Below are 136,739 nucleotides of genomic sequence, written 5' to 3'. Positions count from 1 at the left end.
AACTCTATCCTTCACACTTCCACCCGGATTCAAGAACTCGCACTTCCCAAGAATCTGAAATCCGGAGTAAAACAAAACATCAAACATTATACGAGACACATGCAGTTCAAATAAGCAATAAATTTCACGAACTAAACCAAAACCAAACAAGAAATCAGTAAACAGAAGAAAAACTTCAATCAAATAAAAACGATTCGAAATGAAACTTGCCTCACAACCGGTGGCCTCGGAGAGGCTATTAATCCGTATCAAAGGGGTATTGCCAATGGCACCTACGAGCCCATTTGTTGGACATTTCTTCGATACAGAGAAGGATTTTGTGTTCTTCCTCGAATGATCCTTCGAATGGCGTTTGCGAAGAAGGTAAGAGAAGAGGACCATAGAAACAGAGATGGCGGCAATAATGGCGCCTGTGGCTCGAGCAGTCACAGTCCCAGGCGCCATGGAAGGTCTGTAAATTGAAATGCAACAGAACGAGGGCTGCCTTCCCAAATATATTTGGTTGTATTTTAATTGAAATAACTAATTAATAAAAATACTTTTAAATATTTAAAAAGTTTAATAATATCTTTTTTTAAAAAAAATTTAAAAAAATAATATTAAATTTTGGTTTAATTAGTGAACTTTATTTTATTTTCTTTTTAAATTAATGGTTGAATTCACCTAAAAAAAATTATAAAACCCAATATAACTTGGTGTAAAGATAAAATTTAAATATGTTAGGACTTAAGTTAGTAAAAAATATATAAATTTTTAATCTTATCAAAATTAAAATTTTGGGTTAAAATTAATATAATTTGCCGTCACAATCACACTTCGATGTTAGCGGATGGCAGAGGACCTGCAATTGTGCGGCACTCACTTTTTAATAATAAGTGAGTTAAGTTTATTCGTTCTTGCGTTGACCGTGCGGCACTCACTTCTTAACAACAAGTGAGTTAAGCCTATTCATTCTTGCGTCGCCTACGGTCAAACGACGTATGCTCGAGCCTCTTACCCCGTTTAAGAATAAGGTTTTAGAAAATGGGGCAGAAAGATTTCGAAAGAAAGTTCTGAAAGCAAGATTGAAATTGGTGTTATATGGGAATGTAAACAAAAGTCAACAACAACAGCTTACTATGACTCAATTTTGAGGTAAAATTTATTAAAAGCTATTGAATATGACTGAATTTTGAGGTAAAATTTGATTAAAAGCTATAAATAAAAGTTTGTCGATATAATTAAGGAATAAATTGCTTACAATTTCATAAATTTTAGACGAGAGGAAGAGACGATTAGACATATTAGAGATAAATGATCGAACTTACTTTTTATTTTTATTATATGTTTTAAATTTTCTATCTTTTTAAGTTTATGGGTCCCTAAGTTTTCAAAGTATAACAAAATCGCTAAATTATTAATATTTTGTTGGATAAATCCAAAAACGATTTAGATTCAAAAAATTGATAAGACAATTAATCTAATTACGTCCCACAAATATAACGACACAGACAAAATATAGTCACCACATTTTCACAATACATCACTTTAGAAACTATGACCTGATAATGCAAATAATACCTAACCGCTCTCCCTCTCTTACTCCATAGAAAGTTTATAACATTTTTCGTAGCCCAAGTCCATTGTTAGCAGGTACTGTCCGTTTTGGCATGTTATGTTACAACGTCGTCAGCCTCACGATTTTAAAATGTGCCACTAGAGAGAGGTTTCTACACCCTTATTAGAAATGTTTTGTTCTCCTCTCCAACCCATGTGAGATCTCACAATCTACTTTCCTTGAGGGCCAATGTTCTCGCTGGCATACCGCCCGGTGTCTGGCTCTGATACTATTTGTAACAGCCTTAGCCCACTACTAACAGACACGTTTTAAAATTTTGAGGGGAAGCTTAGAAGGGAAAATCAAAATAGAACAATATCTGCTAGCGGTGAGCTTGAGCTGTTACAAAAAAACAATTTAACTCGTGTCGATGAAGGCAACCAACATCCTCTATGGTTAAGATGATTGAGAAAGTGTTATATCAGATATGGACAATGTTCCTGATTGATCAACATCAAGATTCTCAAATTCGTCCAGAACAGGTGAAATGTCATCTTCAGTGATTTTCCCCATCTCCTTCAGCTTGTATATGACAAATTCTGCAGCCCTGTGGAAGTTTAAGAAGGAAATGATCAATGGAAATTTAATAAACTCCAACTCGAAAACGTATGTGAATCTCGTAAACATGCTAGAGGTCTCATAAAAAACGAATGGGTGTGTTCGGAGTGAGTGAGAGTGTAACAGCCCCGCTAGCAGATATTGTTCTCTTTGGGCTTTTCCTTTTGAGTTTTCCCTCCAGGTTTTTAAAATATGTATGCTAGAGGAAGGTTTCCACACCCTTATAAACAATGCTTCGTTCTCCTCCCCAACCGATGAGGGATCTCACAATGAGGCCACCTAATAGTGAAGTCTAATGAAAAGAACAAACTATGACTTACCCGACGACCCCGTCATCATCGAGATCCGCAGCCTCGAGGTCCAACACCGTCACCTTTTTACTTAGAACCCACTTCACCAAAGATTTTTTCCTTCTCTCAGTGTTTAGCACAGCAATATAAAGGAAAAACTGAGCCAGAGTGATGGAACTTATCAAGATCCAGAAAATGGCGAATAGACGCCCCCACCGGGTCGAGAAGCTTTTATCTCCATAGCCTAATGTAGTAATGGTAGAACATACACAATAAAAGGCATCAATAAAATCCAACTCCTCAAGGGTAACTAGAAACACAGTCCCAAAAATTATGAACAAAAGAAGAAAAAGAAACACCACTATACACTTATTTCTAGCTTTATTAGTATCAATTTCTTCTGTAATGTCGCAAGAACCATTTTGGTGCATATGGAAGGCCTTAAATAGAAAGATTTCCTGCTTCTCTACCAAATAATCAGCTGCATTGATTAAGATTAGGCCAACTACGGCCATTCCTGTGAAGACAAAAGCACAAGCTAGTAGCTTGGTGGAAGGAGTGTTTGGGACAAGATCACCATATCCAACGGTTGTCATTGTCACAATAGTGAAATAAACGGCATCAACTACTCCGTTGGTTTTTCCCCCTTTGATTTGGTGCCTGACAAGGTAGAAACATAAAGTTCCTATGCCCAAGTACATTATTAAAACTAAGGCTACTCTTATAAAACTCGGGTGTAGATTTCCGAAAACTAATCCTGAACGTGGAACTAGACCAGTAACGGTGCCAGTGGTCTCTGTATGAGGAGAATCCGAATGAGGAGCACTCTTAGTGCGCCTCAATCGTCTTTTGCTTCTCGGAATATCTATTGACCTTGTTACGAAGGTATTAGATGATGTTGGTAACATTGGCTGTCTCACTTCTTGGCTACCCATTAAGATAATTCAACAAACTACCAATGGCATGAACCTGCATGACCACAATAATATTCAAAACCAAGTTACTCAGTTTTGTGATGTGTCGATTCGGTGATAAAATCGTAATCCTCACCACTAAAGTTCTGCCTTAACATAAATTTGCTATGCCATCATTCAGTGAACAATACGAACAAAATCACAACAGTTTCGAGCTGCTACCTTAAGTTAGAGAGGCAAAAGATCAGGTAGTTTTCATTTTAATTTTTCTATGCCGTCATTCAGTGAAAGATAGGAACGAAATCGCAACAGTTTCAAGCTTCTTCATTAAGTTAGAAAGGCAAAAGATCAGTTAGTTTCCATTTTAATTTTGCTATGCCATCACTCGGTGAAAGATATGAACGAAATCACAACAGTTTCAAGGTTCTACGTTAAGTTAGAGAGGCAAAGATCAGTTAGTTTCCATTTTAATTTTGCTATGCCATCATTCAGTGAAATATTGAACGAAATCGCATCAAGTTTCAAGCTTCTACGTTAATTTAGAGAGGCAAAAGATCAGTTAGTTTCCATTTTAATTTTTCTATGCCGTCATTCAGTGAAAGATAGGAACGAAATCGCAACAGTTTCAAGCTTCTTCATTAAGTTAGAAAGGCAAAAGATCAGTTAGTTTCCATTTGAATTTTTCCATGCCATCACTCGGTGAAAGATATGAACGAAATCACAACAGTTTCAAGGTTCTACGTTAAGTTAGAGAGGCAAAAGATCAGTTAGTTTCCACTTTAATTTTGCTATCACATCATTCAGTGAAAGATATGAACAAAATCACAACAGTTTCGAGCTTCTACATTAAGTTAGAGAGGCAAAAGACCAGTTAGTTTCGATTTTAATTTTGGAAAAACTTTCACAATTACATTCAACCAAAAATGCCAACTCCAGTTTTCTGCACAAGCAACAAGACATCAACATTTGTGTTAATCTGCCTCAAAATCAAGCATAAAGCCTCTTCAAAATACCAGAAAAATGAAATCCAATTCCTGGTTCATCCTCAAATACTAACAAAGAACACTTGACTACACACAGAGTTTCAGAATGCAGAAGCTCTCTCCTTCTCTCAAGTTTCCCCCCTTATGAATTCCCGAATCTATGAACTCTTTGATTAGTCTTCTTGACCACAGTAATGAGAACCATAGTTCTTTATCAATTCCAATTTTCTTTCTAAAGATATCGAAATGTGAGAAAAACAACTAGAGGTCAAATTCTTCGGTTTTGAGATTGAAATACCAAAATTTTCTACCAAGGAGGGTGGCATTACACAACATACATCTGTGTTCCTGCCTCAGAGTTTGTGAAAAAAATGGTTGTCAGTCAATTCCAATTTCAAAATTAACTCCAGAGCTCAGTTCATTTGAAGTTTCAAGCACAATATGCCATATTGAGGATATAATGAATCGAATTCACAAGCGTAACTACTTCCAAACAGAAAACAGTACTGATTTCGACCATCATCCACTATTTCCACTATCTATAAACAAACCGTCTCCTGACGAACATAAAAATCTCCATAAACGACATAAGAGCAAAGAAAACAAGCTATAACAAAAAATAATTTGATCAAATCGATAAACTCAGTAATTACGCCGTAGTAAAACTCTGTACAGCAAAATGAAGCTTCAATTCGGTTTCTAAGAAGTGAAAATGGAGATCTCATAACAGATTTCGTTAAGCTAATACGCAGAATTACGGAAAAATCTAAAAAAGAACTGAAGCTTACCGTGAATGGCGTTGAATTACAATCGGATTAGCATTCGATTTCGAGAAGATTTGATTCCGATTTCCAACACCTTTCGCTTTCGATTTCGCTATCCTCGTTTGAAATTTCTGCTACTGTTCTTCCTGGGAAGAATTCAGTTGAAGAAATTAGCCGTCAGTGATTACCGGCGAATGCATTCAAATAGGTTATCGTTCTCACCGCTTCATGAGTTGAAAAATAAAATAAAAATAAAATAAAAGTTTATTATTTAAATGTTAGATTTCTTCTAATTAATATTTTAACTTTTAAAATCATCTCATTGTTTTTAAATTTTTTATTTGGCGTATAATAAATCTCAAATATAATTTAAATTTTTTAAATTTTAATTATTTATTAAATTTTAATTTTAATTGATGAACTAATTTATAATTTAAAAAAAATTATTTTGTTATTATTATAATTTAACTCGTGTATGTTAAGATTCTCCCCGATACATTGGTTGACTATCCAGTTGACTTTTTAAAATATTAAATGTGATTGAATCGAGCTTCTTGATTTATTCTATTGTTCTTATTCTCGTTCGATTAGATTAGTTGACTTTTACTTTTTTTAAAAGGTCAATTATAATTGAATCGAATATTTTGATTTATTTTATTGTTTAAGTAACACGTCATGTTGTTGGTATGCTAAATAATGTGGTCGTAATCCATGTAAGACAGGAGCACAACTACGGAACCGAGCATCTTGGTTTGTTCCATTTGCCTAGATAACACGATGATATGATCGTTGCATGTGATGATATGCTGGTTTATAAGTTAAACCTAAATTTATACTTAAAATTACTAATCTTGAGGCATATAAGAAACGAACATAGAAATATTTTAGGAGGATCTTCTTATCCATGCAATTATACCGAGTGTTCGTGGGTTAGGTTAGATCGGGTTGGAACAATTTTTAGACCCAACCCAATTTTTCGGGTTATAAATTTTTTCAACTCAAATAACTTTTATTAAATAGCGAACTTAACCTAACCTAATTATAATTTTTTTGAGTTGGGTTGTGTCGGTTCGAGTTGTTCGGGTTATTCGAATCATTTAATCATTTTTTAATAAATAAAAAAATGTTAGTATATAATTGTATGATCAGCAAAGATTTTTAGTTTTGTTTCATTTTAACCCCTGAACTTTTAAATTCTCTATTTTAGTCCTCAAACTTTCAAGTACGTTCTATTTCAGTCAGTAAACTTTTATAATATCTATTTTTACGACACTCGAGTCTATGAACAGCATATGAATAAACCAACACCATGTCGAAATGAAAAATATCTCGAGACTATGCAAACACGGTTAAGAAATGCTTAAAATAGTGGATGGTTACAATCTATACCAATTACGTGCACTCTTTTTTCGGGTAATTAATCATACAAACTTTGCAGTTGAGCGTGTTTGACTTGGACAATTTTATATCGAGAAATTTCATAGAATTTTTCCTAGAAAACCCGTCACTGGAGACAAAGTATGCTGGAAGTACTTCGTTTCTAATTTTCATTTGTTCAGTATTAGTCTCTAATCTATATAATTTGAGATCACGCTCGATATGCCAGTAATAATTATACCGTAAATTTTCTTGCTTGTTTAATTTTAATTTTTTTTTTTAAATAACTGATTAAAATTTTCTTATATATATATATATATATCAAAAATAAAATATTTAATTGATTTTTAAAAAGGCAAATTCTAAATTTAAAATGAAATTATCCATATTCTTTTGGCCCAACCCATTAAATTAATGTAGCCCAAAATATTTTAATACATAGTCTTTTAAATTTTCATTTATATTTAAAATTTATGGGTTATATATATTAAAATATTTCTTAAAACATTTTAACTTTTTAATTTTTTTTTAAACATTTTACAAAAATATTTTTAAAAGTCCAATAATATTTTAAAATAAATATTAACGTTAGAGTACTTTTCCCTTTCCCTACCTAATAATTATATGCAGTAAGCTGTTGTTGTTACTTTTTGCTTACATTCCTATATAACACCAATTTCAATTTTTCAAATCTTGCTTTCAAAACTCTCTTTCGAAATCTCTCTACCCTGTTTTCTAAAACTTTCTTCTTGAATCGGGGTCAGAGGCTCGAGAATACGTCGCTTAGTCGTAGACGACGCAAGAACGAATAGGCTTAACTCACTTGCTGCTGAGAAGTGAGTGCCGCACAATCGCAAGTCCGCTGCCATCAAAGTACGATTGTGACAAGTGAGTACTTTTGAACGTTTTAAAAACGTTTATCGAGAGTATTGATGAAATTATTGAAAGTTCAAGAATATTTTTGAAACAGTAGTATTTTCTATAATTTACAGTGGTACCCTTCAACAACGTTGAAGGGTATAATTAAAAATTGCTTACACGGACGCTTAAAATATATATTTAGTAATTTTTAGAATATTAAATATAATAATCAAAATATTTCATGAAAAAAATAATAATAACAAATTTTTTTTAAAAGTTTTTGTGGGATAATTGAAAAAGAAAATAAATTATGAAGAAGATAAATATAAAAGTCAAAATTAATATTCACCCAATAAGAAAGTGCCACTTGTCGACAATCTAGCCCTTCCCCATATCCACTCTTTTTTTTTTAAATATAATTATTAATTGAGATTAATAAATTATAAAAGGTTCATTTAAAAATTAATATTATAGGAAAATACTTATATCTAATTTATTAATTTCCAACCAACTATATAAATCATTTCATTTCTCTCTCTCTCTTAGCCACACACTTCTCTCTCCTATCTAAATTATTTCATTTAATTTGAAGATGACGTATAGAATATACGAGACCAGCTCTTCTCAGAATATCGACGTATGAGAAAGAGTTATACCTCTTGGTTTAATTTCTGTAGCGTTACTTGGCATCGAATAAGTAGCTTAACAGTGAGAGTCGAGAGATTCTTAATAAGCTATCAGCTTCGGTGTTCTACGTCAGGGTCTTGATTTATGGCCCTAATTGACCCGCTTCAATTCAGAGTATGCTTCTATACTGTATGAATGGTTGTTGTTTGATTCCCGAGCCTTGTTTAGTATTATATTTCTTTATTTGAAAATGAGTTTTTGAGGTGAGAGAAACCTCGAAGCATTTAAATTGCCCTTTTTAGTGGGGAATCGATGATCGTCACGAAACCCTAAAATTGATTGTTGGGAAATAATATAGTTAGTGTTTATCTCTCGCTGATAGTGTTCGATATTAACATATTTTTAAAACTCAATTTTGATTTTAAAATTTAGCTACGAATGGAATGTTATTTCAAAGACTATTGTAAAGATAATGTAATAGCACGAGTTTCAAAAATCAGAAACTTATCATATGGGCTAATTGATATCTCAAGGTTATAAGGGCATTTTGGTAAATTCACACGACCCACCAAAAGAAATTCAAAGTTTTCTATATGAAACACGAGCCTTGTTTAGTATTATATTTCTTTAATTGAAAATGGGTTTACGAGGTGAGGGAAATCTCAAAGCATTTAAATTTCCATTTTCAGTGGGCAATCGGTAATTGTCACAAAACTTTAAAATTGTCGTTGAGAAATAACTCATAGTTTATCTCTTGATGATTAGTGCTACTTTCGAAGGGTATTTTGGTAAATTCACATGACCCACCAAAAGAAATTCAAATGCTATAGCACGAGATTCATAAAACCAAAAATTTAACAAACGGGGCTAATCAATACCCCAAAATCAAAGGGCATTTTGGTAAATTCACATGACACACTAAGAGGAATTCAAATATGATAGCATAAAGTTTCAAAAACCAAAAACTTAACTTACGAGGCTAATCGATATCTTGAGATTAGAAGGGCATTTTGGTAAATTACATGACTCACCAAAAGGAATTCAAATGCGACAGCACGAGTTTCGAAAACCAAAAACTTAACTTAGGAAAGTAATGACATCTCAAAATCAGAAGGGCATTTTGGTAAATTCACATGACCCACCAAAAGAAATTCAAATGCAATAGCACGAGATTCATAAAACCAAAAATTTAACAAACGGGGCTAATCAATACCCCAAAATTAAAGGGCATTTTGGTAAATTCACATGACCCACCAAGAGAAATTCAAATATGATATAGCACAAGTTTCAAAAACCAAAAACTTAGCTTACAAAGCTAATCGATATTTCGAGATCAGAAGGACATTTTAGTAAAATTCACATGACCCATCAAAAGGAATTAAAATGCAATAGCACGAGTTTCTAAAACCAAAAACTTAACTTACGGAAGTAATCGACAGACAAAAATCAGAAGGGCATTTTGGTAAATTCACATGACCCACCAAAAGAAATTCAAATGGAATAGCACGAGATTCATAACACCAAAAATTTAACAAACGGGGCTATCAATACCCCAAAATCAAAGGGCATTTTGGTAAATTCACATGACCCACCAAGAGAAATTCAAATATGATATAGCACAAGTTTCAAAAACCAAAAACTTAGCTTACCAAGCTAATCGATATTTCGAGATCAGAAGGGCATTTTGGTAAAATTCACATGACCCATCAAAAGGAATTAAAATGCAATAGCATGAGTTTCTAAAACCAAAAACTTAACTTACGGAAGTAATCGACAGACAAAAATCAGAAGGGCATTTTGGTAAATTCACATGACTCACCAAAAGAAATTCAAATGGAATAGCACGAGATTCATAACACCAAAAATTTAACAAACGGGGCTATCAATACCCCAAAATCAAAGGGCATTTTGGTAAATTCACATGACCCACCAAGAGAAATTCAAATATGATATAGCACAAGTTTCAAAAACAAAAAACTTAGCTTACCAAGCTAATCGATATTTCGAGATCAGAAGGGCATTTTGGTAAAATTCACATGACCCATCAAAAGGAATTAAAATGCAATAGCATGAGTTTCAAAAACCAAAAACTTAAACTTAGGAAAGTAATCGACATCCCAAAATCAGAAGGACATTTTCGTAAACAAAACTAGAAGGGCATTTTCGTAAACTCACATGACCCACCACCAAAAGAATTCAAGGTTCTCTATATATAATGCAAGCTAGCATCTTACCTTTCTCCCATAATATCCACTTTTCCTCACCAAAACACACACAAACACATTCACCTTCTTCTTCCTCCATAGACAAAAACAGAGCACAGCTTCAATAAAACAGAGCATCTTCAATCTTTCCAACCCAGAAACCGATCAAAACATGGATCAAATCCAAAAGGCAGCCATGGAAGAGCTGAAGAACAACAAGAACAACAAGAACATGAACAAGAACAAGAACAAGAACACTGATCAAACACTAAAAAAGGTAACAAAATTGTTGTTTTCTCTGTCTCTGTTTTCCTTCCTCTTCGCTCTTCCACTACCCACTTGCCTCCCTTTCCACCTCTTCCATAATTCCCCAAATTCCCGCTTCCATTTTCTCAACCAACCAATCGACAAGAACTCCATGTTCCTCCTCTGCAACGCCCTCCTCGTATTCCTCGCAAATTACTCTGGTCTCTTCAAATCCCTCTCCTCTTCCTCAAGGAGCTTCGACCCCTGTTCCAAACTCTACGATTTCGGGCCTCTGTCGGACCCAATTACGACGGAGCTGGTTCAGAAACCGCCGCTGATTCCGACAGAAACCGCCGCCGATGAAAAGAACGATGACCCAGATGAAAGAATCGTTTCAGCTCCAGAAAATGGCGAAGAAGACGAGAGCTATCGATTAGCGGCGAGGTTTTTTGCGGCTGAAACAGGGGAAGTTGAGGATACGGCGGCGGCAGCGGCGGCGGCGGAGGAGGAGGAAGAAGGGAACGGCGGCGTGCTGAGTGATGAAGAATTGAAGAGAAAGTTTGATGAATTCATTAAGAGAATGAAGGAAGAAATCGTTCTAGATGATGCTACAAGAACTCTAGTGGTGGTTTGATTAGTAATTAAATTTGGGCTAAATTGCTCAAAAAATATTTTTATTCTTTTGAAAATTACAATATTGCCCTTGACCTCTCGTGAATGTTTCGAAACCGCTTTAAGAGTAGAAATTTCTTAAAATTTTGGATGAAAATCGAGACTTGAAACGGATGTAGCTTAACTAATAGGTGAGATGATGTTCGGGTCATAATTTACGTTCCTAGTTAAATGCTACACTGTTCCAAGTCATGATTGAAGCGATTAAGAAGGTTGAAGGGTAATATTGTAATTTTCAAAATAATAAGAGTATTTGTTTAAACAAGGATGATGTTTAGGGGTATTTTGGTAATTTAGTCTTAATTTTATTAAAATTATAAGGTTAAATATATGATGCCAAAAAAGGCTTGTAATGTATATTTTTATTTCCTTATTCATCCTATTTTGTTGGTTGGATAATTATTTAGTTTTTATTTATTTTCTTTTTCTGAGTAAAAATTAAATTATTTACCAAATTCTAAAAATAAAAATATATTTTAATAATATATATATATTTTTTAAATTTGGCTAACATTCATTAAAAAAAATAAATTACTTTATAAATTATTCGTATATCATAATCGTTAACTAAATCGTATTATTAATTCATCGTCAATTAATATCTGTATAAGAGATCATGGCTAACCGGTTAGATTCACGATTTTCAAAATGATATTTGATGTCTTATCTACTGAACTATGATCAAATTGGTTTCTTTTAAGACGTAGGAACAGAAACTATAAAATTATTTATAATATTTATTTTAAATTATTTAAAAAATATGTGAACAGTCGAATATATATATATATAGTACTAAACTATGATCAAATTCGTTTCTTTTAAGACGTACGAACAGAAACTATAAATTATTTATAATATTTATTTTAAATTATTTAAAAAATATGTTGAACAGTCGAATATATATATATAGTACTGAACTATGATCAAATTGGTTTCTTTTAAGACGTACGAACAGAAACTATAAAATTATTTATAATATTTATTTTAAATTATTTAAAAAACATGTTGAACAGTCGAATATATATATATATATATATATATATATATAGTACTAAACTATGATCAAATTGGTTTCTTTTAAGACGTACGAACGGAAATTATAAAATTATTTATAATATTTATTTTAAATTATTTAAAAAATATGTTGAACAGTATATATATATATATATATATATATATATATATATATATATATATATTATATAGTACTGAACTATGATCAAATTGGTTTCTTTTAAGACGTACGAACAGAAACTATAAAATTATTTATAATATTTATTTTAAATTATTTAAAAAACATGTTGAACAGTCGAATATATATATATATATATATATATATAGTACTAAACTATGATCAAATTGGTTTCTTTTAAGACGTACGAACGGAAACTATAAAATTATTTATAATATTTATTTTAAATTATTTAAAAAATATGTTGAACAGTATATATATATATATATATATATTATATAGTACTGAACTATGATCAAATTGGTTTCTTTTAAGACGTACGAACAGAAACTATAAAATTATTTATAATATTTATTTTAAATTATTTAAAAAACATGTTGAACAGTCGAATATATATATATATATATATATATATATATATATAGTACTAAACTATGATCAAATTGGTTTCTTTTAAGACGTACGAACGGAAATTATAAAATTATTTATAATATTTATTTTAAATTATTTAAAAAATATGTTGAACAGTATATATATATATATATATATATATATATATATATATATATATATATATATTATATAGTACTGAACTATGATCAAATTGGTTTCTTTTAAGACGTACGAACAGAAACTATAAAATTATTTATAATATTTATTTTAAATTATTTAAAAAACATGTTGAACAGTCGAATATATATATATATATATATATATATATATATATAGTACTAAACTATGATCAAATTGGTTTCTTTTAAGACGTACGAACGGAAACTATAAAATTATTTATAATATTTATTTTAAATTATTTAAAAAATATGTTGAACAGTATATATATATATATATATATATATATATATATATATATATATATATATATATATATATATATATATATATTATATAGTACTGAACTATGATCAAATTGGTTTCTTTTAAGACGTACGAACAGAAACTATAAAATTATTTATAATATTTATTTTAAATTATTTAAAAAAATATGTTGAACAATCGAATATATATATATATTTATATGCACGGTTTGATAAAAATGGTATGAATAAGCTGTTTGAGACTCGGTCTGTATACGGTATATATGAGATCGAGAGAGTTCTAAAAATTTAAAATTAAGCTACGTTATCATCTACCATTCGTTTTCTTTGTCTTATCCTTTCGAGTTAGATCCTTCGAAGCTAAGGATGAAGCTTTGTAGTCTTTCCGTGGGGAAGAATCTAATTCTTCTTTATAAAAAAAAAAAAAAAAAAAAAATATATATATATATATATATAATAAATAAAAAGGAATATTAAAATAAAAAATTTAATATTAGATTAAACATAAAATTCTAATTTTTAAAATATATATTCATATTTAATATTTTCTTGTTAAATACATTTTTTTTTTAATTTTTTTTTTTTATGGATGACAGTGTGTGAAAACTTCTCCCTAATAGGCGCGTTTTAAAGACCGTGAGGTTGACGGCGTTACATAACAAGCTAAAGCAGACGATATCTACTAGTAGTGGGTTTGGGCGATTACAAATGGTATCAGAGCTAGACAGCGAGCACTGTGCCAACGAGGACACTGGGCCATCCAGCATTCCTTATAAGGAAACTTCTCCTTAATAGGCCCGTTTATAAACCGTGAGGCTAACGACGCTTGGGCTGTTACAAATGGTATCAAAGCCAGACAACATACATTGTGTCACGGAGAACATTGGGTCATCCAGAATTCCTTATAAGGGTGTGGAAACCTTTCCCTAGCAGACGCGTTTTAGAAACGTGAGACTGATGACAATATATAACGAGCTAAAGCAGACAATATCTGCTAGCGGTAAGCTTGAACACCTACATAACGACAGTAACATCCACCGGTAAACGTGTGGAAGAGGAAAGATGCTTAGATAGACATGACGAAAGGAGAAGCAGTAGTAGAAGTTTTGCCTCCTTACTTTAACGAGATTGTTACGAACTTACTAAATGCCTCGATTCTCCCGAACGGTTAGCTAAGCTAATAAATAGTCGGTTTTTCTGAATGATACGAATCCAAAATTCTCGACCCCGACTAAAATAAGAAAAAGGAGAAATTGACATGAAATTGACACAATATTCAGATTCTTGAAGGAAAAAAAAAAAAAAAAAAAAAAAAAAAAAAAGCATTTGGAGTGAATATTTCGAAGAGTCAACATCCAAATATGCTATTTGATGAGTATGTTCAATAACTTTATAATTTCTCACCCTTTAGTGGAAATTAAATTTCATAAATTATTATGGAAGCTAATATTATTTACTATATAGTTTTAATTATGTCACGTTAATAAAAATACCCCTAAACTTTATACTTTGTCTAAAAAATATTCTAAAGTTTCTGTTAGGATCGCTCAACAACGCACACACTCAATCTAGATGAACATAAAGAACATGATAAAGAAAATGCAAGGAAAATATTAGCTAAAGGTTTATAATAAGAGAAAATACAGAGAATACATTACATTTTCAAAGCTGTCCTCAGAATATATATATATATATATATATATTAGCTTACTAATATATAGTTTTACCATATATAACTATCTACCATATATAACTTTACTATGCTCCATAATCTATCGGTTTCAACAATATTCTTAAATTTTTAATAAAAAAAGTTTAAAAAATATTTTTACAGTTAATTTTGGATTGAAATTATTAGCGATTTATTTTAAAAATACCCTTCAACTTTTAATATTGTTAAAAAAAAAAAAATTAAAAAATATCATTATAGTTAGAATTATGTTTAAAAATTATACGAGTAACATTAACATATTTTAACTTTATAAAAAAAAAATTACTGTCATATATATAGACGAAAACTAAGACTATTTTTTAATTTTTTAAAAAGTTTATGTTTTTGAAAATTTTAAATTTTTTTTAAGTATTTTCAAAGTATTTTAAAAATTTTAAGAATATTAATGGTTTTTTTTTTTTTAAATCAGGTATTTTTTAGATCATTTTCAAAGTTGGAGAGTATTTTTGAAACAAAATATTAACTATTTTCATCTAAATCAGTGTAAGATTATTATTTTTAATTTATTTTAATGTTTACGAGTATTTTTTAATTTTTTTTTAAATTTTAAAAGTATTATTAAAACTTTTGAAAGTTTAGTCGTAGTTTTTTCAAAGTTTAAATTGGAGGGTATTTTTATTAATTATTATGAGACATTTCATACGAAGTAGATCAATTTTAAATTTTATTCACGAACATGCTAGTGTCACAATCGCACTCTTGTGGCAGTTAGACAGCGATTGTGTGGCACTGTTCTAACCCGACGATCAAGTCAGCCATATGAAAACTGTAAGTCAGAGAGAATTTAGACGTATGATCGAGCCTCAGTCATGTTTGAGAGAAAGTGAACTGAAAATCATTTGTAAGGAAGTAACGTGACTAAAAGCAAATAAGTAACAACCACAACTTTGTTAGCATGTAACGTAGGTAGTAAGAATTGACGACTAGTCACATTCTCCTATAGTACATTTTGGGACATTTTAGCCCTAACGGATGTAGACATGATTTTAGTGAAAGGTCATACATTCCCATAATGACACAACATGAACACAACATGAACGTAAGTAAAAGGGGTTTAGAACAGGTATGCCACCATGAACAAGCATGACATAGACACCCGACATGTGATTATAGACAATACGTCTTGGACAAGCATGACATAGACTTCCGACATACGATTATAAACAATACGTCTTGGACAAGAATGACCGTAACATTACGTTAATAAATTTTAATGAGTAGTAATAGTAAAAAAAAGAAAAAAAAATTGTCTTCTAGTGGTGAAAAAGATAGGGAAAAGAAGGATTCTTGCCACTCATGTGGCAAAAGAATAAAAAATTGTCATTTTCACAACCTCTATATATATAAAAGTAGGTTCTATTCCAAAGGTAACGACAAGATCCACCGCTAGCAGATATTGTTTTCTTTGGGTCTTCCTCTCAAGGTTTTAAAACGCGTTTGGTAGGGGAAGGTTTCTACACCCTTGTAAATTGTGGTTTATTCTCCTTCCCATGTGGGACATCACAATCCACCCCCTTTCGGGATCCAGCGTCATCGTTGGCACTCTTTCCTTCCGCTCCCAAATGCACCCAGGGCCCAGCGTCCTTACTGGCACACCGCCTCGTGTCTACCCTCCTTCGGGGAACAGCGAGAAGGTTGGCACATCGTCTGGCGTCTGGCTCTGATACCATTTGTAACGACCCAGATCCACCGCTAGCAGATATTGTTCTCTTTGGGACTTCCCTTTTAGGCTTCCCCTCAAGGCTTTAAAACGTGTCTGCTAAGGGAAGGTTTCTACACCCTTATAAATGGTGGTTTGTTCTCCTTACCAATCGGGACATCACACCAAAAGTGCAATCCCTTCCATCCTCAAAGAAAGTTGATTTTTAAAATATGTTATATTTTATTATTTTTCTTTTTATAATCTCTACTTCATCCCATTTGGAAGAGTAAAAATGCAAGAAATTTGTATTTTTTTTTAATAAAAATAAATTAAGATACTTCGATGATATAGTAGCTACTTGAAATTTTAGTTTGTTCGAGAACTTTCGGCATGTGCTATGTGAGAATGTATTAGAATATTTTCTTTTTGGAAGAGCATCGATCTATTTGGAATAAAAGATTATGTGTTTAAAGAGTATTTTAAAATAAAAAATTGGTTTAAGCCAGCTAATTCTGTTTTTAAATAATTTTAAGAATTTTGTTTCAAAAATATTTTTAAATTTTCAAAAATTTTAAATAATTTTTAGTTCAAATTATTATAAAAAAAAAAAAAAAAAAAAATTGAAAACACCATCACCATTACCATTAATTTTGGAAGTAAACGATTAATATTTTGTTTAAAAAATAAACATTCAAAATTGTTTAAAAAATATTAACTTTTTAAATTTTTTTTTTTTAACTTTTAGACTTTCAAAAAAGTATAATTAAAAATTGAGATAATTTATGAGATGTCCATAGACAATATAAAAACCCAAAATCTCATATTGTCCTTTTTGGTACTCATTTTTTTCTCCTATCGATGTGAGACCACCACCAAAACCACCTCCCTTTGGGGCTTAGTGTCTTGACTGACACGCTACCTCGTGTCTACCCCCCTTCGGGAAACAATGAGAAGGCTGGCACATCGTCTGGTGTCTGGCTCTGATACTATTTGTAACGGCTTAGATCTACCGCTAGCAGATATTATCTACTTTGGGCTTTCCCTTTCGGGCTCTCCTTCAAGGCTTTAAAACGCGTAAGTTAGAAGAAGGTTTCCACACTATTATAATGGGTGTTTTGTTCTCCTCCCCAACCAATACAGGACATCACAAACAATTTTTATCCATATATTGACGGTAAAAACTTTTTAAAACTTTTTTTAATAAAAATCAAGAATATTAACGTTAATTTCAAAATTTTAAACTTTTAAAAAATTTAAAAGGTAATTACATAAACTTTTTAAAATTGAAAGGGTACTTTTGAAATAAAATTATAAAATATAAGAATATTATTGAAATAGATATATATATATATATATATTTTTATTAATTAAGGTCAGAATTAATGAGAGACAAACAATTGAATGGTGTAAGTTGGTCATGCATGGCTGTTAACATCAAAATCAAGACCTCCACTAAAGGCTAAGCCATCTTAATTAGTTAACTGATAAGGAAATGAAAAATCCCTTTCTTGGGGGAAACAAATCTTTCATTAATCACATAAATTCAATTTGTGGTTTGTCTCCCAAAGAATGAAACCTTGACCCACATCACAACCATCTTCTACCCTTCTAATTAAGGTTGTTAAATGTATAACCAAGGGCCTAAGTCCTAGGATTTGAATTAAGATTCCGTACTTGATAATTCCGACATTTTTTCATATCACATACGATATGGTCATGTTACCTACTCCTTACTCCTTGCTTCTTAAGAGCGAAAACTATCCCCACAGACCAACACGAGTTCTTTCGACATATTTTGTGTTCACTCACGTGCATCTCAAGAAAATTTATAAGAAGTCACTTAGTATAGAATTTCTCTAGTAAAGCAAGCTATCAAAAAGGAAGATGCACTTTATTGGTATAAGTAAATAACTTTGTATAATATTTATTCTATATACTAGAGGAAACCGGTCGAACTAGAAAAAACAAACTAAACACTTAACCAAATGTATGTGAGTACTAGGCCTAACTCAAATACATATTTGGACCGTGAAACTAGAGGTTTAAATTCTTTTTCCCTGCTACTAAGAAAAACTTAAAAAATGAGTCAAATTGATAAATAAACATAAAATACACGTTAAAATGACAAATTTGAGCTTCAACTTTTAAATTTGTGTTTATTTGACTCTATGAACTTTAAATCATGTCTAATACATATTTAAATTATCAATTTTCCAACTAATATGTTTCAATCTTTAGATATTCATTTTTCAATTTGGTATTTAATAAATCTCTAAATTTATAATTTTATGTGTAAAACATCTCTTTGATATCATTCAAAATTCAGACATAACCATACAACAGTAATTTTATGTTAAATTAATGGACTATAAAAATTTAAAAAAAATTAAAATCATGAAATTATTAAATATTTTTTAAGTTCAAAAGTTTTAGACATAAATTTGTGAATTTAGACGTAAATTAAGAATTTCATAAACTAAACTGAGAAGGTGTTGGATGAAAATCCTACCTCGGCTTATTTAGAGAATGATCATGTATTTATTCCATTGATACGAGACTTTTTGGGAAAGCACAAAGCAAAGCCATGAGAGTTTATACTTAGAGTCGACAATATCTAAGCATGGTGGTGAGTTAGTTAAACCTAACACCTAACCCATTGGTTTGAAAGATCCATGATGTGGGTAACTACTACACTGGGTAAAGCTTCTGATGTTAATAGCTTGTATAGGTTTAGCAGTCACCTAGAATTTTTTTTACCCTTTGTTAGTTCACTTTCTATTTTGGATGGTAAGTACTCCTCTGACAAAAAGGAAATATTGTGTACGGACAGTGCTTCTATCTCAAATTTCACACCTCTTTGCAGCATTGACTCCAATTCCAACCTAAGGGGGGGGGATCAAGGTTTCTTTGTAGCAAATGGCAATGCATGAAACAAGGATAAAAGAAAGCTAGCGCTGTTGATAGAAATTTACCTCCAATGTGGTACCTCCCTCCGCAAGTAGCATCTTAACAACAAGGCTTCCGTTCTCCTCTTGTCTGCAAAACACCGTTAAAACGTCACAAACGAGAATATTTGCTAAAACTATTGCACCTAAATAGCAGGAAAGTTCTCTATTTATAATATTTTACAGTGAAGAGTGAGAATATTTGCTAAAACTATCCCAATTAAAAAGGGGAAAAATTTCTCCTATTTATAGTCGAATCAAATAAATTACAAAGTAGGAAAAGAACAATAAATGGATACAAGATAATTGCGAATAATAAAAAGATAAATGGATACAAGATAATTGTCGATAATAAAAGAACAAATATGATATCTTAGTAAACCGTAATCGAAGACAAATATCTATATATTTGTCTCTAATAAAAGGTACATATAGTAATATTTGCGTCTAATGAAGAGTCAAATATGATACATATAGTAAACCATAATTCAAGGCTAAGTGAAAATGTCATTTGAAAATGCATTGTGTATGTGTGCGTGTGTGTGCGCGGGTACGTGTGTATTCGTATGTAAGATCCCTCACCTTCCAAAGTTAATGGGATGAGACATTGTTGTGGTAGATTGTATGTGTCAGAATCTGAAGCAAAAGCTCCAAGCCAGTGTAGTTGTGGGATTCTGAGATACTTGGCATCGTAGGCCATTTGCTAGTGAAAAGGAAAAGGGTCAAGAACACTTACAGGGATTGAAGTTATCATTGTTTCACACAAAATGCTACTGGTTAGTTCGCAGTTCTGATGATATAATTTAGTAGATAAATAATCGAGATAATCGTTCAATTGAGGAGCCTAACCATAGAACCGAATCGATATGTTGTCAGAATGTCAAACCCATATGGATCACAATCTACCAAACAAAATGCAGGCAATGCCAAGACATCAACGAGAAGCCGCAGAAACCTGATATCAATACATGCGTGCATATTTCAATGTCTCGCATCATCAATAATAAAATGAGATTAGCGTTTTTATGACCATAATTTCTTTACCTTCTCGTAGGAACATCTGGATATCCACGTCCCTGAAAAAATAAAATGTTAACATTTAAGTGTTAGGGGATTATTGGGAGCGAGTTTCACATCGGTTAATTTAGTGAAAGATCATGGATTTATAAGTGAGGAAATACTATCTTTTTTGGTATAAGTGGATAATATCATACCATTGTGGAGAGTCGTGATTCCTAACATGGTATCAGAGCTATGCCCTAAACTTAGCCATGTCAATAGAATCCTCAAATGTCAAACAAAGGGTGTACTTTGTTCGAGGGCTCCAAAAAAAGAAGTCGAACCTCGATTAAGGGGAGACTATTCGAGAGCTCGATAAGCCTCAGAGGAGGCTTATAGTGTACTTTGTTCGGGGGAGGATTGTTGAGGATTATTGGGAGTGAGTCTCACGTTAGTTAATTTAGTGGAAGATTATGGGTTTACAAGTGAGGAGTACTATCTCCATTGTTATGAGGCCTTTGGGGAAGCCCAAAGCAAAGCAATGAGAGCTTATGCTCAAAGTGGACAATATCATACCATTGTGGAGAGTCATGATTCATAACATTAAGCAGTAGAATTTTCAGTTGCAGGAGCTGAGGCATGCTCACCGAGATTACAATGCACCGGTTTCTGCTGCAGAAATGGTCATTTGCTAGACGCTGAAAAACTGCACGTTCAGAATTCAAATCAGATACTTTAAATGATCAAAGTGAAATTCATTCCTTGAACCGTGAAATCAGCTTTTAGCAGTATAGCCTTCACCTGATTCTTTCTCAACAACGAGTATGTAATTCGCAGGACTAGCAATATCTGCATATAAAGATAACAAATAGTCATAAGCGAAAACCGAATCCGGTCAAAAGGGCCTTCAAGAATATGGAGGAATGCGATAAGTGTTAGGAATCACGGGACTCATACCAATGGAGATGTATTCCTTACTTATAAACTCATGATGATTCTCTAAATTAGCGGATGTGGGACTCCCTCCCAACAATTCTCAACCAAAGAACAATGTAATTTCACTCAGAAATGTAGAACTTTGGCAGACTTCAGAATAGACAATCCATATCCAAAGGCATCATGAGTATCTAATTTAAGCTCTAGCCTAACAGATTGGCAAGTTATGTATCCAGTATCAGCAATACCTGTGACTTCTTCAACTTGAACAGGAATGGAGTGGGCCTGTATGTGATTGAGATGCATTCATCCAAATCAGTTACAGCTAAGAGTGATAAAACTGGCAATTGCATTATGAAGAACTATGGTATAACTTTTACACTGTTAGGCTTCTTTATGCAATCAGATCTCCTACCAGCTTCTGCGAACCTCAACCAACCCATCACCAACCTGTAAAAGAAGTGACTACGTCAACATTCAGTTCTTTATTTTCTTCCTCCATGAAACAGATTGCAGCAAAAAGAGGAAATCGTTATGTAACAGAATCTAATGGTATAGAAAAGGCTGATATGGGTATCGACCCACAAAACAAATAATTGTGTAATGAGACTGCTTGTAAAGGCTTATGCCAAGAATGCAAGCAGCACTCTGCACTATTCTCTTCTTTACTGAACTGAGCATATGTTTTCCTTGATACTTACCCATTACCAACAGAAACCTGTCAAAAGGACACAAGTTGAAATGATCATCAGAAGCAGCTTGCAAACATGTTTATAGGATTTAAAGAAAACTGCAATTGATCTGTTGAAGAGTATCTTCCTAATTTCAACACCTATTAGTGCTGTTGGATCACAAAAAATGACTATACGTTTATTTTATCAAAGAACCGCATTTTGTGTGATACGCAGCCAACAGTAAATACCATATTGAGATTAGATCCCACATGAACTGTATTATATAACCATGGAGGAAACATAAATTGGAAACAAAGTAAAATGAAGCGCAGCACCAACCACATTTAGATTGTGCCGGCTACATTGCAAAAGAATGCAGATGTCGTTGATTGCCCGGTCAACAACAGATTGATCTGCAAAATATTCATCATTATAATGAAGCCAATGTCATTACCCTCTGTCATATCAAGCAAAACATGGAGATATTCAGAAAATCTCCTGCCACAAACTTGCTGAAAACATAAATTCGAAGGATGTGTTGAAATTTAATTCTTCTCAACTGGAGAGCTAATTATTTTATGAAACATGTATTTTAAACAAATCTACCGGTGCCTGCGGATTAAACGGTGGTTAGCTTTACCTGTAAATACGGAAGGATGCATATAATATATATCTCTCTTTGAGCTATGTCTATTTTCTCGCAGAAGCTGCTGAATAATGAGTAGAACTCTAAGCAAGACATCTGATAAAGCAATATAATATCAAATAAGTCACAAATGTACTCTGTAGTCTATATGAATCGTGATTTTATAACATCATTCGTCGACAAAACTAAATCACCTAGTCTACGGACATGGCTTTCCCTTTGAAGCGTTAGAATCTCCTTCCCTTCAGATAAATTGAACCTGCAGCAACTGCATAAAAAATAGCCATAATCGTCTAAACATCTCTTTAGGTAGACAACATACATTTCCAAAGCACAGGTCCAATTTCAAGATAGTGGCCACTGCACATTCACGAACTGTATTTTATTGAAAGATTAAACTATTGTTTAAAACACCATTCCTTTTTTACGAAAAGGATGACTGAAAACTAGGTCCTGAATATTAAATGCTTATGAGTTTAGACAGAGAAGTGACTTTCGAAAATGACAAATCGTGGCTAAATTATGCAACCGATTGACTTGGCCTCCGATATGATCCAACAGATCCAGTGGTAAATAACAAATCGGAGATTATCGAAAATTGTCATACGTATTGAGAACTAAATAATCGTAGTCAAGTAAATCACATAGAAACATGAAGATCGTGATCATTATTTGGTACGACTGTGAAGATTCAAAAGAAACAAAAACTGCGAACAAACAAAACAAAATCCGAACCAGTTTTCAATGGAATTAGTGCAGTAGTTTTTAAACCGATCGATGGCGATCATCTTGGAGCTTCCATTACTCAGTTCAACGATCATAGATCTTGTTAGCTCTGCAAAACACGGAATCGAAAAGCGAAAAAGAAAATAGCAACGTTGAAACAGAAACCGTATGGAATGAATATGAGAATGAGTAAATTCAATGGAATTGTGACCTCTGATTTTCCTCATGATGTCGATTCTCTCCGAGCTTCCGAGCTTTCCCGCCATTTTTTGTTCAATGCTTCTGGTTTTGGAAACATTCCGTCTTATATACATGCGGCTATGGGCGTACAAAAACGGGTTAGTAGTAATTTTCTAAAAAAAAAAAATAAAATAATAAAAATTCTTTAATTTTAATTTTAAAATTTCTACTATCAAATATTTAATTTTAATTTTAAAATTTTTAATAAATCATAAATTTTAGGCATTTTAATTTTAATTTTATATAAATAGAAGAGAAACAATGCAATAATAAGTTTAAATTTGGAAATGGGGAGAAACAAAAAAAAAAAAAAAAAAAAAAAAATTGGAGAGGATTTTTTTTTCTTTTTTTGTAAATAAATTTTGATTATGACAAAATCGAGATACGAGTATTTGAACTGTAGGTGATCATATGACTCGATAACTCGATCAATCTAGACTACCCGACCCAAATCATAAACTTGGGTTGAGTTAAATTTTTTTTTTCGGTGTAGGTTGGATTGAATTTTTTGAAAACCGAAAATTCGATTTGGAGGTTGACATTTTATTTTTTGTCGAATCAGCCTGAAAATAGTGTTTCCCACTGGTCTTGGTACCAGAGTCATGCCCTAAACTTAGTCATGTCAATATAATCTTCAAATGTCGAACAAAGAACTCCAAAAGAAGAAGGAGTCGAGGCTCTTCGAAGGCATAGTAAAAAATGACTAAGACTCCAAAAGAAAAGGAGTTGAGCCTCGATTAAGGGGAGGCGTAGTTTGTTCGAAGGGAAGTGTTAGATGAAAGTCCCACATCGGCTAATTTAGGGAATGATCATGTATTTATAATTAAGAAATAATCTCTTCATTGGTACGAGGCCTCTTGGCGGAGCTCAATAAATATATTATTTTTTTAAAAATCTTACAAAAATAGTAAAAAATAATAATAATTTAATTATTTTTAAATAAATATAAGAAAAACAACGAAATAAAAAATGAAAAAAAAAATTGTTACTATTCATTTAATCTAACATTATATATATATATATATATATATATATTTATATTTATTTATTTATTTATTTATATGAAAATGATGGATTAATGATTTTAAAATAAAAATTAAATTGATTAATTGATAAAAAAAAAACAAACTAAAATTAATAATTGGATTAATTTAATCAGTTTACACTTTTAACTGTAATTATTTTTACCAAAATGAACGGAAAACCACTCAATAAATTTATTATTATTTTTTTAAATCTTACAAAAATAGTAAAAAATAACAATAATTTAATTATTTTTAAATAAATATAAGAAAAACAACCAAATAAAAAATGAAAAATTGTTACTATTCATTTAATCTAACATTATATATATATATATATATATATATGAAAATTATGAATTAATGATTTTTAAATAAAATTTAAATTGATTAATTGATAAAAATATTTGTTTATAATTTTAATTGTTTAAACCTCAGTTATTAAATTAATTTGTTAAAAAATTAAAAAAAAAAAGAAAAAAAAAAAGTTTGCAGCCAAACACCAACTTCTAGATCCTTGTCCAGAACCAAGTATAGCATACACCGACATCCAAACACCAACTTCTAGACCCTTGTCCAGAACCAGGTATAGCATACACCGACATCCAAACAGTCCTTTTAATTTCAGGGAGGTCTTCTTTCTTCTTTTTCGCTGTATTTCTCTTTGCCAAAACCCTAATTTGAAGATTGGAAAAGAAAAATTAGAACAGAAGACTGATCTAAACCCTAATTCTCCGATAATGTCCCCTTTGATTTTCCGATCCCGATTCGTTTCCCTGCTGAAGAATCGCCATGGTCGTCTTATGAGCTCCGACCTCGCTTCGACCCCTTCCAAAGATGCGATCAATGCGTCTCAGAAGCTTATCTCCGATCAGATTCCACCTGATGTTCAAGGCCCTACTGGTTCTTCTTCTTCTTCTTCTTCTACCACTAGTAAGCCTTGGAATTTCCTTAAGTATAGTTTGATTGGTGCTCTCACAGGAGCAACTGCGGTTGCTGGTTACGCCAGCTACGGTACTTTCTCCCCTTCCTTTAACTTCTGATTTCTCGTTTAGTATAGATGGAATTTGATCTGGTTTTTGTTTTGTTTCATGAATGAATTGGAGTTTTGAGATGATGATTTGTTTTTCAGCTTATAGTTATGATGAAATTGAAGAGAAGGCAAAAGCTCTTCGTCGTTCTGCTAGTCATACAGCTGCGGACGATGCTTCCGGTGTCGAGGTATGTGTTACGATGAGACCGGTCCCGAGTTTGGGATACTTTGACAAATTCTAGTTATTTTCTTTCGCAATTGTTTTCTATATCGAATTAGCGTTGTTTCTTTCCAACTCATGCATGAATGAGTTTGTAACAACATAAGGGAAATGTTCCAATTTGATTTTCATTAGTCGTGGTTCAACTTATTTTGAGTTGTTTGTGTCAAATGAGGTTGCATGGTAATGTATGTTTCTTCCCCGTCTCTCTTTATTCAGCTTCATTTATTTTGTGGTGCGAAGCATAACTTTTTGTCATTATTTTCTTTGGCAGAAAGTTCAGGGCATGCTATACTCCACGATAATGTCAGGTAGAAGCAAAAACCATCTCTTCTTATTGACCTTTCCAATTCAAACGCTTACACTTTGTACGACGTTAATCCTGGTTTACCGTTTGGATACCTTGAAACCCCTACTAGAGCAGAATAACTCTTTGGAGCTTATGTACATTGTAGAAAATAATTTAGGTTAGAGTCGAGATGAGGGTTTATGGTTTGGGGAGGGCAATTGAAGAAGTTGTAGTTGTTGTTGTTGAAATGGTAGAATGCAAGATGCTTTGTCCATTGGAGAGCAAAGAGACATAAATATGAAATGTGTGCCTCAATGCCTCAGCTGGTGCCAAAGTACATCTTAGGTGATGCTTGATAGAGTGTGTCTTGCCTTCACCAAGGTGGCTTTGATGCCTTTGCACGTATGCACATTTTTCAAATGCTGCACCTCTGACTTGACAAATTGAAGAGTTTCAAATATATTGTTATGCTTATTATATGGTAACTGGTTAACTCAGTATCATTAGTTAACAAAAAGAACCTCATGTTGCAGCTCCTGCTAAACTCATTGACGTTTACCTGGATTTGAGGAAGGCAATTGAAGAGCAAGTTAAAGTGCGTACGTTATTTCAGTTGAACATTGCTCTTGGATGTTTATCAGCCTTGGTAGATTCACTTGTCGCTGACCATAAGTTTCTTGCTAATTTTAGGGTTATACTGAACCCAATGCGGAAATGCTTCTTCCAGAATTGCATCCCATGGAACGGCACGTGTTTACGCTTGTTCTAGATCTAAACGAGACTCTAGTATACTCTGATTGGACGGTAAGAGTAATAATAAAGATAATGTTGTGTTCTCGATGCCTTCGTAATTTTTTATTTTTATCTTTTTTGGTGGCTTAGGTTGTGGTTTTGGCCTTTTCTATATGTCTTCCTTTTTTTGGTCATATTTACTTTCTTCTTTGTGAGAGTTGTTTTCATTGCCAAAAATATGTCATTTTTAATTAGTGAATTTGTTGAATTGCATTTAAACTAGCCTTTTCATACAAGTTCCATTTTTTTTTTTTTTAATTTCGTTGAAGTTTCCTTTTGATTTTAATCACCGAACTCTTCTTGGATATCATTGGATTTATTATTTAGTTTATGCTTGTACTTGATGTTAACAAAGACTTGTTGGGGTATTTTTTTCATTGGTTGTAACAACCTCTATTTTCTTCTAAAGCGAGAAAGAGGCTGGCAGACGTTTAAAAGACCTGGAGTTGATTCGTTCTTGGAACATCTTGCCCAGTTTTATGAAATTGTTATATACTCTGATCAATCAAATATGGTAATTTATTCTCTTTTCATCTTAAACTCGATTGCCACGTTTATAAATTTTAATCACAGAAAAAAGTTATATTTATTTTGTTTTGCTATTGCAGTATGTTGATCCTGTCATTGATAGGTTGGATCCCAAGCATTGCATACGATATAGGTTGTCAAGAGCAGCTACAAAGTATGAGAATGGAAAGCATTACAGAGTATGTTATGGATGAGAGTTTACTCTTCTTTTTTTCTCTGATAAATTCTTCTCTAGATATCTGGATCTTACAATTTTGCATTCGCCTTAGTCCTTAAGATAATGATCAGTTATTTTGAGCTAGATGATACCATAAATTTATCATTCTAGATTACTTATTTGCCATATGTATTATACTCAAATTTATTTTTTTCTGCCCGTCATAATGAGCATCTTCTTGCAATTCGTTTGGATGAAAAACTCGAAATAGACAAAAGCGATCAATATATCATTAATTTACGAATACGGTAAGGTAACCCATTCGAATTTTATTCAATTGTATAATGCACTTTGTTTGTTTTTCAAAAAATACAAAAAACAGGACCTGTCAAAGCTTAACAGGGATCCCAGGAAGATTATTTATTTGAGTGGCCATGCACTTGATAGTAGTCTACAACCAGAAAACTCTGTTCCAATAAAGCCATGGAAGTGTGAGGCAGATGATACAGCTCTTCTTGATTTTATACCATTTCTTGAATGTAAGCATTCTGATCTTGCTATGCATATGATGAGAATTCATAACTAGGGGTGATTTTGTTTGGTTAGTACGAATTTGTTTTCTGGTAACAAATGAACGAACATTTACTTGAATATGCAGTTGTTGCACGAAATAGTCCAGCTGACATCAGACAAGTACTAGAATCATATAAAGGATGCGACATTCCAACGGAATTTATAAGACGTTCTAAAGAGCATCAAAGGTGATTATTTTTTTCTCTTTTTTTTTTTCTCAATAGTAGGCCTATGTCTTTCATTCGTTTTGAATTATGATTCTAGTCTGTTTACTTTTTTATTTATGTCTGTCTTTCCTTTGTTTTATTTTAGTCCATGTGCTATATAAATATGGCTTAATTCTAACATTAATTTTAGAAGAAACTGACCTGACATTACGTTGAAGCTAGCATGATGTCTTGAACCTGTTTCTTGTTTAAAGAAAAGAACAGAACAAAAAACAAGGGACCAAATGGTTTAAAACAAAAATTTACAAGGACTAGAATGATGATCCAACCTTTTTTTTATTGATAAATGACTTTTTCAGTAATGGTGTTCAATTTCTATTATCCTGAGCTTGTGATGTCAGCAAAAAGCTGTATGTAGAAGGAAATTGTTCCATTGTTATCTGTGATTTATATTATTTGTAGGACACCTATAGATTTACATGTTCATGAAATTACCAATTGTCTAGAATATTCTTTTATAGTAGACTTCCGTGATTCACATGGGGGCTTAATTTACTATTTTTGCTTTAATTTTAGTGGCATTCTGGTTTTCTTGCATAGTTTGAGTATCTTCTATTAGAAGACATCTAATAAAGTTAAGTAAAAGTGCTTGCGAAGTAGAAAAGTTAGGTATTGTGAGATGGAATCAAATGAAATAACTAATTAGTTTATCTCAAAAAGAAATGAAGAAGAAAATATTCGAACATTGCTTCAAATGATCTAATATATGTTCTTGTATCAATTTTGTAGCATCCATCTTATGATTTCAATGCTTGACATTACTTCAAATGATCTATATACGTTGCCTAAGAATCGATCGTCTTAATTAACGATGCAGGCGGATTCAAGAACAGAAGCAGCAGGGGCGAATATGGAAACGTTGAGATCAAAATAGTGTAAAAAGTTGATCAAAATTGTAGTGTCAAACATAAACAAAGATATCGTTTGGAATCAACTCCAGCCAACTTTCTTCATGCAGGCCAAGAAGCAACTTCAGATTGATTCCATCGATTTTCTCTTCTACATTCCATTAGTTGAAGCTTCTTGATAAGGAAGTACAGTACGTATTTTTTTCTTTTTTTTTTCTTTTTTCTTTTTCCTCTCAATTTGAATATCCCCCATAAATTTTGCAACTTATTTATCCCATTATTTCTGGAGATGAGATGGTTTTGCCAGGCAAATGAAGTTTTGATATTGTGTCATGGATGCTCTTCTGAGTAATTCCTGAATAGCTATGACTGTCCACGTTTGGTTACAATTATAACCCTTCGATTTTGTTATTGTTTTTGTTTTTCTATAATTATATTTGTATAGATCAATATTACATCAAATTATAGTAGTTGACTCTCGATTGATTTTGTAATTTTGATTCATCTGACTTCATATTTACCTTCTTTTGACACTAATATATTCTTGTTTCGAGTATTTTGACCACATCGACACTATCAATAAATAGTCTGCATTGGCTCATTGCTAGCAGATGTTGTCTTCTTTGGGCTTTCTCTCTCGTGCTTTTCCTCAAAGTTTTTAAAACGTGTGTGCTAGGGAGAGGTTTTCGCACCCTTATAGAGAATGGTTCGTTCTCTTCTCCAGCTGATGTGAGATCTCACAATTCACCCCATTTGGGGTTCAAGGGAGAGGTTTTCGCACCCTTATAAAGAATGGTTCGGTCTCTTCTCCAATTGATGTGAGATCTCACAATTCACTCCATTTGGGGTTCAGTGTCTTCGTTGGCACTTGTTTCCTTCTCTCATCGACGTGGGACCTCTCAATCCCCACCCCCTCCAGGGTTGTATTATGTCCATTCACCTTTGGGGCTTAGCTTCCTTGCTGACACATCGCCTAGTGTTTGGCTTTGATACCATTTGTCCAGTGTTTAGCTCTGATACCGTTTGTAATGGCTCATGCCCATTGCTAGTAGATATTGTCTTTTTTGGGCTTCCTCTCAAGGTTTTTAAAACGTGAAGAGATGTTTCCACACCCTTATAAAGAATGTTTCGTTCTCTTCACCAAGTGGGATCTCACATAGTAGGTGTGATATGTTTAGGAGATAAATTTCTACCAAATTGGCATGATATATGGTAGATAGACAGATATAGATTTTTGGTCATGTCACGTATGTTGATTGTGTTGAATGCAAGGACCAAATCGAAGATAATCCAAAGTTGGATGACAGGGGTGCACATAAGAAGTTCGAAAATCAACCCGACCACCCGAAACAGTGTCGGTGAAGATTTTAGCTCAAATTTGTCATTTCCTAGATGTTGAAACTCTTAGGTGCATGCGGTTCAATTATTTACAAATGAAGAATGCATCATACATAGTAAATATCAATATCATGACACTTGTTTATGTGCTCTTCTTCTTAGTTGGCAATTGACAAGTCACTTTCTTAGATGACTTCAAAGCTTCCCTCTTGCTGCTAGCAGGCAGATTCTGGGTCGCTTTCCTTCTTAGCTTGATGCCAAAGCCTTCTCCAACTTGAAAGTCTTCGTCAACGCCCACACAATAATAAACAGGGTATCAATTCTTCCCATCTTTTGAATTTTCAATTACTTTCGACTTTTCTTTTCTCGTCTTAATTGATCTTATAGGGGTAGGTCGGGTAAATATTTTGGACCAATAAAAAGTATTGGGTTGGTTGGGTTGGTGACCCGACAACTCGAATATAGTTCACAACCCACTCTAATATTAGGTTGGTTGGGTTGACCTGAACAATTCGAATATAGTTCACAACTCAACTCTAATATTGAATTGGTTGGATTGGTGACTCGAACAACTCGAATATAGTTCACAATTCAACTCTAATTTTGAGTTGGTTGGGTTGATGACTCGAACCACTCGAATATAGTTCACAACTCAACTCTAATATTGAGTTGGTTGGATTGGTGACCCGAACAACTCAAATGTAGTTCGCAACTCAACTCTAATATTGAGTTGGTTGGATTGGTGACCCGTACAACTCGAATATAGTTCACAACTCAACTCTAATATTGAGTTGATTGGATTGGTGACCCAAACAACTCGAATATAGTATACAACTTAACTTTACTATTGAGTTGATTGGATTGGTGACCCGAATAACTCGAATATAGTATACAACTCAACTCTAGTATTGAGTTGGTTGGATTGGTGACCCGAACAACTCGAATATAGTTCACAACCCAACTCTAATATTGAGTTGGTTGGGTTGGTGACTCAAACAACTCGAATATAGTTCACAACCCAACTCTAATATTAAGTTGGTTGGGTTGGTCACCCGAACAATTCGAACATAGTTCACAACGCAACTCTAATATTAGGTTGGTTGGTTGCATTGGTGACCTGAACAACTCTACACGTTCACAACCCAAAGTTGGGTTGTTAGGTTGTTTTTTAAAAAAATTAATTTTAAAAAATCATACTATCTACAATTTATATTACATTAACAGCCAAAATCTCAAAGACTTTAAATATCAAACATTCACAAGTTACAATGCATCACTAATATCGGTATCATAATAAGAGTAGGGTTGGATTATAACCCTATTTTCGAGTTGGTCGGGTTGACTTGACAAAAAAAAAGTCAACTCACAAACTTCCCAAATTTTAAAAAAATATTTAACTCAATGTAACTTTTATAGTTTGTGTTAGATAGCCTGAATGGATCGAGTTATTGATCGATAAAAGCATCCCAAAACTATGCCATGGTATTCATTCGTTATCGCAAATAAATTTAACTTTAAAAAGTTAATAAAAACGAAATTTTCTACATGATTTAATTTTAATTTTAATTTTTTAGAGTTCATGATTTTCGTCAACAATATAAGCATGGTTCTATAAAAGGGTTTCTGATGCATGATCTTGAAATCAACGGTCATGAGCTTTCAACGTGTCAGTTATTTATAAATAATTCTTCCAAATTATTTTTTCCTTTTTATAATCATATCCCACCAAGTAAAAAAAAAAAAAAAGAAAATTAAATTAATAAAAAGAAAATATCATAAATAATAATATATTTAATTTGTGACGTGGCACTACAGTTGGGTTCGGACAGGCGGTAGCCGACGAGTCACGGGCTTTTTCTGGGACTAGAGAACTAACCATGCCCACGCGCTGTTAAGGCGCGCTATACACGCGCCTGACAAATCATAAGAAGGGAGCCAGCGTTATAATCTTAGATAACATCGTTGCCACGTGGGCCAGCTTCTTCAAATCATTTTTTTTTATATTTATTTTCATTTTCATAATTTATTAATAATAAAAATATTCACAAATATAAATGTTAAAAATAATTAAAACGAAAAACAATAATAATTTTTTGTCCAACGTTACATTTTAATTTTTTAATTAACTTTTGAATTTTGAATTAATAGCTGTTAATTAATTTTAAAATAATTTTAAAAAATTAGTAAAAACTAATTTAAATGCAAATTTTGGAACTTAACGACTAAATAAAAAAATAAAATTCAAAATATAGATATAACATTTTGAACGTTGAAACTAGAAAGGTCCATTTAACGTGCACGACTAGCCTCAAATAAAACTAATAATCCTTATTTAAACGAGGAACTGAAGAGAAAATTTCTCTTTACTAAATGTTGTTAACGTAAATTGATTTAAAAATAATTATGATATAAATATTTTTTTAATTAATTTTAACGTCGTGAAAAAAATGAGTAAAAACTAATATTAGAGATAAATTTTGAATGAAAAATACAACTCAAAATACAGATATAACATTTCGAAAGGTAGAAACTAGAGACGTCTATTTAACTGACTTACCTCAAATGGAGCTGTTAATTCTTATTTAAACGGAAAACGGGAGTTAGCTAAATGGGGCCCGAGACAAAAACTATATTACTTGTCTCTATCTCTGTCTTACCAAATTCCCGTTCAACCAATAAAATAGTATCAAATTTATTTAGATATTTTTACATTTTTTTTCAATAAAAATTATATTAAAAAATAAATTTATTTAAATTGAAATAGAAAGCAAGGACATACAGGTGACATATGGAGACTTCTTTATATTATAATATAATAATATTTTGAATTTAATTTAAATTAATAATAATAATAAATAAATAAATAAATAATATTATTTGTGTAGTACAATAAAATCTGTTTTACCTCTTTCAGTTTGTGTACTACACACCTTCTTCCTCTCTTCCTCTGTATTTAACACCGCACAAATGTCTTCTTCTTCCCCAGAATCCCCTCCAAATGGCCCGCCGTCTCCTCCTCCTCTCCATTTTCCTCCTCCTCTCCTCCGCCGTCGCCCACAGCGGCCACCACGACGATGACGATGCCGGAGAGGTCGAGGCCACTCCAAATCTCCGCTCCAAGCCGCTCATTCTTGTTAAGATCGGCTGTCTTATTCTCATCTTTTTCGGCACTTTCATCCCTGGAATCTCTCCCTGTTTCTTCAAATGGAACGATGGATTCCTTGTCCTTGGTACTCAGTTTGCTGGCGGCGTCTTCTTTGGCACTGCTATGATGCATTTCCTCTCCGATGCTAATGAGACGTTTGGCGATTTGACTGATAAGGCGTATCCGTTCGCGTTTATGCTTGCTTGTGTAGGGTTTTTGATGACTATGGCGGCGGATTGTGTGATATCGTATCTCTATCGGAAACAGGACGGTGATTCTTCGATTGATGTTGAGATTCGAGGTAATATTGATTCTAGAACTCTTCTGATTTGAATTTTAATCTGGAATTTTTGTTCTGTTCTTCTGTGGAAATTGATTGTGGTTCTTCTTTCTTGTGAACTTCAAATTCGTTTTCTCGGAAAATCGTTAGTACTGATTCTGAATCGGCTATTAAACCGATGAATTTTCCTTCCAACTTTTCTGGATTCTTTGATTTTATCGATTTTCGTGGATTGAAATGAATGTGGAATAGAGAATCAAAGAGGATATTTATTTGCAATTTCACGCGATTGAGTAATTTCCTGAACTTGTCGGATCCAGAATCTGAGGAAACAACCAAAAGTAAAATAAGACAAAATTAATGATGAACAAATTAACTATGAACTTAGAGGTTGGGTTGGGGATTTTGAAAATCGCTTTCTAAAAGCTGTCTTCCTTTTTCATACCATGAATTTAGTGGTTGGGAAAGAACAAATGAATTAACTAATCCAATTTCATCACAGTTTTATTGTTTTCTAAAAAAAAATATTAAATAATTAAGAACACTATTCTACTTTCCTTTTTTTAATTTTTACATTAGGTGTAAGTGGGTGGACTCATTTATTTGATTTCTAAACTTTGTCAATTTTATAAATAGTTGATCCATTCAAAATCATTCTTACAAAATTATAATGATTTCATTTGTCACACCTTTTTAGTATGATTTTTTTTGAAATTTTGCTAGTTTGGACAGCCAAAATTAATTTTTTTTAGTTCAACTTTTGAGTAAATATGTGAGATTTAATGTTAGTTGGGGAGGGGTAAGAAGAATTTCTTGTAGATTTGAGGCTGACGACGATACATAACAGGCCAAAGCGGACAATATTTATTAGCGTCTATTATAGCCAGACACCGGGCTGTGTGCAAGTGAGAATGTTGGACCTAATGGGGTCCCACGTAGGTTGGAGAGGGGAATGAACCATCCCTTAATAAGGGTGTGAAAACTTCTACCTAATAGATAGCGTTTTAAAACTGTGAGGCTGACAACGATACGTAACGGGCCAAATGGGGTCCCACGTAGGTTGGAGAGGGGAATGAACCATCCCTTAATAAGGGTGTGAAAACTTCTACCTAATAGATAGCGTTTTAAAACTGTGAGGCTGACAACGATACGTAACGGGCCAAAGCGGACAATATTTAGCTGTGAGGCTGACAACGATACGTAACGGGCCAAAGCGGACAATATTTAGCTGTGAGGCTGACAACGATACGTAACGGGCCAAAGCGGACAATATTTATTAGCGGTGGAATTTGGTTGTTACAAATGGTATTATAGCCAGACACCAGCGGTGTGCAAGTGAGAATGTTGGACCTAATGTGGGTGGATTGTGAGATCCCACGTAGGTTGGAGAGGGGAATGAATCATTCCTTAATAAGGGTGTAAAAACCTCTACCTAATAGATGCGTTTTAAAATTGTGAGGCTGACGACGGTACGTAACGGGCCAAAGCGGACAAAATCTACTAGCGGTAGACTTTGGTTATTATAAATGGTATCAGAGCCCGACACGGGCGATGTACCAACGAGAACGCTGGCCCTTAAGAGGGTGAATTGTGAGATCCCACGTTGGTTGGAGAGGGGAACGAAACATTCCTTGTAAGGGTGTGGAAATCTCTCCCCAATAGAAATCTCTCCCCAGTAGACTCGTCTTAAAATCGTGAGACTGACAGCTACGTAACATACCAAAGTCGACAATATTTACTAGCGGTGGAATTTGGCTATTGTGTTCGTCTTTATACGACCCTCAATAATTATGGTGTTCTTTTACTAGCGGTAGAATTTGGCTATTGTGTTCGTCTTTATACGACCCTCAATAATTATGGTGTTCTTTCACTGCAGGAGCTGCAATTTCACCCTCAAAGCTTCAGGTAACAAAGCTAAACTCAGCTAATCCTTCCTTGTAATATCCAACTTTGAACTCATTTTTTTGTGTAATTCAGGTCCATAATGGCAGCAATGGCCATAACCCACATCCACACGCAGCTATCACAACAATGGGTTCATTTGGGGACAGCATTTTACTAATCGTTGCGTTGTGCTTTCACTCCGTGTTTGAAGGCATTGCCATCGGCGTTGCAGAGACCGAAGCCGATGCTTGGAGAGCCCTATGGACGATCTCCCTCCACAAGGTTTTTGCAGCCATTGCCATGGGCATTGCTCTCCTCCGAATGATCCCAAACCGCCCCTTGTTGTCAAGCGCTGCCTATTCCTTTGCTTTTGCCATCTCAAGCCCCATTGGCATTGCTATCGGACTCATAATCGACGCCACGACAGAAGGCGCGGTTGCAGATTGGATCTTTGCGATCTCGATGGGGCTGGCTTGTGGAGTGTTCATTTATGTGTCCATAAACCATCTGCTTTCAAAGGGACACACAACCAAGGATTCAGTTGTGGTGGACAATCCCAATCACAAGTTTGTTGCTGTGCTTTTAGGAATTGGGATTATTGCTGTTGTAATGATATGGGACACCTGATTCTCAATCATATATGGAGAATATATCTATTTTAGATCAGAGCTTTTGTTGTAATGTAAAGTTAAAAGCGCTTTTTGAAGCCGAGTTTTACTCGGTCACATGTGTCATACAATTTCTAGTAAGAGATCAAAACGAGAAAGAAGCTTATTTGAACGTTCTCATGATGTTTGAAAAAATGAGTAAAGTTGACAATGGTATCCCTATAGACAAACTAAAACCTTGTTATGTCGTCATCGATCGTTGTGCATTGTCGAAGGAAGAAAGTCACGGGCCTTTTTTTGTAGGATGTTAGGTGACATGCTAGCTTCAACTCGGTGGAATAAGAATCATTGATTCCCTTGTCTATTTCTTATTCATTCAGAGCGTTCAGCTAGTGCGTGCTCCTTTCTCAAACTAGAATAACTCTGAGTGTTAGAAAAGATGAACTGTATAAGCTCATCGGGGTGGAGCACGGTCTGAATACTCAACTAAAATGTCAAACGAAAAGTCATAACTAATAGGAGCACCTCAGGAGATGAGCGAACTCTACTCATTGCTGCGGTCAACATGTGAGTTGAGAAGAAGACTCGCTAAGAGATGGTGTTTAGAGATGGAACAAGGAGAGTCGAGAGATTTAGGAAGAAAATAAAATACTTAATTTGTGCAACGGTCCATACCCAGAATTCAAATTAAGATTCCCAAATTTGACACATAATGATCCCGACATTCCCCAGAGACATGGTTATATTACCTACTTCTCGCTTCTCAAGAGTAAAGACATCCCCATAGATCGCTCGCATACATCCCAAAAAAATTCTTAGAGGTCAACCAACATAGTTCATATGACCGAGCAATCGAAAAGGAAGACGCACCTTATTTGTATAGGCAATGACTTCCGATTCTTCTAACCCTATCTTAGCTATCCTATCCTCAAGATTCCTCTCATTCAAATATAGTCTCGGTTCACTGTACTCCACCTTTACTCAGGTGTCTCAATCTTAAAAACTAGGTCAATTCCAAGCATAAGAGACCAAAAGTACAATTTATTCGAAAAACAAATAGTTACGAAACGGGTTAATTTTTATGTAAAGTCGAGATACAGGGCCCGAAACGTGTCCTGTAAAGACGATATTAAAATCAAAGTATCTGATTAGGCCTAAAATGATGATGGAACCAAAAAGCTATTACAGAAAAATGGAGTTTATGCATTAACGGCCTGTCCTCAGGGGCTCAGTAGAAGAAAATCCAAAAGAAATCAATACACATTCCCATATGAAGTTTCAAAGAATGAGTCAGAAGATTATACCCCAAGTGAGCTAAAGATCCAAGTTCAACGTTTTCTCCACGCAAATTGTCACAATAACAGGCCCTGCCAAGTCCCCCACAGCACATCCTGCACACACAATCAAAGGACTCTAATGATTCAAAAACGAGTCATGACGCAACAGTACCGATAGTAACGATGGGTTTAGAAGGGTGTGAGAGCTTACCGATCCACTGGCCTGTCGATGGGCGGAAGAGTGTGGCGCCTATGCCTGCTCCAATGGAAGCAAAAACTAGCGATGTGCTACATCGGAGAGTAGCGCCTGCAATCTTCTTCCTTAAAAGTATGATTTTATCAGTTTCATCGCTTATATCGTCTTCTTTGGGCTTCACTTTCGCAGATATGTATCGGTAGATTTCGATACCGACTTGGACAAGCCATGAAGCTGCAACTCCTAGAGCGTGTCCTGTATTGTCAAGTCCAAGCAGGAAAACACAATGAGCATCTAAGAATGGTGATGGGTATATCTTTTTCGGGGCCGGGGGGTTGATAATGGAATTTAACCTCGGAATGTCGTCCTGCTAACTCTAAAGAAGTAGACCGATGTAGGCAGTCCTCGTCCTGCCTTGCGAATGGCGGATTTCGGAACATCTGTCGTGTCAATAAATAAATAAGTTGGTTCATTACATTGCTAGCTACCAATTACAAATGAAAGAAAACTATCTTTAAATCTTGTTTGCCATTTCAAACGATGTTGAAAAATTAGGAACGGTTAGGATAGTTACCTTTAAGAAGCTTCCATGCAATACGCTGCGAAAAATAGTGGACCGAAATTCTTTCCAAGATGCGTCTCGTTGTCACGACGGTCGTCTGATGATATCCGAATAAAGTGATCAGTTAACTTGGTATCAAATGTTATAAGAAATATCTATTACAGAGACAGAGGAAAAAACAAGACATTGCAGAACAAAAGGTTCCAGAATAAGCAAGACAACACAGTAGTTTTGATAGAGATATTGCACCCGGAAGCTGGTTTCTCGAGTCCTGAACGAAAAACTGTACCATTTCCCGAACATTTAACTCGAGTGTAAGCCATGAAATACAAGACTGTAACGACCCAGATCCACCGCTAGCAAATATTGTCCTCTTTGGGCTTTCCCTTTCGGGCTTCCCCTCAAGGCTTTATAAAACGCGTCTGCTAGGGGAAGGTTTCCACACCCTTATAAAAGGTATTTTGTTCTCCTCCCCAACCAATGTGGGACATCACAATCCACCCCCCTTCGGGGCCAGCATCCTCGCTGGCACTTGTTCCTTTCTCCAATCGATGTGGGACCGCCACCAAATCCACCCTCCTTTGGGGCCTAGCGTCCTTACTGGCACACCGCCTCGTGTCTATCCCCCTTCGGGGAACAGCGAGAAGGCTGACACATCGTCCGGTGTCTGGCTCTGATACTATTTGTAACGCCTAGATCCACCGCTAGCAGATATTGTCCTCTTTGGGCTTTTCCTCTCGGGCTTCCCCTCAAGGCTTTATAAAACGCGTCTGCTAGGGGAAGGTTTCCACACCCTTATAAAGGGTGTTTTGTTCTCCTCCCCAACCAATGTGGGACATCACAATCCACCCCCCTTCGGGGCCAGCGTCCTCGCTGGCACTTGTTCCTTTCTCCAATTGATGTGGGACCGCCACCAAATCCACCCTCCTTTGGGGCCTAGCATCCTTACTGGCACACCGCCTCGTGTCTATCTCCTTTCGGGGAACAGCGAGAAGGCTGACACATCGTCCGGTGTCTGGCTCTGATACTATTTGTAACGCCTAGATCCACCGCTAGCAGATATTGTCCTCTTTGGGCTTTTCCTTTTGGGCTTCCCCTCAAGGCTTTAAAACGCGTCTGCTAGGGGAAGGTTTCCACACCCTTATAAAGGGTGTTTCATTCTCCTCCCCAATTAATGTGGGACACGCAAAGACAGCATTTCAATATCGATTACGCTTATCGTTTAATCAATAGCCAGAAAGAAGATAGTATTTCAGTACATGACAAATAAGTGGGGTTAACACGATGCAATTTTGAGCGTTTGACGAGGAATGGGCTGATAAGCGAAATGATATGAAAATTCAGGATGCTACAAACAGTAACTTCCGCTAAGAGATCAAGCAGTTTTCACTAATGAAGTATCACATAGTTCATGGAACACATAGGTGACATCCTATCCTCAGAGCAATAAGACCAATACGTAACTCTACAACCGTAACCCCACAACGAAGGCAGGCAGTAAGCAAGCTACCGAGTTGTGAGGTCCCACATCGGTTGGAGAGGAGAACGAAGCATTCCTTAATAAGGGTGTGGAAACCTCTCCCTAGTAGACACGTTTTAAAACATCGAGGGGAAGCCCAAAGAGTACAATATTTGCTAACGGTGGGTTTGGGTTGTTACACGAACGGTATCAAGTATGGTTTCAGACCTAACCGTACAGAGGGAAAAACAACTCGACAAGTTTTAAAAATTATTTAGAAGACTTTATAAAAGCTTTTACTCAAGGCAGACCAAAACACAGATCAATTAACGTTGATTCCTTAAACTTCAAAAGAAAAAAAATGGAGAATGGGTAATTCGACAAACCTCACGAACGATTTGCTTGATGGACTTTTTAAACGGAGAAACTAGATCAACTTGCTGCTCTTCTTGAGCGTCGTTGAAGAAGTCCTCATCGTCCTCGTCTTCCAACTTTGCACGGGGCTCCAAAAGAGGCAAATAAAACATAAGAAACGACCTCAACGTTGTCATACCGAGCATCCTCCATTGAAAAGCAGAGAATAATGGCTTTAACTCAATGTTGTACTCCTTTGTAGTGTATTGAAGAGACTCATGCTGAAAGATTTTCCTTGATGCACTCTGTAGATTTGAGAGGTAGTCCCCGGTCACGTCCACACCGGCATCACAATGAGCAATTGGAATCCGGTTACTGTCGTAGCACGACCATTCATGTTAAGTAACCAACCATAGGTAAATCATAGTATAAACTGACTAGAAAGATGCAATTTCATGTAAGCGAAATCCAGATGATAGTAAATCTAAGAACGCTTGCAGATTTCACGTATTCAGTTTTCGAGAGTCTATCATCCTTCATATGAAGCTGAAAACTCGTTCACCTAAGAACTGGATTAAAATCTAATCCAGCTCTGAGAGTTAATATCGAATTTAAGTTGTTAATCATTTTTTTTTTTGAACAGAAACATCATAGAACTTCATTAAAACCGCCAAAATATGAACGGCCTAGAGGCCGAGGTAGAGGACCTTGTTAGAAATCACGAATCTCCACAATGGTATGATATTGTCCACTTTGAGCATAAGCTCTCATAGTTTTGATTTTGGTTTCCCCAAAAAGCCTCTTAACAATGGAGATGTATTCATTACTTATAAACCCACGATCAACCCCTTAATTAGTTGATGTGGGGACTCCTCTCCCAACAATCCTCCCCTCGAACAAAGTACACCATAGAGCCTCCCTTGAGGCCTATGGAGCCCTCGAATAGCCTCCCCTTAATCGAGGCTCAACTCCTTCTCTAAAGTCCTCAAACAAAGTACACTCTTTGTTCAACACTTGAGTCATTTTTTACTACACCTCCGAGGCTCACAACTTTTTTGTTCAACATTTGAGGATTCTATTAACATGGCTAAGTTAAGGGCATGACTCTGATACCATGTTAAGAATCACGAATCTCCACAATGGTATGATATTGTCCACTTTGAGCATAAGCTCTCATGGTTTTGCTTTTGGTTTCCCCAAAAAGCCTCGTAACAATGGAGGTGTATTCATTACTTATAAACCCACGATCAACCCCTTAATTAGTTGATGTGGGGACTCCTCTCCCAACAATCCTCCCCTCGAACAAAGTACACCATAGAGCCTCCCCTGAGGCCTATGGAGCCCTCGAATAGCCTCCCCTTAATCGAGGCTCAACTCCTTCTCTAAAGTCCTCGAACAAAGTACACTCTTACACTTGAGTCACTTTTGACTACACCTCCGAGGCTCAAAACTTTTTTGTTCGACATTTGAGGATTCTATTGACATGGCTAAGTTAAGGGCATGACTCTGATACCATGTTGGAATCATGAATCTCCACAATGGTACGATATCGTCCACTTTGAGCATAAGCTCTCATCGTTTTGTTTTTGGTTTTCCCAAAAGGCCTCATACCAACGGAGACGTATTCGTTACTTATAAACCCACGATCAACCCCTTAATTAGCCGAGGTGGGGACTCCTCTCCCAACAGACCCCGCCAAGTTACTACATGATAAGCTCTTTCCAATTGATAATAATCATCAAAAGGCTACAGTTACAAAAGAATTTCAAATTTGAAGATAACTATCATACTTCACCATAAAGAACATGATCTAGATGCAAATTTGCATAAAACAACCCATCCCTAATCATGTAAACTGAGAACTGCTAATGAAAAATCAAACAAAAACACGTTCTCAAACAGATAAACAATGATTAACAACTGATTACTAACGATTTGCACAAACAGAATCAGTTCATTTCAAATTTGAAGAAGAACAAATGAAGAACTCTATCGTTTCATCAAAACTACAAATCTCAACAGACGAATCCAATTCAAAGAAACAACCAGCAGATAAAAGTGAATTTTAAAAAAAAAAATTAATCCGATCATCTCGATAACGAAGAAATCAAACTCAAGACAAGAACATCGAAACCATTGACGCATCAACACATACCCTAAGAAAGCTCTGAAGGCAAAAGGGGTTCCGGCAGCGGCGGCGGCGGCGGAGAACGCCCCATAAGAGTGGAAGCTTGGCGGTGCGTTGACGGCCGGATTTTTCCGTAATAGATCCATAACAATAGCAAAACCCGCCATTGTTGAACTGAGTTTAGAAATCCAGAGAGGAAAAGTTGATCAAATACGAAACGGATTTGATTTTACGGCTATTGGATAGAGATTCTTGGGCTGAGTGTGAGCAACAAGCAGAGAAACCCAAGATCCAAAAATCGCTTTTTAATGAGAAAAAATCAGCTCGCCCATGTTTACTAGCACAAGGAAACTCACTCTGCACCCATTGATCTTTTGTAAATTCCCCCAAAATAAAAAAATAAAAAAATAAATATATATATAATTCTTAAAAAGTTTAATAATACTTTTATATATATATATATATATATATATATATATTTCCTTTTTTAAATTAATAAAAATATCCATAAATTTTATATTTTTTCTTAAAAAAATAATCTTTTAATTTTAAAAAAAGTTTAATAATACTTATAACTTTGAAAAAGTCTAAAAAAAAATGCGCTTTATTTAAAATTTTAATAATATTTAAAAAAAATTCATTAATACTCTTCAATAAAAAAAATTAAAAAATACTTATTATATTAAAATATATATATATATACTTTTTTCTTTATAAATTAATAAAAATACCTATAAATTTTGTATTATATCTAAAAAATAATCTTTTAATTTTAAAATATTTAATAATAAATCTAGTTTGAAAAAATACTTTATTTAAAAAATACACTTAAAATTTTAATAAGATTTAAAAAATATTCTTAAATTTAAATTTTTTTATTAATATTCTTCTACTAAAAAAAATTACTATATTGTCGGTATTATATTAAAAAAATCTATAAAATTTTAAAAGTCGAAGAAATACATTTGAAAATCATTTAAAGAATTGAAGAAAACAACGCAAATAAAGAAATATCAGAGCTTAAATAACATATAACTCAGGGTAGGAAGAAGTGACGACTGGTCATATTCTCCTACAGTACATCTTGGGGTATTTTAGTTATGGCGAGTGTAGACATGGTTTTGGTGAATGGTCATATATCCTCGTATTGACCCAACGTGAAAATGGCCTATCTAGAATGAAAGCATGTAAAAGGGGTTTGGAACGGGCATTCAACCATGGACAACAAGTCCTTGACGAGCAAGAACGAGACATCTGCCTTGCAGCCATAGGCAACACGTGCTTGGACAAACATGACTGTGACATCCTCCCTATTTAATGGAAAAAGTTCGAAGAAAATTGTGCTCGTCTTCTTTTATTTTTTCGAAAGAAAAATGTAATAATTTTAGTAATATTTTGGAGAATAATAATTTTATTTAGTTTATTTTGAGTTGATTTAAAAAAAATGGAGTTGAAATAAATATTAATAATTAATAAATGGTATATAATAATTGATATAATTATGATATAAATTGAATTTTCCCCAAATATTAAAAAAAAAAAAAAAAAAATTATTATGGTTTATGAACTTCATCAATCCCTCCAATAGTTTCGAAATGCGTCCCAAACCTGGCCGATCCTTATCAGAATTTCTTGCCGTCGAGCCAATTCACGATCATGGTGAAACAAATCTCTTCTTCAAAGTTCCAAATGATCCTTAATCTGCTTGAAATATGCTTTCGAATCAACAGATTCCGATTTCAGTTCTGTCTGTAATTACGGTGAATCTGATTTGTTAAAGTTTCGTGCGCTTAATCGCTTGTTTAAGTTCCCGAATTTTTCTGTTCTTAGAATGGATGTGAGCGATATTAACAAAGTTTGGGAAATTAAAGCCTTGAAGAAGAAGGCTGGAGAGAAAGAAGCAAAGGAAATGCTGGAGAGAATTGCCAAACAAGTCCAACCAATTATGTGTAGGCACAAATGGCGAGTCAAGGTTCTTTCGGAGTTCTGGTAAATGTTATTTGAAAATCACTGTGCCTTTTCTCTTGGTAGGTTGAAGTTTCAACCATGTTGTTTCGTGTTCATTATAATGGAAGGATTGTAATTTTTTTGTTGTTGATTTTCCTCTTGGATTCTATCATATTTTACATTGTTCTTGGTGGATCTGACGAAATGAAAATGCTGAAGATATTAATTTTCATTTTAATAGTTTTTGTTGCAAGGAATGATGAAAAGAGAAATTTGTTTAACCAAATCAAACTGCCCAAAATGTTCATTCTTGGTTTATCCCTGTGCTTTTTAATCTTGTGATTGGCAAGGGGAAACAATGAATTTCCTACTGTTGTTGCTCTATTCTTGATGTATTCAAATATTCTGGTGTCTATTTTTTCCTGCATTATGATTTGTTGATAAATTTGCAGCCCAAAAAATCCAGCACTTTTAGGGGTAAATGTGGGACGTGGAATTCATGTGAAGTTGAGGCTTCGAAGGCCAAATAGGGATGGAGATTTCTTCCCCTTCAATCAAGTGTTGGATACAATGCTACATGAGCTTTGCCACAATCTCCATGGCCCTCACAATGCCAATTTCTACAAGCTTTGGGATGAGCTTAGAAAGGTTTCTGGTTGGCGCTTATTATAACCCTATTGCATGCCAATTGATTGACATAATTATGGTTAAAGCAATTGGCCTGATCAGAGATTAAAGTAGTGGCATTGTCTTTTTGATATTTATTATTAAGTGCTGCAAGGAGGAGGAATCGTCTAATTTTGTACTTGGAGTAGATTTTGCTGCTTTTAGTTCTTTGCGTTTCATAAATGTTCATCATGTTTTACTGCCTGATTGCAAATTTGTTTTCCATTTACAACTCATGGGCATATATTTCACTTAAGAGAATGTTCATCAATGTAATCCCATGTTTGTATTTTTCTATTTTATTCTTGGAAACTTACATTTTGATTGGACATTTCCTCTTATCATGCATCCCATTTGATGGTTTTTGTAAAATGTAGGAATGCGAGGAGTTGATGGCTAAGGGAATTAGTGGTACAGCACAGGGATTTGATATCCCGGGGAGACGTTTGGGTGGTAATATGTATCAACCCCCTCTTTCTTCCCTTCGCAAATCTGCCCTAGCTGCTGCAGAAGGAAGAAGACGTTTGAGATCTCTACTTCCATCTGGGCCTAAACGGCTTGGTGGTGATAGCAACATCATGGTTGCACTAAGTCCTGTACAAGCAGCTGCAATGGCTGCAGAAAGGAGGCTTCAGGATGATATTTGGTGCGCTTCATCTCAAGCAATGCCTGTGGATGAGGATTGTTGCTCTGATTTTCCATCAGAAGTTGTGCTTCGCCCCCAAGCAGGTGAATCACGACCGTTTAGCAATCCTAGTCAGGGTATGAATGCTTTCCACGATAAAAGATGTCGTGAGACGGAAAGGAGCTCTATTAAGTCACCCAATGGTCACCTGAAACCCGATTTTGTTGATTTATCCACAGATAATGTAATCCCTGGTTCCTCTGCTGACTATGATGCTGAATCAAATAAGCGTCATAAAATGACATGTAGAGATCCATTTCCTCAATCTCGTGCAGAAACAAGCTCAATAGATTTGCCCTGTTCATCCTCTAATTTGATGCCAATTCATGATGGAACTACTCATTCTGGAGAACTTTCCATGTGGGAGTGTGGAAATTGCACCTTACTGAATCCAGTATGTGTTCTGAACTTTATTGATTCATATATTTGATTACTATATGAACCATCATCTTTGCACAATCTCTATACTTTTCCTCAATACATGCTTGGGCTGCAGTGAGAATTGTAAAATTTAGCACCATAGATTAGTCCTTTAATTTAACTTCACATTCTACATATAAAAATGTATGTGGAAACTTTCCTCAATTAATCAAATTCATATTTACCTTAAAGTATCATTATGGGCACGTTTATTATATATCGTCCTGCCAAGCTTCTCACTGTTTTTTCTTTCCATGCCAATGTTCATTGTCATGCAGCCACTAGCTCCAATATGTGAGCTCTGTTTCTCACCAAAGCCAAAAGCTGCTGATACCAAATACAAATTCTGGTCATGTAAGTTCTGCACCTTAGAAAACAGTGTGAAGTTGGATAAATGCTCAGCCTGTGGTCAATGGAGATATTCTCATGGCCAGCCAGTGTCGACTCGAGGACCAAATATTGGCAAGTGAGAGGCTTTTGAAATATGCTTGTAAGGCTTCTAAACTACATCATAAGTTATCTGATTGCTAAGAAAATTATGCTGCATCTCTTGCCTTTTGAAATTTGGGATGCTTCTGCCATTTTCCTCCCAAGAGACTAGCCATTTCTTCAAGCATGCTTTTTATGAAGTTTTGAATCCCTTGCTCATATTTATGTAAATTGTCTTCCTCCCATAATGCAGTGAAGTTTGATGTCTTCATTCCTTTGGTTCGAACTTAATATATAGTCAGAATATGGTATTGCCTTAGAAAAGCCTGAGGAATCTTACGAGTGAATCTAAGAAACTTTTGGTCATCCACTAGGAATGTGAGATCCCATATTGATTGGGGAGGAGAATGAAACACCTTTTATAAGGGTGTGGAAACATCTCCCTAGCCTTGAGGGGAAACCCAAATAGGACAATATCTGCTAACGGTGAGTTTCGGCCATTACAAGGAAATTGGCCATTTTTAGAGCTTCGTAGAAAATTGTTCTATTGTGAGAAAATATTTTCTCATGAATACTATAAGCATTGTATTAAAAGAATTAGCAAGCTGGTCAAATCAAATCAAGACCTATATATATATATATATATATATGCTAGTCATAGTTTTATATCGATCATATACTCTCAAGGCATGCATGATTTTGATCATTGAAACATTGAAAAAGCATTAATCCATAATATTGGTCTAAGTGTTGTTGTAAACTGATTTCTCTGCTATAAATAATCAATCCAATAATTCAATTCATGCCTATTATTTAAGTTTGTTTACAATAAACTAAGCAAAAAAAGGAAGTAGATAACCACTAGAAAGAATTATAAAATGTTCTAAACATAGACGCTTGTTTCTAAATACTCTTCGGCGTTGATATAATTGTTGCTACATTTTTGTTTGTTATTCCATCATTGGAACTCAACATGATGGTTGTTCTATATATGTTTTTTGTATTGGAAGTGTCAAAAGTTTATATTCTTTGTGTTATATCTCATCATAGGTTAAGCCATTGTTCTCCATTGATGAAGTTCCTATCTACGTAAGGTCTCACTTCCTCGGAGGTGAAAGTCCTTGCCCATGGCACCCAACCTTTTGTGTTAGCTCCACTGCCCCTGCATCTATATTGCCCAAAAACTGCCGTCCTGTGTGTGGATAACAATTGAAAAATTCTATTAGGTTAGCTTGATTCATGAGGTGGAGGGATATTTATAATTCTTATGAGTGTTCGGGTCAACCTATGCCCACCTCGGTTAATCTCACAGGATGTGTCGGGGGTCGGGGGGTCGTTATTGTAAGTATACTTCGCCTTTTACCTTCGTCTTATAACAATATTAGCTTGATTCAAGAGGTGGAGGGATATTTATAATTCTTGTAAGTGTTGGGGTCAACTTACACCCACCTCGGTTAATCTCACGGGATGTGTGTGTGTCGGGGGGGTCGTTATTTGTGAGTGTTCGGGTCAACTTACGCCCACCTTGGTTAATGTCATGATATGCATGTGTATGTGTCGGGGGATCGTTATTGTAAGTATATTTGCCTTACCTTTGTCTTGATGGGTCGCTCCAGTCGCTCCATCCTAACGGACTTATCATATCTTCAATGTAACAGTAAGAATATATTGTTCTTGAATAGGTCCCCCATGCTCTTCCCAGGAGTACTCTGCCACTTCCATTAATCACGCAGCGCACGAAAGAGAACCCAGTGTCATCATCCGGCGAGCTCCGATGATGCGCTGCTATAGCTCCAAAGGTCTCCGCCGTGGAAGTTATCACACATTGCTGGTTTTCAAGAGAGAAAAACAGACAAACATCAGAGGACAAGTTCAAAACTCGAAAGGGATCAACTACGTGTCTAGAACTCATTACCGTTACCTCATAGAGCGATCTAGCCGTACCAAATATGAAATCAATAGTCCCTTGAATGTGACATTGATAGAAATAGTGTGTGCCCATATCATCCAAAAGTGTGTCTTGTTGTCCTAAGAACTTGACTCTATAAAACATAGCCTTTTCTCCTGAAATCCTTAGAGCCACAGCTTGTCTTCCTTTATCTCCAGGCGCTGAAACAACTGTGTTCTACAAACCAAACCACATTGAACTTACAAAACTCAATAACTTCATACTTAATACTCTTATCTTTGTTTATCTTTGTTGTTTATGCTGCTAACCTCGAATGTGATTCCTGATGCACAGAAGTAGTCGGAGTCGATCGCAACCGTCGCTGTTCTATACGTCCCGAGCTCGAGTCCGCTGACATCTTTGTCGGAAGCTTTGCTGTTCGATGTAATTACAGTGTCTGTCATTCGTCTCCTGTTTCCTATCAATGAAATATATGGCTTGGTGATGGGTATGTATACCTTCTCTCTGCAAGTTCATATTACAGTACACTTTAGTTCATCATCAAATCTTGGTTTTGTAGATCAATTCAAAACAATATATATATACATACACACACATATATATACATACACACACATATATATATATATATACATACACACACATATATACATACACACACATACATATATGTATATATACATTCCGAAGAAAAGAAAACCGGATTAATTTCATAAAACTTTAATTTTTTTTTTATGGGTGATATCTAATATGTTTATAATAACTTTAATTTTGGTATTTTTTAAATTTCTCGATTTTGCTAAATATAAATTTATTTTAAAGTTTTGGTTTTATTAGATATAAAAATTATATATTTTTTTTATATGTAGTAGGTCAATTAATTATTTAAAAATTGAGATTTATTAAACATAAAATTGAAATTTTGGAATATACTAGATATTTTTTTTTAAAAAAATAAGAGCCTAAATCGACACAAACCTTCATGTCGGATTGTGGTTATTATCGAGCAATTTCTACGGTAATTTTCATCTTTCTTAAGAAAAAATTCAAAATCTCAAAAATAAAATCTAATTTTGAAAGTTTTCAATGAATTAATCTCGAGAAAATGATCGATACAACAGACGGGATCTTGAAACAAATTGATCGTGTGTCATTTGTAACATCCATGAATGACAGGTTCACAGGTTCATTAATGTCCAATAATTTAGACTTCTTCCCCATTCCTAACTACAAATAAGATCACGACGAACATTTAAAAAACATTCCTAAGAACGATGAAACAATATGATACATATAAAAGAAGTTACCTGTAAATTCCAGGACGAATGTAAATCTTAACTCTCTGATTATTATTATGAGGAACCAAATCCACCGCCCCTTGCACGGTGGTGGAGTCGGCGGAGGAGCTTTTATCCACCACAATGATTCTAGTTCCAGTTCCATTCTGAACCCTGCCGCCATGCACACCGGAGCTCAGCCCCTGGCGCGACGGAACATCCACACGCAAGTCATCCCAACTGATAGCATACCTCTGACCTCCCCCAGCAGCAACAACAGCAGCAGCAGGAGCAGCAGCGCCACGGGCGGAGGCCTGATCGGAGAGACCCAAGAGGAGAAGAAGAAGGAGGAGAGGGAGGGTGGCCATGGTGGGCAAAAAGATTGGTGTTTTTTTTTTGGGAGAGGAGGAGGAGGAGGAGTTAAAAGGGTGTGGAGGGAAGGAGGAGGAGGAGGAGGAGGAGTTAGAGGAGGAGTTAAGAGTATTATTAAGAGAGGCTCTTTGAATGGGTAATGGGGTAATGGGGTAATGGGGTAATGGGGTAATGGGTAAAGGGGAGAGGAGGAGGAGGAGGTTTAAGATGGAAGATTAAAGATTTTGAGTGAGAGGAGTGAGGTTTTAATTATGGAAGGGATTGTCTTTGCATGGGAGAGAAAATAAAAGGCAAAAGGGTTTGTGCTTTGAGTAATCAATGAGTTTGGGAGTTTTGAAATTTAACTTCCCACCAGACCCACTACTTTGTGTGTTGTGTTTTTTTACAAACCACTCTTCTCTTTTTATATAGAGAGACTCCATTTGTGAGAGAGAGAGAGATATTATAGAGAGATAGATTCAGAGAGAGAGAGAGAGAGAGAGATATTATAGAGAGATAGATTCAGAGAGAGATATAAAACCCTGAGAGAGATTCAGAGAGAGACAGAGAGATTATAGGGAGAGAGATTCAGAGAGAGAGAGAGAGATTATAGGGAGAGAGATTCAGAGAGAGAGAGAGAGATTATAGGGAGAGAGATTCAGAGAGAGATTATAGAGAGAGAGAGAGAGAGAGAGAGATATAAAACCCATTTCAGAGAGAGAGAGAGAGAGAGAGAGATAAAACCCTGAGAGAGATTCAGAGAGAGAGAGAGATAAAACCCTGAGAGAGATTCAGAGAGAGAGAGAGATAAAACCCTGAGAGAGATTCAGAGAGAGAGAGAGATTATAGGGAGAGAGATTCAGAGAGAGAGAGAGATTCAGACAGAGAGATATATAAAACCCATTTCAGAGAGAGAGAGAGAGAGAGAGAGAGATATAAAACCCATTTCAGAGAGAGAGAGAGAGATATAAAACCCATTTCAGAGAGAGAGAGAGATAAAACCCTGAGAGAGATTCAGAGAGAGAGAGATTATAGGGAGAGAGATTCAGAGAGAGAGATATATAAAACCCATTTCAGAGAGAGAGAGAGAGAGAGAGAGAGAGAGATTCAAAGAGAGATTATAAAGAGAGATTAGAGAGAAATATATATGAGAGAGAGAGAGAGAGAGAGGAGCAAGGGAGAGATTATAAAGAGTGAGGAGAGAGAAGAGAAGAGGAGAGAGAGAGAGAAGTTAGAGAGAGAGAGTGAAGAGAGAGAAGAGAAGAGGAGATACTATAGAGAGTGAAGAGAGAGAGAGGAGAGAGAGTTGAGTTATGAGTTAAGAGTTAAGAGTTTGGGGCGTTCCAAACACTAAGTGAGGTTATTAAGTATACAATTTGTTTAATTTATTAAATTATTAAAACTCCTTACAATAAACTTAAATGTTCGGTGGTGTTCTTAGCGTTGAGTTGTTTACTCTATTTCCATATAACGTTCTTAAATTGAAATTTAAAAAGTGGCCGTTTACGACACTCAATATAGTTATGAACACACAATTATTTAATCCGTTTAGGTCAAGGAGGTTTTCAGTACGATATACCGTTCATTACCCTGAATTTTGAAATTTTGTGCTCAAATTTTTAAGTGGGCGTCTCGAACACTAAATGAATTTTTTAAGAGATTATAGAGGATGAGAAGAGAGAAGGGAGAGAGTTCGGGAATTTTACATTTCAATTCCTCCCGATACTTTACGAGGAAAATTTTGAATTGAATCCAAAATTGATGGTTAGTGTGAGTTTATCCGTGTCGGTTATCAACTCTTCGAACATAAATCCATTTCCTAAAAAATTCTGGCTTTCGTGTTTTGGTGGGTCTCCGAGATCCTTTCAATGATCTATGTTATGTTAAAGAGATATTATATTATCCAACTGGTTGCGTAAAATCCCCTGTAACAGCAAAACTGAGAAAAGTATATATACATTTTTCGAAGGTTTTTAGAGTTATGAGTTCGGGAGTTGTTTAGTTCTTTTTTATAGATTTTTTGAGTCGTGAGTTCAAGCTCGGTTGTTTAGTCGGAATCTAAAAGATCATGAGTTTGAAGTATAAAGTTGTTTAACATGAAGAATCTATCAGTCATTTCTAAACGTAGAAACTAAACGAGTAATTCAGAAAGCGTATTACAGTAGAGAGTTTGGGAGTTTAACATTCCAATTCCTTCCCGACATCTTTCAAGGAAAATCCCGAATTCAATCCAAAATTGATGGTTAGTGTGAGCTTATCCACTTTCGTGCTTCAGTGGGTCTCCGAGATCCTTTCGATGAAACCTATGTTATGCTAAAAGGATATTTATACGATCCGATTGGTTGCTTAAAACCTGTGCTTTAATGGGTCATCGAGATCCTTTCAGTAACCTATGTTATGTTAAAGAGATATTTATACGATTGGTTACGTAAAACACACAACATACATCAACGACACCAGAGAAAGTACATAGGGTTTCTGAAAATCAATGCTCGAGGTACAAAGTCGTTTAACGTGTTTCTATTAGGTATTTCTAAACGTTCAAGGACTAAAAAGCAAAATCTCAAAGTTTAGGGACTAAACGAGAAATACAACGAAATACAACTTTATAATCATCTTTTAATAGTATCTTGTTACATCACTAAGATAGTAATACTCTCAAACTAAATCTGCACTCAATTCTGTACATACATATTAAGCCATCAACTATTTACAAAGCAGAGCACAAGCATCTACACCTTCCATATCCATGTCCTCTCCTTCTTCCTCTCGGTTCGGTTCAGACGTTTCCATGGAACAATCCATTTCCGATTTAACGCCATTGCTACGTTCATCGTTTTCCTCCTCGCTATCACAGCTGTTCAAATCACGGGTACTGTTTTTCGTGTCAGCTACATCATCATCATCCTCACTCCGGTTGTCTTCGTCCGACGATACTTGCTTCTGCTCGTCGTTTGCTTCACGAAGCTTTTCGAGACTAGCTAATGCGGTTTCCTCGAGTGTCTCTTCCTCCTCCTTTACGTGGCTAGGATTAGTGTCAGTGTTAACGTCGACGCACGACATGGCTACATGAGTAGCAGACTTGGAATGTTTATAGTCAGATATAGTTGAAAGTATAGAAGGTTTGGTGTCGATGTTAATCCAGTGGCCTCCTAACCAGTCTCTAGATATTCGAAGATTGGTTCGATGAATGTTTAAGAATAAGCTTTCACCTGTTGACAGTAATGGAGGTTTTTAGGTAACGATCGATGGACGGGAAGAATGACTTTGACGTTTTCGATAAGAGTACCTGGAAAGTAGACGAGCACGTCGTCGTTGCCTGAAACATCTAGGCCAGTAACGACTCCTTCCCACCAGCCGTCGCTCCACCATGCGTCGACTGCGACACCGATATCAAGAGTGAGCTCTGTTTTCTCTTGTGGGACTGGCCTTGTGATTAGGCGACCCGGGTGCCTCATGCCGAGTTTGTCGGGTAGAGCAACTTTACAAGCAGGGACCCATTCCTATAAGCAGAAAAACTTGTGAGTTGTCACTTACTTTTAAAAGTGAAAGTGAAATACAGTAGATGCACGAGAATCACGTTTAAAAGTGTAAAATCGACATTAAATTGATTTTCAACGATCGAATGAACTCGGGGCAGTAGCTAAGAGTGTTGCATTGAAACTCACCTCAAGGTTGCCATAGCCATCTTCATCTTGCAGATCATCATATTGTACACGAATCTGTTTCGATGATGCATACAAAACCGTACACCTGAACCAGCAGCCTCGAATGCCACTATCTTGACACAGCAATTCTATCTTCTCGTTAACCTCATACGTCGGGTTGTTATCGTCCAAAACATGTCTATGTGAAAGAAGCCTCGTGCCTAGAAAGCTGTAATTATGGTTCTGGCAAGATTTATAGGTCAACATATGTTGATGACTACCCGACTTTCGAACTTTTGAATTTGCGAACTCAAAATTTCGACATCCTTTAGCATTTCTCATCCTTTTAACTTGCGGTCTAACACTATTTTCTGGGTCCAAATCTTCATCATCGTCCTCAGTCAAGCTGTCGAAGACGGGCTCGGATTTTGATAATACACTGAGACTCAGACAAGAGAAGACTGGCTGATCGAAATAGCCACGCAATTTACTCAGGTCGAAGGATTTTAATCGGTTACTTTTGAACTGTCTATAGCAAAGATGAACTTTGGAAAGTGCATCATGAGGAAAGGCATTCACACATTTCTCGTAATGTTCACGATTCAAGACTGTTGCAGAACCATCGACACACTCGACACTGATGGCCTGCACATACGGTGTGATGAAAACTTCTCTCGGGTGAGAGTTTCGCAACGTGATCACACCTTTCACCTCTTGACTATGATGAAACCACCTCACTTTCACCTTTTTCTGACCCCTCTTATCTTCGTACATGTCTTCCAGATAAGCAAGATAGTGGTTGTCTCCCTTAGCCATGACATAAACAAAAGATTGTACCTGAATGGCATTGATGAGGGGGAAAGGAAGAATTTAGTGATTGGATAATGATGGTAATAGCAGCATGCACGGTCTCAAATAATCCAAATACCAACGATGTAATCTAACTGTAATAGCTCAAGTCCACCACTAGTAAATATTGTCCACTTTGTCCCATTACGTATCATCATCAGCATCACGGTTTTAAAACGCGTCTGCTAGGGAAAGGTATCCACACCCTTATAAGGAATGCTTCGTTCCCCTCTCCAACCAATGTGGGATCTCACAATCCACCCCACTTGGGGGCTCAGCGTCCTCGCTGGCACACCGTCGAGGGACTGGCTTTGATACCATTTGTAATAACCCAAACCTACCGCTAGTAGATATTGTCCGTTTTGGCTCGTTACGTATCGCCGTTGGCCTCACAGTTTTAAGACATGCTTGCTAGGGAGAAGTTTCCACACCCTTATAAGGAATGCTTCGTTCCCCTCTCCAACCAGTGTGGGATCTCACAATCCACCCTCCTCACTGGCACACCGCCCAAGGACTGTCTCTGATACCATTTGTAATAACTCAAGCCAACTGCTAGTAGATATTGTCCGCTTTGGCCCGTTACGTACCGTTGTCAGCCTCACGGTTTTAAAACGCGTCTACTAGGGAGAGGTTTCCACACCCTTATAAGGAATGCTTCGTTCCCCTCTCTAACCAACGTGGGATCTCACACTAACAGTCCATTCAACCACAATTTACAGGTATCATGGAAAGAAATGCACAGAGAAAGAAATCATTCAATATTGATATACCGTTGCTCACATAAATGGGATAATATACGAGGATACGGAGATTTAAATCACATTAATCGACCATGTCGACACTATATCCTTTAGAGAGTAGGTCTCACCATGATTGAAGTCCCGTTCCTGCAAAATGATGGGTAATGCTTGAGTCGTTTACCGCAAGTCCATGCAGCACCGGACCATACAATATCTGATGCAAGTCCCTTGGAGTTCCTTGATGGGCGAACCTAAGTCGAGATCGAACTGAGGGATGAATGCCCAAAAATGTTTGAATATAAACAATGGAAGAAAAGGAAGTTAGCTTATCGTCTGGTACCTTGGATTGTGGAACAACTACTCCACTATGTGAAAATTGAAGCGATCCCAGGGTTTGTATTGCATCAAATTTACAAGGCTCTGCATAAAAAAACTTTGTCAAGATGCCAATAACAACATTTAAAGAGAAACTTCGAAGCCTAAAATGGTTTTAAAGCGGAAAAAATCCTACAAACCAGAATGATCCCGAGGCGAATGCTGCTTAGATAGCATAGAAGTAAGCCAATCCACGACCTCTCTCCTCGATCTCCATTTGAAACCAGTATGAACAGAACTTTCCTTCCCATGAGCTTGCAAAAACTCATCAGCAACAACATAAAACATGTGTCTAACGCTCCTCTCAGTCCCCACAACTGCAAGAATCGACTCTCCACCCGAATCCTTCAAAAAATAATGAACGACACGGTTTCCTCGTTCTTGCGAAACAAATTGCTCCTTCCATTCCACAAAGTAGTTCCCATGTCCCATCATTTTGGCCAAAAATTTCATAAAACAATCAACAACAAGAACTTAAATTCAAATCAAATGCTAACGACATCGGCACGAGTCCATGAAATCGGCCAATGGATGCAGAATCGTTCATCCCAATAACTACTGTATGATATCAACCTGTTCTTGAATGTTGCCCACCAGTCCATCAAGATTACCCACAATTTCTCAGCCCAAACGGGTAGATCTCAGGAAAAACAGGGCATATGATCCAAGAGAGAATAACCTAAAGAATCCTAGAACTTAGATGTATCATAGCAAGATCAGAAGCTAAACCCACAGCCAAAACAAAACCCTAAATTAGAACAATCTTCAAACATCCAATTCCAACAAGCTTTTAGAAGATCATAAACCCTAAAACCCGCACAAACTCCCTCAATTATTGAACAACAATCGCAGGAACAAAGAAGAACGTTCACCACGATTTCCTCGAACTCCGTGAAAAAGAACTGATAGCAGCTAGAAAACACCAAACGGTGGCAAATCCTTTCGACTAATTACGCAGAGAGAGAAATCCAGAGAAAACTTACGCAGGGAGCTGAAGAACCCAGGGAGAAATCTCCAATTTCGAGGCCGAAAACGGAAGATTAACGAAATGGGAAGAATTAAAAGTTGCCCCAACTGTTCAATGGAAAGAAAGAGAGCTCAGAAACGCCATGGACATGGGAAGGATGAGAGCTTCAGAGGAGTTGATAGAGGGAGGTGAAGAGCAGGAGGAGGGCGGGCGGAGAAGAGGGGAGTGGCCGCAGAAAAGTATGGATACTGAGAAAAGCCTAAGAGTGCCCAAAGAGTCGGGTCCAACAACTGAGGAAGATGGTCCTTTGGATCAAATGGGCCGCCATAGTTGCTTCTACATAAATCTCTATTCATTTTGTATGTGATAGTGTGATGACAGACTCGGCTGATATTATCCTCTTAAGGCTTTTCTTTTCGAATTTTCCTCTCCATCCAACCGATGTGGGACCTCACAATCCACCTCATTGTGGGCCAGTGTCCTCCCTGACACACTGCCCCACGAGTGCTTTGTTCCCTTTGCCAATCAGAAGGGCTTTCCTTTTTTAGTTTCCCTCTTCAACTGATGTGAGATCTCACAATCTGTCCTCGCTGACACACTACTCCAAGAGTGCTTTGTTCCCCTTTCCAACTGATAGGGCTTTCCTTTTCGACACACTGCCCCAGGAGTGCTTTGTTCCCTTTTCCAACTGATAGGGCTTTCCTTTTCGAGTTTCCCTCTTCAACCGATGTGGATCTCACAATCCACCCCATTGGGTGCAAGCGTCCTCACTGACACACTGCCCCAGGAATGCTTTGTTCCCTTTTCCAACCGATATGGCTTTCCTTTTCGAGTTTCCCTCTTCAACCGATGTGGGATCTCACAATCCGTCCTCGTTGACACACTGCCCCAGGAGTGCTTTGTTCCCCTTTCCAACCGACAGGGCTTTCCTTTTCGAGTTTTCCTCTTCAACTGATGTGGGATCTCACAATCCATCTTCGCTGACACACTGCCCCAGGAGTGCTTTGTTCCCTTTTCCAACCGATAGGGCTTTCCTTTTCGAGTTTCCCTCTTCAACCGATGTGGGATCTCACAATCCGTCCTCGTTGACACACTGCCCCAGGAGTGCTTTGTTCCCCTTTCCAACCGACAGGGCTTTCCTTTTCAAGTTTTCCTCTTCAACTGATGTGGGATCTCACAATCCATCTTCGCTGACACACTGCCCCAGGAGTGCTTTGTTCCCTTTTCCAACCGATAGGGCTTTCCTTTTCGAGTTTCCCTCTTCAACCAATGTGAGATCTCACAATCCACCCCACTGGGTGCAAGCGTCCTCGCTAACACATTGTCCCAGGAATGCTTTGTTCCCCTTTCCAACCGATATGGGATCTCATAATCTACCGTTTAGGGGCCTAGTGTCCTGCTAACACACCACCCAATGTCTGCCTCTGATACCATTTGTAACGACCCAAGCCCACAGCTAGTAGATATTGTCCTCTTTGGGCTTTTTCTTCCAAGCATCCCTCAAAGTTTCTAAAACACGTCTACTAGAAAGAAGTTTCTACGTTCTTATAAGAAATGTTTTGTTCCTCTGTCCCACCAATGTGGAATCTCATAATCCACCCCGAACCAATGTGTGGAATCTCACACTGTCTCTTATAGAGCTTGAAGTCTTTCTGATTTTTTCCCTTTTGAGATTTTTACACCTAAACCCTAAAAAACGAATGATTTCATTTGCTTTGTGCATGATTCTGTGAGTTTTGGCTCGTTATGAACCACTCGAATTTTGCCCTTTGAGCTTAAGATTTTATATTTGAATTTCGAGATGCATGCGAATGTCGGAGTACAGTACAAAATTAAAAATTCAAAGACTTGTTAAAGCTTTTAAAAGTTAAATAACGAAATAAATAAATAAATAAAAATTTCCCAAACTACCCCTCACGTATGAGGTTTATTACAAGTATGTCCCTAAACTTTTAATTTGATATGTCGCTTAAATTTTTCATATTAATAAGACAATATTTTAATCCTTTATTTTGAATGTTCACGGTTGTTGATGTCACGACCCTTCAATTTACGACATGTTTGTATTTTAATCCTTTAATCCCAATCAAAATTTGATACCGACTTTATTTGTAACAAACTGTTCAACGATTCAATTAGGGTTTTTATTTTCATTTTTATATTTTTATTTAAAAAAGGGAATCAATTTTTTAGTGTCGGGATTAGCTTATTCTTACGGAACATTGCTTTGACCTTACTATATTTAATTGTCAAAGAAACTCCGACTTGATTTTTTTTTTTATGTATTTTAAGAAATATTCTAGGGGTGTACATATAACTCGATAATCCGACTAACCCGGACTACTCTACCCAAACTATAAAGGTTGGGTTGGGTTAGATTTTTTTCTTAGGTTGAGTTAAAATTTTGAAATACAAAATATTTGGTTTAATTTGCGGTTTGTCATTGTTTTGGTCGGACCTGAAAAATAAAGTTACAACTCAACTTTACCTTACAAGGTTAAAAATATTTAACGTTTATAATTGATATTAGTAATGTGGTGATTTGTAAATGTTTGGTATTTGGATTTTATAAGATTTTAGTCAGTAATATAATATGTATTATGGATCAGTAAAAAAGCAACCCGACAATTCAGTCCAACTTAACTCAGATAGATTGGGTTGTGGATTTTATTCAGATGGCTCGAGTAACCAAACCAACCAACGTGAAATTTTGGGTTAGGCTCAGGTAACCAAACAATCCAACGTGAAATTTCGAGTTAGGCTCAGGTAACCAAACCAACCAACGTGAAATTTCGAGTTAGGCTCAGGTAACCAAACCAACCAACGTGAAATTTCGGGTTACGCTCAGGTAACCAAACCAACGAACATGAAATTTTGGGTTAGGCTCAGGTAACCAAACCAACCAACGTGAAATTTCGGGTTAGCGTCCGTATAAATTAAGAATGTGCAAATTTTAATACATAATTTACTTGGAGCTTTTAGTTTTGTAACCCGCAGGTGTCATTATCAACAATTTCGTACCACTAACTCCAAATCCTCAAAAATGCCGTTTCTATTTTGCCACGTGGGCCTCTTTCAGTTTCGTTTCGCGCCAACCGCATTTTTCCTAACCGTGACACGTCATCCTCCAAACGACGTCGTTTTTATTTTCCACACATTATTCAAAAAAAAAAAAAAGAAAAAGAAAATTCCAACCAGAGATATTCTTGTCTCTCTGTTTTAGGGTTTTTCGGTATATTCTCTCTCTCTCTCTCTCTCTTATCCTTTTTTGTTATCTGTTCAAAAATGGCTTCTCTCTTCCTCTTCTCTTTCTCTCCCACAATTCACTCTGATTTTCCCTCTTCTTCCGATTTCTATCCGTCCACTCAATTCTCGTACACTTCTTCGACCTCAGCCTGTAAGTTTCATGGAGTTGGGATTGGTAGTCGGAGGAGGAGGAGGAGGAGCGTGCGTCGGTTTTTGGTCCGGTCGACTCACTCCAATGCTAGGATTCTCAAGCCCAAACGGAGGTCGAGGTTCGGTCAGAATTTGTCGCCGTTTGACAGCGATGATGATGGAGAGGATGTGGATGACCTTAGCAGTGATGAGGATGATGATGATGATGATGATGATGATACTTGGTTGTATAATGTGAGTTCTTGTTTTTTGTTCTCTCTAATTTCTGGAAGTTAGATTGTTTTCGTGGTTGTTCTTATCTTAGTGTGTCTGCTGATTGATTGAATGCGGGTTTGTTTTCCGTAGAAATGGCGTGGAGTTGTGATTTATTTTAATTTTCGTTGTTGGTTCCAAATTTTCGACGTGGTTGGATTGATTTTTGTTGTGATGGGAAACTTGACTGTTCATTGATGAGTGAGGAGTAGAAATGAGGAGGATACAAAAAGAATTAAAAGAAGTATTTGAAACTGTGCTTATGCTGGGTAGAAATTACATAGCTCTGGCCATGGACAACCAAATGAGCTTCATGAAGTTTTATATCTGGTTTTAATTGAGTAATGCAAAGAGTGCACTGGGTAAGTTAGAGGAAATTGTAGCTTTATTTTTCATGTAATTGCTTCCATGTCTGTTGCTATAACAGCCCAAACCCACCACTAGTAGATATTGTCAGTTTTGGCCCGTTACATATCGCTGTTAGCCTCACGGTCTTAAAACGTGTCTACTATGGAGAGAGTCTAGTCCTACTACGACCAGTGCCTCGCACTATCTGATGACTGGCTTTGATACCATTTGTAATAGCCAAGTCGTTCTCCTCTCTAGATGCGTTTTAAAACCTTGAAGGGAAGCTCAGAAGGGAAAGCTTAAAGAGGACAATATCGGCTAGCGGTGGGCTTGAGTTGTTACAGTTGCGCTCTAAGTGGATTTGGTGGCTTTTTTTGTTCATAGTTCTTTGCTTGTGTGCAGTTGATCATTGAGAATCTCACTATTTATTATCTGTCCACTGAAATTTTCGTTTTCTAGGGTAATGTCTCGGATGTTGAATATGATACTAAAAGAAAGAGAGCCAAGTTGCAAAACAGAACCAGAAATAGCAACTCACAGAGAGGTTATCTTTTGCTATTTACTTTCTCCTTCTCGTAAGGCGTGCACGATTTGCTCAGCATACTCTTCTTGTGCAGATAACTTGAGACATCCCAGAGAAAGTAGGGGTATAAGATCATCCAACCGCTTTGATTTACAAGATATCACAAATGATACTGAAAACCAAGACGACACGATTGAGGAGGAAGCTGGTTCTACCAACGTAGACAAGCAAGGAAAGGTGGAGTTTGAAACTTTATTAAACTTTTCAGATTGCTAAAATAAATATTAAATCTGCGTTTGTTTCCATTGATTCAGTTGATGACCAAGAAAGCTATGGAAAATAGATTTCCTCGTCTGGCAGAAGAAATAGAATTGGACAAGAAATGGTATCCTCTACTTGATTATCTTACAACATTTGGGCTCAAAGAATCACACTTTCTTCAAATGTATGAGAGACGTATGCCTTCTCTTCAAATAAATGTTAATTCTGCTCAAGAAAGACTAGAATACTTGTTGAGTGTCGGTGTCAAACAGAGGGATGTTCGAAGAATACTCATGAGGCAGCCCCAAATTCTGGAGTACACGGTAGAGAACAATTTGAAATCTCATGTTGCTTTCTTACTTAGTTTGGGAATCCCAAATTCCAGAGTGGGGCAGATCATTGCTGCTGCTCCATCTCTATTTTCTTATAGTGTTGAGAATTCGTTAAAACCCACCGTCCGATACTTGGTCGAGGAAGTCGGCATTAAGGAAAAGGATTTGGGTAAAGTTGTGCAACTGAGTCCTCAAATCCTGGTTCAACGGATTGATGTATCATGGAACACCAGATATATGTTTCTTTCAAAGGAAATTGGAGCCCCTCGTGATAATGTAGTGAAGATGGTAACTAAACATCCTCAACTCCTCCACTATAGCATCGATGACGGATTGCTGCCCCGGATCAATTTCCTGAGAAGCATTGGAATGCGAAATTCTGAGATCTTGAAAGTCATAACTAGCCTTACACAGGTATTATGCATTTGTATTATTGTTGTCAACATCTTTTGAGAAGAAAAAAGAAAAAAACCCTTTTTATGTTAAAGCCGTTAGGAACCACAACCCTCCCCAATGGTATGACATTATCCACTTTGAGCGTAAACTCTCGTGGCTTTGCTTTTGAATTCCCCAAAAAGTCCCATACCAATGGAGATGTATTCTATACTTATGAACCTATAATCATCCTCTTAATTAACCAATGTGGACTTCTTTCCAACAATCCTCAACAATCCTCCCCTTGAACAAAGTACACTTTAAAGCTTCCCCGAACAGTCTCCCCTTAACTAAGGCTTGACTCCTTTCTCTGGAGCCCTTGAACAAAGTACACCCTTTGTTCGACACTTGAGTCACTTTTTTACTACACCTTCAAGACTCATAACTTCTTTGTTCGAGGATTCTATTGACATGACTAAGTTAAGGGCATGACTCTAATACCATGTTAGGAACCACAGCCCTCCACAATGGTATGACATTGTCCACTTTGAGTATAAGCTCTCATGGTTTTGCTTTTGGTTTTCTCAAACTGTCTGATACTAATGGAGATATATTCCTTACTTATAAACCTACGATTATTCTCTTAATTGGCCAATGTGGGACTCCTTTCCAACGATCCTCAACAAAAGCCTTCCATACCCAACTCTTTCTTTTTCTTGCTGTAAGAAGTGGTATTAAAAGTTACATTATACTTTAAATTTATTTGTTGCCTCATTTCGGTTGCTAACTTAATTCAAATGGTTTTTTAGTAGTTTCTTCGTAAATCTTGTCTTAGGTTCCTTAACCGGATCTGTTGATACTTAACCGGATCTGTTGATACTGCAGGTTTTTTCTCTATCTTTGGAGGATAATTTGAAGCCCAAATACATGTATCTGATCAATGAACTCCGCAACGAAGTGAAATCATTGACCAAATATCCCATGTATCTAAGCTTGTCCTTGGATCAAAGAATCCGACCTCGACACCGGTTCCTAGTTTCTCTCAAGAAAGCACCCAAAGGACCATTCCCTTTAAGTTCCTTCGTTCCAACTGATGAATGTTTTTGTCAGCAGTGGGCCGAAACCAGCCTAGATAAGTATCTAGAATTTCGGAAGAGATTACTATTGAAAGAATTTGCGCAGAAATACGAAAGGAGACGATAACCTGAAGTGAAACGTCTGATTTTCGCCTCGGAGTTCTTCCATCTAAACTGACATGGATGACACAAGTTCTCTAATCCTTTATATCTATGCAGTTCCCTTTCGACAGGTCATGTCGCCGACTTCATGAATGTTCTGGTTACATGCTGCCGTAATCAGCTTATGAACTACTCCAATGGCTGCAATTCTTTGGTAAGATTAGAGGTGGAGTTTACCTGCCATGTCTACTGCACTTGAGCTCATTCAAAAGGGGCTGGTGAGCTTGCCACACGCATACACAACACTGTAAGTTCTCGTTCCACTTATAACAGAAATTCCTTGTAAAATCTTTTCAATGATGGGGGGAGAGGCGCATTCTACAATGTGTATACAAATTCCATGTGATTTTGGTCTTTATATGTCCTGAAAGTTGTGATCGACACAAATTTTGGTCTTTAAGTTGTTGTAATTGACACAAATTTTGGCCTTTAAGTAATTGATGTGTGTATGTCCTCTTTGTTTGATTACTTCTCATTATTCCATATGAGCATTTTCTGTCTTTTCGTTATGCCTACTAAGACCATATATCTGGAAATTCAACAGTGATGATGAACTTTAATGCCCTGAAAATTCCTGGTGATTTGGTCTCTGAATGCCCTGAAAGTTGTAGGACTTTTTGTCTTTTTGTTGCGGATTTTGAGAGATTTTATATATCTTAATCGGGTATTAAGTTTCTGTGTTTCTGTGAGCGTGTTGACATTTTCATCGATAATTCTATGGACATGTCCATGTGTTATGCTCTTTCTTACTGGTGTGGATTCTCCACAAGTACTAGAAAGGATGGGATTGTTCCACAAACTCCAATCAGTCAACTACCATTCATGAGTGGATGCCTGAGGGTTATCGGCCAACACGATGTAATTGAAAGGGAGCTCGTCCACTCTTTCATCCGCGGATGTACGGGAGGGAACCACTCAGATTGACTTCTATGGATGGGATTCATGTTCATTAGTTTAGTTTTCCCGTTGAGGAAGAGCTACGTAGCATTGAGCTAGGCTGAATTTGAGGAGACAGAGACCTAAAGCTTCTAATATGTACGACATCGACATTTCTATTATGTCGTTACAAAAATTAATGCAAAATAAAAAAATATAAGCAATACGAGGTTAGAATATTGTAACGGGTTAGGAAAAGGTAAAATATTTATTTTTTAATTTTTTAATTTTTTTCTAGAAATTTTTTTTGACATCGACATTTTTGTTGAATGGTGACTTGGACATTTCTATTTTATTGCTTTTAGTTAACGCAACCCCTAATATCAACGGTAGCTCGGCCTCATGGGAAGAGCTGGAAAAGGAAAGAGTTTGAAGAAATTTTGTTGATAATAAAGATGCATTCGAATCATGCGTTGGATCCATTAGGCCCGAAATCCAATGATTGCTATAGAGATAGAAGTTCACGTTTTTTTCCTTCTAAGAAATGTCGTCAAAGTCTCTTCATTCCAATGAGAATGATGAAGAATCGAGAAGCTCCTATCAGGACCCACAATCATCGAGATTTGAGAAATACTTGAAACCGAAGTCTTACCTTATTTAAAGCTTTAAGGCCGAACTTTGAAATTTTTTATTTTAACGCTGAGTTGGTAGCCCGAGCAACTCGAATAGAGTTTACAACCTAACTCAAACTTCTATTTTCAGGTTGAGTTGAGTTGTCGAATTATTTTTTTTATTATTTAAAAAATTTTATTTATCCACCGTGCATGTGCATGTTATATTAATAATTAAAATCTCATAAAATAATAAAATTTTATGTTTATGAATTTAAGAGCAAATTTCTTTTTTTTTTTTTAAATTGAAAATAAAACTTTTTAAAATTATAATTGAACTAATTTAGAGGGTTTTATTTTATTTTTATTTTTATTTTATTTTAACGAATTTTGAATCCAAATCTCGAAATTGGGCTTCAACGACCCGAGCCCCACTTATTTCCCGGCGAAATACCGATCAGTCGGTCCCGGAAAATTTCTTCTCGCCTCCATGCTTTCCGACTGCCTTTTCTTCAATTTCTACCGGAGTGTTTCATTGATTCCGAAAATTTTCAATCTGCTCAGTCGGAATTCTCGTTTCTTAATCTAGTTGGAGCCTTAAATTTCGTCGGTTTTGATTGTCTAACATGAGCCACTCGGAGATTCGTAGAGCATCTGAAAAGCCGAATCTAGATTGGGAAGCAGCGCTGAAGCAGTATGAAAACGTTATGGCTACAGAATCCGAGGCTGTTAAAGTGAAAGCCACAATCAAATTGGCCAGTCTCTCCAATGATGCTCCGCATAATATTTTGAACAGCACCATACCCATTATTGCGAAGCATCTTGAAGTTAACCCCATCAGTAATTCAAGCCAGTCTATGAGAGGAGCTGCTGCATATTGTCTAAAACGTATATCTCGTCAAGGTGATGGTACGTTAGCGACGGCGGTAGCTCATTCCGGCGCTTTAGAGTCTATATTGAGATCATTGCCAGACACTAGTGGTGGTTTTCGTAAGATTCTAGTTAAATGTATTTGGAGTATTGTTACTTGTGATAAACCTAGTCGTGTGATTGTAGCAAGAAATGGGGGTTTGGAAGTAGTTATTGGTATGTTTGATTCTGTAGTTGATGGCACTAGGAGATATTTACTGGAGATTTTGAGTGCATTGGCTCTAGTTAGAGAGGTTAGAAAAGCCCTTATTAGCTTAAGAGGCCTCCCTTTTCTTGTGCAAGCTGCTAGATATGGCTGCATGGCTTCTAGAGAAAGAGCTTGTCAAGCAATTGGGTTAATTGCAATTACAAGGCGTGGAAGACATATGCTTGTTGAATTGGGAGTGATTCCAGTACTTATTGAACTATTTTGTGAAGGAGATTATGTGACAAAACTAGTATCTGGGAATTCCCTTGGAATAGTTTCAGCTCACGTAGCTTATATTAGGCCTGTTGCACAAGCTGGGGCTATCCCTTTATTTGCTGATCTTCTTCAGTGGCCCAACCCTATTGCTAAGGAGATTGCGGAGGACGTCTTCTGTCTCTTAGCTGTTGCTGAAGCGAATGCAGTTCTAATTTTCGATCATCTAGTGAGAATTCTTAAAGAAGGTGATGATGAAGGTAAGGCTGCAGCTGCAGACGTCTTGTGGGATCTTTCGAGCTATAAGTACTCCATACCGATTGTGCAAAGTTCGGGTGCTATTCCAGTTTTGGTGGATCTATTACACGATGGGAATGGTGAAGTGAGGGAAAAAGTCTCTGGAGCTGTAGCTCAATTGAGTTATAGTGAGGCAGACAGGATTGCGCTTGCTGATGCAGGGGCAATCCATGGATTAATAGAGCTATTGCAAGATGAGTTAGATGAAGTGAAGGATAATGCTGCTGAGGCCCTTATAAATTTTTCTGAAGACGCCTTATACTGCAATAGAGTATCTGAAGCAATCAGCAATCCTGCTTTCCAGAATTTGCTGGAAAGAATGACCCATATTCGTGCTACTGAAAGGCACGGCGTGAGATCTCTGCGTCAAATGGGAATCAACCAACTTACAGGGGATCCAGATCTTCTATAACTTTTTTCAGTGGTACTATTTCTTTTCGTAGGTCACTTGTAATCTAATAAGCGCTCTCAAACACAAACACAAGATATGAATACAAATTGGATGGATGCATTGCGCTTTATTTTCTCAAAAGTATTAGAAGGTCATAAACATGTTAGAAACACATTTATAAGTAACATATTTCAATGTTTTCATGCTCATTTGTTTACCTTTCAGATATTTGCATTTCAAATACGACATGAAAGAGATAAATTATGTCTTCTTTTAAGAATTGATTACATTGTTGAAATGATGTAACATCTTGTAAGTCGTAACAAACACTGATGTAGGACATCTGAATCTAAAAATTTTCTTCTGGCTTCTTCAATATTTTATAAAAAAAATGTTATTTGAAGATTATAAACTTAAGCATGCTCCTACTTATTTGAATCTTTAGCTCTTCGTTTTAATTTTTTATTCTAATTTTTTTTGTAGTTCAACAATTGCTGGTGAGGGAATGATCCATCAACTGTTGCGATGATAATTGGTGCCTTATCCACAGAGTTATGCTCAAATTAGCCTATCCATTCTAATTTTGGAAATATGTTTTATTTTCTTTTGGATATTCCTATAAGGACTCGTTAGAATGCAGCTAGTGTAATTATTGAACTTGATCCCTTTTGGTGGTGCGATTTTCTGTTAGTTACATTATTTTCTATTAGAATTGTAATGTCTCTCTCTCTCTCTGCGGAAAACTTCCATAATTGAGAGAGTTGGGACCTGGCGTCTCTTTCATAAGTCATTCATGCTGTGATCCTAAGTCATTGGAGTGAGGAAAAGAGGCTTTAGGTATTGTACTCTTTTGATGTTTATATGTGCAGCTTCTTTTTCTCTACCTCAATTTTCTCTTACCTTGATTAATTGCTTTCATCTCACTTTGACGATTTAGAAATTGGAGGTTCCTAAAAAGATGTTCTTTTTGACTTGTGGCCCATGAGCAAATTAAAACTTTGATCACTCTTTCGAGGTTTATCTTTTGTTTGTTTCCCCACTGGACCACTTGTGTAGGAACAAAGGACTAAAATTATCTATTGTGGCACAACTCTTTTTCCAGCACAATATGGGTTAGATCCTTGCAAATTTTCAGGTTCTACCTCTCTCCTAATTTGGATTTTTGTGTGTGATTGGAGGATAGAGGAAATTTTCTTTTCTATTGTTTATTTTATGGTGTACTCGACTGCAGAAATAGGAAGATTCTTTTGAACATATAATATGAGCTCGAGCAGATTGTGGAGCTATGCATTCAGTGCGTTCACTTGGACTTCGTTTGCTATTTTCTACCGTTATATTCCTCTGTTCTATTTTGATTGTAGTTTATTTGATAATTAAGATTTCTGTCTGTAAGGTTGGTTTTGAAGTTCTTACTTATTGTTTGCTCTGTATATCCCCAAGTCCCCTTTGCTACATTTTGTTTTCCATCAATAAGTAAGTCAATTTTGAAGTTCTACATTCCTTTAAGAAGCAAGCTTCATTGTATAAAATTTTAAAAATGGCGGTGAATGAAAACCTATGGAGTTTAAAGAAGACACCCCAACTAGAGTTTTTTTAGGAGAGGAAATAGCTGGGAGAAGTTACAAAGGAATGTGTCGAGGGCTTCTTGTTTTCATTTTGAAAGACCAATCTATATTTCCTAGCCAAACCTCCCTCAATTGCTTTTATGGTGTGAAATTGAAGAACTTCAAGCTGTTCTATACTGGAAACCATAGTCCTGCTAGTTCTTGACTTGCTAAAATGCCTCCACCATATGCTTCTCGAGGTGTGTCGAGGAAGGATGAAATGGCTGCCATTTTCCATCTGTTTTACAGAGGATATAGCAGTTCGGCTAGAGAGCGTTATGAAGGTTTCTTGCTTGTAACCAGTGATTTATACTCAATCCTTCAAGAAGAGCAAACCAGAGGATTACTTTCAACCTTTTAGTGTATTTATCTTTCAGTAGAGCCTTGGATAATGCCCTTTGGTAACAGGATGATCTGCAGTAAGCTTGCAAAGAAGAGACTTGCAAGTTAGAATACCGGAATGATCTATTTTACAAACTATACGATCCTCCGAACTTTCAAAAGAACAAATTTCCAGCACCTGCAGGAGGTGTGTCCATTCCACTATTTAGAAAGTAATTTGGAGTCCCTAAGCCTGTAATGTTGGTCTCAGCACTGTCAAATTGAGGAGTTTTTGCTGCCAGTCTACGCATAACTTTTAAATCTCTGTCAGATTGACTGAAAGCTCCAAAATATGCATCCTCAAGCTACTTCTTTTCATATGTTTGCCACCCAAAACGTTCCTTCCTGAACTTAATACTTACTAGTCACAACTTCATGCCATAGGAAATCATGCTATTTGATGAGAGAAGTATTTGTGACTGGCATATTGTCAATGCCCAAAGCTCCTGTTTCTTAAGAAGGAAAACGATGTATTAATTAAGAAGATGGCATCAAGGTTAGCCCTTCACATAGGAAATATCTCCAAAAAAAAAAAAAAAAAAAAAAAAAAAAATCCAATTCCTTTAGGCACACTAGCAAGTTACAACAGCCTAAGAAACCGTAAACAGTAATTTGAGAGGTTTACAAGAACGGATTGAATCAATGTGAACTTTTCTCTAGCACAAGTATAATTTTTTTCGAAGATGTGATTGGTAGACTATAGATGTAAATGGAAATTAGTTTAAAGAAGAATTTAGACTATTATAATGTGACAGTTTAGGTTGTTAGAACTATTGATCATTTAATGCATATTGAAATGAAAAGATTTAGTTGAGTTCTCCATATCCTACTGTTATCTCCAAGTTGAGTAATAATTCAGCAGGAAATTCAAAATCTAGCTGCACCTCGTGACACATGCATAAGATTAAAAAAGGTGAAAGGTCCCTCCCTCCCGCCACCAATAGCATAGGTTTCGATTGATATTGAATTTATACGATTTATACTGACACGTTAGTTTTCAACTGAATTTACATATGAAAACTTTTGAGGTCTTGTCACAGTTTCTCTTTTTTGGCTGATAGCCTCTTAGCCTCTTGCTAGCATGGCAAGTGGGTCTCTTAAACCTTCCTTAAATGAAAGGATATGTACCAGGTATTATTCAAATGCATTTCTAAAATGGGGCTGCTGGGTTTAACTGGAATTGTTGGATAGTAAAATCCCTTTAAAGTTGGGTTTATAGAGGAGTCCTATAGAGGACGCAAGAAATTTCTTTATTGGACCTGCTTCGTTCATTTGGAAATAAAAAACTTGAAAAATAATGTAGTTTTTTTTTTACTTGACTGTAGCTCCATGGAGGGTTAAACTATGGACAAGGTTCCAAAGAGTTCCTGCTACTTTTTTTTAAAAAAGAATAATATCTCCTGCTCTGCAAAAATGGGATCGAGGATCAGAGGGCATTTCCTTTTGTTTTGTTTGTTTAGCTCTTCTTGTTGTATCAGCTGCTAGAACTAGAAGCTTCTGGGATGCATTTGTAGTTTGGTGAATACTGCAAAATGCAAATGTACCATCTCTGATGTGTTGTGTGGTCTTTTCTTCATTGTTGAGGCTGAAGTTTTTTACAGAAATACCATTAAGGATCTTTTTTAGGAAATTTAGATGGAAAGAAATAGAAAGTTCTTTTATGGTTTGCTTAGGCTTAATGATTTTTGAGACCTTACGCAATTGCTTGCTTCTGATTGGTATGTTCTTTTAAAAAACTTCTGAAATTATACTCATTTATCTGTCCTTGACAATTGTGATGCATTTTCTAAGGTCCTTGGCTGCAATGGATGTTTCTAAGATCCTGCGATCTGCTAAATTAGGACACAGTTATTGTGCATGCTTGCAAGCCTAAGAACAAAAAATAAGATCTTTACTGATTTGGATAGCTTTAATGACAGCTTCCTTGATAATATACCACTGTGACTTCTACTTAAAGAAACACCATAGTGATCTTGTATCTGAAACTTTTTTGTTGTTGTCAATAGGCCATAGTTTATGAAGTTTGAAGTCGAGAACGTCTAATTATTGTTATAAGATACGTGCTTGAATCGTGCAAAGAACAACTTATTAAAAGTTGAATCTGTGAAATCTCTGTAATTGTGTTCGGTTTGCGAGCGTAGTATCCTTGAAGGTTAGAATTTTGAAACATTCTGCATGGGAGGGATAAATGCATTGTTTTCCATTTTATTTGATTAGATAACATAAGTCCTTACTTCCTTTACTCAAATATATGAGTGACTTTTCAGTTTGTTTTGTTAGATCTTCATCTCTAAAGTAAGGGAAAGAAAAAAAACAATATCCATAGAAAAGAAAGGAGAAGAAAAGCAACCTTGGCAACATAACTATTAGTGCCATTTTATAGAAAGGGTTTCTGTTTGGAATTTGGTTTGTGTTTGCAGGCTTCTGACTCCATCCGTAGGCGTATTTACTGTAACACACCACTTGGTTGTCCGTCCCCCACAGCAGTGTGGTAGCAGAGCAGCCGAGGATGTGTGAATATGCCATTGAAGTAGCTGCCACAGCCTCCAATGGCATCCTAGGAGGAGTCGTACACACGCTGCGTGCAATGCCCGAATCTGCACTGTTTCATCAGCTAAGCTTCTTTCTTACTCGTATTCTGTTCTCATTCTTCATAATTATATGAGATGATAGGCACACATCTTGACTAATTTTATTGAATATCTGTTTGGCCTTACAACAATTATAATGAGTATCTTATCTGGCACATGTCCTAGGATTAAGGATGAATTTGAATGGACGTCTAGTGTGATAACCCTTTATTCGATCATAACGAGTATGTCTATTTGAAGGATGAGTTTCGTATGACTTTTAAAATGGTTAAAGTGATAGTTTTTGTAGTCTAAGATTTACATTGGACCCATAGTGGGACGTATGATGCCACTTCCTAAACTATCCACTAAAAGGGACTCATAGATTCATCTACATTGAACTATTATTATCAGACCATTGTATTTTCAGCTTTGAAATAGTAAATAATTGAGTGATGATATCGAACTTTAAGCTTTTTTGGGGTAATAAAATGGAGGAAGAAGTTGAAGGGTTCGAGTTAGAATCCCGGCATCGGGGTGTGAACTAAGAAGAGGACATGGAAGAAAAAAATAGAGTTAGAGAATAGAGATACTGTGGAAGAGGATGAATGCTTCAAAATGTTGTGCAATGGGTAGTGGTGGATTTTGGAGGTTTGGAAGTTAGCTGTAAGAATATCTCATAGGGAGGGCCATTTGGTTCACTCATTGGTCAATGGACTCGTGGTGTTATAAACAACCTTCCAAACCCTACAATCCAACAAGGTATCATTGAGTTCTCTTTTCAATCCAATTATTCTACGACAAAACCATTTTTGCCTTTTTCTTTTGCAATTCCTTCCATTCCTTCTCTCTTCGTCTTCGGTTTCCGTTCTGATATGAAACTCTTGAGATTTGATCTAACAACCTTGTTGAAGAATAAGTGTATTAGATCTAAATTATCTAAGAATCTCAAAAAACGGTAAAGAATCAATCTAAAGAAAAATTTTGGAACGGATTTGGAAGATCTTAAAAGAAGAACAAAGTGTTGATAAGACCTAGATCTAACACTCTATAGAAGACGTCAATTTGAAATAAAGAATATAAATGATTAATATTTTTAAATCGAAAAGAATAGAGTTTCTATTTTAGTTTTATTGAAAGCTAAGTTTTCTACTCGGTGAATTCTTGTGTTTTAGAACTTAGCATGTTAAAGTCATTCAAGTGGAGTTGATCAAATCTATTGTGGAGTAATTTGAATCATAATTTTATAAACGAGTTTTCTTACTCTGGATCTTGATCATTAAAGTAATCCGTTTTAAAAACTCTCTTGAATTGATTCTTTATCGTTTTTGTAGTTCTTGAATTATCTAGGTCTAAAGATCTTATTTTTCAATCAGGTTTTCAATCAGGTTGTTAGATCAAGTCTCAAGAGTTTCATGTCACGTCCCTTCCATTTTCAGGTGCCTTTTGAGTGCTTGTTTATATTTAGTTGTAGTAGTATACTAAGCTCTTTTACGTCGTTGTAAAATTAAGGTTATCTTGAGTAGTACGCCATATGAGAGTGATACTCATCCATGATGGTAGGGTTCTTTTGTTTTAAAGAAAAATCTTTATTATGATATTGAAAAATATTCTATTTAGTTACTTGTCGAGAACCAATCTTCAATAGCAATAATTTCGTTTGACTTTAGATTCTATTTTAGTCTCTAAACTCCGTATATAAAGCATTAAACGGACCGAACAAAAATCTTAATATATGATCTCAACCACATCCAAATGTAGATAGATATTCATTTGACATATAGATCAACAAAATGTCGAAGATTTTGTTGAACGGATAGATCCTGAATAACAATGTTAACTATACATAAAAGAGAGGGAAGAACACCAAAAGAATCCCAAAATGATACATTTACCACCATTGTGTATTGCACATGTTGAGTTCTAATTCAAAAGAAAAGAGAAAAAAAGAGAAAGGTACATTCAAAGCAAAATCCCATTGAAAAGGCACAGCGCAGCCCCTCAGACAAACAGACTAGAAATCATAATCCAATAATTGAACTCAACAAACGCCTACAAAAGCTACATTCCTGCCTCTCAATCCATCTCTCTCTTTGGAAGTCTCTGCCTTCTTCACATCCAACAACCAAAACTCAGCTTTGCTCCTGGCCACTTCTACTTGGCCTTTCCATCTTGGCACCTGCTTCTTCCCTTTATTTTCGTGATTCAAAATCTAATCGAAAGCTTAAACTTAACTAATGCATCTATTAACGTTCAAGAAATCACCTACCCATGTCCTATAAATAGAGATACAGATACTCAAATATTCGTCAAAGAGATACCTGATAGGCTCTTCGGCGAAGCACGAAGCACGAAGCACGAAGTGTAGGAGATTGGTTTTTTTTTTTTCTTTGACAATGAGTAATGAAAACTGTAATGCCAGGGCAATGAACTCCTCCATTGCCTTGCTGCAGGAGAGATTTAGACGATTGCAGAAAGCTAAAGAGTTGAGACAGCAGAAAGAGTTTCGAAGGCTGTCGTCTGAGTCGATACAGGTCAATTCAGCAGTGTGTTCCGAGCAAACTGGCTTATTTTTCCATTCTGAACTAGTTCTTCCACCTAGCTCATCACTCCAAGGCTCTTCATACCTTCAGCCAATTATGGAAAGCAGAAGATCTCATCTTCAAGTCACAGATAATTTATCAGACATGGGGTCGAGAGAAACAGTCATGCACAGAACAAACTGTGTTGATGATTCAAATATTGATACCTCTCTTCATCTGTGAAATATAGCGTTAGTTTATTGTTCATTGTTCGTTCGTGCTTGTCCTGCGTTTTTTTATTTAATACTTCACCTTCTATATGGTGTTAAGAATGGAGGGGAACAAAAATGAGTTATGCTCACTAATTTCTATCACTACTATGATCATCATTTGGATGATCTCTAGAGAGGCTGTCGTCAAGTCTCTCTGATAACAATAAATTATCATTTGCTACATTACCAGACTCCCCATTACTGCTCCATTTCTTCTTGATGACTTTTCGAACAAGATGAGTCACTTCACCACTATCACCGTTCACCCGTTTAAACCGAACAACACTAACCTTTCTAGCATTCCCTGCTAATACCTGCACAAAGATCCAACATATCAACCACAATACTCCGAAACTAAGGAAACTAAACGAGACATCGTACAATTGCTGAAAATGATGTGAATATTGTGGTGGAGATACAAAGTATCTTTCAAGGATGACAGAATAAAGAACTGACACATAAATCATATTGTGATGCAGGTTTTTTCCCCATTTTTTGTTCGTCGAGAACTGGAGAAATATAATGAACAGCCAGAATATATACCGAACAAAGGGTACGCTCCATTCTAGTTTCCGCTAATCAATGCGAAACAACCTATAAACAGCTTCATGCTAAAATCCAAATCAGAAAGTTACGGAATCATATCCCACACATAGGGGGCAGTTACCCAGTTCAAGAAAAATGGACATGAAATAGCCCTATAAGACATCCTGTGAAAACTTTGTGAGTATCGTGTCGTGCTTCTATGATGCATTATTCTGCACGTTAAATAAGTTCATAATCTATCATTGACTTAAAGGAAATGAGGTAAACAGTATCAATTGCAGAACAATTACGAACTAGTGGCAGATGATAAGATTGTATGTATTGAAATGATAGGTTGAATGATTTTTCAATGCTTTTGATGTACTCACCCAACAGTTTATACCAAATGAAATTATACCTCAATATTAAAGATTAAGCGTCTCTCCTTGCGTTTCTTGTTTTCAGAAATAGACTCTTCTTCTTCATCATCTTCCTTTTCAAGGACGACTTTAACGCTTTCACCCGTCCTTGGTATATATCCAAAAGCCTCACAAACAAAACCCGACACCGTCTCATATTGATGACCCTAAAGTGACAAGAAGTAATATATACGAAATTAGTAACAAGCAGTCAAAGTAAACAAACGTATGTAGATTTGTACCTATATGCATGTATATATTTAGGGTGTAAAGAATCTGAGCATGGTTATGTGAATATTCTTGTTTTTCCCTTTGGTTAAGAGACAAATTTCAATCAACCGAGCATAAATAAAGACAAGTAATCGAAGGGGTTAGAGTATAACACAGTCAAAGGCATCCAGTGGTACTATTAACTTAAGACAAGCAGGAGAATTTTCAAGGAGTTTATAAAGATTCTTAGGTGCCACCAAATTCTATTCTTTGACTGTTTACTTCTGTTATTTTTATGTTGTTCTGTCTTCTCTATTTGCTTTTGCTGTAAATTTATTTTCCCCGAGTTTGATTTCAGCATGGCTTCTCCGTTCTTTCAATCTTTATGCCGTCCACCTTCCACACATGTGAGTTCCTCTTCTATAACAACTCAAGTCTACCGCTAGTAGATATTGTCCTCTTTAGGCTTTTCTCTTCACGTTTCCCCTCAAGGTTTTTAAAACGTGTCTGCTAGGAAGAGGTTTCCACACCCTTATAAAGAATGCTTCTTTCTCCTCTCCAACCGATGTGGGATCTCACAATCCACCCCCCTTGGGGGCCCAGCGTCCTCGCTGGCACATCGCCTGGTGTCTAGCTCTAATACCATTTATAACAGCCCAATACCACCTTTAGCCGATATTGTCCGCTTTGGCCCGTTATGTATCGCCGTCAGCCTTACGGTTTTAAAACACGTCTACTAGGGAGAGATTTCCACACTCTTATAAAGAATGCTTTGTTCCCCTCTCCAACCGAAGCAGGATCTCACATACCATCAATATTTCAATTGAAAAATAAGTATCCAAGAGATTTCTAAAAGAATAAAACATAAAATAAAAGTACACGACCTCTGGCATTTTGATATTCAGATCTTCCGAGAGCTGGTCGATTGATGTATTGGCATCCACATCATATACTCCATCTGCTCGCATCACAATATACCCAGTTTTCTTCTGGATCTCCTCCTTTAGTTTTTTTCAAAGTGAAAAACAAAAGAAAAATCATTCAAACAAAACATGAAGTAGCATGCCTGCATGACCTAGAATATGGCAGTGCTTGAACCTTTTAAGAACATGAACGTGGATGTTTTCTATAGCCAAGATATCAATACTCAGAATCAGAAAGCACATTCAAGAACACAAAGTGATGGTATGTATTCAAGATAAGAAAAAAATGACAGCGACACTTACCTTCGAATCATTTTCGTCAAAGATTTCGCCGACGATCTCCTCAACCACATCTTCCAGAGTTACTATCTGATTCCATCAGAAAAGTAAAAAATGAAATCTTCAGTAAAAACAGTACAAATCAATTAAACAAACAGGCAAATGCACTGAAAGTATACCGCGGTTCATACAACAGATAAACGGGGAAACAGTTTATAAGGTCATGTAATTTATTTCATAAGTATTCAATCACCCTCCCCTCTCTTCTTCTCATCCACTAAATAACAAAAGATATTCTAGAAAACCACATTACTTGCCTATATATTCTTTTTGATAAAAATAAAACTGAGCTTCCATTGAAAGGAAGGAAAGAATATAAATGCTCCCCTTAGAATGCAATCAAGCTCGCTTGCTTACTCTCCGTTGGCGGCAAGAAAGGAGGTATTGGAAAGACTAGACCATACTAAAGTCAAGAGGCATTCGGGAAGCAACTAGTTGCTTCTAGACAAGCTTCTACGTAATGTTTTTCTCAATGATGCAAGAGAGCGAGGCAGCAATGTACAAGAAAAGGAGACTCAAGATGAATGAGACTAGACTACTTTCTCTATCGGTCGGCGTTCAGAACCAGCCTTGAAGTTAATGAATTTGAAATGGTTTCATCTTAGTCAACAGAGTGAATGCGGAAGGGCTTGTGTTCAACTCCGCGGGTTGGCTAGTTGGAAGAGATAGTGCAGAAAGCCGGATGAGGGGAGACATTCACGTCCGAACAAAAAAAGTGGGGCTCGCCCCTGTTGTGCACTCCCTTCGACGTGAAAAAGAAAAAGAAAAAAAAAAACAGCCCCACAAAAAGTAATCACAAAACTAACGAAGAAACGAACTCCTATTCATGCCCATGACGAGGTATCGAATCTAGCAATATCTCAAACCTCATCTGCAGACATCTCCACACCCTTAAAAGTTAAAAGTTTTACTATTCCTCTCGAGTCACGACCCTCGATGCACAACAAAAATATAAGCTTGTCAAAGGACTCTGCCTTTACCCCAAAAGGGAAGATTCAGGAGCGTCTCCACAATCAAAGAACCACAACCTTTGGTACACATTACTTACATATTATTGCAAACCTAGATGATAAGCCAATAATTAGATGACAAACAAGGTTGTTAACTCGTGAATCAGAAAGCATATCATTATAGTATTATGCAGTGAATAGGACTCCTGACTACTAGGTGAAAATATATGAGCTAAAAAGGAAAAGTAGAATTTCTTGAATTTCTGGATAATAACTCAGATGAAAACCAAGACATGGTGAGTTTACATACTCCAACAGTGCCGCCATATTCATTAAGCACAACAGCCATGTGAACCTTCCGGATACGAAACTCTCGAAGAAGATTCCAGACTAACATTGAATCTGGAAAACCCATAAAACAACTTTGACATGAAACAATAGTGGTAATTAGGGAGACTATGAAATAACGAGAAAACGAAAGCAAACAGATGTATGTAATACACTCCCAACTTGTGGAACTCGAGTATAATTTGCATGCATGTGTTCGGACTACACGTGTAACATCCCAAAAAGGACAATATCTGCTAGAGGTGGGTTTGGGCGGTTACAACACGTTTCACCAAGCACGCATAGTTAACAAATGCTGTGTAAGTATATATACACAGACACACACATATATAATCTAGGCTAGACTGTTTATTCATCTACGAAATTAGAACAATACAGAGACAACGATTTCCCTCGCTATATGCAGGCTGATGGCCGTAAAGAAAAATTCTTTATAACTTTAGAAAAGAGAGGCCCCGCAGAGGAAAACGATAAAGGATCAAGTTACTCATCATGATTGGTTCAAAAATCTAATAAAACCTATTATTTCCCAGCATCTAATAAGCTATAAACACCTTACTGTATGTACTTAAGTCAGCTTACTAAAAAATGTCATTTGAGTTAAAGAATTACCAGGCACAAAGTAAGCAGGTTTATGAGCCATATCCCCAGCCGTAGTGCTCTCCAGTACTTCGCCCTTCAAAACCAAACGAGTTAATAATTCTACACTGAGATTTTGATTACGATTAACAACATGCAATTGTAATTACGATAGTCGGGGGAGTGGGAGAAACTACTCGACCTTCTGTAGAAAACCCAGCAAATCCATTGCATATGCAACCCCAACGATGTTATCTATGCGCTGCTCGAAAACAGGCACCCTAGAAAGATAATCAAATAGCTATAAATTAGAACAACCAAAAGAGGTTTAGTTTATTTTCAAATAAGAAATAAAGGTTTGCAGCTACTTTAGGAGACATAAGAAGCCATTAAATAAAAAGAGATTAGTTTTTCTCCCTTCTGTTTCTTTCCCGTTGGTTAAAAATTAGAAGTGTGTGTGTGTACTCAAACCAAAATTTGCCTTAGCCCCAAAAGTTTATTGTACCTCGAGTACTGATGAGTCAACCACAAATTGTGGAAGTCGACCAGTGTCGCCCTGCCATCTATTGCAACCACATCAATAAGAGGTGTCATCACCTCTCTCACATGTGTATCCTTTATCTCAAGAACATTTTCAATCATATCCTGTAGTGAACCATCATGACAAACATTTTACAGAGATAACCCGAAAAAATATGAAGGCATATCCAGTTCGTCAATAAGTCACAAAACATCCACAAGAGGTAAGGAAACCTATCCCAGATACCATGCAATAGGGAACACTAGGCACAACGAATGTTCACTCTTGAAGTTTATCAGACATTCAAAATAATCACGACAAAGTTCATTCGACAAAATTAAAGTGACCTTAGCATATTGTCCAACAAAAATACCAGTTTCTGACATCTGATTGCTCATATGCTTTCATAAAACCAAATTTTATAGCTCAAGACTAAGCTATAATGAATTACCTTTCTTACTGTGCGCAGAGCCATTACTTTTCCCATAGAGAGAGAAAGAAAGAACAAATGAAACCACAACCACAGTGTAGTCACGTTCAAGTTCAATTTTAGATACTTATCAGTAATGAAATTGAAGTTCGAGATACGATAATGAGGTCATTGATCTCTCTGAAATAGTTAGTTCAAAGACCATCTAGCTCAAGAGTTTTACTAATAGAACAATTTCCTGGGAAGCCTATCCATTACCTGTTCTTCCTCTTCTATCGCCCCACTCAGTTCCGCCCCTCGCAACATCAATTTTAATTCCTCCTCAGTTACAAATGGCTCACTAACACATTAAGACAGGTGAAAGTAGCACTAAGATGAAGCATTTTCAATGTCTATAAGAAAGAATAAATAACTAGTTCCATAAACTTTCATGAAACTGCGGCCTTAGAATGGAACAGTGAGAGAAGCCTCCAAGTAATTGGAACATCTATATTACAAATCTTACCTTCTCCCTTTCATACCAAGCATTTTAAGCATCCCCATTGAAAGGTAGGTGACAATTTTTCCAACTGGGTAAAGTATCACAGCAAGCCATGCCACTGGCCTGACCTACAGGCAATAAAATCAATGCATTTCATAGAAGAAACAAAATATGTCATAATTTTGAAGTAATAATAAGCATTGAAACAAGAAAAACTCTAATAGAGGGTTTGGTGATGCACTAAGCATAAGTAACTTACCACAACTCTAGCAACCTCTGTAGCATTATGCACAGCAATACTTTTTGGAGTGAGTTCGGTGAGAAGCAAAATGGCAACCTAGCAACAAGGAGGAGGTAAAATTAGAGTCTATTTCCAATGAACTTAAGCAATATAGAACGAAACAGAAATATAGAAGACACATGTAAAGATCTCAACACGATGCCCTTGTCATCGTTATCAATGATAACTCAAACTTAAATAAAAGGAGAAATGACTTTTTTGTCCCTAAGTTTTGAGTATCGTTTCTATTTGGTCCCTAAGTATTAAAATGATACATGTTTGCCCCGTAACTCAACACGATACCCTTGAGTTTTGATTTTAGTTTCCATTTGGTCCCTAGATTTACATTTTTATCCTTGAAGAACTAATGCTCGTTTTTGGTCCTTGGTATTAACTTTCAATTAATTAATCTAAAATCTTTATGCTGTCCTTTTTTAATTAAATTTAATAGTGGTGTTTAAAAACAGTTAATACATACATACATACATATAGGTAAGGAAATGTAAGTGGGTAAGTTTATCTGTGCATCAATTTCCAGAATATTGTTCAAGATTGGGCATTCATACATACAGTCATCACTCCAGTTGCTGCGCTAACACCAGCTTCCCCAAATATTGCAGTTGCAGCTTCAGTGACTAATGCAGTTGCCCCAATATTTACCACACTAAGTACATCAGCAGAATCTAAGATGAGCAAAAACAAGCTGATAAAACGTGTTGAATTGGTTGTGACAAAGATGAAAAGAGAATTACGTTGTGCCGATAAGTATGGTTGTGAGAAATCTTGTAACATCAGTACGAAGCATTTTGAAGACACCATCTTCAGGTTCCTTTTCAGCCAATTCTCGTACCTGCATGAACGCACTCAGAGGTTGTCTTAGAACAAGACGTTAGCATGTACCATCAAGATGTTATAAACTCAAGCTAATCTGTACATTTGGTTGGGTGTAATGGCCCAAGCCCACTGCTAGCAGATATTGTTCGCTTTGGTCCATTACGTATCGTTGTCAGCCTCACAGTTTTAAAACGTGTCTGCTAGGGAGAGGTTTCCACACCCTTATAAGGAATGCTTCGTTCCTCTCTCCAACCGATGTGGGATCTTCACAATCCACTCCCCTTGGGGGCCCAGTGACCTCACTGGCACACCGCCTGTTGAGTGACTCTGATACCATTTGTAATGGCCCAAGCCCACCGCTAGCAAATACTGTACGCTTTGGCTCATTATGTATCATAGTCAGCCTCACAGTTTTAAAACGTGTCTACTAGGGAGAGGTTTCCACACCCTTATAAGGAATGTTTCATTCCCCTCTCCAATCGACGTGGGATCTTCACAATCCACCCCCTTGGGGGCCCAGCTTCCTCAGTGGCACACCATCCGTTGACTAACTCTAATACCATTTGTAATGACCCAAACCCACCACTAGTAGATATAATTCGCTTTGACCCATTACGTATCAACGTCAGCCTCACAGTTTTAAAACATGTCTGCTAGGGAGAGGTTTCCACACCCTTATAAGGAATGCTTCATTCTCCTCTCCAACTGATGTAGGATCTTCACATTGTAGGAGCTTACTAAGTTGTTTCGCGACATTAATATTAAACCCATTTTGAACTCTAAATTGAAAAACGCACTAATGGGGCACCACGAGCATCTATATGTTTACATAATTTTAGGCTGTGTAGGGCTGATGAGCTACATGCAAGCTACATGCAACAGGCGAATGTAATTTATGAACAAAACAAGCAATTGCATTTGTATAACTCAAGTCTCAAAGCACATGTGTTTCTTAAAATGAACTGCATTGATTAGATTACCTTCCAAGGCCAAAGTGTGGTTATAGAAGTCTCAGCCATAGAGAAAAACGCTGAAAGTCCCAAAAGCAAAGCCAAAATCAAACCCTGCTCCTTGAAAATCTTAAGAACCAGCAACGCCTTCGGCCACGCATCACTGAACGTCGATATCCCCTGCCCAACAATATCCTTGCCGAAACTAACCACACCCTCCATTGCCAAAACATTTTTACAGCCAACAACGAACACACCATAGACAATTGCAGTGAAAACAATCAAACGCTTTGCTATTTCTCTAACATAATCTTGATTCGGCTGAAGAACAATCGGGCTGTTCCAGCTCTCATTATCCCCACATCCCAACCGAGCTCCCTTTGCATAAATCGTACGCAGAATGCTTCCAGAACTACGAAATTGAACACAATTCGACAAACAAAAACTAGGGTACCGATTGTTACCCCTGAAAATCCTTACCGGTACAGCCTTATATCGACGGCATTGCAGATGAGAAATCGATTGCCCGCCGATAGAAAAGGCAGGCGAACCCAGGGTCGAAAACTTTAGCGCCATGAACAATCTTTCAAGGATCCAAACCCAAAATCCAATGCAGAAACCAAATGGGGTCGAAACAGAGCCGACGCAGGTCCTTATAGATGCCGTCTGGAAGACATTGATTGATTCACATGCAACGATAAAGGGATTGTTCTTCCTTCTTCTTGAATTGAGCCTACGATGAATCCATGGCTGAATTTGGAGCTGGTAGCCTTAGAGGCACATAAAGGAGGTTGCCTTCTTCACGAACATGTTTGATGCCTTGAAGAAGATGGAAGCAGTGATCGGATTACGGTTGGGCGCTTCTGATTTGGGCTTTATGTACTTTTTGGAAAAGGTTGCACCTCTTTTTTTTTTCATTTTATTTTAGCATATATTAAAAGTATTTTTCTTCTGGTAAATTACCTTTTTAGCCCTAGAAGTTCGAGCAATCGGTCGATTCTATTTGGACAAGCATGCATTAAAAGTATACGGGTAAGTATACGTTCCCCTCTTCAACCGATGTGAGATCTCACAATCCACCCCTTTGGAGGTAACCGTCCTCGCTAGCACACCACCCGATGTCTAGTTCTGATACCATTTGGAACCGTTCGAGCTCCTTGATAGTATATATTGTCCGCTTTGGCCCGTTACGTATTGTCGTCAGCCTCCCGATTTAAAAACGCGTCTACTGAGGAGAGGTTTCCACACCCTTACAAGGAACCCTCTCGAACTGAAAAAATGTACCCAACTTAAAACACAAGTATAAATTATATGTGGACATGTCCTCCAAACGTGAAGGGGCAATAACGTACTCTCACTTCAGTTAAGTGTTAAATACTCGACATTTTGTAACTTGTACAATTGTTCGTGAATGAGATTTAATCAACAAATGATTTGATTTTCTATTCAAGTTTGTTACCGAGGTAGAAACCTGACTTTTTACCCCAGTGATTACCTCGATCTTTTTATTTTCTTGCTTGTCTAGCCAACTTCATTGATTCATTCGAGCGTTAATAATTAGGGTTTCCTGGGAATCGTTGAAATCCACTTTCTGTTCTCTGACTTTCCAACCGTTGTATTTGAACAAATGGATCGTGATTTGAATGATCTAACATAACTGTTAATGTCGTTGGCTAAACTGTAGCTATACAACCAACATTTGCAGCTTTAACTAGCATCCACGGTCTCTTTATCGTTTGACAACATTCAATCAGTAATTGTACGATATACATTTTTCGTGGCAAATGTCATCACCTCATATCCTCGATTAAGTTTGCACGAGCAACTACCAAAACCCACACTATAACCTTCGTCGTCCAGCTCACTAGTAGAGACGAGATTCAACTTAATATTGTGCAAACTTACCAAAGTCGATCCTATGATAAGCTCTTTAATACTACCCTTCCTATAAATTTTCTCGGCTATAGATTTATCACACATCTTTGAAAACTTTAGAGCATTGTTAATTGGTAAAACAAGCCAAGTGTCACGGTCATGTTTGTCTAGGACGTGTTGTCCATGACCGTGTGCTCATTCCAAACGCCTTTTACATGCTTTCATCTTAAATAGACATTTATTATTTCATGTTGTGTAGGATGTATGACCGGTCACCAAAATCATGTCTACACCCGCGCAGGGCTAAAATGCCCCAAAATATACTATATGGAGATGTGATTAGTGGTGAATTCTTCCTACCCGGAATTATATGCTATCAGGGCTGTTGTTGTTGTCTATTCGTTTTTAGCTTATAACACTGCTTTCTTTACAACGTGACCTGAGGCTCGAGCATAGGCTGATATTGTATACGAAGTTCGAATTTTACATGACTAACTTGTTCGTTGGGTTAGAACAAGTGTCACACAATCATTATCCGCTGCTTTAAAAATGTGTGATCGGAGATTATATAAATATATTGTTTTGAAAAACCTTTTTCTATGTTACAAAAAAAGAAAAAAAGAAAAAAAAAATACTTAAAGCCCTACGTTCACCCTCCATCTGCTGCAACCTCACGCCGCCACGCCAACCGTCGTCGAATGTTCTTTCATTTCTCGGTTGCTTGGGTTAATTTTTGGATTCAGCTAGGTTTTAATTTGAGATCGTTCCAAATCGGTCCTATTTTCGACGCAAATTTTGAAATTCTACCGCGTAGAGGCCCTGAACTGCACCGCGATCTCTCTCGAAAGTGAGGTATTTTCCAAGAAGTTCATATTTCAATCGATTGCAAGCCGTCGTCAGTCTCTGTTTCAGCTACCAGCTGATATTTTGCAGGTACCAAACAAAACCCAAGTTTGTTTTGTCGGCTATTCGCATTTCAGAGGTTCATGTTCTCTGTATTGGCTTTGATTGATTGAAGAATGTTCATGTTGGAGGGCAAAACTCCACTGTTTTTCATATTGCGTCAAATATTCAATTACGTGATGTTTTTTTTATTGCTATAGGCCTGGGGTTAGGTTCATCGATGTTTGAGGCATTTGGTAGCTAGGAGTAATTTGGTACATTAGAAGAATGGTATTTTACTGAACATAGTAACTTGTTACTTGCTGATGTTGTTGTAATAGCAGGAATTATTATGTCGCTTTTTAAACTTTCAAGAACTGGAGTTCGGATGATAAAAGAACTCTTCATAGGTATGTTGTTCTCCTTCATTTTTAAGTACTTGTATTTTATTGGTTTTGTTAGTGGATATCAATTTGGAAGACATGTATAGATGGTGTTCTAAGTCGTCAGTATTCGGGTCTTTCGACCTTCTGATCGGTCCTTTTCCGAGTTTATGCGTCCTTTCAGTAGCTTTGGTGGGTAGCCTAAGATTGAATATGGAGACGAGTGTGTGCGTTTCTAGGATGAAAGCAAGTTCACTAACCATATAGGGAGACAAAGTTTAAGGATAAAACATTCTTCTGAAGACCAATCATTGATTCTTCTTGACATACAATAGACGACCGCGAACTCCTTGAAGAAGACTTTCCGCCCTTTAGTAGCAAAAGAACAATGATGAAAGAGATGAAGCAACCAAGAACTTGCGATTTTTTGGAGGAGCTTCATATCTTCTTGTCTCATCTTTAAATACCATTGTCTATGCTTTGTATTAGTGCTTCTTAGCATTAATCTTACCTCTTTGTTCCTTTGGACATTTTTTTGACATGCTTATTTGTTTCTTTTCTCTTGGGTCAAAGTTCTTGTAATATGCGATGTAGCCTTTGTCGTTTCTGATTACATTTGTTCCTTTTTTTCTCCAACAGGGCAGTTTTTCCTCGTGACTAAAGCAAGTAACATTCGGGGGCCTTTTTTCGAATACTTGCGACCTCTGGTTAGTTAACAATTCTAGGATTGATATAAGATGCTCCTTCTGTCTTTTAGTTTAATATTCAAACTATTGTAGTTGCTCAAGTTCACAATAGATAGCTGGGTCTGAATTAAGTATTAGCTACATTAGTTCATGGTCAAATAAACATAACTTTTGGGAAAATAGTATTTTCTTAATTACCAACCTAAGCAAGGACCCATTTTTCTTTTTTCAGCCACAGGCTCAAGTTCAGATGCTCCAAGGTTTTAAATGGCAGGAACAACGTCTGTATTCTACCTCAGGTCCTCAGGATGGCTGCAAAAAAGAGAATGACCCAAAAGAAACGTAAGTTCTTTTAGCCTTTTAACTTTACATGCATACTAGAAGACTTCGGTTGCATCAATTGCTATCACCGACTGATTAAACAATATGTAGGTGTACTGTGCGTGGTACAAGCATAATTCATGTGGCTTTGAATCATCAATATCTGTTCAAGTTTTTTGCCTTTAGATTGATAAATAAATTTTTTGAGATTGAATCATAGTTTTCATTGATGAATGAAATATACAAATGGGGAGGATAATAACCCAGTCGAAACACCTCTTATTACCGATATAGTGTTGATAATGGAGTGTCTCTGGATATATTTGAATTTTAGATTTACGGAAATGTATTGGTGGCTATTCCGAACCATCTTAGATTTTTATTTTTATGGCATTTGCATTTCTTAGTTCTTTTTCGAGAGCCAGTGTGGATGCTTGCGTATAACCAATGTCAAGCTGAAGACAATCCTCTTCGCTCGTAAAGATTGTGTTATTTGGCCTTTAATGATTTAGTATACTGACATCTCAAGTAAAAACATCATTCAAAAGCTTCTACGCTATGGTCTGCATTTGGATTATTCTGTTGATTCTTCTCTACCAGAAACTGTGATTTGCAGGATATCTGTCACATTTGTCCTTAAGGATGGAGAAGAGAAACAAATTCAAGTTCCCATTGGAATGTCCATGTTAGAAGCTGCTCATCTAAATGACATAGAACTTGAAGGTAAAGAGCTTGATTCCCCCCTCTTCCTTAAGCACCATCCTCCTTTTTCTCATGATTTAAGCATCGATTTTACGTAGTTTAACATAGTAGATTATTGCATGCTGGTTCTTGAGTTTCTGTTTCTTCACTAACACTGTTTTATCTCCCAAACCAGGAGCATGTGAAGGTTCATTAGCTTGTTCAACTTGTCATGTTATTGTGATGGTAAGCTCTCTCTCTCTCTCTATTATTATTTTTTTCGCTGGGGGGGGGGGGGGTATGGGTACAATTCTAGACTGGAATTTTGTGTTAACTCTGATTAAATCACGTCACAGGATACGGACTACTACAATAAACTAGAAGAACCCTTGGATGAGGAGAACGACATGTTGGATCTGGCATTTGGACTTACAGAAACGTTGGTTACTTGTGCATAAGTTTGTGATTTATGTCTATATTTCCTTTGATCTTCTGAGTACACACCATTTATTGAATCATACTTCATAGATCAAATGATATTATAATCTGTTTGTGTTGGTATTAACTTTGTTGGGATACTGCAGGTCTCGTTTGGGATGTCAAGTTATTGCAAAACCTGAACTTGATGGAATACGTTTAGCCATTCCTGCGGCCACCAGGAATTTTGCTGTTGATGGCTTTACTCCAAAGCCTCACTAACCATTTCGCCACTATAAGAGGAGGATCAAACAATGTTCAACCTACCAGTTTTGCCTCACGATCTAATTTACTTCTGCTCTCATGGTTCCAAGTATGTTGGAAACTGTTTATAGAATTGCTTAAATCTACCTTCTATTCGTTTGAAAACGTAGCTGATATGTCATGATCAAATTCCATAAAAGAAAAGGTTCAAATTTTTTGATTAAGCTCTGATTATAGATCAATAATTTGTTTGAAAGTTCTTGCCTATCCTTTATCTATACATTTTCTTCTTGGTACATGCAATTTCTTTTGATTAGTTCCTCTTTTCCACTCTCTTTTTGGGTGGGAATGGCCTAGGGGCTTATTTGATCCATTAGGAAGATAGAGATATCTTAACCATTGAGTTATATGTGGCTCATCGGTCGGATATGAACACGTTAGCCCAATATATCCATGCTATATTACTTAGTATCAATCTAAATCAAAATGGCTCATTCATCTTTAGGGAAACGATACACTAGTTCTTTGTAGCCATCACAAGTCTTAGTAAATTTACACATAAACAGCTAGTGATACTAATAACAGCTAATCAAGAAGAGCTGGACTGAGAACCTGAGATTTTTATGTGGTTAAACGTATAGCAAGTTCTAAAATTTGGTAGAGGCAGATGTAATAAAAGGGTCCATTAACGATCCTATCATCTGCCATGTCTTTCATTGAGAACCCGATCTTTGCGTGTACTCTGCGACTAGTTGAGAAAACGAGGATGATTTATCTTCTAGCAATCTTGTGGGGGTGTCATACTCCTCAATGAGTCCTACATGATGAGTAATGAAAGTCAAGTTATGGATGGACAAGTTATATAGTTTAGTGGACTGTATGCGCATTGATACGAACCGTGACTTAGAAGCAAGACCATGTCACTGTCAAGGACTGAGGTTATTCGATGTGCAATGGTAATGACAGTACAGTCGGAAAAATGTTGTCGTAGAGTCTGTTGAATCAAGTTATCCGTAGCTGTATCGACCGACGCAGTAGCTTCATCAAGGACCAACACCTTACTCTTCTTGAGTAGCACTCGACCAAGGCAAACTAGCTGCCTCTGACCCATGCTCCAATTCTCTCCATTCTCACTAACTGCATTGTATTCACAAATGAACAAGTTTGAAGAACTTCACTTCATTGAAACCTTTACCAGAACATCCAGAAACGTACCTGCTGAATCCAGCTTTCCTTCCTTTTTTCTCACTTCATCTCCAAGTAGGCATTTATCCAGTGCCTGATGCATCAATGAAATGCTTGAACAAAACAAAACAAGGTAGACTTATTTCTAGGGAATGATTAGAAGAGGAAACCGTGTTACCTCCCAAATGTCTTCATCTGCATATTCTTCAAGAGGATCGAGATTGCTCCGCACAGTGCCTTCAAACATAGTAGGATCCTGAGGGATGATACTGAGTTTTGACCGCAAATCATGAAGTCCTATCGTTGTTATGTTGACGTTATCTATCACAATATGACCTGCTACGGGATCGACTATCCGAAAAAGTGTCTGTATTAGAGTTGATTTGCCACTTCCTGTTCTCCCAACAATGCCTGTTTTCTTTCCTCCTGGAAAAGTGCATGTAATACCTTGCAACACAAGAGGTAGCTGAGGTGCATAGCGAACCTACATGATAAAAGTTCAGGACAGAATCACAGGTATCAGATTTGGGAGCTGTTGGTATCAAAGGATACAAAAAGAATTTGAAGTACCTGCAGGTTGTGAAGTTCAACTTCTCCGAACGCTGGCCAGCTACTATCCGGTCGGTTTTCCTCGATAACTAGAGGTGGCTCACTAGGGATTGAAGTATATTGAAATATTCTCTCCACTGATATAATTTTGTTCTCCATATTGCAAAGGTTCCATATTAGCGAAGCTTGCAACATATTGAGGTTAAGTCCATAGGTTACACACAAGCCAGCAATGCCTTCAGTGTAGAGAGTAAAATAAATTAGGCAGTTGGAAAAAAGAACTACAAGATCATTGTTTGAAGATAGAACAGCTTGAAAATTGTACCTGGATCAATGACTCCCACAGGGATAGATACCAAGAAAATCAAAGACGAGGCGAATGTGATTGAAGACAATAAATCGAGACGGAAGCAGAGCCATTCCATTGCTGCAGCTGTGTGGAACTTGGGTCGAGAGTATGCATCTGTCAGTTTCATATTGGTGTCCTGGAATCTTGACTCTTGATCAAAGCTTCTAATAGTTGTTGATCCAGAAATCGTTTCGGAGAAAAGTTGAATCCCTGGAGCTTTGCATACTCCAATCAACCGGGATAGCTCTCGTGCTGATGGAATATAATATTGCTGCATAACAAAAGCTCAATGTTAGGTAGCTGCACAGCAGAAGCTCTAAAGATTTTTGTTTTCAGATTATGTAACTACGAGATCCCACGTCGGTTGGGGAGGAGAATGAAGCATTCTTTATAAAGGTATGGAAACCTCTCCCTAGCATACACGTTTTAAAAACCTTGAGGGGAAGTCCGAAAGGGAAAGCCCAAAAAGGACAATATCTGCTAGCGGTGGGCTTGAGACGTTACAAATGGTATCAGAGCTAGACATCGGACGATGTGCCAGCAAGGAGACTGAGAGCACCCGAAGGGGGTGGACACGAGGCAGTGTGCCAACAAGGACGCTGGCCCCGAAGGGGAGTAGATTGGGGGTCCCACATCGATTGGTGAAAGGAACGAGTTTGAGTGAGGATGCTGGGACCCGAAGGGGGTGGATTGTGAGATTTCACATCGGGTGGGGAGGAGAATGAATCATTTTTTATAAGGGTGTGGAAGCCTCTCCCTAGTGTTTTAAAAAATTTGAGGAGAAGCCCGAAAGGGAAATCTCAAAGAGGACAATATCTGCTAGCGGTGGGCGTTATAACTTTCCTAGCATGACAAACCACAAGATCATGACAAACCACAAGATCAGAAGGCATACCTCATACCAGATGCATAAAGCCATCACAGGGATAAAGATAATGAAAACCTGCCATGCAACTTGAGACATTACTGCAATGGTTCCTAGGATTTGAATCAGACTGAAGCAGAAGGCCCCAACTCGAAATGGTATATCCATATCAATGGCACTTTGGTCTGTGGAGGCCTGTAAACAAAAGAACAGTATATACAAATTATGATTACAGGTTTCAAGTGACTAGTTCAAGAGCATCCATGAATATAAATTCACTCACTCTATTGAGAATTCTTCCACTCGGAGTAGAATCGAAGAACGACATGGGAGCCCGAAAGATGCTCGTGTGCATTTTAACGAAGAGTTCAGTTGCTGCTTTAAAACCAGCCGTCACAAGAAGGGCTGATCTCAAGAAGACACACAAAGAGCTTCCAATGGCCAAAGCAACATAGACGATAATCAATCGAGAGGTCGAAACAGGAGGCTCCATATCATCTGAAACAGGAGTAGCCCATGCCATCCAGTAATTACTTCCAATTTGGAGAATCTGAAAGAGAACCTGAGCAAGCAATATAATAGGCACAAGAGCTCCACCATAAGCATACTTGGTATATTTCCAGTACACTGAAAATCCAACTTTTCCTTTCTCTCTTTCTTCTTCTTGTACAAGCTGCCCTTTTGACTTAGTTTCATCAACTCCCTTCCCATCTTGTATATCTGTTTTATCTTCCTCATATGTAATGCCATTAGTAGTACTCATAGACCCATCTTCTTTGCTTGCAGATTTTCCAGAAGCATCTCCTTCCACAGAATTAATGGTGGATAATGCTTCCTCGTGTGCGCCAACAAGTGTCATAAAGTCGGTTCCAGAACGAAGAATTTCATCGTACTTTCCAGCTTGAACAATTTTTCCATCTTTCATGACCTGATAGTAAAGGATCTCCTAAGTTCAGATGTAAAAGAACAAGGAGCATGACTAAAAACAGAGATAGAAGTCCTCTACTTACCAAGATAAGATCTGCTGCTGGTAAAAATTCTACTTGATGAGTGACATAAATGACTGTTTTTGAATTCAGAACACCAAGGAGACATTCCTGTCAGGATAATTCAAGCAGGATTATTGTTATGTGAGACCCATATCGGTGGGAGAGGGTTGCGAAACATTCTTTCTTTATAAGGGTGTGGAAATCTCTCCCTAGCAGACGCATTTTAAAAACCTTGAGGGAAAGCCCAAAGAGGATAATATCAACTAGCGATGGGCTTGGGCTGTTACAAATGGTATTAGAGTCAGACACCGAACGGTGTGCCAACGAGGACGTTGGGCCCCGAAGGGGAGTGGATTGTGAGATCCCACATCGATTGGAGAGGGGAGCGAGTGCTAGCGAGGACACTGAGCCCCGAAGGGGGGTGGATTGTGAGATCCCACATCCATTGGAGAGGGGAACGAGTGCAAGCGAGGACACTAAGCCCTGAGGGGGGTGGATTGTGAGATCCCACCTCGATTGGAGAGGGGAACGAGTGCCAACAAGGACGCTGGGCCCCGAAGGAGGGTGGATTGTGAGATCCTACATCGGTTGGAGAGGGGGACGAACATTCTTTATAAGGGTGTAAAAATCTCTCCTAGTAGACATGTTTTAAAAACCTTGAAGGGAAGCCCAAAGAGGACAACATCGGCTAGTAGTGGGTTTGGACAGTTACATGTAAATTCGCACGTGACCAAAGTCCTAAACATAACTAGGAAAAAATAATTACCTTGAAGAGATGAGAACCAGTATGAGCATCAACTGCACTGAAGGGATCATCAAACAAGTAAATATCAGCATCTTGGTATAAGGCTCGAGCAATTTGAATTCTTTGCTTCTGTCCACCACTTAAATTGATTCCTCTTTCTCCTATTACCGTCTGGTCGCCGAATGCAAGGATTTCAAGGTCCTTTTCTAGACAACATGCTTCAAGAACTCTTTTGTACCTTTCTCTGTCCATTTCTTTGCTAAAAAGTATGTTCTCCTCAATCTTTCCACTCTGTATCCATGGCGACTGAGCTACATAAGCCTTACCACCACACACCCTCAGGTTCCCTGATAGTTTAGGTACCTCTCCCAGGATGCAAGATAGCAAGCTGGACTTGCCTGACCCAACCGTACCACAAACAGCTACTCTCATGCCAAGTTCCACTTTGACATTGATATCTTGCAACGTCGGGTTCTTCGAACTCGAATCATCCCAAGAAAAGTTCCCATTGATAATCTCAACAGCTGTAGTAGAACTCCCCCTTGGAAGCCTCTCTATAATATCAGACTGCAAGTCGTCCAGACGAAGGAACGACACTATTCTATCAAGCGAAACTTTCGTTTGAACAACCATTGAGATCGTGTCAGGAAGACCGTAGATTGGTTCTTGAAGAATCCTAAACGTTGCAAGCGCGGATAATACTTTGCCAGAATCTAATGGGATCCCCACAAGCGTACATGTCCCAAAAGTTACCACAGACACAAACGTTGGTGCACCCCAAAAGACAAACGTCGTAGCTGACAATGTATAAAGGAACTTCTTTAACCATCCTGCCTCGATGTTCCGAAGTTCGGATATCTTAGATAGGAACTTCATCTCCCATCCCTGAAGCTTAAGAATCCTCATATTTCTCAAGATTTCAGATGTAGCCTTCATCCTTTTGTCTTTTGACTCCATTATCTTGTCCTGAAACTTCTCCTGCAACTTTCCCAATGGGATATTTATCAACATAACAGCTATAGTTGCAACAAAAGCTGAAATGGAAGCAAGACCAAGTTTCTTATACAAAACCAACAAGGCCAATCCAACTTGCAAAACCACCAGCCAAACATCATGTATATACCAACTGAAATCAACGACCCGCTCGGCATCTACGGTCATGAAGTTGATGATCTCTCCACTTGTATGCTGTTGCCTCGACTGGCAAGAAAGAGTCAGACCCTTGTTGTAGATCATTGCAACCAATGCTGCTCGAATCCTTATTCCGACTTGTTGTACCCTAAAGAACCAATTCCTCTTTGCAAGACACTCCACGAGTTTCGCTACGAAAAAAACACAGACCAAAACATAGCCCTCACTTTCGAAATCTCGCTGACCGTTGAGATATTGAACAAAAGTGTCTATAAGATAGGGGCCAACATAAGTGGCCAATGCATAAATGAATGCAAGAGCAGCAGTTAAGGCTATTTCTTTCCAAGCTGAGTAGAGTAAACCCTTAACCATAGAAAAAGTGGTGACTCTGTTAACTGTTCCACACTCCAACTCAAGCTTGTTTCTGAGAATATGAAAGGTCCGAGAAACAGCATCACGGCTTGCAAGTTGAGGAATATCCTCAAGGTCTAATGCCTTTTTATTTCCAGCTGCAATCAAAGAACCCATCCAAGAGAATGAAAGAATACTGAAAATTCCAGCAGTCTCATAAGGGGTCACAGTTTCATCTCCTTTCAAGTTCTTCGGCTCGACGATGCCATCGACGCTGCCATTACTGAGAGTAGTTTCACCATTTAAAAGGTGTTCCTCAAGAGGGTCTTGTTCACTCACACTCTTCCCAAAGAACCCAACATATATGATCAACAAACCAGAGACAACCGACAAAACATCAGAAACCAAGTATCTAATGGACAAGAAATGAGTTTGTCCATAAAGAACAGAGTCCACAGCAAGGCAGTAGCAAGAAACAGCTAAGTAAGAAACCCACCAGACTCTCAAATGACTAGCAACCTTTGCCTTTCCAGTTTTGGAAACATGAGAATGTAAACAAAAGGAAACCCTGCTCCATGCAAGTGCTTTCAACCCAAAATCCAAAAGGGTCACCATATTTTCATCAGACCATCCATTTCTATACCAGTAAAAGCAGCCAAGAGAAAACAAAACAAGGTTGAAAACAGAAACAACGAGGCAGCATATGAACATTCCCTTAAGGTACAAACACCTCGTCTCTCTTTGACATCCCCCATAGCCTGCCTTCAACTTAAAGCAAACCCATGAGACGAAAAGAACAAGCAACAAAACCAAGTGAGCCAAACCAGACAAGCCATGAGCTAAAATGGGTTCAAGGAGAAAGTGAGCAGCAGAGCTCATAGAGGAAGAAGAAGGGTCATGAAAGAACAAGTTAGCTAAGAAACCCATGATTCAAAAAGCTTGAATGATGGGTGTGCTATACAACAGCTAGGTATAGCTCAATCCAAGTGAAGAACGAAGAGAATCCTCAACTTCTATAGTTCTATATATCCATAAGAAACAGAGATAGAGTCATACGTTACTTCCTTTGGACAAGGATGCAGCGTGATGCGCAAGAATCAGGGGTTGAAAGTATCGACAAAAAGCCAAAGAGGGAAAACCCCGATTAAAAAACAAAAGGGGTATTCACTTTCTACTTTCTAGGCAATGATCGGATGACGAATTAGAAAGAGACAGAGACAACGTAGAGCGACGAAGATGGCTCCATCCTATAATCATTTGTTTCTTCGTTCTTCCAAGCCTAAGTTCTATCCAGATTTTCCAAACACAACAGTGATTCAGAGCATCATAAAACAACATTCAATGGTGTGTGCTGCTACTACAATCGGCAGGTGGGTTATAGAAAATCAAGAACAAGAGCGATTATAATGCAAAAACTAACCAGACCCATCTAAGATTCTTCCTGGAAAATGTTGGACTCTTCAACCAATAAGGATTACCTTTCGTTGGAATTTGGGGAGATTCCACGACGAGACAGTGAGAGTGCACTATAAGTCAAAACTGACGCTCAAGGAACCCATTTATGGGGTTGAATGATGATGATTGATGAAGTAAACTTGAATTTTCAAAGCAGATTCCAAAGAGATTGGGCATTGGGCGTTGATGCCTGAGAGCTGCCTCGAAGTTGAAGAACGACGGGCCATCGTGATTCGTTTTTTATGTCTCCCTTCATTTCCTCCACGAACGATATTGAGCTGTTTTCCTTTTCAATATTAATATCAATCTAATTTTCTTAATTCTTCCTTTAAAATAATTTAATTCCAAATATCACTTTTTTTTTTTTTTTTTTTTTTTTTGTATGCCCACACTTTCTAATCGCTCAAGTGCAACGCTAGTAGATATTGTCGTATTCAGGGCTTCCCTTCAGTACTTTTACTCAAAGTTTTAAAATGCATCTACTATAAAAAAAAATGTCTAGCCTTACTCCACCCAGTGACGGACTCTTATACAATTTGTAACCGACCAAGCTCATCACTAGTAGATATTGTCCGCTCTAGCTCATTACATATCATCATCAACCTCACGATTTTTAAAACGTGTCTCGATTAGAACTTCACTAGCTGCATCATTGCCCCGAGGCAGGAACAGAGAAACTTTCATCATTACTATCCCCACCCAAATTCTCCATTTATTTTTGTAGGAATCAGGGTAGAGCTCAGAGATTAGATTCTGCACATAAATTTTTATTTTATTTTATTTTTTAAATGGTTCTTCGATCTAATTATACATAAAAATTTAATTCATTATAAAAATTTTAAAATATATTCACATAATTTTTTTTTAATAATTATTTTCAACAATTAAATTTAAAATTTATTAAAAGTACAGTAATAAAATAAATATATATGGAGTTTTAGCCTATTAAATATAAAGTTTTATTTATAGAAAAGGTGAGTTAACTTTAAATATATTTTCCTTATATTGAGGAATTTTCCATTTAAGGATTTAAGTGTGTAATTTTCTTAATTATTATTATTATTTTTTATAGATATGTATTTTCTTAATCTAATTACAAATATGCCTAAATTATTTTATATATATATATATATATATATATAATTTGAAAACTTGTTTCAAACGCTAAATTGTTCTTGATAATTTGAAAAACTCGATCAATTTAATCCTACCATAATAATTTAGGTTAAGTTATGTTCGAGATGAGTTTGGTTTAAATAAATGAAAACTGTTGTGATTAGTTAACTATTATTGTTGTACGAGTTCACTTAAAATTAGCTTGGGTTGAATCGAACTAACCCGAACATATTATTAAGTTTAAAAGTATTTAATGTACGTACGATATTAGATTTATATTGTTTTATTTAAATTATTTGTTCTCCAATCATTAAAAAGAAAGAATATCGTGATTTTTCATAATAGAAAATGAAATTTAGTTATTAATTTTAATTATGTTTTTAAAATAAATATATAATAGCTCAACTCGTTCGTTACGTATTGTCTTCAGCTTCACGGTTTTAAAATGCGTCTATAAGGGAGAGGTTTTCACACGCTTATAAGAAATGTTTCGTTATCCACCTCTTTGGGACTCAAACGTCCTTGTTGGTAAACCGTCTCGTGTCTAGCTCTGATACCATTTGTAACCCTCTCGAACCCTTGTGAGCTCTTATAAAATGAATAAATAGCTTTTTCATGAGCAATCTTGAGTTGGGCTCTTCTAAAATCATACATTGAATTGAGGCCCAAATTGATAATTACGTGCAAATCATAATTTTTAAAATTAGGTTTCGCTCGTTAGACTCGGTATAATTTTGAGATACAATAATAATAAAGAGACCTGAACTTAGCTACACCTCGTCCCAAGAGCCCTTAGCATCGGAATGTTCATGTCTCTTTTAAGTCGAATATTTCGTAAGACCACAAAGAAAATACCGTGCTCGAGAAATTTTTTAAACTTTTCGAATTATTCTGGTAGAATTATGTTAATGGGACGATCTCTAAACATTGTTAATAGTGATTACTCTCTATTAGCTAAACGAAGCCGGAGACAAAGATTATATTCTCTGTCTTTACCCTCGAGCTCGCCCAAATCCCTACTCCGTTCTGCCTCGTAATATTCAAATTTTAATTTTTAGAAATCATGGTGAATTTTATACGGGTAGAATATTATTTGATTTATTAGAATGTTTTATATTTTTTTAATATAAATTTATTAGAAAATAAAAAATTAATTATTAAATTTTCTTTTGAAATGAACATTTTTTTAAATAAATAAATATATATAATATAGAAAAAACGTTCGAAAATTCTGTCCCGATATGTGAGAAAATAAACGGAAAATTTCGTGGAGATGGGAATAGACAGAAGAGGTCTTCCCACGTCCCCGTTCCACCCTATAGACATCTCTAATTACGATTAGAATCTATAATCAAGTAAAAAGTGCTTTCGTGTACTCCATCGCTTGTGTGGGCCCCCATCAATTTCTTTGAGTTTTATTCTTGCGAACGTACTCCCCAAGCACGACACTAACAGATTAGCAACACTGCATGAGTCGATACACATAGTGTCACAATCACACTTTGATGGTAGCAGACTTGCGATTGTGCGGCACTCACTTCCCAGCAATAAGTGAGTTAAACCTATTTGTTCTTGCGTCGCCTACGGCCAAGCGACGTATGCTCGAGCCTCTGACCCCGGTTCAGGAAGAAAGTTTTAGAAAACATGGGCCGAGAGATTTCGAAAGAGAGTTTTGAAAGCTGGTGTTATATGAAAATGTAAGCAAAAGTCAACAATAACCACTTACGGCATATAATGGGTAAGGAGAAGTTGACAACTACTCATGTCCCCTATAATACATTTTGAGACATTTCATGTTTTCGCCTTCATGTCTGACACGCCAAGACATGATTTTTTTGAAACGTCACTCCTTAAAAAAATACAAAAATACAAAAATACAAAAAAAAAAAAAAAAAAAAAAAAACATTACAACATGTAAATACATAAAGGGTTTGGCTTGTCATGAGCATGTGACTATGAGTAACATGCCCTGAACGAGCATAACTGTGACACACAACGTCTAGTATCCATCGTTTATGCCTAAGACTACCAGAGTAGAACATAAATTGTCCTAACGTTCTGATTCAACCCTCCCAAAATTACTTCTCGAACAAATACTCAACTTAAAAAACATCATACACGTGTTTTCTTATTAACCTCACATTTTCTTTCCCGCTTTCAAACATCACAATCTTAAGTTAAAAAATACATTTCAACACCGACCTATTGTCGTCCCGAGAAACTTACCATTCTTTTATACGCGTTTACAAATCCAAAACACAAGGACATCAAAAGAGACAACTCTCTCTCTCTCTCTCTATATATATATATATATATATTCGCCATTATTACATCAGCTTGAGCTTCAACAGTCAATTCAATGGCCGAAAATTACAAAAAAAAAAAAAAAAAAAAAAAAAAAAAATCTATATAACATAATCAGACCACTCGTTTATATGAGAGATATGATCCATAGTGAAACTTGGCGTCTTATCCAACTTAATCGGATTCGACTTCCCGCCGACCAGCCTCGCCGGATTCCCGACAGCCGTCGTCCGCGGCGGCACATCCTTCAAAACCACCGACCCAGCTCCAATCTTCGCTCTATCACCGATCTTAATATTACCCAAAATGCAAGTTCCGGCGCCGATCAAAACCCCATTTCCAATCTTCGGGTGCCGGTCGCCGGAATCCTTCCCGGTACCGCCTAAAGTCACATGGTGAAGAATCGAGACATCGTTTCCGATGACCGCCGTCTCGCCGACGACGACGCCGGTAGCATGGTCAAGAAGAATCCCACATCCAATCACGGCGCCGGGATGGATATCAACGGCGAAAGTTTCAGATACTCTGTTTTGAATTATCATCGCCAAAGCTTTCCTCCCGTCGGACCAAAGTTTATGAGCGATTCGATGCGATTGAACCGCTAAAAACCCTTTGTAATTCAGAAAACATTGCACATAACTAATACAAGCCGGGTCTCTTTCCTTCACCGCCCTCAAATCCCTAACCCCACATCGCAAAATCTCGCCGCCGTCGTCTCTCAAAACGTCCAAGAACAGCTCGAACAGAGTCGTACTCGGGAGGCTCGAACTACAGAGCTTAATCGAGAGATGGTTCGCTAACGCTCGATCCATAGAGCTATGGGAGAGAATCGAACTGAAGTAATAGTTCGATAAAATGGGTTCATCTTCCACATCGGAGCGAGCTTCTTCCCGGATTTTGAACCAGAGATCGGAATCGGAAGAGGGCGGCGGCGACGGAGGAGAATCTTGGATTTTGTGTGGATTTGGGGAAATGGGTATGGAAGAAAGATGATCGGAGAAGGTGGGTCGGCAGAATTTGACCATTTTGTGATGTGGGTCGGAAGAGAGAGATGGGTTTGGGTCGCCGGAGAGTGGGAGGCAAGCCGCCATGGGAGGAGAATGAAGGTGGGGGAAACAGAGACGGCGGCGAAAGGGAGTGGGGATGGAGGAGATATGGAGGCGAGAGAGGGGTATTTATATTGGGTAAGTGGAAATTTTCTTGGGAAAATCTCCAAATTTTCCCGGAAAGTGAAATTGGGGAAGAAAATGAGGTTTGAATGGATAATGATGGCTTAAGGAAGTGGGAGAGAAGAAGGTCAATGAAGAAAAAATCAAAGGAAATTAAAAATATATATATATAGATATATTAAAATTTGAATTTTTATGATTGAAATTGTATAAATTTATAATGTCCAACATTTTTTTTTAGAGTTTGCTATTAATTAAATTTCGGTTTCATCTGTTCCAGAACGTTAGAATCAGTTAAAATTCATCAGTTCGAAAACGTTAGAATCAGTTAAAATTTATCTGATTATTTATGAAATTTTATCGAATTCAATATGAACTAGAGATGCACATTATCAATTTAGATACGAATAGATAGATAAATGGAGAGGGATTGTCCCCGTCCCCTTAATATAAATATATATATATATATATTGGCCATAAAAAAAAATTAGTTAATTTTGAGACGTACGGGAACTAAAATATAACTAATTTTTTTTAATGGTTAAGGAATAATATTAAAATTTAAATGTTTAAAAATTATATCGGTAGAATATTATATATATATATATATATATATATATATATATATATAAAATGAAATATATCAATTTATTAAATTTTTTTAATAAAGATTATATTAAAAAAATGAAAATTTTAAAATAACTATATTTTTTAAAAATAATAATAAATGATAAAAAAATTACCCGGGGAAAATCTAATGGCCCAAAAAATAGGTGATTTTTTTTATTGGATTAAACTATTTTATTAATAATATAAATTATTTTGTAATAATTTTAATTATTTAAATATAGGTCAAATAACAAACGTAGTCTCGAACTTATAAAACTATATTAGATACGTGACTTTTTAAATTTAGATTATAATAGAGTACTTGACGTGTACTCATTTTTTAGGTTAGAGTTCAAATTTTTATGCCTCGGTTATTTTACAAAAAAATAAAAAATTAAAATACTGTCAAATCGAACATATTATCGACCAAAAAAAATCAAACAGTTGAATTGAAATCTGTAAATTTTGAATGTTCGTGACCTAAGTTATTGAAAAAAACGTGTGAATAAGACGGTTTCTTTATATATTTTTATAGTCAAATACTCAATCTCTCTCTCACACTCAAAAGAAAGGTGATATCTCTATCTTTCTAAAGTAGTAGACATAGACATTCACCTAAGAAAGAAGTCGAAACTATTCTCGGGACAGTTTTAATTATTAGGGTTATCGGTAACTATTTACAACTGAAAATATGGTTTTTTTTTTTCAAAATATATTAGATTTCGATATGTTGCGGTACGTATCGGGTTAAAATAAGAAATATTACGAGACTCGACTTTAATATTCAACACGAGCATACCCTAATCGATATTTGATCCCTACCCTATAACCGTTAAACTAAAAAAGTAGTAAATTTACTCAATTTTTAAAGGTTCGATTAGGTCGGTTTAATTTGAAGTTATTTGAAATACTTAGAAACGTTGTTAGTCAAAAAATAGTAAAGACATTGGGAGTTTGGCCAAATAAAAACGAATAAACATAACTTATTGATGGTTATATGTACTTGATTTCCTAGATAGGGAGTGTTGGGTTCAACGACCATGGCATATGGTTTCGTGTGCATAGCTAAAACTTCGATATTTTAAAAAAACGAGTACATTTTGGACCTGTTTGGATTGTCCGAGAAAAATTTGTTTTTTTGAAAATACATTTTTTTAGGGTTTAGGGTTTAAAATTAAAAGACTGCCACCGAGAGTTGACAATGATGGTGATAGAGTGAGGTCGGTGGTCTTCTGTGGTCGTGAGCGATGACGACATGGGTGAGTGGCGGCTGATAGGGAGTAGCGGTCGCCAATAGTAGGTATGTGGAAGTGAAGTGGAGAGATTTGGAAGGGGTAGTGTGAGGGTATTTTGGTCATTTTTATATATTATGATAATTTAAAAGGACTTCACAATTAAACGCTCTAAAACCTTTTTTCTGAAATTTGATCTCAAGTTTATATTCAAAACACTTTAATTGACTACTGACTACCTCGGACAACAATTGACAGTGGTGGCGGTAGAGTGAGGTCAGTGGTATCTAATGGACAGTTATGGTCATGGGCGATGACGACAAGGGTGAGTGACAGCTAATAGGGAGTAGTTATTGTCAATAGTAGGTATGTGGAAGTGAACATAGAGACATTTGAAGGGGTATATGAGGGCATTTTGGTCATTTTAATATATTATGAAAATTTAAGAGGGGTCGTAACTAATCGTTCAAAAACCCTTTTCTAAAATTTGATTCAATGTTTATATTCAAAACACTATGATCGACTACTAACTACTACCGATAGTTGACAGTGGTGGCGATAAAGTGAGATCAGTGGGCGATGACAACAAGGATGAGTGGCGGCTGATAGAGAGTAGTGATCGCCAATATTAGGTTGGAGAGATTTGGGCGGGATAGTGTGAGGGTATTTTAGTCATTTTTATATATAATGAAAATTTAAGAGACTTGACAATAATTAAACGTTCATTTCGAGTGGTCCCTAAATTAAAAATCTTGTAGTTATAGTCAGCAAACATAGTCGAGCGTGACCTCCAAACCTAAAACCAAGAACGTATGAACGACATAACTTTAAACTATGTCATATTTGTGGTATCAGTCAAGAACGATCTCAATTCATATCGATACAAATCGAGATAATAATATGAATCGAGAACTCGAAATCTCATGAAAATCGAACCAAAATTGATCGAAAGCCACACAAATTCAAATAATTTCTCCCCCACAAGTTCTTCATTCACTATCTTCCAAACATTTGTCAATGAATGGTTGAAATTGTTTTGGATTCTCCCTCCCTCACTCCACAACCACAAGAACCATACTAAAAAATATTGTGAAATGTCCTTTTTACCCTTTTCCATCTTGGAAGCTACCTTTGGTTTCCAATAAGTGGCCATTAATTCAATATGGTCTCGTGAAAATTTTTATCGAGCATGTCGTTTGATCGGGTTTGAGATATTTCTTGTCATACGAGTTGGGTGTATCTGCAAGATAAGATCTCGGACTGTTGTGATACTTAACTAAGTATGGAATTAGAAGCATAGAGCTCGATAGTATTGATTGTGTACCTTTAACGTGTGAGGAGTTTCTTTGTTTATCCATTGAGTCGATTCAAATCATGAGAAGGGTGTTAACCTTTATGAGCTACCAACAGTTAACTCGAGTGCCCTTTACGTTTTAAGTAATTATGGCTCGGGTTCTTCAACTCGATATCAAGGAGCTTCTTGAACTTTCATGATATGGATGTAAACATTCATAATAAAGTCTTTAGAACGAATAACGTAAGAAAAGAAATAAAACAATGTCATGATCTAATTTAAGAGCTACAAACATTATGAATGCATGTACCCTAGTTTCAGTCTCATGACTGTCACTGCGACGTCGTCATTCGTGAAGAGGTGTCTTACTTTTACTTGAAAAATAAGAGTAGCATGTGGCTTGAGTTTGGAGGTAAACGTAAGGCACCTCTGCATGGATGATGACGTTGTGGTGACAGCTATGTGAGCAAAACTAGGGTAGACGCATTCATGTTGTTTATAGCTCTTAGGTTAGATTAGGGCATTGTTGTGCCGACCGCTAGCAGAGCCTTATAAAGATTCTTTTAAAACACGTGCGAGAGAGAAGTTTTCACACCCTTATAAAGATTCTTTTAAAACACGTCTACTAGAGAGAGGTTTCCACACCCTTATAAACAATGTTTCATTCCTCTCTCCAACCGATGTGGGATTTTACAATCCACTCCCCTTCGAGGCCCAGCGTCCTCGCTGGCACACCGCCCGATGTCCACCAACCTTCGGTGCTCAACATCCTCATTGGCACACTGCTTGCTGTCCCCCCCCCCCCTCGAGGCCCAACATCCTCGCTGGCATAATGCCTGATGTCTGGCTCGGACATCATTTGCAACGGTCCAAGTCCACTACGAGCAAATATGGTCCTCTTTGAGCTTTCACTTTCAGGCTTCCTCTCAAAGTTTTTTAAAACTCGTCTTCTAGAGATAGGTTTCCACACCCTTATAAACAATGTTTCATTCCCCTCTCCAACCAATGTGAGATCTCACCATTGTTTTATTTAAACTTCACACTATGTTCTTTTAAAAAAATTTATTATGAACATTTTATTTCATGACATAGTTTACGAAATATTTTAAATGAATATTTCTGCACATAACAATCATATCATACATGCGTCGGTGACCTAGTTTCCAATAGATAAATAAGGTCCGTTACAAGCAGGTCGTGGACCTAACTCTTGAGACAACTCGCAACAAAACAATTTTTTTTTCCATATATTTTCAACATGACTTCTTTACGTGTGAGATTGCACAGATGAGTAAAAAGCTACGTTGACCTAAACATGTGGTCTAATGATTGAACATCGAGGAAGTAAAAGGAGTTCGATATGACAACCCCGTTCCAAAAAAAATAAAATATTATATTCACTTAACGTCCTACCAAATAAAATATTCACTTAACGTCCTATAAAATATTGTATTTGGTTGAAAAATATCACTTAATTTCTTTTAAAAAATATATATATATTTTTAATATTAATTTTAGTCGGGACATTTTGTTTAAAAAACTTTCAAAAAAAAAAAATTATAAATTAATTTCTAAATTTGTATGATAATAATTTTCATTTTTTATTTTTTTTAATATCATGAAATTTGTATGATAATAATTTTTTTTTTTTAATTTTACTTTATTATTAATGATATTTTTTAATTTAAATTTTATGTTTAATAAATTTTTTAAAAAATTAAATATTTTGAGAATAAAATTTTAATTTTGAAAGTTAAATAATTTAATATAAAATATTTTTTTGCCCGGTAAAAAAGGCATGATGATAAAGTGACAAACACTGACCTTTTCGGGCAATGATAAAGTAACAGTCAATGGTGGCGCTGTGACGCGAGTGGTGACGTAACTAAATTTGTTTTGTGAGGCTCTTTTAATTATTAAAGATTCTATCTCAATAATAATGAATAAATAAATAAATAAATAAAGTTTTTAAAAAGGACTATTTGGACTTTTCACTACGTAACTAATTACGTGTGGTTTAGGTTTCCAAATCAATTTCGTACTTGTTCTCCTCTTCAAAATATTAATTTTTAAAAATAAAACAAAATTTCAATATTTTCTATTTTATTTTTTTATTTTTTTATTTTTTTAATTTTTTAATTTTTTAATTTTAGTTTATTATACCAATATGTTATAAAAAAATAATAAAATCAATTAGTATTTTTAATGATCGCAAATTAAAATGATATGGACGCTCGTGTATATTTTAAAAATAATATTTTTACTCTCGTGTATATTTAAAAAAATATTTTTTTTTGTTAGTTTTATTGTTTGTTTCTAAAATGGTGGATAAGATAATGCGTTAACTCGGGTGTTTAAAAAAACTCGATAACTCGAAAAATTCTGTCAACCCAAATCAATTTGAGTTGAGTTATGAACTTATTTGAGTTGAAAAGTTTAATTAAATGTTTGAAAATGAATAAATAATAAACTCAAATTTTAATTAAATATTTGAAAATGAATAAATAAATAAATAAATAAATAAATATTTTAGTTTTATTATATACGAAAATTTGAATGAATGACCCGAACAAATCCAGCCCAAAAAATTAGGGTTATGTTGGGTTCACGAACATAACCTCTCGTGGCTTTGCTTCGGGCTTCCCCTCATAAGATAGTATTCCTTGATTATAAATCCATGATCATTCCCTAAATTAGCCGGGACGTTAAATAGCAAATCTTGGACTTCACATTTTAAAAATAACCGAAATAAATAAATAAATAAATAAACTATGTTATTTTTTGGTTTTTATTCTTTATTACTAAAAAAATAAGTTTATTAGTAACTCATTCCATTTTAAAATTTTAAAATTAGAAAAGAAATTAGTTTTATAATAAAAAAATAAAATTAAGAATTAAAAAAAGTCAACCACAAATTGCCACATATTATTTATAAATCAATTAATAAAATTATATTTGCAACCAATTATTATGAATTAAATTTAAAAGACTGACAACTTCAAATGCTGCCACATGTCATCATCCTAGCCATTTAATCAAGTAAGCTTATCTTGATCAAATTAAGTCATTTAAATATAATTATTGATATTAACCAAGTGGAAGCACACGTCTTACCTCTTTTTAATTTCAAATTAACTCATTATACGGTTTATGTCACACACGTCACCAAGGAAAACATATAAATAGAGAGACTAATCCTACTAATGTAATGAATTAGGTACGCGACACGACCCTTGCTTAACTCGATACCATTTTGATTAAATATTGACTTAGACATCAAAGTATGCACCATATTAATGATCACGATGTACACGTCGTATGATATGAATTGTACATGATATCGTCGTCACCAATCATGATCTATAACAACCTAAGCCCACCACTAGCAGACATTATCCACTTTGGTTAATTATGTATCGTTGTTAGCCTCATAGTTTAACAACACGTCTACTAGAGAGATGTTTCCATGTCGTTTTCAAGAATGTTTCGTTTCCCTCTCCAACCGATGTGGGATCTCACAATCTACCCTCTTGGAGTCTCAATGTCCTTGCTGGCACACAGTCTGGTATCTGATTCTAATACAATTTGTAACGACCCAAGCCTACCATTAACAGATATTGTTTACTTTGGCCTGTCAACCTCACTGTTTTACGTGTATGCTAGGGAGATGTTTCCACATCATTATAAGGAATGTTTTATTCCCCTCTCCAACCGATGTGGATCTCACAATTCACCCTCTTGGGGTCCCAGTGTCCTTGTTGGCACAGTCCGGTGTTTGACTTCAATACTATTTGTACCAGCCCAAGCCCACCACTAACAAATATTGTCTGCTTTGGCCTGTCAACCTCACGTTTTTACAGTAACGCTAGGGAGATGTTTCCGCATCATTGTAAGGAATGTTTCGTTCCCCTCTCCAACCGATGTGAGATCTCACAATCCACCCTTCTTGGGGTCCCAATGTCCTTGCTGGCACATAGTCCAATGTCTAACTCTAATACCATTTGTGACAGCTCAAGCCCACCGCTAACAAATATTATATGCTTTGGTCTGTCAATCTCACGATTTTACAATGCATCTGCTAGGGAGATGTTTCCACATCGTTATAAGGAATGTTTCGTTCCCCTCTCCAATCGATATGGGATTTCACAACTCACAGATTTCACAATCCACCCCCTTGGAGACACAGCATTCTCCCTAGTACACAACCTAGTGTTTGGTTTCGATACCATTTGTAACATCTCAAACCCACCATTATCAAATATTGTTTGCTTTGGCCCGTTATATATTGCCGTCAACCTCACAATTTTACAACGCATCTACTAGGGAGATATTTCCATAGCGTATTAAGAAATGTTCTGTTTCCCTCTCCAACCGATATGGGATCTCACATGATCATTTTTACACCATAAGTTCAACGGTTGTTGTACGTCTAATAGAGTATGACAAACCTTGTTTCTTGCATGCCAAATTGTCTTTGAACACCTGATTCCGTTGATGCTACGCTACAAAAGCATATAAGAGGGCTTATAGTCAACCAAACTATGCATATTGACAAATGTTGTGAGGCCTTGAATTCCACCATTTTCATTGCTCCATTAAGTACAAAAAGAACGAAAAAAAAAATAATACAAATGATTGACAAGAGACTGCAAAGCAGCAAAGAACCAACAAAGAAAAGCATAACTTAAGGACCAGCTATCGTCTCTACAACCCGTTCCATCGTTATCGTCTACACGATTTCATGCTCTGATATATATCAATAGTTACATCCTCAGATACCCATTACCTAACATGCAAGAAATCAACCAAAAAGTGTCAAAGAAAGCATGAACATGGAGCAAACAAACATTGAAATGAGTGTAAATAACCATATAAGAAATCGGGACAATATCGATATGACTGCCTGATGATTATCGACATCAACGAGCTGCAAAACTAGCTAGTTCAATCAATTCCATGCACCCAGAAGAATGTTCATCCCAGCTCTATCAAAGGCATAAATTTCAAATGTCCTTTTATCTTCAACCTAAGGTCGGTATTGACTCCACTTCTGTTTCTTAATGGCAGGAGAATACATACAGAACTCCCTAGTTTTTCCATGGGCTTCTTTATTCATGCTTGTATGGAAATCCTTATAAATATTATCTTGTCACCCTCGTTCTTGATCCCACTTGTTGACGAGTATCTATTGCTTAAATCTAGATGTGCTCAACTACACAAGTAAACACGACCTTTCCATGAGAAATAAGGTTATCAATTATAAAGAAAATGAAACCCCCTATATAGTGTATATCAGTAACGGCCAAAGCCTACCACTAGTAGATATTGTCCACTTTTACTCGTTATGTGTCGCTGTCAGCCTCATAGTTTTAAAACGCGTCTGCTAGGGAGAGGTTTCCACACCTTTATAAGGAAGGCTTCGTTCCCCTCTCCAACCGATGTGGGATCTCACAATCCACCCCCCTTGAGGGCCCAGCGTCCTCGCTAGCACACCGCCTAGTGTCTGGCTCTGATACTATTAGTAACGGCTCAAGCTCACCGCTAGCAGATATTGTCCGCCTTGGCCTCTTATATGTCGCCATCAGCCTCACGGTTTTAAAACGCGTCTACTAAGGAGAGGTTTCCACACCCTTATGAGAAATGCTTTGTTTCCATCTCTAACCGATGTGGGATCTCACAACATCAGAGTGGTAGACCCTTCACATTGTTCGATTTGCCCGCTGACAAACTCACATCAATAGACTAAAAACAGAGTTTTCTCAGCTACCTTGAACCACCACAACAATTAATTGATATAGCTAAATTTATAAATACTGCCAAGCATTTAAACTTTGGTGTAGCAAAACTAGTAATACTTGAATTCTTGAAGAAAATAATGAAGGAGCAGAAAAGGAATACTGGCTTTAATGCATACAGCAATATAACGTGCCATCAGAAAGGATAATATACCAGTAAAAGGAAAACCGACCATGTAATAGACCTACGGAAACTAACTTTACCTTGGTGAAGCTCTTCTCTTTATAGCTTGACCTCCACATCAACACCAGCAGGAAGGTCTAGTTGCATCAACGAATCGATCGTTTGGGCAGTCGGGTACAAAATATCGATTAGGCGCTGGTGGGTTCTGATTTCAAAATGGAATCTAGCATCCTTATGAACATGAGGAGATTTAAGCACACAATAGATGCGCTTTTTTGTAGGTAATGGCACGGGACCCATGGTTTTTGCATTTGTGTTCCTTGCAGCATCCATTATCTGCTTGCAAGAATCTTCAATGAGGGGAACCCAGTAAGACCTTAGTTTAATTCTAATTTTCTGCTTTGGCGCCAGCTGAAACCACAAACATCTTAGTTCATTAAAATCAGCCAAGAAAAGGATGGATACTATCAATTATACGACCAACTAGCTCAGATAAGTCCCCAGATACACCTCGTAGCGCGTATAATTTAACGAATCAAATAACAAAACACGACGACCTGCTGAAGGCCTTATTGGCATCTTGTAAACAGAAAAAGGTACCAAATGAATATATTTTAAAAGTGATCAGGTTTAATGCCTTCCCTTGTACTTTAATTACTAGGCATGTTTTAGATTATGCTCTCAGTCTTCTTCTTTTAGATTGGAGTCCTTTTCTATTATTAGTTTGGGTCTCCTTTTGTTTCGGCTTGTTTTTTACCCTTCTATTCTTTCATTTTTCTAATTGAAAACACCGTTTCTTACCCATATATATACACATATATATCAGAAAATGAAGCCAGCAGAGTCATCATAAAATTGGAGATAAAATTGGAGATGTGAGATCCCACGTTGGTTTGGAAAGGGAAATAAAGCATTCCTTTTAAAGGCGTGGAAACCTTACCCTAGTAGACGCGTTTTAAAATCATGAGGCTGACGACGATACGTAACGAGCCAAAGCAGACAATATCTACTAGCGGTGGGGTTGGGTTGTTACAATGGTATCAGAGCCAGACACCGGACGGTGTGCTAGCGAGAACGTTGGGCCTCAAGGGGGTGGATTGTGAGATCCCACAATGGTTGGAGAGGGGAACGAATCATTTTTTATAAGAGTGTGGAAACCTCTCCCTAGCAAACGAGTTTTAAAACCTTGAGGGAAAGCTCGGAAGGGAAAAACCAAACAGGACAATATCTACTAGCAGAGGGCTTGGGTTGGTACAAATGGTATCAGAGCCAGACACCGAATAGTGTGCCAGCAAGGACACTGAGCCCTCTAAAGGAGGTGGACACTAGGCGGTGTGCCAATGAGGATGCTAAGCCCGGAGGGGGGTGGATTGTGAGATCCCACATCGACTAGAGATGGGAACAAGTGCCAACGACTACGCTAGGCCCTAAGGAGGGTAGATTGTGAGATCCCACATCGGTTGGAGAGGGGAACGAAGCATTTTTAATAACGATGTGGAAACCTCTCCCTAGCAGACGCGTTTTAAAACCTTGAGGGGAAGCCCAGGGAAAGCCCAAAGAGGACAATATTTGCTAGCGGTGGGCTTGGATGGTTACAGGTACATACATTCTATTCTCCATTCACTCATTACCTCACCCAATCAACGTAGCAGGATAAAAAACTTATGATACTGATATAATCTCATCAAATCATTTCACTTGTTATATATTCATCAGAACCGCAGTACATTATATATTGGAAAGCTAAAGGATGCTGGAATAAGGCATAAACTAAGAAAACATAAGAATTACCTTATCCACATCCTCACCAATGCTGAATGCAGAAGTTCCAGGCGCTTCAAAATCTTCACCCTAAACAGAACATGAAACAAACATAGAAGCACTGTCCAATCCATTGCCTTACAGAAACAAAACGGAGATTCCTTAACTACTTGCAATGAAATTGAAAACAACATGGAAATTTAGAACACCATTCAATCACATCCAGAACAAAAATTCTCAAATCCATCACAAAACGTAAAGAAATCGTAACATTTTGCTCGATTCCGCACTACTTTTCTAGACGAACAACATTATCACAAACCTCGAGAGTGGCTGTTCCAGAGTCCTCCAGGATTTCCGGAGGCGGTTCGTTGGCATCGGAGGAGTCTAGAACTTCGGGAGCAGCATAAACCCTAGACGATGGCAACGAAAAATGGAGGGGTTTGAGCTTTAAAGCAGTAGAAGAGGAACCAGAGAAGGGAAGAAATCTCGGTTTAGGATGAAGGGATGATAAGGGAACAAATAGTGAAGGAGATGCAATTATAGTAGCAGAGAGTGAAGAGATAGCCATGGAAGTTCCTCTGGATATCAATGGCGGAAGCTCTGAAATAATGGAAGCTCTTTGCTCGCAAGCGTTATCCAAATCAATTTCTCAGTGTTTTTAATTTTCCCGGAAAATTTCATTCCGCACGCACAAAATTGTCTATTTTGGGCCATCATCATGACAAGCCCACTCGCACGAGTTCGAATCGAACATAGTTCATAACCCAAGCCCACTCGCGCGAGTTCGAATCGAACAAAGTTCATAATCCAATCTAACCCAAAGTCGAAATTTCATGTTAGTGACTCAAGAAGCTCGAATACAGTTTATACAACCTAATCCAAATCCGAAATTTCATGTTGGTGACTCAAGCAGCTCGAATAGAGTTCATAACTCAACCTAACCCAAACCTGAAACTTCAGGTTGGTGACTCAAGCCGCTCGAATAGAGTTCATAACCCAACCTAACCCAAACCTGAAATTTTATGTTGGTGGCTCAAGCAGCTCGAATAGAGTTCATAACTCAACCAAACCCAAAACCTGAAACTTTACGTTCGAGACTCAAGCAGCTCAAATAGAGTTCATAACCCAACCTAACCCAAACTCAAATTTCATGTTGATGATTCAAGCAGCTCGAATAGAGTTCATAACCCAACCTAATCCAAACCTGAAATCTCATGTTGGTGGCTCAAACAGCTCGAATAGAGCTCATAACCCAACCTAACCCAAATCCAAAATTTCAGATTGGTGACTCAAGCAACTTGAATAAAGTTCATAACCCAAGTTAACCCAAACTTGAAATTTTATGTTGGTGACTTAAGCAGCTCGAATAGAGTTCATAACCCAACCTAATCCATACTAAAAATTTCACATTGGTAGCTCAAGTTGCTCGATTAGAGTTCATAACCTAACTTAACCCAAACCTGAAATCTCATGTTGGTGGCTCAAGCAGCTCGAATAGAGCTCATAACCCAACCTAACCCAAACAAAAAAATTCACGTTGGTAGCTCAAACTGCTCGATTAAAGTTCATAACCTAACCTAACTCAAACATGAAATCTCATGTTGGTGGCTCAAGCCGCTCGAATAGAGCTCATAACCCAACCTAACCCTAAGCCAAAAATTTCATGTTGGTGACTCAAGCAACTTGAATAAAGTTCATAACCCAAGCTAACCCAAACCCAAAATTTCATGTTGGTGACTCAAGCAGCTCGAATAGAGTTCATAACCCAACCTAACCGAAGTTTCATGTTGGTGACTCAAATAGTTCGAGTAACGTTCATAACTCAACCTAACCCAAACCCGAAATTTCATGTGGGTGACATAAGTAGCTCGAAAACCCAACCTAACCAAAACCCAAAATTTCATGCTTGTGACTCAAGCCGCTCAAATCGAGTTCATTACCCAACTTAACCCACCCCTAGATCTTCGAGTTGGTCAAGTTGACCCAAATAAAAAAAGTATAAACCCGCAAACCAAATCAAATTTTCGATTTTCCAAAAATTTAACCCAACCCAAACCGAAAAATATCTATTCCAACCAAACCTTTATGATTTCCGTCTGATAGTCTGGGTTGATCGAGTTATTAGGTAACATGAACCGCCCTAACTCGGGTATCACTTTATTTTATAAAATATTATTGTATATAAATCATTTTGATTAAATTTCTTACAATTTTATCCCAAAAGAGCCACCGAAAGTCTTACAAATAATTCCCTAAATAAAATAATTGTATATGATTTTACAGTTATAAAGCACCAAACTGTTGCTTTGACAAACATCTCCCCTTTTTTTCCTCCCAATAAAGCAAAACCAGTTTCACAAAACAGAGCTCTCACCTCTCATCTTTCTCTCCATCAATGGCTTCAGACCGGAACCATGGCGATCTCGAATCGACATTGCACGCTCTCGGCCCGGACAACCCGTTCCCTCAAAGCCTCTCCTTCCATCTCTCTCAGTCCACTTCTTGCTGCCATGTCGAAACCGAAAACTCCATGAAAGTAGACATTTCCAGGGACAACATTCCTTACTTCTCTCGCTTTCTCACAGCTTTGAGCTGCCACAGCTCCCTCAGAAGCTTGGAGTTTCATCATGTCGACTGGGAACTCGAGCAGATGCGAGAGCTTTGTAGGTTGGTTGAGGATAATTCGGGCGTTAGACATGTCGTGTTTCGACGAAATAGATTGAGTAATGAATGCTTGGCAGAGCTGTGTTGTGTTTTGAGAATTAACAGAGGGATTAAAGAGCTTACGTTTTCAGAATGTGGGATTGGATCGGTCGGGGTTGGTTTGATTGCTTCTGGTTTGAAGGTTAATGATTCGTTAGAGGAGTTTCAGGTTCGGGAGGACTCGATCGGGTCAAAAGGCGTGGAAGAACTCTCGAAGATGGTTGAAGAAAACTCGACTCTGAAGCTGTTATCGATTTTCGACACGAATTCAATCACAGTGACACCATTGATAGCTGCAGTTTTGGCAATGAATAGGAACTTGGAAGTGCACATTTGGAGTGGAAAAAGTTCAAAGGTGGTTGAGTTTGTACCTGGGAATAGCACACTCAGAATTTACAGGCTAGACATGAATGGCGCTCGCACGGTTGCCTGCTCGCTCGGGTTGAACTCGACGGTTAAAACGCTCGACATGACTGGTATCCAGCTGAAATCTCGATGGGCAAGAGAATTCCGTTGGGTGTTGGAGCAAAATCGTTGCTTGAGGGAGGTAAAACTATCGAAAACTCACTTAAAAGACGAGGCAATCGTGCATATAGCAGCTGGACTTTTCAAGAACAAGCACTTGCAGAGCTTGTTTCTTGATGGGAACTTATTTACCGGCATCGGAGTCGAGCATTTACTCTGTCCTTTGAGCCGGTTTTCGACCCTGCAACATCAAGCAAACATAACTCTCAGATACGTAACGTTCGGAGGTCGAAGAAACAAGATAGGAAGAGACGGGCTAGCTGCTATTCTACATATGCTCACAACGAACGAAACGCTTACTCATCTAGGGATATATGATGATCATAGCTTGAAACCAAATGACATAGTGAGAATATTCAGGAGTTTAGAGAAGAACGCGTCGTTGAGACACTTATCGTTACCCGGCTGTAAAGGTGTTGATGGAGACATGGTGCTGCAGACAATAACAGGGATACTGGAGGTAAATCCTTGGATCGAAGACATCGACCTCTCGGGAACTCCTCTCCAGAATTCTGGGAAAGCCGATGGAGTTTACCAAAGGTTAGGACAGAACAGGAACACTGATCTCGAACCTCCGGTGGATTCGCTCGACACGACCTTGACCGAGCCAAAAAGTTGTAGGATTTTCCTCTGTGGGCAAGAATATGCAGGTAAAACTTCCATATTGCAGAACTTTGGTTCTTCAAAACTTCCCTTCACAGAACAATTTAGATCTTTAGTAGCTCCAGTTGAACAAGCAGTAAGAACAGTTGGAATGAAGATAAAAACTTACAGAGACGAAGACGTAAAAACATCGGTTTGGAATCTAGCTAATCAGCACGAGTTCTATTCGCTCCACGATCTCATGTTTCCCGGGCCTGGAACTGCATCAGTATTTGTGATCATCAGCAGTTTATTCAGAAAACCAAGTAACAAAGACCCGAAAAACCTGAGCGAGATAGAAGACGATGTTCGATATTGGCTACGGTTCATAGTTTCCAACTCTAAACGAGCATCACAGCAATGCGTGCTTCCAAACGTAACTTTGGTTCTCACACACCATGACAAAGTCGTACAACGTTCACAGAACGTGCAGCGAACTTTGATGTCAATCCAGGGATTGAGAGACAAATTCCAAGGCTTCCTTGACATATACCCGACAGTGTTTACTGTTGATGCACGGTCATCGGCATCGGTAAACGAACTCTTGCATCATCTTCAGAGAACGAGCCGCACTGTTCTCCAAAGAGTTCCGCGAGTTTACCAGCTCTGTAACGAACTGATCCAAATTTTGATGGACTGGAAATCAGAAAACTACAACAAACCAGTAATGAGATGGAACGAGTATCAGGATCTATGTCAAGTTCGTATCCCTCAGTTGAGAATACGTTCGAGACAAAGTAATCGAGACAAGATCGAGACAAGGAGGACGGCTCTTGCTACTTGCTTGCACGACATAGGAGAGGTGATTTACTTCGAAGAACTCGGATTTATGATATTAGATTATGATTGGTTTTGTGAAGTTCTTGGCCAACTAATAAGACTAGAAGTTAGAAACCATTCAACCAACAATAATGGATTCATCAGTAGAAAAGAACTGGAAAAGGTTTTAAAAAGCAAGTTACATAGCCCGATCCCCGGAACGAATTCGAAGGTATTTGAAAACGTGCAAGCTAGTGATCTAGTGGGAATGATGCTAAAACTCGAACTCTGTTACGAACAAGACCAATCAGATCCGAATTCGCCATTGCTAATCCCCTCGGTTCTTGAAGATGGTAGAGGAAAACCACAAAGGTGGCCGTTAAGTATGCCCGACTGCATCTACACAGGGCGACACCTAGAATGTGATGATTCGAGCCATATGTTTCTAACTCCGGGATTTTTTCCTCGACTAAAGGCAAGAATCCCCTAGTTCTATCTCTCTCTCTCTCGCTTTCTCTAATGGAACATTGTGAGTTTCGGTTTCCTAATCGGATTTTTCGCTGTTCAAAATTCAGGTGGATCTATATAACAGAATCATGGGATTAAAGAATCAATATGTAGCAAATTACAGCTTAGAGAAGTACCTGATCACGATAAACATCAATGGAATGTATGTCAGGGTAGAGCTCGGAGGACAGTTCGGCTACTATATCGATGTCCTGGCATGCTCCACGAAGAGCTTGACCGAGACTCTCGGATTTATCCAGCAGCTTATAATACCTGCAATTCATGGCCTCTGTAATGGCGTCATCTTGACCGAAAGCATTATCAGGCCCGAATGCGTGCAAAATTTGGTGGCACCTAGACACAGGAAAACCCAGAACATCTCAATACAACAACTGAAACTTGCGTTGCTTTCCGTTCCTGCTGATGGAATGTATGAATATCAGCACACATGGTGTCCTGTGTCAGACGGCGGTAGAGAAATTGTTGCAGTTGGGTTTGATTTTGCTCGAGAGCTATTGTCTGACGATGATTTCCGGGAAGTTTTGCATAGGAGGTACCATGACCTTCATGATCTTGCTGTTGAACTGCAAGTCCCGCACGAAAACAATCCGGAAGCAGTTGATCGCTCGTTATCCAATGACGAAACTGACAAAGTTGCAGCGACGTTCGATGGAATTGCAAAAGGGGTTGAAGCTGTTCTGCAGAGATTAAAGATCATTGAACAAGAAATCAGAGACTTAAAGCAGGAGATAAAAGGTTTAAGATATTATGAACACAAACTCCTACTCGTGCTTAATCGAAAAGTGAACTATCTAGTGAATTACAATGTCGAAATCGAAGAGAGGAGAGTACCAAACATGTTCTATTTCGTTAGAACGGAAAACTACTCAAGAAGGTTGATTACTAACCTCATATCCGGAATGAATGCTCTCCGACTGCACATGTTATGCGAGTTCCGAAGGGAAATGCACGTCGTTGAAGATCAGATAGGTTGTGAAGTCCTGCAGATTGACAATATGGCAGTCAGGTCTTTAGCTCCATATACGACGAAGTTCATGAAACTGATAACGTTTTCTCTCAGAATTGGAGCCCAAGTAGCTATGGGAATGGGGCACATGATCCCAGATTTGGGTCGGGAGGTTGCGCATCTAGCTGATTCGTCGTTCTTCCATGGGGCAGCTGGAGCAGCTGCTGCAGGAGCAGTCGGGGCTGTAGCTATCGGACGTGTAGGTAGTAGGGGAAAAAGCAGAGCTGGGGACATTCAGCAAGATCTCAGAACAGCACAACAATGGGTTGTGGATTACTTGAGAGAACAGAGTTGTTCAAGTGGAAAAGATATTGCTGAGAAGTTTGGGCTGTGGAGAGTAAGATATAGGGATGATGGTCACGTTGCATGGATCTGCAGAAGACACATGAACCTTAGAGCACATGAAATAATTGAAGTTCCCATTTGAATGCCCAAGATTCATCCTATGTGCCACGGTCCTACTTTTTCAACTGTGCGGTGTTGTGATCTTGACATGCTCACGGATCAGCCTTAAGGGGAGTCAAGCCCCATATATATTTTTCGCCCTGTAGCTTCATTGGACTTTAGACGAAGTTTGTCTTCGTCAATCGAACATCGCTTGTGCGGAATCCAAGCTTGTTTGACCACACACGCAGGCTGCAAGTATATGTTCAATCGTTTGCGCTACAACCGACTTGCCTTTACACTAGGCCAAGTCATTTGGCTGACCTTGCCTCTACTCGGGGCCAAGGTCTCTCAATGCAATACTGCATCTCATCTTGTCATCTTGATTCCCATCGACATGGCTCATTCGTCTTGACGCCATCCCGAGTCTCGAGGTGTCGTCGGCCATCACAACTCACTCGGTCATGTCATTGAGAACGGGCCCACGTGTCGCTCATTTCATCGAGACATCCCGAACATTCATCCATCTGGGATCTTTCGAGGCATTGGCCCTCCCGTGCCCATGTCATGTCATTTACGGATACCGTACCGGATAGTGAGTGCATATATCAGCCTTCGACACGCGGGTTGGGGCGCAATACAGGCACACCCATGCTGCCCAATACAGTCCTTGAAAAACTCATTTCAAAGGAAGTCGCCCGAGACACTCGTCTCGGCACGCTCACCCTCACTGTGACACACACATATGCCACAGGGTAGCTCACTTAGGCCACAGGGCCCAGGGGTGGTGAAAAGCTAACACCATGTCTTCCACTATAGTACATTTTGAGACATTTTCAATACTCATGCGTAGACATGATTTTGATAAACAGTCATACGGTGTCATGGAGTGTCCATCCGGTGTCTCATTGACACCAAATTTGGCGAACATTCATATTTCATATGGACAGACTTAACTCCAGAACCGCATGCTGGAAACCCCAACTTTCGAGGTTAAGGCTTGGGACTCGGCCCTTTAACCAGCCTAATTGTGCCACTCTTGTCTACTTATTGCCCTCGTCTTACTTATGTCTCGACTTCTCTTCAATCACTCTATGTGGTGTGTTAGATAACGCACTGTCCTCCTCGGTCGCATCATGGCACTCATCTAGGCCCTTGTGTGGCCGAACGCTTCTTTTGTCGCAACGTGAGGGTTGCCATAATTATGTTGTGACATTATGCATGCTTAGATCAACCATTAGAGTAAAATGATACAAACATCCTTATTTCTAGTGCAAATCCTATAGTACTTCAAAGAACCAAAATAAAGCTACTTCAGTTTCTCTGCTCATCACATCAGATACAGTAAATGTTATACAAAGAATAAAAAGAAACCTGGAATTTCTGGACCGCACGATCTGAATCGACCGAAACCGGGCCATCAATGCACGGGTCTATCTAATCCATTCCTTGAAACAAACATAATGTCAATGTGGGACCAACATATGAATGATATGATTTTGATTTCACATAATTAGAAGTTGCATTCGAAAGTTAATTGTTACAACGAGGAATAGTAATTGATTCATGCTTACACCGATGATCATGATAGAACCGAGTTCGTACGGTGTAGAAGCCATGATTTACTATCGTCCCGGACAAACCAACATACGACAGGAAACACCAGTCTACACAGATACATTATTACATTCCGCTACTGATAGTAGTATTCGTCCTATAGTTCTAGAGTTATTTGTGTCTTCGTCTGAAATGTAGATATCACAGTTTAGAAGAAAGCCCTGCTACCATAGAATACTCGTGCATTACTGTTCTTCGAGGACGGTGTTTTCTCATCAGAGGTTGAATTTTCTGAACTGGTTGGTCCATTATCGACGTCCAGAGGAAGTTTCATCTTTGCCAACGACTCGGTAAATTGCTGCATGCTTTTCATATACATATCAACAATGTCTTGCTGCACTACATTTTGTTCTGGCTCAATGTTCACAGAGATAACAGGCTTTGAGATTGAATCACTTGGTACCTCAACAGACGAATCAGCCTCGCCATTCTTAACATCCACACACTTATCCTTTTCGATCGGTTCCTGAGTTTGAGGCTTTGAAGCTTCTGAAACATCGGATGATTCTGAGCTTGTTGGTGCGGAAGGTGAGGACACTCCATTCGTTGACAAGCTGCTAAGTGGAGAATCGAGCTTTGGAAGCTGGATAGACTCAACAGAAGCTGTCGAGAAGCTTTCTACATTATGCGCACCTAATTCCGAACTCAGATGATCTTCGGTACCAGAAGTGGCTAGGCTCTCAGAGGCCTCAGACTCCGGATTAGAGCACGGGATGCTGAAATACTCAGACACCATCATCTCATCCTCGTTTACTATCTTAGGATCTGGAAACTCTATCTTATCCAAATCACTAGCTAGCGACTCGGATATTTCAGAATCCTTCAATGTTGCAGACGATTCCAAGGCAGCTTTAGGAACAGCCATCACGTCAGGCGCGGTTCCATTGTATGCAAGAGATAGTTGAACAAATCCAGCAGGAGAATGGAACAAATCGGTCGAAGATAGAGAAAACTCCTTCTCTAACTTTCCATCGTTAACAAGAACTTCAGTCAACGGAACCACGGCGAACCCCAACAACTGGTCCTCCAGATAATTCCTCACTCTACTCAACATCCATATCTCACATTTAAGGGAAGCATCGACGCTCCGAACATTCAAACAAAGATTCTCATTGAACACCGGGTTCCTCCCAGCTCCATTAATGATTTTGGTGGATAGAGAATCATCAGGATCATTAGTTAAACAAAGCTTAGCATAAACATCTTGCTTATGGTATATGCAGATATTATGAATGTCTCTAGCCTGATGAATACATACGTCGAGTGTACTAATAATTTCCTCCGAGTTATACATCACCACTTCTTTTCGGTTAACCTCAACTTCCTTCGATGGAGTATCAGACATCCGACCGAAGAAATTGGGTTTCTGCCTCTCGGGCTCAGCAATGGGCGAGTTCTTCAATGGGGAAACAACGGATTGAGGGGAATCCATGATAAGACTTAAGAACAAGCCTGAAAATATTACAAAGTTGATTGAAAATCTAACAAAATCAAGTTCAGAAACTATGCAGAAATTCAACAGAAGATCGTTTCGTATCTCGAAACCGAAAATCACAACATTGTGATCTAAATCTCAAATGTAATGAGCAGTAAACCAAAAGTGAGTATCAGTTCAACCAAACTAAATGAGCAACAAGAACAATTCAATCTAGAACAAAATTTGAATCATAGAAAGCAGATATTAAACGATTATAATGTGATAGAACCTTCAAATCAAACTCCTACACGCAAACCCCAACTCACATCAATTTATATATCCAACGATTCTCAAGATACAGAAGATGAACACTCAAGAACTAAGGATCAGACAAAACTTAGAACATCAAAACCATAAAGGCCAACAGGAACAAGAAAAAACTGGAATCCAAGGAAGTGTAAGCAGTAAAAGCAAGCAAAAAGTGAAAACATCACAAAAGTCCCCGATCGGGGCCACAAAATTCAACAAGATCAAATAGAATTACTTCAAAATCTCGAACTGGGTTTGTTTCTTTGAGCTTCTAATCCTTTAATTGACGAACCCCAAGCAGTTTTCCCACAAATCGGGAGCTCAAAATCGAAGATCTCCCAAAACCCAGTTGACAAATCGAAGAAACTTCGCTTAGAAAACCCTCAAAAACAGTTTTATATACAAAAACAGCAAGATTAGAAGAACCCCAAGTCGAGTACAACAGATACAGAATTCAAGTTCATCGAAAAGAAAGGGTTACTGAATTTACTGATTAGATTAGATTAGCCACCGAGCGAGAGACCCTCCTGATATTTAAGGGTAATTAGAAAGGTAGCCGCCCCACGCGTTAGCGTCGGCTGGACCAATGGGAAGAAGGGTTAGTGCGGGTTGAAGGTGGGGTCCTGAAACGAACAAGGGTAGGCCCTGTTGTGGACTGTGGGTTTAGAACTGGGGTTACACTGCCCACCATTAAAAGAAGGCTGACTTTTAGAGTTCAAAAAGTGGAAGATTATGGCGCGGTTTCAGGGGGGCGTAGACGGCGGTGGCCGTCGTTCACCGCCGTGTGACACTTCGCTTCTTTTTTGGGCCCCATGAGTGAAGGAATTTCTCGAACCTCGTTTGAATTGCGCTAAAATAGTGTTCTAAAGAGACGACTCGAATTTCAAAGATTCATTTTCTTTTAGACATTTGAAGGTTCTTTATGATCTTATTTTGTTTCTAGAACCCCCTTTTTTTTTTTATATGTCCCTTAATTATTTATTTTTTAAATCGTTTAATAAATAAAATACTCATAAATTTTAGTAATTTGTTTCAAAAATACTCTTGAACTTTTAATAATATTTCAAAAAAAAATGTCCTAATCTTGCTTGTTCGAGTCGGTTGACAGAGACGTCAATCAATTGAGTAGGGGAGGATGTCACGGTCATGCATGTCCAAGGCGGTTGTCAATGGTCGCATGACATGTAACAACCCAGGCCCACCGCTAGCAGATATTGTCCTCTTTGAGCTTTCCCTTTCGGGTTTCTCCTCAAGGCTTTAAAACGCGTCTGCTAGGAGAAGGTTTTCACACCCTTAAGAATGGTGTTTTTCCACCCCCCCCCCCCCCTTTCAAGGCCCAGACTCCTCGCGGGTACTCTTTCCTTCCTCCAATCGATGTGGGACTGTCCCAAATCCACCTCTTTGGGGCCTAGCGTCCTTATTGGAACACTGTCTCGTGTCTACCCACCTTCAGGGAACAGTGAGAAGGCTGGCACATTGTCCGGTGTCTAGCTCTGATACCATTTGTAACAACTCAGGCCCACTGCGAGCAGATATTGTCACCAGGTCCAGACATAGTAAGGATTGACAGACTGAGAGCTCTTTCTTGATTCTATGGGTGGTGGTGCATGGCCGTTCTTAGTTGGTGGAGCGATTTGTCTAGTTAATTTCGTTAACGAGGCCAGCCCAAAGAGGACAATATCTGCTAACGGTGGGCCTGGGCCGTTACAAATAATATCAGAGCCAGAGACCGGACAATGTGCCAGCCTTCTTGCTGTTCCCCAAAGGTGGGTAGACACAAGACAGTGTGCCAGTAAGAACGCTGGGCCCCAAAGGGGGTGGATTTGGGGGAGATCCCACATCGATTGGAGGAATGAAAGAGTAACATCGAGGACGGTGAACCCCGAAGGAGGGTGGATTGTGATGTTCCACAGTGATTGAGGAGGAGAACAAACCATCATTTATAAGGGTGTAGAAACCTTCTCCCAGCAGACGTATTTTAAAGCCTTGAGGTGAAGCCCGAAAGGGAAAGCCCAAAGAGGACAATATCTGCTAGCGGCGGATCTAGGCCGTTACATGACAGATATCCTGGTCTTGCTTGTCCAGGACGTATTGTCCATGGTTGCATGCTCGTTCTAAACCCCTTTTTACATGTTTTAATCATAGATAGGTCTTTACCATTCCATATTGGGTCAGTACAATGGTGTATGATCGTTCACCAAAATTGTGTCTATACATGCTAGGGCTAAAATGCCCCAAAATATACTACAAGGGATATGACTGGTTGTCAACTTCTTACTACTCGATAATTATATGCAGTAAGCCGTTGTTGTTGCCTTTTGCTTACATTCTCATATAACACCAATTTCAATTTCTCAAATCTTGTTTTCAAAACTCTCTTTCGAAATCTCCCTGCCTCCGTTTTCTAAAACCTTCCTCTTGAACCGGGGCCAGAGGCTCGAGCATACGTCGCTTGGCCGTAGGCGACACAAGAACGAATAGACTTAACTCTTAAAAATAAATTATTTTTAAAAATTTAAAATTATTGTTGAAGTTTTTAAATTATTTTTTCTTTTTAATTTCTCTACAATAAGGAAAAAAACAAAAATATTTTTAAAATTTTAAAATAGTATAAAAAATATATTCGAGAGACAGTTGTTCATTCATAAGGAATGTATAAATTCTCGAAAAGAGAAACATCGAAATGGACCCTCCAGAAATTGTCTAGACCCCACGAGTGAATTTAGTTGGATCTCACTTGAATCGCCTTGTTTATTCTCCTCGGGAGAAAATTGGTTTCAAACCCTAATTCAAACAGGAGAAGTACGTCATTATAAGGATGATCTACGTCACATTTGACTATCTACGTGACTAAGAGCCCTCAAAACCCAAACACCACAATACAGAGCAAATAACCCATCGTGCAAAAGCAAGAGAAACCTCATCCAACTCTTTCCATTTTTCATCTCTCAGCAAAACACGATCGTCTATTCCAAAAGCAAAGCCCCTCAGCCCTCCAAGATGGGATTGGAAAACGACCCTACACGAATACAACAACAACACGAGGTCTACAAAGTCACCACCGAATCTTTTTGTCGACTCTCCCAATTCACAAAACAAAAGAGCCAGAAACGAGTACTTCTAGCCACTTCACCTCACCAGCATTGATGACTAGAATTTCTCAATCTCATATCCGAACAGTGAACTGGTTTCCAAAACCCAGAATTTACTTAACGAAACGATGAATTCGATTCAACCCTTTTCTCGAACGTTGTCAACTACGTCAACTACGTCAACTACGAACATAGTGACATATTTTAATTTTGAAAATAGAGGTAAAGTGGCATACCCAAAACCCAAAATGGGTGGGAAAACAATGAATTGAGTACCCATAATAGTGATGGTAGGGTCACTAAATTCAAATAAATGGCCATAAAATAGGGCCACCAAACAAAGCCCTTTTTTTCCCCTTTTCTCATCATTTCTTAGGTGATCTTGATAGATTATGACTATTTGGGTTCTATTTTTTTTTTTTTTTTTTCTTCTAATTTTTATAATAAGACAAGTTTTTTTCTTGCTTTTTCTTTTTCCCTTTTTCCCCTTTTGATCTATTATCAAATATCTTGTCGTGACATAATTTATTGTTGTGTTCGGATAATTTTTTTTTTTTTTTTTTTTTGTCAATAATCGAGTAAATAAATGGTACATGAATGAACTGAGACTATATCTGAATGAGAGCGATCATGAAGATAGAATAACTAAGAAAGACTTAAAAGAATTGAAAATCACTACCTATACTAATGTAACGACCGAGATAAAAGAATTGAAAATCACTACTTATACTAATATGTAACGACCCAGATCCACCACTAGCTGATTTCTCTTTGGGCTTTCCCTTTTGAGCTTCCTTCACGGCTTTAAAATGTGTCTGCTAGAGGAAGGTTTCTACACCCTTATAAATGGTGTTTTGTTTTCTTCCCCAACCAATGAGGGACATCACAATCCACCCCCTTCGGGGCCCAGTGTTCTCGCTGACTTCCTTCACGGCTTTAAAATGTGTCTGCTAGAGGAAGGTTTCTACACCCTTATAAATGGTGTTTTGTTTTCTTCCCCAACCAATGTTTCTACACCCTTATAAATGGTGTTTTGTTTTCTTCCCCAACCAATGAGGGACATCACAATCCACCCCCTTCGGGGCCCAGTGTTCTCGCTGACACTTGTTTCTTTCTCCAATCAATGTGGGACCGCAACTAAATCCACCCCCCTTTGGGGACAGCATCCTTACTGGCACACCGTCTTTTATCCACCCCCCTTCGAAGAATAGTGAGAAGGCTGATACCCGTTCGAAGAACAGTGAGAAGGCTGATACATCGTCCGGAGTCTGGCTCTGATACCATCTGTAACGACTCAGATCCACCGCTAGCAAATATTGTCCTCTTTGGGCTTTCCCTTTCGGGCTTCCCCTTAAGGCTTCAAAACACATCTGCTAGAGGAAGGTTTCTACACCCTTATAAAAGAGTGTTTTGTTCTCCTCCCCAACCAATGCGGGACATCACAAGCGTGGTTTAGAGTAATTTCTGTTGGTTTGTGGGGATAGTTTTTCATTAAAAGTGAAAATAGGTAATGTGACTATGTCGTAAGAGAGATAGGGGAATGTCGGGGACATCAGGTACCAAATTTAGATTCTGAATCTTAGACATAGGTATTAATTCCAGATTTATTAAAAGTAGAGTGATACGAATCCAACAACGGATCATTTGCATAGACTCGTAGGAGCCTTTTTGTTTTTTGTAGTTCAACTACATTCAAGACTATTTATGTCATTCATTATTTTCTTCTATTTGTATTTAATAGCTTTTATTGGTAGTTTGTAGTGGGTAGTTAAACTACATCATGTTTTTATTATTTTTTTAGTCTGTAATATTCAAATTTGAAATCATGGTGCAATACAAAAACCTTGTGTTTGAAACTCTGTCGGTGTCGGTGTTATGTTTCTTTCAAACCTTGTTTTACATTTGATGTTAAAATCGATTCATTTGATTAGTCATGATCTAAGAGTGACCATCATAGATTCTAAGTTCGATCTAAGAGTTACTCACCCTTCTACCCCGCTCTTGGTTGGAATCATTCGTAAAATTATCATTTGTAAGAGTTTGCAAGAATAGTAGAACGACCTCTACCTTTGCAAAATCTAACCTTTTTGTGCTGATCATATAATAAAATTAAAATAACGAGACGAAAATGATATTTTAACCTAAAACACAGGTGGTCGAGATGGATAATCGATCTAACGTGTTAGCTTTTGGGCGTGGCGGGAAGAAAATGTGAACAAAACTTGGGGACTTTTTTGAAAATTTGAAAAGTATTGGGTGGGAATTACCAATAAATCATTAGCATGCCATTAAATTTGACTTTTTATTTTTTATTATTAAAAAAAAATTAATTTTGTATTACATATTCACCATTATTAAGAACTTATTCACCTAACCCCATATTGGTTAAATATATATAATAAGATAAAATGCAATAAAGTCTCAATTACTTTGAAATTGAAGAAGCCATCATTTTTGTTTGAATTTTTTCTTTCATATTTTTTTACTCTATAGTTTTTATTTCCATTTAAAGTATATATTATATGATTGTATGAAATAATTGATGAATACTAAACATGGGTGGTGATCATATATTATATTTGTTCATATGGTTAGGTAAGCCCACTATATATTGTGTTTGTTAATAATTGTTTTTTAGGTGATTAGTAAAATAATATTAATAATAATAAAACTCGAAAAAAAGGATGAAATTACAAAATTGCCTTTAAATTTAAAGATCCCCCTCTATTTTCGGTGTCCTTATGGTAATTTAACATATTTAGAATCATTTTTTTAAAATCAAAGGTGTTCAAAAAACCCGATGACTTAAAAATTCAATCAATCCAACCTAACTCAATTTTGGGACGGATTATGAACTTATCTGGGATTGAATTAGTTCTTGAATTGAACCGAACAAACTCAAATTTATTGTTAATTTTGAAAATATATATATATATATATAACGATGTAATAATTCTTAAACGGTTAACGGTTTAGAAGGTAATTTTTTAAAATATATATTAAAATTGACTTTATTAATTAAATATTTTGAAAATAAATAAACATATTTTATAAACTAATCTTTTTATTTTTAAATAACAAAAATTTGAATAAATGACTCGATCTAACCTAACCCAACTAAAAACTATGGTTTGGTTGAAAAAATTTACAACTCGAACAATTGGGTTGAGTTTAAAAAATGTCTCGACCCGACCCGACCTAATCCAACCCACGGACACAAATCGCTTTTGAAAAGATGTTACGGTTAAGACATGTATACGTGCTCGTTTCGATTTAGTACAACGATACAAACAAAGAACAATGCTAATGAACAAGGAATGTCCATTGCCTATGAGCCCTCTTAACTTGAAATGGTTCATTGGAAGAATAAAAGGGTTAAGGAGAAGAGAGGCATACTGTTTTGTAGTAGAATGTGTGCTTCCCAATTGAGCTTCATTCTTCACTCTGTCATGAAGACACATTGTAAAAGTTGGCCAAGTACGCCACGGCCTCGGCGTTATTGTCACAGACCTTCCAAAGCGAGTCGACCTCGCCCTTCCCCAAGGTACCCCAGTTTTCGCAATCATTGAAAAACTCGAGTAGTTTCGAGTAGAAAGAGTCGTAGTTCATCAACAGGAAGGGAACTGGAAGTTCTGACCCTATTCTCCTGAGCTGAATCAAAGCTAGAATCTCGAACACCTCGTCGAAAGTACCAATGCCGCCGGGGAGTGTAACGAAAGCAGTTCGATCAGAACTACAGCTTCTAACCGCCGCGTCGACGAGACCGTGTTTTCTTGCAGAGAAAAACCTGCATTATATAGAGTAGTTCAAGCAGGGAGGGTGCAGTGTCTGCTATGTACTATCAGGTAACTTATAGGATCTATATCTATCACCTGCAAGTAAAATAAGTCTCTGTAGGTAGGTATGGATGAAACTTTGAGGATGACCATTCACCAGATTCTCTTCCGATTTTGAATCCTCCTACAGGATTTCCTGCCTGCATAGCACCTTTCGTAACCGCGTCCATAAGACCCGGACCGACACCTGACCAAGTCGTGCAATCCAAAAGTTCTGAAATCTGCATAAAAGGGATTTGAAAGATAGACTCATAAACTTGAAGATTAATATGTAACCGCTCAAGCCCATTGCTAGCAAATATTGTCCTCTTTGAACTATCATTTCTAGGTTTCCAGTTTTAAAACAAGTCTATTACGTAGAGGTTTCCACGCCCTTATAAAGAATGCTTCGTTCCGCTCTCCAACCAATATGGAATCTCACAACCTACCCCCCTTGGGGACCCAGGGTCCTCGCTGGCACACTGCCTGGTGTCTGGCTTTGATACCATTTGTAATAGCTCGAGCCTACCGCTAACAGATATTGTCCACCTTGGCCCATTACGTATTGTCGTCAACCTCACAGTTTTATAGCGCGTTTACTAGTGAGAGATTTCCACACCTTTATAAGGAAGGTTTCATTTCTCTCTCCAACCGATGTGTGATCTTACAATTCACCCCCCTTGGGGGCCTAAAGTCTCTGTTGGCACAGTGCCCGATGTCTGGCTCTGATATCATTTGTAATAGCCCAAGCCCACCGCTAGTAGACATTGTCCGTTTTGGCCCGTTACGTATCGCCGTTAGCCTCACGGTTTTAAAACGCATCTGCTAGTGAAAGGTTTCCACACCCTTATAAGGAATGTTTCACATTGGTTGGAGAGCGAAACGAAACAATCCTTATAAGGACGTCGAAACCTCTCACTAAGGATGCGTTCTAAAACCTTGATGGGAAGCTCAGAAAGAAAAGCCCAAAGAGGACAATATCCGCTAGCGGTGAGCTTGGGCTGTTACATAACATGTATGCATCTAAGTTTTGATGTTCCGTTCCTCGAACATTGATCTCAGATTGAAAGGGTTGAACCATGATACTGATCGGTTCATCGTCGTGAACTTTCCTCTTAACATCAATATAAAAGATGGGAGAAACATCTTACCTCTCTACTCAACTCGAACGCTTGCTTATAATGAGCATGATCCGGTCCCATCCTTGAAGATCCAAGATAAACAACTCCTTTACCTAGTCTGTTTATCAATTCATAGCATTTTGCTAACTCTGTTCTGACCTTGAATATAATAGAAGACAATAAACAAAGAACTCTTAGAACAAGTTTAAATCAAGTTAGAGAATTCCAGAGGCCAAATAGTCACAAAAGGGCACAAAGAAAATGTCAATACCAACACCTAAAACGCTCAAACCCAGCCACAATAAACACTCAACATAGCCATAAAACTTGGCATCTAGCCATTGTCATTGTCATTGGAACACTTGAATGTAAACCCGAACAGCAACTCGACTACAAGAGGGCATTATTTTCCTCCCCGTTCAAGTTTACGATTCAACATGATGAACTCGACATTTTATGTTTAAAATTACAAGATGTTTTGACCATAAAAGAGAAACTCACTAGCATAACAGATAAGAATACAACTGAGATATCCAAGATGCACAACTGATGCCCGCCACCACACAGAAAAGAGGAAACAGTGGCCTCCCTTACAAGAACTATTCAATCTCTTTGTGTAGTGAGCAAATAACTTTGATCTATGCGAAATACACGTATCGAGCAAAAGGAAAACATGACCATGGAAACTTCATACTCATGTTCTGTAACAGTTCAAGTCCACTACTAGCAAATATTGTCTTCTTTGAACTTTCCTTTTAAGGGCTACCCCTCGAAGTTTTAAAACGCATTTGCTAGGGAGAGGTTCACCCTTATAAGGAATACTTCGTTCCCCTCTCCAACCGACGTGGGATCTCACAATCCACTCCCCTTGAGGGCCAAGAGTCCTTGCTGGCACACCGCCCGGTATCTGGCTCTAATACTATTTGTAATAGCCCAAGCTCACCGCTAATAGATATTTGTCCTTTTTGGGGTTTCCCTTCAAGGGCTTCCCCTCAAGGTTTTAAAACGCGTCCGCTAGGGAGAAGTTTCCACACCCTTATAAGGAATGTTTCGTTCCCCTCTCCAACCAATACCGGATCTCACAATCCACCCACCTTGGGGGCCCAATGTCATCGCTGGCACGCCACCTAGTGTCTGGCTCTGATACCATTTGTAACAGCTCAAGTCTATCACTAACAGATATTGTCCTCTTTGGCCTTTCCCTTCAAGGGGTTCCCCTCAAAGTTTTAAAACGCGTCCGCTAGGGAGAGGTTTCCACACCCTTATAAGGAATGCTTTGTTCCCCTCTCCAACCGATGTGGGATCTCACAATCCACCCCCTTGTGGGTCAAGCGTCCTCGTTGGTACTGTCCGGTGTCTGGCTACTGATATCATTTGTAACAGCCCAAGCCCACCGCTAAGAGATATTGTCCTCCTTAGACTTTCCCTTCAAGGGCTTCCCCTCAAGGTTTTAAAATGCCAGTAGGGAGGTGTTTCCAGACCTTTATAAGGAATGCTTCATTGACCTTTATAAGGAATGCTTCATTCCCCTCTCCAACCAATGTGAGAACTCATACATTCCGAAACTCCTTATCCTAGTAGTTGAATTATGATATTTCCCTATTCTCTCTCGTGACCGAGATGTATCCTCTCATTCACCCAAGAAGGGGACATCGAGTCATCAAAATTTTGAAGCATTAAGTACAGCTAGATCAATAGGTCTAAGCATAACACAACTAGTCCAAACATATCTTCTTGATCCAATACCTCATATGTTTGAATCCATCAACCTCCAACGCCCACATATCCTTGAAAACTATTTGATTTCCTTTTTACAAGGAACAAGCAAAACAGGTAAAGACACATTGGTAGTAAGAACCAATTTAATCATGAACTCTTAGCTTTTAACTGAGATCACTCAAAATCTAAAACCTCTAATTGAACTGCAGAACCAAAAAATAAAAAATTGGAGAAATCAACAGACAATTACAGTAGTTTCTTCTGAATTCCATGGATCTCGACGTTCAGATATCATCAAATCAAATGTAAATCAAAATAACCATGAATTTTCATAAGAAACGAATGCAAGATCCAAAAAATTGCTGGAATTTGAAAGCACCTCGATAGGACTTGTCCTCTCTTCAAACTCAATCGCTTCATGCCTGCTAAGCAGAGCTCTCGTAGGGTTAATCCGAGACTTGGAGAATTTGAGCACCATCTTCTTCTCTCTTTCATGGAACAATTGGAACTTCACAGTCTTCTGGTGAGAATTTCGCACCAAAATTTCACATCCTGAAGAACTCATCATCGAGAAACTCATTACGGAACACTCCGATTGTTCAGAGAATTCGATTCTTGGGTTAATAATCAACGTCGTGAGTAAGAACAGATAGGCAGAAGAAAGAAGGAATCGAATTGAGCTTCGAATTTCGAGATTGTAACTTACGGGGAGTGAGATTGAGGAATCTAAGCTCCAATTTTGAATCAGCCGCCAAGAGCTTTGAAGGCTCCGACGAGAAATGGGATTGAAATTTTGATGCATAGACGAGGGTATTTAAGTCTTTTTACAAAAATAAATAAATAAATTTCAATATATTTAATTGGGTCGACATTTTCATCCATATTTTTACATTTTTTTTTAATCTCTATTTTAAATTTTTTTTTCATAAATATTCAATTAATACCGATATTTTATTAATATTTATATTGACGTTTACATAAATTAATGTAACATCGTCTTTACTATTGATACATAATATTTTGACATTTCTACCAATATAGATGTTGATATCGAGATTTTTTTTTTATTTCAATGTATTTTTATTTTTGTTAATAAAATAAATGTGAGCGGAGATTTAATTTTAAAGTAGAGTTGTTCGGAGATAAAAAGAAGAGCTCTCCATCCCTATTATTTATAAATTTATAAATATGTTATTTTTATTTAAATAAAATATCCTAAGTTTTGTAGCTCTTTGATATATTTTCCATAAAATTAAGTTATTTTTTTAAATGTATTAAATAAAAAAAAAAATCTAATTCAACAATTTAGTTTTTTATTTTTTAAAGATTTATAAATATATTATTTTGATTTAAATATTAATTTAATTAAAACATTGGTGGTTCTATAGCTCAGTTGGTTAGAGTGTTGGTCTTATGAGCCGAAGGTCGCGGGTTCAAGCCCCGCTAGAACTAGTTATTTAAATATTAGTGACATGAAATATATATATATATATATTTTTTTAATTTTATTTTATATATATATATATATATATATATATATACATACATACATACATATACACGTCTTTAGCTTAACTAGATTCCTCACAAAAAGCTATATATATATATATATATATATACATATACATATACATATACATATACATATACATATACATATACATATACATATACATATACATATACATATACATATACATATACATATACATATACATATACATATACATATACATATACATATACAGTCTTTAGCTTAACTAGATTCCTCACAAGAAGCTTTATAGTCAGGGGTGACACAGCTTGTTTGCCTTCTGTCTTTTTCGTACGTTAGGGTCATTTGAGCGGAAAACCGAGTGAAGCTTAGTCCTTCGGACCTTTCAATCTCGCAACTTTAGTAGCTAGGCACACGCACGTTTTAAGGGCTGTTTCAGGTATTACACAAAAAAAGACTTCTGCTGTATATATATATATATATAAAAGATTATAATTTGTTCCTACCAAATGCAAGGTACAAAGATTTAAAAACCACCGGCTCGTGTTGGCTTTTAAATACAACTTAATGGTTAAAACCTATTGCTCGGGTAAAAATATTTTTTAACTTTAAAAAATTACATTAATAAATAATTTAAAAGTTTTTACTTTTAATACGTAGACAGAAACGATCTATCTCTCTCTTTTCACTTCTAAGAGTATGATCGTAAAAAAAAATTATTCTAAACAAATATTTTTTTAAACAAAGTATTAACGGATGTTATTATTATTATTATTATTTTTCTCGGTCGATATTAGTCACATCATTAGGGACCAATAATCTTGAGAGAGAGAGAGAGGTCACCTAGAGAGAGAAAGTGATAATATAAAATTAATGTCTCCTTGGGAGTGGTTCCTCTTATGGTTCCTTCTCTCTCTCATGCAATCCTTTTCTTTCACCAAAGCAAATGGCAATATGGGAATGAGATGCCTTTCTCTTCCCTCTTTCACCTTTAGCATCTTTTACTTCTTTTCTAACCCATCCACGTATCATTCCTCGCTCGGTTCGTAAAAAGTATGCCCTAATCTCTCGTGTTTCGTGTACCGAATCTCTTTTAATTGAATCCCTACTCAAAAACACGTTTATAGTAACATGACATGTGAAATATCTCTTAGTCGTACATTTCTGGGTAGATGTAATGTTATGAGCTTCAGGGTATGAGTAAATTACCGTTTTTGCTCGAAATCGTTCGATTGTTAAATCCTTGTTTGTTGTAGAAAGGGTCGATTGAAGTTGGTTAGGCTTGTTAGGCTGGTCGAACTAATGGGTGACAAACCTTCCTTAGCTCCATCGATCTCTTTCCCTCATGTCTTGCGTTTTGTTCCCTTGTTGCAATAAGCAACTCTTGTAGTCATTTTCCTTTGATGATCCTCGATCCCGCCTTATTGCTAGCCTTCACAATTGTTTGATCGTCGTGTACTCCCAGTGAAAGTCGCTTCCTTCTCGTCAACTGAAACCGTGGTGAGTTTCCATTTTTTTTAGGTAACCTCTTGGATTCTGATCGCACGTGAGATCCTGATCGCCTTCCACTCAATGTTGTTGCCCGCTTGAGGAAGGAAAGTTTAGTGGATTTTCCTTCCAGGAGAAAGAACCAAACAAACACTGATCTCTTCTGTTCCTGTATAAGTTTAAGGATAGCCGTTTGAAGACTACCTTCAATGTAGATCGAGCTAGACACCATGGTCCAATCGAGACAATGCATACTACAATTGTCATTGTCTCACCAAAATATGTTGCACGAAGTCATGGGTGACTAGTCGCCGTCAACTACATCGTGGGTGATATTTGTTGAAGCAATGTATATTAAACTATGTGTATAAAAATGATGCACATCCCGTGGAATCCAAAAACGTTTTAAGTCTCACTGCAGTCATATTAGTCAAAGTCATTATTAGTTATGCATATTCTCCGATCCTCACAAACTTTTTTCGAACGTTTCTTTTGCAAGTAAGAGCAAAGACCATTTATGTAGTTGACGGTGTTAACTATGAAGATTCTACATGACTAAGTTTCGAAAATCTTTAATAGCATGCATGTAGTGACGGTCTAGTCATGTTCTAGAAATCAGGACGTTACCGTATACTTCAAGGTAAGCACGAGTTGAAACATGATTTTGAACATGAAAGATACAGAGCAGCAAGAAACAAGCAATGAATTCAGGGATGTCTTTCACTTTTCAAAGAATGCTTCTAATTGATATCTTCTGTGTAATGAACTTTAAAAAAGGGAATTCAAGAACTAGAGTACATACCAGGTAGCTTAGATATCCCGAGTTTCCACCGTCGTCGAGCTCGGTCGGTAAGCTCTTACTTCAAGCCATGTCCATGGCAAGTTAGTATCTTCAAACTCAAAGCTTGTCAAAATGGGAGCATCCAGCCAAGTGTGTAAGTAGATACAGAGGGCTGGTGTTCCCTCTCATAGTTAAGAGAGATTAATGTGAGAAACTGCAAAAAAGTTAGCAACCGAGGCTCGTCATGATGCGCAAAAGGTGCTCGATAACGACATTCGGGTCGGCGTGTGACCCCGAGAGATTAATGGCATGGTATTCCAAGCCTTTCCATTGAGCAATCAATGCAAAATGAGGCCTTCTAAACAAACTACTGATGATTTCCAAGATGACAGTTTTTGGTAAGGCAGATATTATGTGAGTAAGGCCTGCACCGTGCGCTCCGATAATGACCGACGCATCTTGGATGGCTCGGAGTTGTTCTTTCATCGACATATGCGCAAACAACCCGTTCACTAAGTTTACTTTACACTCCCTGTGATTTGATGCCCAGTTCTGTAAAGAATCAAAGATTTCTTGTTCATTAGTAAGTCTGGATTCAACTCGACCACCGTGTCGAGGATGCGCTAAATAATCCTCACGACGCACAAAGAGAACGTTGTGGATTGAGGGCGGTCTTTCGACTTGTCTGTCGACTGGGAAACCAAAAGCTGCTCTAACCATTTCACCAAACTCAGATAATCTAGCAGTTTTCTGGACATCAGGTTTTAGCCATAGCTCATGAGAAGAACCTCCATGACAATTGATCCCCTCTGTCAGACCCTTGAATAGCGCGGTTTCGTACCCGAGAGGCGAGAAGATCACGTGGCGAAAACAAACGGGTGCGCTGAAATTTTTCGCGTATTTAAGACTTGAAAACAATGCCTTCCATGTCTCTTCCAAAGGTGTCTTGAAATATTGAAGAACAAACAACAAAATATGACATTGTTTTAGTAATGTTTCTTTTTCAGCTCATGCACAAAACAAAGGAACACAGCTGATTCAAACATATTCTTCCAACAAAAACAGATAGATGTCAGGAGTTTGTACGTAATAGTTCTAGCTCACCGCTAGCAAATATTGTCTTTTTTGGGCTTTCCCTTCCGGGCTTCCCCTCAAGGCTTTAAAACGCATCTACTAGGAGAGGTTTCAACATCTTGCTTTGTTCCCCTCTCCAACTGACGTGGAATCTCACAATCCACCCCCTTTCAAAGCCCAGCGTCCTCGCTGACACTCATTCTCCTCTGTAACTAACATGGGATCACACAATCCACCCCCTTTTGGGGCCCCACATCCTCGCTGGCACTCGTCCCCCTCTCCAAATGACGTGAGATCTCACAATCCACCCCCTTTCAGAGCCCAGCGTCCTCGCTGACACTCGTTCCCCTCTCCAACTGACATGGGATCACACAATCCACCCCCTTTCAGGACCCAGCGTCCTCGTTGGCACTCGTTCCCCTCTCCAAATGACGTGAGATCTCAAAATCCACCCCCTTTCAGGGCCCAGCGTCCTCACTGGCACTCGTTCCCCTCTCCAACTGATGTGGGATCTCACAATTCACACCCCTTCGAGGCCGAGCGTCCTCGCTAGCACTCGTTCCCCTCTCCAATTGATGTGGGGTCTCACAATCCACCCCTTTCGAGGCCCAACGTCCTCACTGGCACTCGTTCCCCTCTCCAATCCATGTGGGAACCTCTCCCTAGCAGACGTAGTAGATGCGTTTTAAAGCCTTGAGTGGAAGTCCCCTCTCCAACCAATATGAGATCTCACAATCCACCCCCCTTCAAGGCCCAATGTCTTCGCTAGCACTCGATCCCCTCTCTAATCGAGGTGGGAACCTCTCCCTAGCAGACGCGTTACAAAGCCTTGAAGGGAAGTCCCCTTTCCAACTAATGTGGAATCTCACAATCCACCCCCTTTCAGGGTCGAGCGTCCGAAGGGAAGTCCCCTTTCCAACTAATGTGGGATCTCACAATCCACCCCTTTCAGGGTCGAACCTCTCCCTAGGAGACATGTTTTAAAGCCTTAAGGAAAAACCCGAAAGGAAAAGCCCAAAAAGGACAATATCTACTAACGGTGGGCTTGAGCTATTACAATATCTCAAGCCTCTTTCAACTCTTTCTCAGTTTCCTACTCTACAAACATATTCTCCTCAATAAACCAGACATAAACAGCAGCCTCCATTCAAAAAGACATGAAAGAAAGCTAAGCAATCCTGAGACACGTACCTTACAATGCCCGTCGACGAAGACGAGATGAGGTCGATTAGGCAATCCGACGACTCTCGAACTCACATAAGCACTATACCAATCCGTAATAGTGTGAAAAAGATTTGCATACTCAAACCTCGTCACCAGAAGCACAGGCTCCTCAATCCACTGTAAATGGAGAGAAAAAGGAGAACAATGTTCACTTAGATTACTCAAAACTGATTATTCAAAGCATATTATATACTATTAATGGCAGTCCAGATTAGATATCAATAAAGACAGAGTCCAGCCAAAATGTTTGCTGCAGTTACTATAATACTAAGAACTTTCTATTAGATTCATTAAC

General features: G+C 37.2%; 20 protein-coding genes, 1 non-coding gene and 1 pseudogene across 40 annotated transcripts in view; 9 read left to right on the top strand and 13 right to left on the bottom strand.

Annotated features, from left to right (window-relative positions):
- LOC111797503 (Pyridoxal-5'-phosphate-dependent enzyme family protein) overlaps positions 1–495 on the bottom strand; it is a 3,966-nt gene extending 3,471 nt beyond the window's left edge. For all 4 annotated transcript variants that reach the window (XR_002815549.2, XR_002815550.2, XR_015421509.1 and 1 more), the window contains exons 1-2: positions 211–495; positions 1–54 (exon numbers count right to left, since the gene is read on the bottom strand). The exon at positions 1–54 is cut by the window's left edge and continues 21 nt beyond it. Coding sequence is in view for 1 of the 4 variants with exons in the window: in XM_023680514.2 (XP_023536282.1) it covers positions 1–54; positions 211–444 (288 nt within the window). In the remaining 3 variants the exon portion in view is untranslated. The remainder of the gene's footprint in view (positions 55–210) is intronic.
- Positions 496–1,554: 1,059 nt separating this feature from the next.
- LOC111796706 (two-pore potassium channel 1) lies at positions 1,555–5,358 on the bottom strand. The gene is made up of 3 exons (XM_023679446.2): positions 5,131–5,358; positions 2,476–3,414; positions 1,555–2,144 (listed from the first exon to the last, which is right to left on the bottom strand). Exons 2-3 carry the CDS (start codon positions 3,378–3,380, stop codon positions 1,994–1,996), a joined length of 1,056 nt encoding a protein of 351 aa, XP_023535214.1. The 5' UTR covers positions 3,381–3,414; positions 5,131–5,358; the 3' UTR covers positions 1,555–1,993.
- A 4,842-nt stretch (positions 5,359–10,200) lies between these two features.
- Positions 10,201–11,133, top strand: LOC111797416 (uncharacterized). Its single transcript, XM_023680403.2, has one exon. The coding sequence runs from the start codon at positions 10,348–10,350 to the stop codon at positions 11,053–11,055; it is 708 nt and encodes a 235-aa protein (XP_023536171.2). The 5' UTR covers positions 10,201–10,347; the 3' UTR covers positions 11,056–11,133.
- Positions 11,134–19,013: 7,880 nt separating this feature from the next.
- ATSPO11-1 (Spo11/DNA topoisomerase VI, subunit A protein) lies at positions 19,014–23,711 on the bottom strand. The gene is made up of 15 exons (XM_023680400.2): positions 23,633–23,711; positions 23,431–23,530; positions 22,890–22,963; positions 22,690–22,791; positions 22,389–22,462; positions 22,077–22,093; positions 21,756–21,825; positions 21,624–21,660; positions 21,241–21,288; positions 21,087–21,145; positions 20,485–20,516; positions 20,290–20,395; positions 20,023–20,143; positions 19,468–19,531; positions 19,014–19,377 (listed from the first exon to the last, which is right to left on the bottom strand). The coding sequence occupies exons 1-15, from the start codon at positions 23,685–23,687 to the stop codon at positions 19,233–19,235; spliced, it is 1,104 nt and encodes a 367-aa protein (XP_023536168.2). The 5' UTR covers positions 23,688–23,711; the 3' UTR covers positions 19,014–19,232.
- Positions 23,712–25,325: 1,614 nt separating this feature from the next.
- On the top strand, positions 25,326–31,415 carry TIM50 (Haloacid dehalogenase-like hydrolase (HAD) superfamily protein). 2 transcript variants are annotated; one of them, XR_015421281.1, is made up of 11 exons: positions 25,326–25,697; positions 25,816–25,904; positions 26,211–26,247; positions 26,759–26,820; positions 26,916–27,029; positions 27,427–27,531; positions 27,626–27,724; positions 28,085–28,241; positions 28,361–28,463; positions 29,320–29,541; positions 30,851–31,415. XR_015421281.1 is itself a non-coding variant. In XM_023679064.2 (10 exons), exons 1-10 carry the CDS (start codon positions 25,424–25,426, stop codon positions 29,363–29,365), a joined length of 1,086 nt encoding a protein of 361 aa, XP_023534832.1. In that variant the 5' UTR covers positions 25,326–25,423; the 3' UTR covers positions 29,366–29,839. The 2 variants fall into 2 exon arrangements, 1 of the variants encoding a protein (XP_023534832.1); XM_023679064.2 differs by lacking the exon at positions 30,851–31,415 and having other exon boundaries at positions 29,320–29,839.
- Positions 31,416–33,671: 2,256 nt separating this feature from the next.
- Positions 33,672–36,777, top strand: ZIP11 (zinc transporter 11 precursor). Its single transcript, XM_023680011.2, has 3 exons — positions 33,672–34,134; positions 35,990–36,018; positions 36,091–36,777. Exons 1-3 carry the CDS (start codon positions 33,687–33,689, stop codon positions 36,622–36,624), a joined length of 1,011 nt encoding a protein of 336 aa, XP_023535779.2. The 5' UTR covers positions 33,672–33,686; the 3' UTR covers positions 36,625–36,777.
- Positions 36,778–37,668: 891 nt separating this feature from the next.
- LOC111797111 (uncharacterized) lies at positions 37,669–42,946 on the bottom strand. Its single transcript, XM_023680012.2, has 6 exons — positions 42,609–42,946; positions 40,486–40,828; positions 38,653–38,737; positions 38,432–38,518; positions 38,094–38,333; positions 37,669–37,996 (listed from the first exon to the last, which is right to left on the bottom strand). The coding sequence occupies exons 1-6, from the start codon at positions 42,746–42,748 to the stop codon at positions 37,920–37,922; spliced, it is 972 nt and encodes a 323-aa protein (XP_023535780.2). The 5' UTR covers positions 42,749–42,946; the 3' UTR covers positions 37,669–37,919.
- A 1,192-nt stretch (positions 42,947–44,138) lies between these two features.
- Positions 44,139–49,195, top strand: LOC111797532 (zinc ion binding protein). Of its 6 annotated transcripts, none has more exons than XR_015421519.1 (7): positions 44,147–44,323; positions 44,412–44,570; positions 44,981–45,176; positions 45,572–46,273; positions 46,578–46,789; positions 47,779–48,301; positions 48,411–49,195. XR_015421519.1 is itself a non-coding variant. In XM_087125008.1 (7 exons), the coding sequence occupies exons 1-6, from the start codon at positions 44,238–44,240 to the stop codon at positions 46,767–46,769; spliced, it is 1,233 nt and encodes a 410-aa protein (XP_086981134.1). In that variant the 5' UTR covers positions 44,150–44,237; the 3' UTR covers positions 46,770–46,789; positions 48,411–49,195. The 6 variants fall into 6 exon arrangements, 5 of the variants coding, with proteins under 5 accessions (XP_023536327.2, XP_023536324.2, XP_023536323.2 ...); XM_087125008.1 differs by lacking the exon at positions 47,779–48,301 and having other exon boundaries at positions 44,150–44,323; positions 45,572–45,956; positions 46,059–46,273; XM_023680559.2 differs by lacking the exon at positions 47,779–48,301 and having other exon boundaries at positions 44,139–44,240.
- Positions 47,773–50,282, bottom strand: LOC111797534 (pectinesterase QRT1). The gene is made up of 5 exons (XM_087124787.1): positions 49,945–50,282; positions 48,946–49,141; positions 48,650–48,853; positions 48,321–48,556; positions 47,773–47,920 (listed from the first exon to the last, which is right to left on the bottom strand). Exons 1-5 carry the CDS (start codon positions 50,280–50,282, stop codon positions 47,773–47,775), a joined length of 1,122 nt encoding a protein of 373 aa, XP_086980913.1.
- A 2,572-nt stretch (positions 50,283–52,854) lies between these two features.
- LOC111797099 (uncharacterized) lies at positions 52,855–57,142 on the bottom strand. Its single transcript, XM_023679995.2, has 6 exons — positions 56,017–57,142; positions 55,842–55,921; positions 55,630–55,752; positions 53,934–54,749; positions 53,555–53,768; positions 52,855–53,477 (listed from the first exon to the last, which is right to left on the bottom strand). The coding sequence occupies exons 1-6, from the start codon at positions 56,327–56,329 to the stop codon at positions 52,972–52,974; spliced, it is 2,052 nt and encodes a 683-aa protein (XP_023535763.2). The 5' UTR covers positions 56,330–57,142; the 3' UTR covers positions 52,855–52,971.
- Positions 57,143–60,080: 2,938 nt separating this feature from the next.
- Positions 60,081–64,036, top strand: LOC111797669 (Mitochondrial transcription termination factor family protein). Its single transcript, XM_023680747.2, has 5 exons — positions 60,081–60,473; positions 61,299–61,383; positions 61,457–61,599; positions 61,677–62,369; positions 63,216–64,036. Exons 1-5 carry the CDS (start codon positions 60,129–60,131, stop codon positions 63,531–63,533), a joined length of 1,584 nt encoding a protein of 527 aa, XP_023536515.2. The 5' UTR covers positions 60,081–60,128; the 3' UTR covers positions 63,534–64,036.
- A 1,404-nt stretch (positions 64,037–65,440) lies between these two features.
- On the top strand, positions 65,441–67,956 carry LOC111796476 (ARM repeat superfamily protein). Its single transcript, XM_023679108.2, has 2 exons — positions 65,441–67,106; positions 67,557–67,956. Exon 1 carries the CDS (start codon positions 65,682–65,684, stop codon positions 67,092–67,094), a length of 1,413 nt encoding a protein of 470 aa, XP_023534876.2. The 5' UTR covers positions 65,441–65,681; the 3' UTR covers positions 67,095–67,106; positions 67,557–67,956.
- Positions 67,957–73,489: 5,533 nt separating this feature from the next.
- Positions 73,490–83,072, bottom strand: LOC111797097 (putative DUF21 domain-containing protein At3g13070, chloroplastic). Of its 5 annotated transcripts, none has more exons than XR_015421396.1 (15): positions 82,241–83,072; positions 81,179–81,276; positions 80,997–81,090; positions 80,406–80,483; positions 80,171–80,274; positions 79,924–80,005; positions 79,221–79,360; positions 78,918–78,996; positions 78,749–78,812; positions 78,099–78,190; positions 76,803–76,868; positions 76,461–76,577; positions 75,366–75,533; positions 73,950–74,736; positions 73,490–73,840 (listed from the first exon to the last, which is right to left on the bottom strand). XR_015421396.1 is itself a non-coding variant. In XM_087124676.1 (15 exons), exons 1-15 carry the CDS (start codon positions 82,784–82,786, stop codon positions 74,227–74,229), a joined length of 1,884 nt encoding a protein of 627 aa, XP_086980802.1. In that variant the 5' UTR covers positions 82,787–83,072; the 3' UTR covers positions 73,490–74,226. The 5 variants fall into 5 exon arrangements, 2 of the variants coding, with proteins under 2 accessions (XP_086980802.1, XP_023535760.1); XR_002815476.2 differs by having other exon boundaries at positions 73,490–73,818; XR_002815477.2 differs by having other exon boundaries at positions 73,490–73,807.
- A 1,632-nt stretch (positions 83,073–84,704) lies between these two features.
- Positions 84,705–91,595, top strand: LOC111797013 (uncharacterized). Of its 5 annotated transcripts, none has more exons than XM_023679858.2 (9): positions 84,707–84,937; positions 85,019–85,067; positions 85,312–85,377; positions 85,990–86,057; positions 86,269–86,378; positions 86,974–87,080; positions 87,235–87,284; positions 87,395–87,477; positions 87,623–87,975. In XM_023679858.2, exons 3-9 carry the CDS (start codon positions 85,320–85,322, stop codon positions 87,735–87,737), a joined length of 591 nt encoding a protein of 196 aa, XP_023535626.1. In that variant the 5' UTR covers positions 84,707–84,937; positions 85,019–85,067; positions 85,312–85,319; the 3' UTR covers positions 87,738–87,975. The 5 variants fall into 5 exon arrangements, 4 of the variants coding, with proteins under 4 accessions (XP_023535627.1, XP_023535626.1, XP_023535625.1 ...); XR_002815466.2 differs by lacking the exon at positions 85,019–85,067 and adding an exon at positions 91,454–91,595 and having other exon boundaries at positions 84,709–85,018; positions 87,623–87,828; XM_023679859.2 differs by lacking the exon at positions 85,019–85,067 and having other exon boundaries at positions 84,705–85,018; positions 87,395–87,496.
- LOC111797011 (ABC transporter C family member 3) lies at positions 88,185–95,479 on the bottom strand. The gene is made up of 10 exons (XM_023679853.2): positions 92,423–95,479; positions 91,678–91,764; positions 90,951–91,595; positions 90,698–90,862; positions 89,779–90,073; positions 89,475–89,689; positions 89,083–89,388; positions 88,935–88,998; positions 88,617–88,856; positions 88,185–88,536 (listed from the first exon to the last, which is right to left on the bottom strand). The coding sequence occupies exons 1-10, from the start codon at positions 94,808–94,810 to the stop codon at positions 88,433–88,435; spliced, it is 4,509 nt and encodes a 1,502-aa protein (XP_023535621.1). The 5' UTR covers positions 94,811–95,479; the 3' UTR covers positions 88,185–88,432.
- A 3,180-nt stretch (positions 95,480–98,659) lies between these two features.
- LOC111797012 (serine acetyltransferase 1, chloroplastic pseudogene) lies at positions 98,660–99,990 on the bottom strand (annotated as a pseudogene).
- A 7,620-nt stretch (positions 99,991–107,610) lies between these two features.
- On the bottom strand, positions 107,611–111,400 carry LOC111797712 (small ribosomal subunit protein uS10c). The gene is made up of 4 exons (XM_023680820.2): positions 111,065–111,400; positions 110,773–110,832; positions 109,062–109,392; positions 107,611–107,848 (listed from the first exon to the last, which is right to left on the bottom strand). The coding sequence occupies exons 1-3, from the start codon at positions 111,311–111,313 to the stop codon at positions 109,081–109,083; spliced, it is 621 nt and encodes a 206-aa protein (XP_023536588.1). The 5' UTR covers positions 111,314–111,400; the 3' UTR covers positions 107,611–107,848; positions 109,062–109,080.
- A 1,740-nt stretch (positions 111,401–113,140) lies between these two features.
- On the top strand, positions 113,141–117,516 carry LOC111797079 (protein TORNADO 1). Its single transcript, XM_023679972.2, has 2 exons — positions 113,141–115,849; positions 115,950–117,516. Exons 1-2 carry the CDS (start codon positions 113,141–113,143, stop codon positions 117,333–117,335), a joined length of 4,095 nt encoding a protein of 1,364 aa, XP_023535740.2. The 3' UTR covers positions 117,336–117,516.
- Positions 117,517–118,775: 1,259 nt separating this feature from the next.
- LOC111797078 (Calcium-dependent lipid-binding (CaLB domain) family protein) lies at positions 118,776–121,119 on the bottom strand. Its single transcript, XM_023679970.2, has 2 exons — positions 120,871–121,119; positions 118,776–120,361 (listed from the first exon to the last, which is right to left on the bottom strand). Exon 2 carries the CDS (start codon positions 120,339–120,341, stop codon positions 119,058–119,060), a length of 1,284 nt encoding a protein of 427 aa, XP_023535738.1. The 5' UTR covers positions 120,342–120,361; positions 120,871–121,119; the 3' UTR covers positions 118,776–119,057.
- Positions 121,120–126,952: 5,833 nt separating this feature from the next.
- On the bottom strand, positions 126,953–131,146 carry LOC111796668 (Putative lysine decarboxylase family protein). The gene is made up of 4 exons (XM_023679384.2): positions 130,762–131,146; positions 128,694–128,822; positions 127,600–127,784; positions 126,953–127,514 (listed from the first exon to the last, which is right to left on the bottom strand). The coding sequence occupies exons 1-4, from the start codon at positions 130,960–130,962 to the stop codon at positions 127,175–127,177; spliced, it is 855 nt and encodes a 284-aa protein (XP_023535152.2). The 5' UTR covers positions 130,963–131,146; the 3' UTR covers positions 126,953–127,174.
- A 614-nt stretch (positions 131,147–131,760) lies between these two features.
- Positions 131,761–131,834, top strand: TRNAI-UAU (transfer RNA isoleucine (anticodon UAU)). Its single transcript has one exon. It is a non-coding gene; the product is annotated as a tRNA-Ile (tRNA).
- A 900-nt stretch (positions 131,835–132,734) lies between these two features.
- The window catches only part of XYLT (beta-1,2-xylosyltransferase), a 5,394-nt gene continuing 1,389 nt past the window's right edge, over positions 132,735–136,739 (bottom strand). The window contains exons 2-4 of one of the 3 annotated variants that reach the window (XR_015421529.1): positions 136,412–136,561; positions 134,168–135,091; positions 132,735–133,534 (exon numbers count right to left, since the gene is read on the bottom strand). Coding sequence is in view for 1 of the 3 variants with exons in the window: in XM_023680814.2 (XP_023536582.1) it covers positions 134,372–135,091; positions 136,412–136,561 (870 nt within the window). In the remaining 2 variants the exon portion in view is untranslated. The other 2 variants (XR_015421530.1, XM_023680814.2) reach the window with 2 other exon arrangements.

Source organism: Cucurbita pepo, chromosome 6, assembly GCF_057944985.1.
Source record: "Cucurbita pepo subsp. pepo isolate OVF chromosome 6, ASM5794498v1, whole genome shotgun sequence".
NCBI lineage: Eukaryota > Viridiplantae > Streptophyta > Magnoliopsida > Cucurbitales > Cucurbitaceae > Cucurbita > Cucurbita pepo.
This window is presented reverse-complemented; position numbering and strand designations above follow the sequence as displayed.

What these genes read in the sequence shown, in the direction of transcription:
- LOC111797534 (XM_087124787.1), bottom strand. Translation starts at nt 50,282, where the DNA reads ATGGCCACCCTCCCTCTCCTCCTTCTTCTTCTCCTCTTGGGTCTCTCC. An exon ending in CATCAGGAATCACATTCGAG is followed by an intron (nt 48,854 to 48,945) that starts GTTAGCAGCATA and finishes TTTGGTTTGTAG; the next exon opens with AACACAGTTGTTTCAGCGCC. An exon ending in CGGCTAGATCGCTCTATGAG is followed by an intron (nt 48,557 to 48,649) that starts GTAACGGTAATG and finishes CTTGAAAACCAG; the next exon opens with CAATGTGTGATAACTTCCAC.
- LOC111797669 (XM_023680747.2), top strand. Translation starts at nt 60,129, where the DNA reads ATGGCTTCTCTCTTCCTCTTCTCTTTCTCTCCCACAATTCACTCTGAT. An exon ending in ATGATACTTGGTTGTATAAT is followed by an intron (nt 60,474 to 61,298) that starts GTGAGTTCTTGT and finishes TTCGTTTTCTAG; the next exon opens with GGTAATGTCTCGGATGTTGA. An exon ending in TCATAACTAGCCTTACACAG is followed by an intron (nt 62,370 to 63,215) that starts GTATTATGCATT and finishes TTGATACTGCAG; the next exon opens with GTTTTTTCTCTATCTTTGGA.
- LOC111796668 (XM_023679384.2), bottom strand. Translation starts at nt 130,962, where the DNA reads ATGAGTTTCTCGATGATGAGTTCTTCAGGATGTGAAATTTTGGTGCGA. An exon ending in AGAGGACAAGTCCTATCGAG is followed by an intron (nt 128,823 to 130,761) that starts GTGCTTTCAAAT and finishes ATTATATTCAAG; the next exon opens with GTCAGAACAGAGTTAGCAAA. An exon ending in GAGACTTATTTTACTTGCAG is followed by an intron (nt 127,515 to 127,599) that starts GTGATAGATATA and finishes TATATAATGCAG; the next exon opens with GTTTTTCTCTGCAAGAAAAC.
- LOC111796476 (XM_023679108.2), top strand. Translation starts at nt 65,682, where the DNA reads ATGAGCCACTCGGAGATTCGTAGAGCATCTGAAAAGCCGAATCTAGAT.
- LOC111797013 (XM_023679858.2), top strand. Translation starts at nt 85,320, where the DNA reads ATGTCGCTTTTTAAACTTTCAAGAACTGGAGTTCGGATGATAAAAGAA. An exon ending in AAATGACATAGAACTTGAAG is followed by an intron (nt 87,081 to 87,234) that starts GTAAAGAGCTTG and finishes CTCCCAAACCAG; the next exon opens with GAGCATGTGAAGGTTCATTA. An exon ending in CTTGTCATGTTATTGTGATG is followed by an intron (nt 87,285 to 87,394) that starts GTAAGCTCTCTC and finishes ATCACGTCACAG; the next exon opens with GATACGGACTACTACAATAA.
- ATSPO11-1 (XM_023680400.2), bottom strand. Translation starts at nt 23,687, where the DNA reads ATGGCGGGAAAGCTCGGAAGCTCGGAGAGAATCGACATCATGAGGAAA. An exon ending in ACCGGTGCATTGTAATCTCG is followed by an intron (nt 20,517 to 21,086) that starts GTGAGCATGCCT and finishes TTATTTTTTCAG; the next exon opens with GGACGTGGATATCCAGATGT. An exon ending in CATATCGATTCGGTTCTATG is followed by an intron (nt 20,144 to 20,289) that starts GTTAGGCTCCTC and finishes CCTTTTCACTAG; the next exon opens with CAAATGGCCTACGATGCCAA.
- LOC111797099 (XM_023679995.2), bottom strand. Translation starts at nt 56,329, where the DNA reads ATGAAATTTTTGGCCAAAATGATGGGACATGGGAACTACTTTGTGGAA. An exon ending in TTCGCCTCGGGATCATTCTG is followed by an intron (nt 55,922 to 56,016) that starts GTTTGTAGGATT and finishes TTTTTTATGCAG; the next exon opens with AGCCTTGTAAATTTGATGCA. An exon ending in ATGGCTATGGCAACCTTGAG is followed by an intron (nt 53,769 to 53,933) that starts GTGAGTTTCAAT and finishes TTCTGCTTATAG; the next exon opens with GAATGGGTCCCTGCTTGTAA.
- LOC111797097 (XM_023679992.2), bottom strand. Translation starts at nt 82,786, where the DNA reads ATGGCGCTAAAGTTTTCGACCCTGGGTTCGCCTGCCTTTTCTATCGGC. An exon ending in CCACACTTTGGCCTTGGAAG is followed by an intron (nt 81,277 to 82,240) that starts GTAATCTAATCA and finishes GCGTTCATGCAG; the next exon opens with GTACGAGAATTGGCTGAAAA. An exon ending in TTGACGAAAATGATTCGAAG is followed by an intron (nt 76,578 to 76,802) that starts GTAAGTGTCGCT and finishes AAAAAACTAAAG; the next exon opens with GAGGAGATCCAGAAGAAAAC.
- LOC111797079 (XM_023679972.2), top strand. Translation starts at nt 113,141, where the DNA reads ATGGCTTCAGACCGGAACCATGGCGATCTCGAATCGACATTGCACGCT. An exon ending in GATTTTTTCCTCGACTAAAG is followed by an intron (nt 115,850 to 115,949) that starts GCAAGAATCCCC and finishes TTCAAAATTCAG; the next exon opens with GTGGATCTATATAACAGAAT.
- ZIP11 (XM_023680011.2), top strand. Translation starts at nt 33,687, where the DNA reads ATGGCCCGCCGTCTCCTCCTCCTCTCCATTTTCCTCCTCCTCTCCTCC. An exon ending in GATTGATGTTGAGATTCGAG is followed by an intron (nt 34,135 to 35,989) that starts GTAATATTGATT and finishes CTTTCACTGCAG; the next exon opens with GAGCTGCAATTTCACCCTCA. An exon ending in TTTCACCCTCAAAGCTTCAG is followed by an intron (nt 36,019 to 36,090) that starts GTAACAAAGCTA and finishes TGTGTAATTCAG; the next exon opens with GTCCATAATGGCAGCAATGG.
- LOC111797078 (XM_023679970.2), bottom strand. Translation starts at nt 120,341, where the DNA reads ATGGATTCCCCTCAATCCGTTGTTTCCCCATTGAAGAACTCGCCCATT.
- LOC111797111 (XM_023680012.2), bottom strand. Translation starts at nt 42,748, where the DNA reads ATGGCGGGTTTTGCTATTGTTATGGATCTATTACGGAAAAATCCGGCC. An exon ending in TAGCAGGACGACATTCCGAG is followed by an intron (nt 38,334 to 38,431) that starts GTTAAATTCCAT and finishes TTGACAATACAG; the next exon opens with GACACGCTCTAGGAGTTGCA. An exon ending in ATCGACAGGCCAGTGGATCG is followed by an intron (nt 37,997 to 38,093) that starts GTAAGCTCTCAC and finishes TTGTGTGTGCAG; the next exon opens with GATGTGCTGTGGGGGACTTG.
- TIM50 (XM_023679064.2), top strand. Translation starts at nt 25,424, where the DNA reads ATGTCCCCTTTGATTTTCCGATCCCGATTCGTTTCCCTGCTGAAGAAT. An exon ending in CAATTGAAGAGCAAGTTAAA is followed by an intron (nt 26,821 to 26,915) that starts GTGCGTACGTTA and finishes TGCTAATTTTAG; the next exon opens with GGTTATACTGAACCCAATGC. An exon ending in CGTTCTAAAGAGCATCAAAG is followed by an intron (nt 28,464 to 29,319) that starts GTGATTATTTTT and finishes TTAACGATGCAG; the next exon opens with GCGGATTCAAGAACAGAAGC.
- LOC111796706 (XM_023679446.2), bottom strand. Translation starts at nt 3,380, where the DNA reads ATGGGTAGCCAAGAAGTGAGACAGCCAATGTTACCAACATCATCTAAT. An exon ending in GATGATGACGGGGTCGTCGG is followed by an intron (nt 2,145 to 2,475) that starts GTAAGTCATAGT and finishes AAACTTCCACAG; the next exon opens with GGCTGCAGAATTTGTCATAT.
- LOC111797712 (XM_023680820.2), bottom strand. Translation starts at nt 111,313, where the DNA reads ATGGCTATCTCTTCACTCTCTGCTACTATAATTGCATCTCCTTCACTA. An exon ending in CTGGAACAGCCACTCTCGAG is followed by an intron (nt 110,833 to 111,064) that starts GTTTGTGATAAT and finishes TGTTCTGTTTAG; the next exon opens with GGTGAAGATTTTGAAGCGCC. An exon ending in TTGGTGAGGATGTGGATAAG is followed by an intron (nt 109,393 to 110,772) that starts GTAATTCTTATG and finishes TTGTGGTTTCAG; the next exon opens with CTGGCGCCAAAGCAGAAAAT.
- LOC111797532 (XM_023680556.2), top strand. Translation starts at nt 44,238, where the DNA reads ATGGTGAAACAAATCTCTTCTTCAAAGTTCCAAATGATCCTTAATCTG. An exon ending in TTTGGGATGAGCTTAGAAAG is followed by an intron (nt 45,177 to 45,571) that starts GTTTCTGGTTGG and finishes TGTAAAATGTAG; the next exon opens with GAATGCGAGGAGTTGATGGC. An exon ending in ATTGCACCTTACTGAATCCA is followed by an intron (nt 46,274 to 46,577) that starts GTATGTGTTCTG and finishes ATTGTCATGCAG; the next exon opens with CCACTAGCTCCAATATGTGA.
- LOC111797011 (XM_023679853.2), bottom strand. Translation starts at nt 94,810, where the DNA reads ATGGGTTTCTTAGCTAACTTGTTCTTTCATGACCCTTCTTCTTCCTCT. An exon ending in CTGGTTCTCATCTCTTCAAG is followed by an intron (nt 91,765 to 92,422) that starts GTAATTATTTTT and finishes TTATCCTGACAG; the next exon opens with GAATGTCTCCTTGGTGTTCT. An exon ending in CAGCAGCAGATCTTATCTTG is followed by an intron (nt 91,596 to 91,677) that starts GTAAGTAGAGGA and finishes CTTTACTATCAG; the next exon opens with GTCATGAAAGATGGAAAAAT.
- LOC111797416 (XM_023680403.2), top strand. Translation starts at nt 10,348, where the DNA reads ATGGATCAAATCCAAAAGGCAGCCATGGAAGAGCTGAAGAACAACAAG.